Below are 144179 nucleotides of genomic sequence, written 5' to 3'. Positions count from 1 at the left end.
CATTCATGAATTGGGAGTAGTTCCATCTAGCACGTCACCCATTCCATTGTTGTGTGACAACACTGGAGCTATCGCTCAGGCTTAGGAGCCACGAGCCCACTCAAAGTCAAAGAACATCGAGAGGAAGTACCACATACTATGTGATACAATGATACAAGGCTAAGGAGCCAGGCCTTGCAACAAAGGCTGGGCTGAACCCATGTGGATGATGTATAGATCAATGTTTGGGTCTCATGCCATACAAGGATATACAATGAGGCAGCAGTTTGGAGGATAAGATGGGCACATGGACTTAATGGACCTAAAGCTCAATTCGAATTGGCTTAATGAGATTAATTAAAGAGGGGTGGTTCTAGGATTTAGATCAGCAGATAGGATAAGGGATTATCCCTATCCACTCAGAGAGTCTAGATCCAAATAGAGATTTGGATCAGAAAACTCCTAATTAGATTAGGAGGGTTGATCTTTATTTGTAGATAAAATAAGGGATTATTCTTATTCCTTAAAGAGAATCCAGATCCAAATACAAGATTTGGATTAGGAAACTCCTAATGGGATTAGGAGAACCTGTATTTAAGGCTATAAATAGAGGAGTAGGGCAAACCTCCAGTTCATTCTTTAGTTATACTAATTCAAGAAAGAAAATAACACACAGTTAGACTGCCTCTATTTTCTACTCTTGCCTTTTCCTACTATTGCTGCCATAACTAGTTCGATCTTCACTTGTAGGAGCGATCAAGAAGAGTTCTTGATATTATCTTTTGGGAGAAAAGATAATCAAAAGCCGTACTCACCTGCCCTCCATTGAGTTCTTACTAAAGAATTTGGTTCTTACTGAAGAAACACCCTGTTGATTCTGTTCCACCCTACGCTGTGCCATCTTCAATGAGAGTAGTTTTTGGTATTTTCCTTGGGTGTGAACACCTTCATTGGAGTTTACTACTACTCCGTATCAGGTATATCCCCCTCCTACATTTTGGTTTTAGATCTGATTTGGTTTAAGTTTAAGATTGATCCTTGAAAATGTAGTTTTCTAAAATAGGGAATGTGATTCCCACATGGGAGAGAGAGAAATTTTTGAAATATCACCTTACCTTCCTGTAGGGCCTGGCTATCTGTATATAGTTGATTTTTCATAGCTCTCATGAAACACTCCCAAGATCTTTGGCCTAAACCCTAGGAGTGTTCCACTCTAGAAGGTGGATAAGAAGGTAGCCGATAAGGCTTATTGTGTCCATCCGATTTAGGCGGGATGATGACATGATCCCGAAGTGTTCGGAGATGGCTGGCAAGATTTCAGATGTGCACCACATGTCACTTTGGCAAGACAAATCATCCTGAGATGCTCAGACACCAAGGCTCTAGGGGTGGTCGAGGTGCTAAGAGTGATTTGACCTATCGAGGTGTAGTTTGACCCGCTAAGTGGCCGAGAATGTTGAATCATGCATCTAGTCACTACGTTGAGTCCACATGTTACTACTTACTAGGTTGGGCCAAATTTCCCCTCATCGACTGCCCCTCACTCCCTATGCTAGGGGTCTCGACCCAGTGTGGGGAGTTCATGATAATCTCAGTTGGATTTGGGTCGATTTTCTTCTAGTCCGATGCCCAGCCCAATGGTCGAACCGTAATGACTCATACAACTTAATCAGAAAAACCAGGTCACATATCAGGGACATGTGAACATCACGCGAGTTATAAACTCTATGGATGCCAAAACACACATTCAACCAAATTTGGCCTCAGTAGGCATGCAACTAGTTTTCATGAGAGTCGTTGGATCATGCAAATCTAGACCATAGGATGCCAGGTATAATAGCTATAAATAGGGGGTCCCTAGAACCCATCTTCTTTGTCATATTTTCCATATTGAGTTTTGAGGTCATGTCTCTGTCTACAAGTTGGTGCCCACCTACCCTTGTTCCCAAGGTCGCTTTGTTATCTTCTTGGGCCTTTAGGTGAGTTCATCTTGTCTCCACTTCTGTTTTCTATTTGTCTTTTCATTTCCACTTAGTTTGTCATGTCTAGCATCAATACTAGTAGTCTCTTCAGCTTAATTGATGAGTCCACTAGAGCCAAGGTGGGGACCTCAGCATAGGCTGAAGAGTGAAAACTACCGAGGTGAGCACTTCAGTGCATGGTTCTGACTCCAACCCATGCCCCTGCAAGAGCGCAAGGCTTTTGGGAAGGGAGCCTCCACCTCACGCCACACTTGGGGACCAGACAGCTTTGGCCCTTTGATCATGATGGCTGACAAGTTCCTAGCTTTGGCTGCTTGTCACAGGCTACCTGATAACCTCGTATATAGCATTCCCTTAGGAAAGTATCCTTGGGACCATGATCACAATGAGATCATGGTGTTCGAGGCGCAACTCGCGACCGGGTTGCACTTCCCACTCCACCCCTATATTATTGAGGTCGTCAAGTTTTTTGAGATCACCATAGATCAACTTCACCCCAACTCAATCCACACCATTGTAGATACCATCTTCCTCTATCATGACTATAACAGGCCTTTGACCATTAATAGGTCGGGCTACACTTCCATGACTACAAAAGGCCTTAACATCTTAGAAATTTTCTTCCTTCTTTTGGCAGGTGAACTTTATGATCCATTCTTTGGTGCAGCAATCCGACCTACACCTGAAGAGAGCCCTTATAGTCGAGGACTCCTCCAAGAAGGCTCAAAGTGAACTGCAGAAGGCCCTTGGTCAAGTCCATAAACCGGAAAATGATGTTTAGGCTTAAAAGGGATTAATCAAGCTCTTGATGAAGGAGAAGGACCTTCAGTGGGAGAAAGAAAATATCCAAGCTCTTTTGAAAGAGCATGAGACCATATTCATTGAGGTGATAGCAGAGGTTGCGAGTAACGCCATCCAGGCACAAGAGTTCGAAGGAATTCTGCCAACTAAGGTTTGAGACTAGCATGACTGCTTATTAGAAAGGCTTTAAACTCAATAGATGGCTGATGTGACATGAGTACCTTGGGCTTGACCTCAAGGCTGTCACCATGACCGGGGCAACTCGTGAAATGGCCAACAAGGCAACAAAAGACCCAGACTCCAAAGAGGGGAGCAACAATGATGACCTTCGCAAAGAGACAACAGAGAAGGCTACAAAAAACATTGAGGAGGCCGTTGAAGAAACCATCGCTAAGGATGCCATAGAAACTGATCTGCCCGAGGATGTTGCTGGTTGGGGAGAGGAGCCCCAGAATGACTAACTTTACTAGCCTCTTTTCTTGGACCTCCGATATATATTTGATGTCCCAAGTCATCAAGTTTAGTTAACTAGTTGTAACCTTCCCTTTTGTGTTTTTTTTTAGTGTAATAAAACTATGCCTTGAATGAATTGAATTCTATTGTTCCTCTTCTCGTGCAAAAATCTTGATTGTGTAGAAATTTTTTCTAAGTGTGGATTACTCCGAAGTGTTGAGCTAGCAAGCTAGGCATAAGTAAGAATAATCCGATGTCAATGTACACCAAAATGAGTAGACACTACAAGGTATGTGCCCGACCTGTATGCACATGAGCTACTTCTCACTTGCCCATGCCGAAGAGGCGACTAGATCTTATATTGCCCATGCCGAAATGACTAGGTCTTAAGTTGCCCATGCTAAAGCGACTAGGTCTTAGATTGCCTATGCCGAAGTGACTAGGTCTTAGGTTGTGTTAAGGTCATCAGCTCGGCATCGTAGCCCTTAGGCTCTAGGAGTGACTCATAGTCCACACTCTAATGTATAACTTTGGACAGCTTGGTGGTCTTCTAGTCTTAGTTAATTTTGGTGGATGTCTAACTCTCAAGCTCAAAGGTAGTGCTTCTTCAGGTTGTCAACATTCCATGCTCGGTGTACCTGCCTTCGATCATCTCTAGGGCGTACATGCCTTCTCCAAACACACATCTCACCCTATACAGACCCTCCCAGTTCGGGTTAAGCTTACCTACACCAAGCTCAGGTACCATCACCTCACGGAGCACCAAATCGCCAACTCAGAACCGACATCTCTTGACCCAGGAATTATAGTACCAAGCTACCCACTATTGGTAGGCCACAATCCGAAAAGAAGCAAGGTCGTGTACTTCTTCGATCAAGTCCAAGTTTGTTTGAAGCTCATCATTGTTTGTATCCTCATCGTATGCGTCAAACCTCAAGGTTAGTACCTTGATCTCAGTAGGGATTATAGCCTCCGTTCCGTGTGTCAAGTTGAAAGGAGTTTCCTCGATTGTAGTCTTGATGTTTGTTTGGTAGGCCTAGAGGACACTAGGCAGCTCATCTGCCCACAACTCGTTAGCTCATGCCAAGCGAGCTTTTAGTTTATGGAGGATTTTCCTGTTTGTCACCTCGACCTATCCATTTGTTTGAGGGTGTGCAATCAAAGTGAAATTTTGTTGGATTCCCATTTCCACACACTAGTTTTGGAACTTGATGTCTTTGAACTACTTCTCGTTGTTGAAGGGATGGAAGATCCATCATATAGATGGTTGAACCCTACAGGAAGGTTGGGAAAATTTTCAAAAATTTCCTTACTCCCATTCGGGAATCCTATTCATAATTTAGAAAACTACATTTTCAAGATTTGTTCTTGTAACTAAACCAGACCAAATCTGAAATAAAGATTAGGGAGGGAAATACTTAATATAGAATCCATGCAAAAAGCTCCTCCCAATGCAGGTGTTCATGCCCAAATACCGTACCAAATCCTTCCTCCACTAAAGATGACACACCTTAGGATGGGGTAGGATCAGTAGGTAGTTCTTCTCCAAAAACCTTTTGATTCTTTAGCAAGAATCAAATGGGGTAGTGAGCACAGCTTCAAAATTTTTTCTTCTAATAAGAAACAATATCAAGATAAAATCTTGATCAGTTCCAAGAATTGGAGACCGAACAAGGTAGGGCGGCAAGAATTGGAAGAAAAAGAACTAAAGGCAAAAATCAATCAAATTGGGTTGTCTTCTGTAATGTTTGTGTCATTTTCAAATCCACCTTGCTCTCAATTTATAGCCTTAAAGAGACAACCTCCTAATCTGATCTTGATCCAAATCTTTATTTGGATCTGAACTCTTTAAGTGATAAGGATAATCCCTTATCTTATCTGCAATTCAAGATTAGCTTATTCCTAATCAAATTAGGAGTTCCCTGATCCAAATCTTTATTTGGATTTGGACTCTTTAAGTGGATAAGAGTTATCATCTTATCCTTATATGTTGATCCAAACCCAGATTCACCCCTATTTAATTAACCCAATAAAAAATGGGCTTTAGGCCCATTAAGTTTTCTCACTTCCTTTTAATGCTGGCTAGCTTTGATCTATTTGTATGGAATGGGACTCTAACATTGATCTACACATCAGACACATGGGTTAAGCCTAGCCTCTGTTACAAGGCCTGGCCAAATTCACTACTGAATACAGTAAACCCCTGAGTCCATCACTATGGGCTCTTAATGGGCCCAATATTTACATTAAATGGTCCTTGGGTCTAGCCATCTGATGAAGGCCCAAGGACTATAGGCAGATGCAAGATTAGCCCATCAGGTATAACCTTCAATGGTCTTACATTTAACCTCTCAGCCCTTAATGATCAAACACTACTCGATAAGAGAGGACATCTCCCTAGGCTACAAGGTATAGTGCTGCAATCTCTACTCACATGTATCATCGAAATTAAAACCTTTTGCAAATAATTTGTGAAACCATAATATATAAGTATATCTCTATATAAATATATTTTGCAAGACCAAATTTCAAACACATTTGAAATCTACTACCGACAGTTTAGGTTTCCATCAGAGAAAGGGCATTTTCCTTATCATTCATTTTGTTCGATAAAGGGGCTGATCCTATCACTATGATCACCTACTTAAATGAATTCTCGGATTGTCCCCAACATACCCAAGTTTTGACCCCCTTTATGGATCTCATTGATTGGCACATCAAAGATAGCCCAATTTGACACCTAGTGCAATATCATAATCAAGTCTAGAGGTCAGGTGTAACATTCCGATTTTGCCCATCTATCTCCAAAGTCCAGGATAATACTGGAATTTTGGTCTGGTTCAACGTTTCAAGAAAACCCACACTGCATGTACCTCAGGTCTCACTGTGACAGTTGAGACAAGCCACCCCAACTAACTTGGCTGTACATCAGTGTCAGCCTTGGTAGGATAAATCTCCCCAAATCCATCCAATGGATGTGAAGATTCTAAACTAACACGAGTCTCATATGTGTCTTGTTTAAGGGTATTACACAGAAACATAACACAATAACATGAATCAAATATATACTTTCTTCATTTACAATAAATGCCATAATGTACATCATGCTAATTGGAGCTAAGGGCATACCCTGTCTAACAGTTGTCCAATATCAACACATTGGGTAGTCCAATGCGGCACACTATGTTCTTCTAGAAGAAGTTCTACATGTTTTGGATTGTAATTGTTACTAGCGGTTCAACCTCTACCCACATTGTAAAGTAGTTAATAGTCACGACCAAGAATCTTCTCTACCTAGTTGCTGGCGGGAATGGCTCGAGGATGTCTATCCTCCACTGTGCAAAAGGCCACGGGCTGGTCAAGTACTTCAGATCGGCAACAGGTTGGTGAAGGATGTTAGCGTGCCTTTGAAAATTTTTGCATTTCTTGACAAGATTGATTGCATCTGCCTTCATAGTGGGCCAGTAGTACCCTTGTCTTAGTGCCTTTTGGGCTAGTACCCTGCCTCCCAAGTGTCCTCTACAAAGTCCTTCATGGATGTCATGAAGTACTTGATCTGCTTCCAAAGGTCACAAGGTAGGGGAGCGTGAAGGACCTCTTATATAGCTACCCGTCAATAATAACGTACCAAGCTGACTGACGCTCTACCCTTCGAGCTGCATTATGATTTGTTGGTAGGGTTCCGTGGTGAAGATAATCGACAAGTGGATCAATCCAACTCAGTTCTGCTTGCAACATGGGAGAGACCTCTTCTGCACTCCTAAGAATGCTAGGCCAAGGCAGGTCTTCTATGTACACCATTTGCATTGTGTTGTCACTGGTGCTTGCTAACCATGATAAGGTGTCGACCTCAGTGTTCTCGGATCTCAACATCTATCGAATGAACCAAGAGAGGAAGGTCGGCAAGAGCTCTCTTACTTTAGCTAGATAGACTGCCATAGTCAGGTCTCGAGCTTCATAGTCACCATTGACCTAGTTCACCACCAACTGGGAGTCATTACACACTATGAGCTGCTTTACAACGATTTCCTTTACCAGGCTCAGCATAGAAACCAATGCCTCATACTCTGTCTCATTGTTCAATGCCTTGAATCCAAACCAAAGAGCATACGCCAGATTCACCTCACTTGGATCGTACGGTATTAGTCCAACACCACTTCCTCGCTAATTAAACGAGTCATCTACGTGGAGGATCTAGGGCTCCTCGTCCTAGGTCAGTCCTACTCTGACCGGGACTGGTGTGGCACTGGTTGATGCCTTCAACGTGCTAGCGGGCCCAATCAGTTCAAGGGCCGGTGTGCTAAACATACATTCTACCATGAAATTTGCCAAGACTTTGGGCTTTCATCACTAGATGTGGATCGAACCAGATGTCATACTCACTCAGCTCGATGGCCTACTTCGTCAATCTACCAAACACCTCGGGCTTCAGCAAAACGTGTGTCAAAGGCTTGTTGGTGAGGACAATAATTGTGTAGGCTTGGAAGTATGAGTATAATTTCTGAGTTGCTACTACCAGCATGTACATTAGCTTCAAAATGTTGGGATATCTGGTCTTTGCAACTTGCAAGACTTTTACTTACATAGTAGATGGGCCTTTGGACCCAGTCTACTTCTCTTATCAGTACCGAGCTGACCACCTCACCACTTATAGAGAGGCACAACTTCATCTCATCACCATCCTTAGTTCAGGTCAAAACCGATGCGGTACTTAATGTACTTCTTTATCTTGTCAAGTGCGAGCTGGCACTCTTCGATCCATACTGATGTTGTGCAATCCGGGCACTCCTAGCTGGCAGCTGACTGGCTCCTTGTTGGCGATGGACGGTACCTGAGAAGAGAGCGAAGAAGGATTCCTGAGGGAATTGCCCGGTGGGAATACTCCGATGCTTAAGTTAGAATGCTAGAGAAAGTAGTAAAGAGTGTAAAGAAGGCTAAGAGTGTAGGTCGCGCTAGATCACTGAGTTAGGTTGAGAGAAAGTTTGAGGTATTCAAGATAAGATATCAGATATTCGAGAGAGCCCTTCCCTTCAACTAGGGGGCTCTTACATATGAGCGTTCTTGTCAAATTGGGCGTAACTGCCACTAGGCCTCTGTCGCAGCCGTTATCTGCTAGGGCTGCACAGGTAACCATTGCAGTGTACTACCCAATCGGATGACTGACACGTCCCGAAAGGATAGACACACCACCACCTGTCAAGAGACATGGGCACAGACTTGTCAGGCTGGTAGGGACTACGTCGTCGGTTAAGAGACGTGGCGTAGTGTGACGGATACGGTCTTGTCAGATAGAAGCTTCCTAGAAACATCGCGTCGCTTAGTAGCGAGCTATCCTGTCGTGAGCTACCTTGTAGCGAGCTCCTGAGGGTATTTCGAGGTGATTCCTCTTGAAGTGGCCCTTGAGGCAGTTTTTCTACCTAAGTATTGGAGCGAGCTGGTTATCCTAGCTCGCGAGCTGGGGTAGACTTGTCTTGGAGTATTCTCTTTTAGTACATCGAGAATCCTCGAGCTTATCCTTTAGCGAGCTCTTCCTATGGCGAGCTGTCATGCAGGCTTGTTACTTAGTTGCGATGAGGCTGTTGTGCTGAGTTGATACTTATGCTGAGTCATGTCCACGTGTCACTGTCTCAAGGGGTTGGGTCAAATCATCCTCCATCACATACAAAGTCTTCATTCTTCTTTATTGCCTTAAAGAAAGGTAGGCATGGACCCACCGATTTGGACATAAACTGGTTTAGGGCAGCTACCTGGCTAGTTAGCTTTTGAACTTCTTTTATCTTTTGGGGTGGTCTCATATTTAATATGGCCTTTATTTTATCCGGATTGGCCTCGATGCCACATCGGTTTACTATGTAGTCGAGGAACTTGCTCGACATGACCCCGAAGACACACTTGTTCGGGTTGAGCTTCATGTTAAATTTTCTTAAAATTTGAAATACACAATTTAAATCATCAATTAAATAATTTGAAAATTGAGTCTTCACAACCACATCAACATAACATTCTACTTTATTTCCAATAAGAGATTCAAAAATTTGTTTACAAGTCGCTAGAAAGTTGGTACAACATTTTTAAATCTGAAGGACATTACTTTGTAGCAATACAATCCTAGTTCGATTACAAAAGCATACTTGTCTTGGTCAACTAGATCCATCCTAATTTGGTTGTAGCCAAAGTTGCCATCCATGAAGCTCAACAACTCATGCCCTGAGGTCGTGTCTACCAAGCGGTCTATTCTAGGGAATGGAAAGCAATCCTTCAACTAGGATCTATTTAGGTCAATATAGTCAATGCACATGCACCACTTTTTGTTGGCCTTCTTCACTAGCATGGGGTTGGCCACCCAACTCAAGTAATGGACCTCCTTAACGAAGTCTGTTGTGAGGAGCTTCCCGATCTCCTCATCAACTACCCTCCACCTTTCTGAGGCGAGGTTTCTTTTTCTTTGTCTAACTATCCTAACTAAGGGGTCCACATTAAGTTTATGAGTAATTATACTAGGGTCAATATCGTGCATTTTTGCCACAAACCAAGCAAAAACATCTAAGTTACTGATTAGAAAACTTACTAGCTGTGACCTAAGAGGTTTGCATAGTAGAGCGTCGATCTGGAGGGTCTTCATTGGTTCAGCTTCGGAGACCAGTACGTGGACTATTCCCTCCATAGGGGTAGCTTGCTCCTCTATGTGCTCGGGTGGAGGCTTTAGTTCAACATCCTCTACAAACTCCGCCTTGCCTTTTAACATTGCCACATAGCACTTGCGCGATTCTAGTTGGTCACCTTATACTACCTTCACTCCGCAGCTCGTTGGAAATTTCATCAACAGATAATAGGTGGACACTTGCTCATAGAGCATGCAAAATGGGCCAACCTAGAATTGCATTGTAGGGGGACGGAGTTGCGACCACTAGGAATGTGTGCTTGAAGCGCATTGAGTTAGGCCATGTTCCTACTACACTAGTACTATCACTTAGTTGAGGGGCCTAACTACTTCTCCACTAAATCCTACTAGGGTTGAATCTGTTGGCTTCATGTCACTTCGTCATAGCTACAACTTGTCAAAGGCTACTTTAGCCTATCAACTTTGTTATTATCATGACTAACAAGTAATATATCATCAATATAAAATAAAAGGATAATAAAATCGATGCTACTCGATCCTAGGTGGTGCAAGAACTGAGGTTACAGTTAGATAGTCCTTACCAACTAGGCAGAGTTGAGGTGGAAGGATGGAGCCACACACCAAGATCTGCAAACAAGAAACCAGTCAGAAGTGCAAGGATTTATCCCCGGGTAGATACTCCAATGCTCAAGTCAATGGAAGGAGATATGTAGTCGAGCCGAGCAGTTGGTGAACAATGCTGGTCCGAGCAGAATAGTAGTAGAATTTGAGAGAGTTGGGTTCGCCCCCTCACCTTGAACAGGAGGTACCTTTTTATAGCCGAGTCATGTCCTAGTCGGATGAGGCTTCTAAGGTTATTGGGATGAGGTTAGTCGCCAAGGTCTTCAAGATAAGACCTAATCCCTAGAAAAGTTGTCCCCATCCACTCTTTTGTCTTGGTCAAACTTATCCACATGATGTGGAGTTATCATGGTTGGAAGATAGAGTAAGGCCGCAGAGATGGTGTGATGCTGACATAGTCAAGGAGATAAGGCAGGTCGTGGATACAATGTGGCGCTAACGTGGCCATCCCATCTCCTCAACTAATGACATATTTAGTGGACATTCTTGTCAATGACATATTTAGTGGCTCTTAAGGGGGCTACTCCCCTTGCATAACTTGAGGAAGAATTGGATCAAATTCAATTTGATCATTTGTATAAGGTTGTAGTTATAGAATCTTGTCAATGTTTTCAATAGTTTGGTTTTCAAGAAAGACCATATCTCGATTTCTAACAATTTTCTTTTCAATAGGATCCCTTAACTTGTAATCGAACTTCACATATGCATATCCCCAATACATTGATTAAATTTATCATTAAGCTTTGATCTATCGTTTTTTCCTGAACAAACACAAATGCATTACATCCAAACACTTTAAGTTATTTGAAAAACATTTTTTCTTATCCACATCCTTTCAAGCAATACACATTCCATTCAAGGGGGCTGGTGGAGATAAGTTAATCAAATAACATGCACTACACATTACATCTCCTCAAACTTTTTGATAATTTTGAAAGTGATAACATACATCTAATTCTTTCCATAATATAGCATTTCATCATTTTAGCCACACATTTTGTTATGGTGTCTTAGGAATGACTTGCTCATGCCTAATGCCATGATTTCTACAATAGTACTTAAATGAACCAATGTATATATTCACTACCATTATCTGTACAAATACATTTAAGAGATTTCCTTGTCTATCTTTCAACCTTAGCATGAAATTGTTTGAATATCTCCAAGACATCACCCTTATGTTTCATTGCATATGCCTACACCTTTCTAAATGTATCTATCACCTATGAAAGTAACAAAATAAGGGGCACCACCAACAGTTTTGTTTTCATAGGACCACACATATTGGGTTGAATTAATTTTAAAACATCATATTTTCTTTTGAAAAATTTTCTAAAATGACACTTTATGTTGTTTTCCAAGTAAACAATGGACACATTGAATTAAAAGGTGTACTTGTCATGCTTAGGAGTTGTTTCATTATGAGAATTTATAGGTTTTTTTTTTCACTCATGTGGCCTAACTATGTATACCTCTATTCACACTTTTTCAATTGTGTCCATCTCACTATTGTAAGCATGTGATTGAGTCTTGTAGAAAGTACAACACCTCCTTTCTCTTGCCACCACAAGAAAACTTTTGGTAAGTTTCTAACATTTGTTATTGAAGTGACTAGAATACCCTTCTTCATCTAATTGTCTTGTTGAAATTAGGTTAATTCAAATGTCCATAACATGTCTCACATCCTTGAAAATCAATTTTCAACTAGAATTTGTCTTTACATATATATCACCTATCTCCACAATTTTTGAAGTACCATTTTTTCCCATCTTTACCACACCAAAATTACTAGATTTATATGAAGTAAAAAAATCCTTCCTTGGGGTAACATGATAGGAGGCATCGATATTAATTACCTAGTTTATATCATAACATGTGAAACCAATGCAAGATTCTTAACAACTTCATGATAAAATGATTAATTCTCCATTAGAAGCAATTGTAGTGGTTTCTTTTTGTTCTTTTTCCCCATCTTTCTCTTTTTGTTCTCTCTTAAATTTTCTACAATCATTTTTTCACATGCCTTGGATTTTTGTAATAACAAGATGTAATCCCTTTTCTCGACTTAGACCTTAGATTTATCACGGTATTGTGGATATATATTCTTGCCTTTCACTTAATTTTCTACAATAAGTGATTCACCTCAACCTGAACCAAATGCCTTTCTTTTAGTTTCTTCATTCAACAAACTCGTTGTAAATTAATTCATTATGAGAACCCCATTAAGTGCAGAGTTACTTAAAGACACCATCAATAATTAAGCAATAAGATTTGCAATTTATCACTTAACACCATTTTCTTGGAGGAGAGTTGATTCATAATGCTTTGAATTTCATTTAGGCGGTGTTTGGCATCGATGTTATTTTTGGAGAAAATGGTGCCATAAATAAGAAAAAGCGATGCTTCAAATAATGCCCTCTTGTTCCATATTGTTTTTTCAGAAAAAAGCATTGATTTAGACCATGCCTTGGAAATTGGAAAAGTGTGGTTTGGAATAATGCCAAATTCAATGTTTTTTGAGAAAATAGTGCATTGTTGCCAGTAGTGCAATGATGTGGCACCATCTTGGATGTTCGATAATATAAACTATGTTTAAAATATTGTTGCCAACACTAATACCAAACAAAACCAACATTGTTTTCTCAAAAAATGATGTTTACAACTCCACATGCCCAAAACTATTTTTTATGAGAAAATGGTATGATGTTCTTAGAAATGATGCCAAACACCTACTTAAATGCTCTACAATTGATGTACACTCCTTGAACTTTAAGTTCACAAGTTTTCTAATCAATAAGGCTTTGTTTTTTGTTGTTTTTCCTTCATACAAACTTTCCAACTTTTTTCAAAAGGAGTGTGATGAAGTTTATGTAAAAATATGGTGAAAAACACCATCTTTAATCCCTTGTCTAATGACACCTATAACTTTTCTCAATGGACATCCCTTCCTTAATGGATTCTCTTCAATATGTCCATACAAGTTCCTACAACACAATAAATCTTCCATTTTTGGTTTTCAAATGATCCAGTTTTTCCCATTCAGTATAATTATATGAGTTGTACCAACATCCATGATTTACACATAAAAAATATCTCAACCAAGGCTCTGATACCACTTTGTTGGTTTTGAAAACAAAATAAATGTCAAACAAGCACTTGAAAGCAAACTAAAACTGGTTCTAGTCATCACTTGAGAATACATTGTTTTTGCCTTTAGAATATGTTACTATGGTGGTAAGACAAAGTATTTTGTGTTCACAATACTTTATTTTGCACTACACAACTAAGTGCAAAATGTTTTATTTCAAGTCGATCCAAAACTCAAATGGATTCAAGATAACAACAATATAAGGAACATATAACCACAAAACATAATATGAATAAAAAACGAATACACATAACAATTTTTAACATGAAAAGCCTCTTCAATGTAAAGAGAAAAACCATGGGACACTAATCCCAAAATCTTCCATTATTTATAATAATGAGAATTACAACTTTTCCAGTTCAAACTAGAGAATAACAATTTGAAGAGATAATAGCCTCTCTTGAGTACACAGACAATCATTAAACAAGATATATTTTAACCAACAAAACATGAGAAAAACCTCACAAAAAAAAAAAACTACCAAAATCCTCTCTAACATTACTATTAAAGAGCCAAGAAAACCCACCAAAAGGCTTGATTGAAGGAATATGAAACAACAACCAAAACAATTGATTAAAGTGCCTGTGTTCACTTAGCAATAAGCTTGAATATCTTCTTCTTCTCTTGTAAAAGAGGAATTACCTCTCCAACATTATTATTAAAGAGCCAAGAAAGTCCACCAAAAGGTTTGATTGAATAAATGTGGAATAACAGCCAAAACAGTTGATTAAAGTGTTCTTGTTCACTTAGCAATAAGCTTGAATATCCTCTTATTCTCTTGTAAAAGAGGAATTACCTTTTCCCACTATCTTCTCGTTTCTTAAAAGAGGATATTCAACAATTCAATAGACTCTCTACTACAAGACAAAATGAAACTTGTAGAAAAAGATGAAGGATATTGAAGAATGAGTCCCACCATCTACTAACATAAACCAAGACAAGATAATTTCTCTTTCCCACTAATAAGAAAATACCTAGAATTTTACAACTATTGGCTAAGGCAACTCAACACATGAATAACTCCCACCTCCACATGAGGAGGTAAACCCAACAAAATGGTTACAATATTTTATACTAATAGGGCCCATGTGATCCACAGGGGAAGGCCACCATCCAATAAGATGATAGAGGGGATTAAAATTTAAGTAGAAGAGCAATATAAGTATTGTTTTACTTAGGAGAAATTGAAGCGAAAGGAGCCTTATTACATTTCTAATTGGGTTATTTTGGTTCAAGTACAATTCAATTATTATTTTTTGTGGATAGATGAGCCTTGTTAATTGTTATTAATTATTAATAAAGTTAAAATTTTGTTAATACTTTAAAGCTTATTAAATTATATGATTTGAATGTATATTTATTTATTAATTAAAATTTTATTTTATTAATGTAGTTTTTTAATCAAATTTACTTGAAATAATTAAAAGTAATTTAATTTTACCTAAATTGTAATTATTTAGAATTTAATAATATTATTAAGTGAATTTTGTTAATGTAATATGTGGTAAAGTTTTGTTACTTAATTTTGAATTTTATTAATGAATTTATAAATTATTAATTATAATAAAATTATTTGCCACTTACAAAGGATATGGTTCAACTCACACCCCATTGTGTAGTGAAGAAAAAAAAAAAGGAAAAAGAAAATAAGAAACTCACACCCATATACCATATGGATAAGTTAATTGAGTATTGCATAATAAATTAAGTTATTAAATTATTTTTCTTTGCTTATATATATATATATATATCAAAATAAAGAATCCGATATCGGGTATGGGTAAACCACATTCGATATAATTAAATAGAACGAATTCAAATTTGAATTCGACTTAAACCGATTTGAAGCCCTTTTTGCTATGCTCAAAGTGAGTTAGGGTTTCTTGCGATTTACCACCAATTTACCACCGATTTACCACGGATTTTTTCTCTTTCTTGCGAGTTAGGGTTTTAAAAGTTGAAGACGGAAGTAAGTGAGGTGGAAGAATCTGTTTTTGAAGGTTGAACAGACAACAGGATTTTAGCATCTGTTTTTGAAGGTTGAACAGACAACAGGATTTTAGCATCTGTTTTTGAAGGTTGAACAGACAACAGGATTTTGGGTAGGTTTCTTCTTCTTCTTCTATATGTGCTATGCTGTAAGAACGGAAACAGGGGCTTTCTCTCTATTTTCGGACAGAAATAAGGGGTTATCCTTCTCTCCCTGAATAGAAATAAGGTCTCTGCACTCCCTCTCTCTGAACTGAAATAGAAGCCGGAGGCTTCCCTTCGTTTCTCCCTCCGACTCTCTCTTTCCCCTCTCCCCATTAATCATGCAAGTATTTTTTTTTCTCCATTTAGACCGAAATTCTGTATTGTCTTCTCTATGAAACATAACGAGCTTCTTGGTTTGTTCTTGGTTAGTAGTAGGGTTGAAGTTCTGAAATTCATTCTGTAGTTACACTGGAAGATTTTTTGAGAAACTTGTCCAAATATCAGATGAATTTATTTGTAATCAAATACATGGACTGGTGTTATATTTCTGTATTTGTTTCAGTACCATCTTATGTTTTGTTAGTTATGTTTAAATATTGTCGCTGCAGGTTTTGTACCTTGCAACTGTATTGATTTGTGTTATTCATCTATCGCATGGCAACCAGTAAGTCTCTGAGCAATCGCTTGTTCATTTAGATTCTCACATTTTAGTTTTGTAGGTGCTCCTAGGACTGGGAAGTTCATGCTACTCCCAGGACTTATTGGTCAATCTTTTCTCTTAGTCTCTTTACCATATAAAATTACATGAAAGCATAATAGAGTGCATTGGGAATTTCTTTGATATTTATACTTATCTAATGACTTTCTATTTAGAATTTTGGATCAAACTATTATTAACAAATTGGAGAAAGGTGTATAAGCATTCAAGCTGACCACTTTGAAATCTCCAATGTTGTGAAACAATTGGATGGGGCAGGGTTATTTGCTTATGAGGAAAATAAATTTGATACTTGATAGCAAAGAATAATTGCTATTAATTCAACTTTTATCCATTGTTTCCTAGAGTCACCTATATGCCTTGACGACTATGTACTTGACAAGGAGGACCTGGGAGTAAACAAACCTAGGGGACGCTTTGGGATTTCAAATGTGTAATATGGAAAGTTTATATTGATTCTGGAGCTTGTTTTATTTGTTGTAAGTGGGTGATGTCTTGTCACCATCAGCTTGTATTCTTTTTTGTTTTTATTTTAATGAACTTTTATTTTTACCTATAAAAAAAGTGAATTTTATCAAAAAAGAAATTAAGTGAATTTAAGAAGATTGACTTAGTTGTGCTTCCAAAGGCATGACAGAGCGAGCCCCAGAACCATTGTTATAAAGGATGTATTCATTGCACATGAAAGAATACCATAGGCTGTTATGTTACCCAGGGAATCTTCAAAACTGTTTTCCTTAGATTGGAAATCATCCTTGCTTTAATCCTCACTGTTCCTAAAGACTGTACTTTATTTCTTTTACAAATAATTTCAACTTATAAGTTGATCATTTTGGTGCCTTCAAAATGCTGATTATTTTCTAATATCTTAATCACATGGTATTTAGCCTTCAACATAAAGCTATGGCATGAAAACATCTTGCCTTCTCCCCTTCTCAAAAAAAAAAAAGGAAAAAGAAAATAGGGTATGAAATTCTTCTAAAACTTCTATAAGATTTCCCAGCAACTCTTGAAGAAGCCTGCTTAGAAACCATATCGCCTTGAGTTTTATCTTTGTCCATTAGAAAAGTTGCTTTTTTGAACTTGAAAGGTCTCTCAGTCCAGGTTGTGTTCTCTTTACGGTGACTCTATCTCAGTTTTTTGGAATTACAGCAACTGATTTCACAAATGATTGGGGATCAATTATTTTGAGTTATCTTTGTATATCATTGTAAATCATAATGATTCTATTTGAGTAGTTCTTATTTTCAGTTGTGTATGGAGGGTGACTCTCTCCCTCCCCTTGCATATTCATATTACTTTTTACCAGCTTATCAAAAAAAAAAAAAACACCAAAAACTCTCATCATGGATAGGGAGGTATTGAATACTTCAAAGTGGAAAGGATTGCCTGATTTTTCTCATTCAGCCCCAGTTGTCACCTCACCATTAACTGTGATTCTTGTAATCAGGTTTTTACTCTCAACCCCTATTTGGATGACTATGAAAGAAAAGAAGAGTCAGGAAATTCATAGGTCTTTAGTGCATTGTCCTATATTTGTCATAATCTGATGGACTGGACCCTTATTCTTAATGAGTTCAAGGGTCTAAATTGCAGAATTTTTGTTTATATCTGATCTCACATTTTGGGTGTATCGGGTGGTAACTTATGAAGCTTTCCGCTGTGGTCTTTCTGTATGTCTCTGTTTACACTCTTATTTATTAATAGTTTTTGATTACCCATCCAAAAATAGAATCTGGTACACCTTCAAGAATTGGTCTTAACAACCAATCAAATCTGTTCAGGGCTTCAGTTTGAAAACAACTGTGAAGTGGGGGTTTTCTCCAAGTTGACCAATGCATATTGTTTGGTTGCAATTGGAGGATCAGAAAATTTTTACAGGTCAATACATCTGTGCTGTATGAACCCTGATTCATTTGCAGTATTTTTCTCCTTAGTTTTAAGACAATGCTAACGGCTTTTTGAATCTCCCACAGCACTTTTGAATCTGAACTAGCTGGTGTTATTCCTGTGGTTAAAACATCCATAGCAGGCACTAGAATTATTGGACGGCTATGTGCTGGTAGGAGACTGAAGCTATTTAGGTTAGAAGCTCATATATTATTATATATTCTATCAATTTTCATAATCCATCTTTTACCTTACCTCTGTTGGCAGGAAACAAGAATGGGCTCCTCTTGCCACATACTACCACTGATCAAGGTAACTTCAAAACTGGAAAAAGGTTATTCTTGAGGATATTGCTGCATTCGTCTTCTCCATAGTTAACTATTGATCAACACTGTTGGGGAGTTGAGCATCATGTGTGAGGAATGAGAATTGAGATATTTTATCTGGTATGCATCTGCTACTATGTTGTGGTATCTTCATTGATTTTTTTTAATGAGACAATATTGCCATTAGTAAGAAGTGCTGGTAGAGGTGATTGTAACTACTGGATGTCAGTATCTTTATCTGTTGATGGTGAATAATTAGCGAAATTGCAGTGATTCAATTCAACTGCAGGAGCATCTGAACCCTAATAGCACACTAGGAGAGGATTGATTTGTTTCTTAGGCTTAGTTTGGGAAGAGGGCAAATACAAATATGTACAGTGCAAATAACTTGTCAATAAAATATGTACAGTGCAAATACAAGGTTTAGAAATAACTTACCAAAAAAATAAATACAAGGTTTAGAAATATGGTATAAAAGGTTTTGTATTGAACATGTTTGCATTTGAACTCTTCCCATACTGAGTGGTAATTCCTTGGATGACTACCTGCAATGTAAGCCCATTAACATTTGTTTATTAAATATAGTTGTCAAAGGCAACATCTAGGTGACAAGGCACTCTTGGAGGATAATCACACTTAATCTCCTACTACTTCTGTAGTTTATATATGGCACCATGAAATGCTTTTATATTCTTTATTTTTTTTTAGATTATAATAATAAAATTATGCATCATTTCACTAAAATGTTCATTTTGTGGGCTTATATACTAGTTTCCTTTTATTATTTTCTTATTTGTTAGTGATTAATCAACACATCTATTGGTGTATGCAACCCTCAAGGACTTCAAAACCTGAACCAATAAGGAAGAACTTTCTTTTCTTCTTTCCCTAGGACAAAAAGGGGGGGTCAACCCCGACATTTTCTGAATTTTCTTTTTTTTTTCCTTCTTTTTCTTCTCATGAATATGTTGCTTTTCTATGTTTTATAATGAAGCTTTTTTTTTTTATGAAATTTATAGATTATTGTTAATGAAAGATGGTTGTTTCTTGTTGGTTGTTATGGAACCCAGCGAATTACTGTATGGTTCATGTTTTTTATTTCAAAAATTCTATTTTCTAGCCTTGGTTTATAAGGGAAGAATATGGAAATATTTTAGCCATGTATTCAGGCTGCTGTTATTTGGATTATTTGGGAAGAAAGGAATTCCAGATTATTTTCAAGGAAGGAGAGGAACAATGAAATTATTCAAGAGGTGATTTGCTTCAGGGTATTCCATTGGCTTAAATCTATGGGTCTCTTCAACAATGTTTCATTAGATGATTTATCAAGAAAGTGGAAAGAAATAGCTTTTTCAGCCCCGGTTCAGGAGGTACCAGTTCCAGTCCCCCCCTCCTGCATGTGGATTTTACCAAATGGGATGAGAAAGGGAAAATGATTGCCTTGTTCTCAGGCCCATTTGAAGAGTGTGACACTCTTTAGAGCTGAGATTTTGGTGGGCTTTGAAGGTGTTCAGAGAGCCAAGTACTTAAATTTGAGGAAGTTGATATTGAAGGAGACTCCAAGCTGGTGGTAGGATGGCTAAAGGGAGACAAAATTGTTTTGTGGTTGTACAACAATGAGAAGAAAATATTCAAGTGGCTGTCAAAAGACATGGAAGTTAAAGTGGTTTGGGTTAAGAGATGTGCAAACTCTGTGTGTTAGCAAAGCAAGGGGTGAATAAGGAGAACTTGTTTTGGGCTTAACTGTAATATTTTCTGCTCTGGTTTTCTTGCTTGGGGGAGATAAGAGAGGTTATTTCTTCCCTTTGTATTCTTTTTTCTAATTAATGAAATCCTTTGTTATTGATAAAAAAAAAACCACAATAAAGTTCCAACCTCTAGGCAGATCATTCATCTTTATCCCATTGAAATCTTTATTGATCTGAGCTCAGTGAGCAGCCCTTACAGCTGTAAATTCAATGATTTCCTCCAATTGCTTGTATTTTTCAAAGATTCTTCCATTCTGTTCAGACCACAAACCCCATCGCATTGCCCTTTACTCACTGCCGCTATTATTTTTATTCTTTTTTCAATTAATATGCATGCTGAATGGTATATAAAATTAATGAACTAGCCAAAAGTCAGTTCTTTATATTATAAAATCCTTATCGCCTAGGTGTTGCCTAGGTGCCTGCTTAAGCGACTAGGCAACTAGGTGGTCTAGTGTCGCCCAGAATTGCTTAGATGTCTTGACAACTATTGAATCGAGTTGAATTTTAATAGCAGTTCCTTTGAAAACTGAGTTCCTTTCAGGATAGGAGTCTTTATTAATGGTAGGGCCTAGGGGTGTTGTAGTGGCTTTATTCTCTGGACCAATCGGGGTTGCAAATTCTTCATCAGTTGAACTCTCTGATCTTCTGCAAGGCTTAAAGTTGGCAAGGCTTCTAAGTTTGAGACACTTAGAGGTGGAAGGTGATTCCCTATTGGTAATAGGGTGGTTGATCAACAATAGTGTTAGGCCATGGACCCATAAACAAGTAATGAGGAAAATAAGGAGGCTAGTGGGTGAGGTTGAGGGTACTTTTGGAATGGATCAATGGGTTAGTAAATGCAATGGTAGATTCACTTAGCAAAGCAAGGTGTACGAAGTGATCAGTTTTGTTGGGCTAATTTTTCTCTTTGTGTGTGTGTGTGTGTGTGTGTGTGTGTGTCCCCTCCCTCTAGTCGTGCTTTCTTTATAATGAACACATTTATAAAGCTCTTTTTTGGTAATAAAATAAAATTTATTGAAATAAAAAATAATTTACAGAGGAGAGTGAATGGAAATCACTTGAAAGATGAAAGAGGAAAAACAAGAACTTCTACTCCCACCTGACCAACCAGACCATCCGAAGCTCAACAAAACCAACACAAGCTCAGAAGCCTAGCATAACACCAAAAACAAACTCCTTCAACACCACCAGACCGAAAGCAACACAATCACCAACTCAGACTCAAAGGAAAACACAAGAGATACAACTCTAAATCCCAAGCATGATTAATACCAAAAACACTCTCACAAAAAATACAGCCTTTAGACCACTAAAACCATTAAGATCTTCTTGCGGATTTCTGGATCTTCAAAGTTTTCTTGTTTGGTCTAATCCCAAAGAGACTCCCTTTTAGTCTAGCAAAAAACTTTGAAACCAAGACATCTTATGTTTCCTTTGTTTTGTTTTAAGTCTTCTACTCGCTAAAACATTCTTCCTAAGCTATATTGAACAAGAATGGTTCTTATTAGTCTTTTCCAGTTCCAGCACTGTGTTCTTCTCAAAGAGCTGGACGTTAACCATTGCAGTATCTCTTTCACTCTCAGCTTCTTTCTGTCTAGTTGCACTCTAGTCATTGTGGTCTTTCTGAAGCAACTGTCTAGTTGCTCTCAAGTCATTGTAGTCTTTCTCAAGCTCTTCACTGTGTTATTGATATAAAAAATGTTAAAAACTTTGAGCATCCATGTGGTTGTGGTTTTTTGGATGTTTCTCTACACAAGCTCATTCACGTGAATGAGTGCTTTGTAGGAAGTTTTAAATTTTAAGCATCAATTAGATTTTTCAATTCTTTCTTATTTTGGCTTATCTAACCGCATATAATGTTTCTCTAGCCTTTAAGACGACAGTATTTTGAATCTTTTTTTCTTATCCATGCAAGTCCAGTTCTGAATTTAATTATGTTACTCAGACCTGAAATCTTTCATGTCTACAACGTTTCTACTTCTTTAATGTGACGATGGACCTACGTGCATGGAGAATTCAAGATCTTATCATCTTAAATTTACAAAAACATAAAATGCTATTTACAGAATTTGTCTTTATGGATATGATCTATTTCATATCTACAACTTGTTTGAAAAAAAAAACACGATTTTATATTTTTTTGTTTACCTTTTATTGCAGAACTTCAGCATTTGAGGAATAGTTTACCTGATCATGTTGTTGTTCAGCGCATTGAAGAGAGATTGTCGGCGCTTGGGAATTGCATAGCTTGTAATGATCATGTTGCTCTTGCACATACTGACCTTGACAGGGTAAAGTTATCTCCATTTTTTTGATAGGTTTTGCATTTTCCATTTAATGTATTTGTTCTGTCAATTTATGTGATTTATAAGGTTGAATCAATTTGAGGTTTGGTTTATTGTAAAAATTCCACATTAGGTTTTATGCATGTTCGTGAAGAGTCATCCCTTCTAAGGGCTAAGGATGTCACTAGGAATAACATTATGTGACTGAGGACATGAGGAAAAATATTGTGAATGATTTGAAATTAGGTTTTCTGCATATTTGTGGAAGTTGCCCTTTCTCAAGGGCTAAGTAGATCCATCAGAAGGAAAAATGTTATGCCATTTGAGGTCTTAGGAAAACACCTATTGGAATTAGATGGGTCAGGGAGTAGGAGGTGTGCAGCAGTGGTTTCTTGTTTGCTTGAGATTCATTTTGATTCAATGGGATTACAATCTTGTAATAGTTATGACCGAATTATTTGGCATGGAGGCATACTATAACTTTCTAAATTTGTGTGTTATATCATATTAATTTGCTAGAACACTTATCCACCGTGCTCATTCTGGTTTTAAAAATTTGCCAGGAAACTGAGGAAATGATTGCAGATGTTCTTGGAGTAGAAGTGTTTAGGCAGACAATTGCAGGAAACATTCTTGTTGGTAGTTATTGTGCCTTCTCCAACAGAGGTGGATTGGTATGTTACCGTAACAATTCTTTATAGTTTATGACTAAAAAGTATCATGAATTTCAGCAGTTCTGAAAAATGTTAAAACAGGTCCATCCCCATACATCGATTGAAGACTTGGATGAGCTTTCCACACTCCTTCAAGTACCTCTGGTGGCTGGGACTGTAAATCGAGGAAGTGAAGTCATTGCTGCTGGCATCACAGTGAATGACTGGACAGCATTCTGTGGGTCAGACACCACAGCAACAGAACTCTCCGTGATCGAGAGTGTCTTCAAGTTGAGAGAAGCCCAACCAAGTGCAATTGTCGATGAGATGAGGAAATCATTAATTGACACCTATGTCTAGTTTCTCATCTGCTTTTTCGAAGGTAGATATCAATTGTACCAAAGATTGTCTTTTTAATATTACAATTCTGTTGTGTTTGAACCAATTCAACTTTTCAACTATAAAACAATGTATGTATGTATCGTTCCGGGACCCTTCTGATACGCCCCTACAGTGGGTGTATTGGGGTCTGACCGTTTCAGAGGATGGAGGTGTCCTAGATCGGCTCCCATGAACCAGTTTTGAAAAAATAAATAAATAAACAAGTATCGGAAGAATCGATATTTTGAACCTTGGCAACAAACAGGATGCCTAACATGCAAATGCACAAAAAATATGAAATATCATCATCATCATCATCATATGTATGTTTATGCTCTATGTCAATATTACCTTTTGTTTCTTGTATAGTGTGGATGCCGATATATAGTTCTGGATTTGTGCACATTACGCAAAAGGGGGCTAACCCTTTGATGGATCCACCTAGGAAACATCAATAAGGGGCCAACTAGACCTGGCAATTGGGTTCAAGTCAGTTTTCGGGTCACTTCATTTCGGGTTAGGGTTGACCCATCGGTTAGATGGGTCAATGGTTCAACCACCTTAATCAACTGGTCTTCGACCAAATCATTGGTTACCAAAAATACAGATTCAATTGTTTGGTTCAAATGGTTTGAATAGTTCAACCGTCTGGATCAACATTGGTTTGAAAATAGGAGACCAAGCAGCAACCTTTGTCCCAATTTGACCCGGATACTTTTCAGTTGGGCCGCCTTTTGAGTTAGGGTCATTGGACCCTACCCTGCTTTTTTCAGATTGGGTCAGGTCAGGTTCTTGGGTTGGGTCGACCATCATGATCCAACGTGTATTTTCATGATGCAGCTGGTACCATTTCATCACAGTTAGATCTTGTTTTTCCTTGTGTGATAGGTTATTTGACAACCATTGACCTTGTAGCCTCATTGAGGCGTAGGTGAAGATTGAAATCACCAAATCCATGTTTTAAAAACCAACCCAAAGGGGTAGGGGTGAGCAAACGGTTTATTCAGTTAAAAAACAAATTGAATAAATCAAATCTTTTTGTACGGTTTTTTGTTATTTTGGTTAAAATCAAATTTCAATACTATATATTTTAATATATATTACATATTAAAAAATATATATTATATAATGTATATAATAAATTATATATTTCAATATATAATATAATACAATATATTAGATATTATACATATTATATATGTAATATATATTATAGATAATAAGGTTCGGTTAATTTGATTTTTTCGGTTAACCAAATTTCTAAACCGAAATAATCAAAAACCATAAAAACTGAAATCAAAATTTGTGGTTCAATTTTGTTGTTTTAACCGAATAATGCTCACCCCTGCAAAGGGATGGACCAATGACTATCACAAGCGTAAAAGTTGAATAGTATATATAAAACAATATAGCAACCAAACTAGTTGAATAGTGTATATAAAGTAAATATAGCAACCAAACTTGCTAAACAAATTAATGTTTCAACCATCGGATTTACAAGTCATTGGCCCTATCAGTTTTTGAACCACTGTTGACTGATACAATACAACTGGTCAGCTGAACACTGCTTTTGAACCGCTGTTGACCCGAATGGTCAGACTGTTTGCCCTGAGAATTGTTTAGGCAACCTATTCTGTTTTACCTCAAACCCGGTCCTGACAAAAATTTGTTGAATTGATCAATAACCCGTTCAATGTTTTTTGACCATTCTTTTATCTTAATTATTATTTTTTTTTTTATTTTGTAGAACATGCCATTCGTTTGAATTAGGTGGTTGAACCATCGATCCGAAAACCAGTGGCCAGGTTCCAATTCTGGGTCGATTTTTAAAACATTGATTGAACAAGTTAAAAAATATTGCTTCTATTGGTTTTCCCTTTTAAAATTAGCGAGTTTAAACATTGCCTCAAAGTATCAATATCCTAAAAGAGAAATGGTAAGATAGAGTGGAATTATTTAGATATGCATGGATAGGATAGGGACCCAAGCTAAAATTTTAACATGAGCCTACCACTTTAACCCAAAACCAAATAATTAATCCATGAATGGTAAACTTGTTGGAAATTAATATGTATAAATCTTAAATGATACATAGTAAGTTTATACATATCGGAGATACAAACACCTATCAGGTAAGCTTAATATTCAAGATATTTAATTCTTACACATTTTTACAAGTATTTATACATAATTTGTATATTTTAATTAAACTTGAGAGTAAATTGCAGATAGGTACCCTGTACTTGAGGGTAGTGTCACTTTTGGGCCTAAGCTTTTAAAGATACCGCTTTAATATTTGAACTTTAGAAATATACATTGAAGTCTAACTCTATTTTTGTGAATGTAGGGATTTTCATTCTTAAGGTAGGGCCCATCAGGAATGGGAAAGGGATTCCAAATCCACCCAACTAAATGGTCGGCTCTGATTTTGATTCCAGACCCCTAAATCTTCTGTGACACCTTTGCCAGCAATGTGCACAATGTTTAAAATTATCTAAATAGGTATTATTCGACACAATTTGATATCTATTAGTTTTGGAGTTTACCAACATGTGGCTAGGTGGATGACCCCATTTAGTGTCATTTCATGATTGAGATTGACTGTATATCCATCCACATTAATCCATACTCAAACTTCTGTGGCTGTTATAAACCATTACAATGCATGATTGAGATTGACCATTAAAAACTAGGTACCTCTGGCTGTTCTTGAAATCTTCTCTAAAGTTTAGTAATTGCAGTCATCTCCCTTGATTTCTTTTAATATAGTTGCAAGTTGATATCTTTTGTAAGAATTCTTTAAAAGAAAGCATGAAAATGTCTAAAATACCCATACGTTTACTTTGACCAAAATGTTAATTTTCCAAATTTTCTCTATATATGAATTGTTACTACAAACCCTTGCAATCTCTGTTCTGAAATTGATTTGCTGTTTAAATTTGGCCTTAGTGGAACTAGCCTTGGAACTGAACTTAACTTGAAATAAATCCCAAAGTACTCTAAGGATGTGAATATTTGAATCCAAATACTTATGGTTACAAAGACCATGGTTTCACTTGACTATTTAGCCACTTAAGTGATTTTATCATTTTTCTTCAATTTAATAATTGAATGTGTATAATAAGTAATGTAAATGTTTTCAAATATATATATATATATATAACCTATAGAATAAGCTATTCAATTTAATCAATAATTTAAAAAACAAGCTATTCCATTTTTTTTCAATAAAAACACTTTCCATGGGTCCTAGAACCAACCCTAGAACTACCAAGGAAAGAAGGCCCAAAACTGACTCCGGAATCGGTCTTAACGGAATAGGTTTCAGTTCCAAAAAAACCTGGAAAGGTAATACCTTGAAACCGAAAGCTGACCCATGCTCACCCCTAATTCATTGGCATTTTTACCACCAGAAAACTGAACCCATCTTCAATTTAGTTTTATTGTTATATTTTTGTTATGTTGGATTTATTTAATTTCCCTTATGATATCCACCTATATCTTAATTTTTACCACCAGATATCCCAATTTGTACAAATTGGATACTTCACATTTTTCCTCATTAGGCATACTCCCTCTAATTTAGGAAGTTTGGAACTATTGTTAGACTTTCCCCATAGGCATGCTAGATGGATTTTCATGGTAAGGACTAAGCTTGGCAGAGTAAACAAACATGCCATTTTGTGTCTTTTTTTTTGGGAAAATTCCCAAATCAGTACCCTGTATTTTGGTTTGAGTGACAATTTGGTCTCCGAACCTTAAAATGCAATTCAGTACCTGAACTTTCAAAATGTGACAATCCAGTACCTTCCGTTAATTAGTTCATTAATCAACTGTTAAGTGATATTTGAAAAGTCAAAAATGCACTTTGAATGCCATCTAATTCTTTTTACCAACTATCCAAATGTTGACAAAAAACTGAAGTCCCAAATCCTACGTTCTTCTATTCCAAATAAATTGGTGATTTTAGAAGAATCTAGAATTTGGGACTATTCTTTTTATTGTCAATGATTGGATGGTTGATAAAAAGAATTAGATGACATTTGAAGGGCATTTTTGACTTTTCAAATATCACTTAACGACTGATTAACGGCAAACAGGTAAAATACAAGGTAATAGTCAGAAAATTTTCCTTTTTTTCACTATTCATGAGTTAAGCAGCCAGGTAAGCTCTTGGTGCTAGGGAGAAGAGGGTTTGCAGGTTAGCAGACTCCATCGTACACTGCCTACTATTAGCTTCAAAGTATCGAAATGATACATCTCGTATGGGGTGTATCATATCAAATTGGTCACCAGCCGATGGACCTATTTTAAGGTTAATCCCAAAACTAACTATTTTAAATTTAAATGTTAAATGATGTTTAAACCAAATCCCTCTCCATTTTATTAAAAAAAAATCTAAAAATATGATATGCACATACAAAGTATGGATAGACCCCTTCCGCTGTATCGAAGTGTACCAATACTATTCACCTTATCTGCTCAGAGAAATTTTTTAAGCCAAAAAGGTAAAGTTTGATTCATAAAATGCTCATATTACAATTAGAGAACAAACAAGTAAAAGTAAGCAACATTGTAAGACAAACTAAACTTGTTGTGCAAAGTAGTAACCTTGAGCACCAGAAATAGCTCAAGAAAATCTCTTCAAATGGCATTAAGTCAAGAAACGTAAAAAATGAGGCATTGGACCTCCAATAGAGAAAGTAATAACTGCAACTTCCTTGGCCACATCAATAGAAGCAGTCAAGGTTCAAAAAACCGGGGGCACTCCGATACGCCTCTATAAAGGGATATCCAAGATTCAAAGTATTGGAAACGCTATGCGTATTGGAAAGACAAATTTAAGAGAAGTATCGGGATATAACTTGGACACGCAAGGATACAGACAAAAAATTAAGATACGCATGGAAACACATGGAAACGCTATAAATACTCTAATAAATCATAAACAAACATTAACATCGCTAAATATAAGACATAGATGAGCTATTTATGCATAAAAATAACATGTTTTAGTGGGTCTTATGAATAAAAAACATATTATAATCAATAAATGGGAAGTCAGGAACATAAACATACTATCTAATTATGGACATTATAGATCAAGAAATTATTTTGCATGTTTAATTCTAATTTTTTAAAAACAAAATAATTATTTATTCTTATTCAAATAATTATTTTGCATGCTTTATTCTAAAACTTAAATTAAAATTAAGAAAAGTAAATATGTAACAAAAAATTGAATGGATTTATGGACATAATAGATGAAATAATTATTTTGCATATTTTATTCTAAAAATTTTAAAAATATCAATGTTTTAAAACATAGAGGCATGAAGCATAGTTAATAATGTAAAAGGTGTAAGCCTCTCGAATGCGAGGAGGTGAAAGCTTCCTTAATAGGAGGAAGGTGGGATTTTATTTTATTTTTCTGTATCTTTAATAAAAAATCTTTTATAATAAGAAACAATAAAAATGCATAACAGTTGTTAAAAGAGGGGTCTTGTTGAAGCGGAAAAAGACTCCCTACCTTAAAAAAATAAATTGGGCTACATCAAAAAGGGGGACGGGGGGTCGGGGGGGCAAAGCTCCCCAACCGAAGGGGTAGGGGCAAACCCCTTTCTTTCCCCTTATCTTTTCTAACATGGCTGAAAATATAAAAGAAATTTGAAAAAAACATATTTATTTTCTTTCCTTTTTTCACAATCTTGAAAAACTTACTGAATCTTGCAAATTTATAGATGTTTTGACAAATTTTTACATGATTTGAGTCTTTAGAAAGGTTAGAAAGCTTTTTGAAGGGTTTGGAAAGAAAGAGGGCTTTTGAAATGGGTTTAGAAGCCCTCTTTCGAAGGGAGTTTTATTTGTGATTCCGCCACAGTAAAATCATACTGTATCGGTCGGTACACTACTGTATCAGTAGCATATCAACTGGTATGGTGTCAAAACACACCGATATTCAATGATAATGGGCACGATATGGCATCGATACAACAAATAGATATGGCACAGTCAATTTGGTACCATGTACCATGCCAAAAACTTGTTGGAATGATACGTATTGGCCAATACGTAGATTGCTGAAGCGCAAGAAAAGGAATTGCGGCAACTGAACTGAATTTGGAAAATTTACTGGGAAACCAGAAAACCGAAAAACACCCCATCCTTTAGTAGCCCACAATAAAAGTGAAATGCAACCATTTCTGAAACATCCTATCCATGAACAGGCTAATAGGCGATCATTAGTCTTAGGCAAGGAAGAAGCGTGTGTTGTCAACTTAAGGTTCCATTTGGTTTATGGGATGGTGATTTCAAAAATATTCTCTTTTTCTCTTATTTATTTTGAGAGAAATAGAGGGATGAGATGAGAAAAATATAGGATACCAGATTTCAAAATCGTGGAATCAGGGTCACACCAAAACAGTGTGACCTGAGTGGAAAAACTTGAGAAATCACTGTTACCATCGACAACAAACAATGGAGGAATGGGCTGAACGACAAACAAAGGAGGGAGAGAACCAATGCCTTCCCCATTACCATCGAAGTGGCAAGGAGCCACCATTACTAGCCTTCTTTTTTCACCAGATACTGTCGCAGCGGCAATCTGCTACAATCAAACAGAAGAGGCGGTGGCAAAGGCAATCTTCACCAGATACTCTCTCTCCAACTTCTTCTTCTCTCTTCCCCCTCACCTTCATCTTCCTGTTCTTTCCATCTTCCTCCCTTTCTCTTCTCTCTTCTGTGAGGGGCAGGGGTGATCTTCACCAGATACTGTCTCTCCCTCCATCTTTCTCTTTTCTCTTCTCCCTCACCTTCTTCTTCTTCCTATACTTCCTGTCTTCCACCCTTTCTTTGATTGCTTCTGCAACTCTCGGCAGCGGCAATCTGCTTTCTCAGCACTCCTATCTTTCTCTCTCTCTCTCATTCCCTCATTTTCCCTCCCTCTCTAAGTTTTTACACTTTCCCATCCCATCCCATCCCATCTTTTCCCATTGCACCCAAATCTTCCCACAAACCAAACAAAGCCTAAAGAAGCAAAAGGTGATGGAATGGAGAGATTCATTTTATATGACCGTTTTCACCATAGCTTGTGCATCTTGCAAAGTAGAAACCCATTCAACTCCATTCTCCACCATAGAGAGATCCCGCTTCACCATTTTGCAAAGTTATGGAGATTCTTCTTAGCTACCACAAACATGACTGTTTTCACCATAACTTATGCATTTTGCAAAATGGTAGAAACCCACTCAACTCCATTCTCCGCCATTGAGAGATCCCACTTCAACAACATCAAAGAAGATAAAGAAGAAAATAAAGAAATAGAGAAAAAAAAAACAGCATAAGAGATGAGGGCAAAATTCAAAGTATCGATATATATCGACCAATACGTATCATATCAGAGCCTTCCTGATATGCCCCTACAGGGGGTGTTTCAAGTTGGCAAGTGGTTCAGGGGGTAGACCGGCCTTAAACCAGCCCCTCTAAACCAGATTAAAAAAAAAAAAAAAAAAAGAGTACTGATATAGGCCATTACGCCCTACGGCATATCAGCCTGTATCTTGATACTTTGAACTTTGGATGAGCAAAAGGGAGAGGTAGAAGCCTCACACACAGGTGAGAGAAAAACTCACCCAATGGAGGGAACCCTCTTACACAGGCGAGAGTATCTGCTCAGAGTATTGAATATTGAAACATCAACTCATCGAGATGAGAGCACCTAGCATCAAGAACACTAATAGACGAACGAGGTTGCTAAAGCAAACCATTTTCTCTCAACCTTGGTGGTTAATTTGAACGTACATTTACACTTACTAAATTATAGATACACCAAACTTGGCAGTACAAAGGGAAAAGGAAATGTAATAAGCAAATGTAAATTTTACCTGGTAGATTTTACACGCAAATTTTCAGCAACATAGAGGAGGTGACTGATGTTGGTAGAAGGATAGTTTTGAAGTAGCTTGAGATTGGAAGTAAAATCGCCTGCTAATAGACACCTCCAGATGAGAATCAGCAAGGCACAACATATACGAAGCAGCGTGTCCTGCACTTGCAATAGCAAGGCACAACATCCGACCAAATGCATTTTACACTTTGATTTTTGGTTTAGAGGTTTAGGGTTATGAAAATCAAGAGGTGGTCGGACACTTTTGCTAATCATGGTAGGCCTGTAAGGCCTGTAGGAACATAGTAAAACCCAAAAAGAAAGGAGTGAAAATGGCAACAACATGCATGAAGATACAAGGTTAACCAGATAAATCCTTACCTGAGGACCTTCAGGATCGTTAAGAAGTGTGTCCCAAATGTGAAGGCTGTCGGCAAAATTGAATTCTTGAGTCAACAGGAGAGTTATCCATCTAAATGCATAGAACTGTGGATTCACCTACATTTCCAAATAAAAAGCATTTAGTCATTTTAAGTGAGGATTTTTCAAGCTTGCATCTGAATATTACTTTGATCCATTGAATTCTTCAACCACGGTGCTTGATCCTTGTTGGATTGAGATGCTTTAAGCCCTTGGCATGCCACAACATGGCCTTAAAGTTTAATCATATGTTGTCGAAAAGAATTTTAGCGATCTTGACATCATTTGGCTTGATCCCCAGTAGGATATCTTCACAAGGAAACTGTAATGACACTCCAATTTCTGAAATTGACCATGCTGGATAAACCTTTTTTTAGTCCATGTTGAATAATGTGTCATAATGTCTCAAGGCTCATTCTTAACACTGACATTTGACATTGAAAAGCAGAAAAGTGCTTGCAAAAGTTCTTTGAAATTTTGCAACTTATTTTTTCTGTTATCTTATTGCAAAGAATGCTGTTCTAAAATCTGAAGAATTCTGAGAAATGGATATTTTGTAATTTTACCCCTATGAATGAATCTGATTGGTTATTATATATTTGTTAACACTAAAAGGTTTCCCTGTGGTTGAGAAATGTTAGGGTTATGTGGCTTTATCCCCGTGGGGGAGAATTATTCCCCTTTTTATAAAAAGGACCCTAAGGTTATAAGAAAAATGATCTAAAATGAGACATTTTCTATTAAAAAGGGGGATCTTTATCTTTATGACAATATTAAGGGAGCACCATTGGAATGTGTTCAGCGAGATCCTTTAAGGATAAAGTTTCCCTTCTCCTAAAGACTCTTATGTGGTGCATGTAGGCTACGTCCCCTTATGGGTTTCCTTGTGAACATGTGACAAGGGAAAAACCTAGATTTGACTGGCGTATTCAAGTGTTCTGCCTTTGAGGCGCCTCATCACAGCTAGTTGTGAACAGGATGGTGCTGATCACAAGGTACAACAGGAGTTGCCATTTCATGCTCATCACAAGGTACTAATAGTGCATTGGGCTCATCTTGGACTTGTGAAAGAGTGCATTGGGCTCAATCTGATAGGATTTCAGGCCTCATCACAACTTGTCTTTGCTTTTTATTTAGTTTACATTTTTTCTCTATTTTTCCCAGTTCGGATATTATTCCTCAATTTGCTAAGCTCATGGCTTCGACCAGAAGACACTATTCAAAGTATTTCTTCTTGAAATGTTACTGAAATTGGGAAACTTCTCTTCCCCCTCTGCATAGACGAACCACATTTTCAGGCCTCTTGCTCGGATGCGGATGAAATCCGATAATCCGACCAATCCGATGGATTCGAATTTGATTTATGAATGTTTAATCTGATCGGATTTTAGATATGCTGCAGATTTTTAGTCAAACCGAACTCAAAGGAAGGTATATCCGATCCAATTACAGCACTAGTAAAACAAAACCATATAATATCAGCCATCACTTGTAAGTATAAGCAGAGCCACAGAAAACTTTAGAATCATCTGTTGAGTTAGGATAAGAACTAAATAAGTGGAATTAAAGTAAGATGATCTTGGGCTGGACCAGACTTTCAGGTTTTGTATTTATATTCGTACATTATATACATAATGGAATGGTAAAACAGGATTCATGTAGTTGACCTCATATAGGTGGGACAAGTCTAAGAAGACAATGATGACATATATAATATTACCAATCAAAAAATGATGTTATGTAACATTCTTATATTACATAGCATATATATCATATGTACAAAATATATGATATACTAAATGTAATATAAAATATTGTGTTCAACTATGATGCCAGAAAGACATGATACCGGATAGGATTTGACCGATCAAAATACCCCACGAATTTTGATAGAAACCCACTTGATTGGTTACCCCACTTTTATGATGCCTGTAGATTAATTAGTATGTTTTCAAGTATTATGACTTTTCGGCATCATAGTCGACATGCATACATATTCTGGACCAGTCCTGGACATAAAACCTAGGAAGCCTGGAAATTTCCAACAAAATTTACAAAAATGGAAAATAAGCAAGCTTTCGTGCTTAACAGATATAAGTACATGCTATGTAAAAGTAAAACCAACCTAGGAACCAAACCCAATAAAAACAATTTGTTATGCACTTAGGCCTCTAACATTCTTCATGGCCAAGAAATATGCCTAACTCACATCAAGTGGAATCAAAACCAACAGTCCTAGCATCCCTAGCAACGCTGGTTGATGTTGAAGCACTAAGATTGGGATACAATTGTATGAACCTAGACCAGGCATAGAAGAAAAAGTACAGAAAATGCTGTTCTTTTTAACTCATGAAAGAAACCACTGCCATCCAGTGCTGGTGGAAGATATATGGTACTTTGATAGAGTAGGGGAAGATCAACTCATCATCAGGCAGCTTTTATTTTGTAAGAGTCAAATTGTTGATTAAAATCTGAAAGTTCTTTGTAAGAGTCATCAAGCAGGACAAGAAATATCTTGTCAATAACCATTTGCCACGTTGAAGTGACTGAAGGTTTTTCCCCAATAGGGTGACCCAAATAAGTAAAAGGGAAACCCCCTACCTAACAACCCAAAGTTTTTGCACAATCCTCCCAAAGAAATTTTGGGATATCACCCACCCCAATCATCACACTCTTCTTCAAATTGATTTTTTGTCCTACCAACATTTCACAAAATCTGAGGATCACTCTTAATTCAGCACTTACACAGTTGATGCATCCAGGAATATCAAAGTGTCATCTACAAACTGAAGATGAGTAATGGGAACTCCATTTCTTCCTGTTTTAAACCCTTCAGATATCCCAGCCTCTACTCCTTTACACATAATAACCGGCTTAAAACTTTTGCCTGTTAGACAGTTTTTGTATGCCCTTAACTTCAATCAGAATGATGTACATTATGAGTTTATTGTAAATGAATAAAGTACATATTTGATTTATGTTCCTGTGGTGTGTTTCTGTGCAATACCCTTAAACTAGACACTTATTGAGACTCGTGTTAATTTAGAATGTTCACAGCAAGTGGATCGGTCTGGGGAGACCTATCCTGATAAGGCTGACATCGATGTGCCACCAAGTCGGTTGGGGTGGCCTGTCTCAGCCGCCAGGGTGAGACCCAAGACACATACAATGTACGATAAATTGAATCTTTGAACCAGACCAGATTTCCAGTATTGCCCTGGACCTTGGAGATTAATGGACAAAACTATAAAGTTACACCCGACCCCTAGACTCGACTATGATACTGCACTAGGTGTCATAGTGACAGGATCAACCCCTTTGTCAGACAAAGGTAATGATCGGAGATGCACTCTCACTAATGGAAGTCAAGGTTGTCGGCAGCCGATTTCAATCATTGAAATTTGTTTTGCAAAATATATTTTATATGAGATATAATATATATATATATATATATATATTATGGTTTCCAAAATGTTTTAATTCCCGGGATCCATATATGCAGAGAGCGCGACACTGTTCCTTGCAGCTGAGGGAGAGGTCCTCTCTTGTCAGACAGTGTTTGATCATTATGGGCTGAGAGGTTAAGTGTAAGACCATTGAGGGTAATACCTGATGGGTTAATCTTGCATCTGCCCACAGTCCCTGGATGTTATAATGTGGCTTGGCCCACGGACCACTTAGGGTAAGTGTTGGGCCCATAGAGCCCAAATGATGGGTTTCAGGGGAAGCATTGTCCATAACAGTGTATTCGACCAGGCCTTGTAACAAAGACTGGGCCGAACCCATGTGGCTGATGTGTAGATCAATGTTTGGGTCTCACGCCATACAAGGAAGCCCAACTGGGCAGTAGTCAGAAAGGCTAAATGGGCACATAACCTTAATGGGCCTAAAGCCCATTTCGAACTGGGCTAATTTAATCAGTTAAATAAGGGGCGAATTCTGGGATTGGATTAGCAGATAGGATAGGGTCTTAACCCTACCAACTCAGAGAATTAGTGATTCAAATATGGAAACCTCCTAATGAGATTAGGAGATGGCTGATCTAATCTACAGATAAGATAAGTGTTTACCCTTATCACTTAAAGGGAATTCTGATCCAAATATGTTTAGGAGCTGATCCCTTTAAGGTTACAAAAGAAGGAGGGGGTGGCAGCCTTTAGAAGACACATATTCACATCCTCTTTAGAGCTGAAATCACAGAAGGAAGAATTAAGCAACCATGCGAAATTCTTTCTTGCCACCTCCTACCTGTTGCCGCCTCACCTGCCAGTTCGATCTCCAGTTCAGTGGGAGAAATCAAGATTCGATCTTGACGTCAGTTCCTAGTGAAGGACTGACAACAAGCTATGCTCACGTGCCATCCTACTATTTTATTGTGAAGGATTAGGTTCTTGGAGAGAACACTATTGATTCTGCTCCATCCTATACTGCACCATCTTCAATGGGAGTAGTCTTTGGATCCTTCCTTAGGTGTGAACACCTTCGTTGGGAGATATTATTTCTCCATATCAGGAATAATCCTCTCCTACTACTTTTATTCAGATCTGGTTCAGTTTATGGTTCAAGATTGATCATTGAAAATATGATTTTCTAAAATAGGGAATGCGATCCCCAGTTGAAGGGAGAGATTTTTTATGAAATTCGCCCACCTTATTCCACAAGTTTGGGCATCCATACGATGGATCTCTCATCCCTTTAGTGGTATCAAAGCCAGGTTCAAGTCTTGAACTAAGTTGGATCAAATCTGAACCTACGCAAATGGGCAGAAGGTGTTCTACCCGATTTGCGCAGATTTGATGTTTCTCTGGAAAATTTTCCAGTTAATGGGCTATTAATCTAAAATTAATTTTAAATTTGATTATTATTTAGAATTGTTCGTTATAATTTTCTTGATTTATGGGTTGTTTGTACACATGGAGATCGAAATCTTGATTGGCACAAGGAACCTGCGATTTTGTAGTTTCATGATTATTCTATTACATTTGGTCTGTAAAAATATATATATATATATATATATATATATATATATATATATATATATATATATATATATATTAGACTGAATGTATAGGCATTCGATCTGATGTAATTATTAATAGATATTAGGTTTTTATTTTTTTTTTATTTTGGATCGAAGATAGCGGCGTAGAAAATGAGATTTCGCAGATGAGAGAATCGCTATCTGCGATTTGCAATTTGTGAAACTGCAACCTATGATCTAACCTCTGTTTTGCAGGACGGATTGTGCGAACAACCCTATATGACTGATTCTTGCTTGTTCTTTAATTAGTAATTAATTTTAGATTAACTCTTGAATTAAATATTTAATTAAAGATCAAACCTTAGACCCATTTAAACCAGATTGGTCCAAACAGATTGGACCAAATCTAGGGTTCGATCAAGGTTGAATGTCAGCCCTATTTCTTCCCACTAATGGGCCTGAGGATTGATAATTAATTAAATGTTTAATTTGGCCCAACCTGTAAAGTCCCAGTTTTAAGTTGTTAAAACTGCTAAAAACCCACTCTACGGATAAAGCTATATGGGTCGAACCAATCAACCCTAATTCAGCTCATATACCTAGATAATATTAATGGTTAATATTATGGATTAAAAATGGGCTTCAAATGGGCTTACAGATATTTAATTGATTTGATCAATTTTTCCTTGGATGTGATGTATGGATGTGTGATGTGCTACGAACATGGGCCATAAGTGCTTGGCTCATGCTGAATCGGTAGTGGCTCTTGCACACACCCAGGCTGAATGCACATCATTGCCATGGTGTCCCTTTTGGTCATTGGATGACCTCCCTCAATGGTGGGCCCCACACCTCATGGAGAGGTTACGTGCGAACCCCTAGCCGATTTGGGCCCACCAAAATCTGGCTTTATGAAAGTCAATGGGAGCCACTTTGGTTTGACCTAGATCACACTAGGGTGTAATTTTCTATTCCCTCCAGCTAATATGAGTGCATGTAATAGGGAGATTCATATGATAAACTCTCTAAAGGCCTTCCATCATTAGCATGAGGATGGGTCATTCAGTAATGAGGAAACGCACTAGAAAATGGGTTATCCATTTGTAGTTGGGCTTGTCTGAGTGTTTCATAAGATGATAGGGGCGTCATAGACCGACGTGGGAGGGGCTTCACCAGAAAATGAGAACTCTCTCACGGTACCTTGGCATTCACGAATATGATGGATAAGCACTCACTGGACAGAAAGGTTTACCTGAAAATAGCTCTGAACCTTGTCTGACAGAGGCCAAAGTGAAAACTCACATGATGAATGGATATGATCCTTCATAGAAAGGTGGTGGGGTTATGCAGCTGAAATAGTTGGCTTCATGCACCCTATGTGATTTCCCACATTTCCAGAGACAACTCATAGTCTCCATCACTGAAATGGGAGGGAAAACTCAGAGATGAATAAATGGGAATGGAATGTAGATTAAAAGTCATATCTATGTAATGAACATGAATCAAATTAGGTTGTGGACTGATGTTTGCTCTTTTATTAGAAAATGGCAAACGGACAATTTGCAAAGCTTCTTGATGACAATGGGCTGAAGGTCCCAAACTATGTCGACTGGTATAGGAACCTTATGCTGGTCCTAACTTCTGAGAAGTTAGACAAAGTGACTAAAAATCCTACCCCGGAGCATCCGGGTGATAGGGCTTCTGAGGCCCGGAGGAGAGACTATCAGGATTGGGAGGAGAAAAACTCCCTTGCCAGTGTTACATCATTGCCTCCTTGGACAATCCAATACAGAGGCAGTTCGATCAGATCGAACTTGCCAATGATATATTGGGTCATCTCAAGACGATGTATGAAGAGTAGAATCATTCTACTCGACAAAAGGTCTTGAACACATGGTATGTAAACTTAATACATCCATTTATGGACTTAAGCAAGTCTCTAGGAGTTGGAACATCCGTTTTGACTCTGTTGTCAAATCATTTGACTTCAAACAGAATCTGGGATGAGCCCGGTGTTTACAGGAAATCCAGTGGGGAAAAGGTTACTTTCTTGGTTCTGTATGTAGATGACATTCTACTCATTGGGAATGATGTAGAAATATTAACTGCGATGAAAGTATGGTTTTCATAGCAATTCTCCATGAAAGATTTTGGAAAAGCCTCCTAGATACTGGGTCTTTGACTCTATAGAGATAGATCAAAGCGGATAAGAGGACTATCTCAATCTGCTTATATTGACAAAATAATCAAAAGATACAACATGGAGAACTCCAAGAAAGGAAATTTTCCTTTCAGGCATGGAGTCACTCTCTCCAAAAAGATGTCTCCCAAGACCTCTGAGGAGATTGAGGGCATGAAGGAAGTTCCCTATGCCTCTTCCATAAGGAGTATCATGTATGCCATGCTATGCACTCGACCCGACATTGCTCAAGCAGTGAGTGTGGTAAGCAGATTTCAGGCCAACCCAAGGTAGGAGCACTAGACTGTTGTGAAAAACATACTTAAGTACATCTGGATATGTTTTCACAATAGGATCATGTGTTGTTTGTTGGAAAAGCAGCAAATAGGGGTCCACTGCAGACTCTACAACCGAAACTGAATACAATACTACAAGTGAGTATGCCAAAGAAGTCGTGTGGATGAAGAAGTTCGTTTACGAGTTGGGAGCAGTTCCGTCCAGCACATCACCCATCCCATTGTAGTGTGACAACAATGGAGCCATTGCTCAGGCTAAGGAGCCACGAGCCCACTCGAAGTCAAAGCACATCGAGAGGAAGTACCACGTACTATGGGAGATTGTTGGTAGAGGGGATGTCCTAATTCAGAAAGTAGCATCAACGGATAATGTAGCAGACCCATTGATGAAGCCACTATCACAGAAAGTATTTGACAAATACGTGGAAAGCATGGGACTCCGGTTTGTACCAGATTGGACCTAAGTGCAAATGGGAGCTAATAGACAGTTTTTGCATGCCCATAGCTTCAATCAGAATGATGTACATTATGAGTTTATTGTAAATGAATACAGTACATATTTGATTCATGTTCCTATGGTGTGTTTCTGTGTAATACCCTTAAACTAGACACTTATTGAGACTCGTGTTAGTTTAGAATGTTCACAGCCAATGGATCGGTCTGGGGAGACCTATCCTGATAAGGTTGGCACTGATGTGCCACCAAGTCGGTTGGGGTGGCCTGTCTCAGCCACCAGGGTGAGACCCAAGGCACATGCAGTGTACGATAAATTGAATCTATAAACTAGACTAGATTTCCAGTATTGCCCTAGACCTTGGAGATTGATGGGCAAAATTGAAAAGTTACACCCGACCCCCAGACTCAATTATGATACTGCTCTAGGTATCGGATTGGGCTATCTTTGATGTACCAATCAGTGAGATTCTTAGCGGGGGTCAAAACCTGGGTATGTTGGGATAGTCTGAGAATTCATCTGAGTGGGTGATCATAGTGACAGGATCAGCCCCTTTGTCAAACAAAGGTAATGATCGGGGATGCACTCTCACTAATGGAAACCAAGGTTGTTGGCAGCTGATTTCAATCGTTGAGATTTGTTTTGCAAAATATATTTTATATGAGATATAATTATATATATATATTATGGTTTCCGAAATGTTTGCAAATGGTTTTAATTCCCGGGATCAATATAAGCAGAGAGCGCAACACTGTTCCTTGCAGCCGAGGGAGAGGTCCTCTCTTATCGGACAATGTTTGATGATTATAGGCTGAGAGGTTAAGTGTAAGATCATTGAGGGTAATACCTGATGGGCTAATCTCGCATCTGTCCACAGTCCCTGGGTGTTACAATGTGGCTCGGCCCAGGGACCACTTAGGGTAAGTGTTGGGCCCATAGAGCTCATATGATGGGTTTCAGGGGGTGCACTGTCCATAACAGTGTATTCGGCCAGCCTTGTAACAAAGGCTAGGCCGAACCCATGTGGCTGATGTGTAGATCAATGTTTGGGTCCCATGCCATACAAGGAAGCCCAACTGGGCAGCAGTTAGGAAGGCTAAGTGAACACATAATCTTAATGGGCCTAAAGCCCATTTTGAACTAAACTAATTTAATCAGTTAAATAAGGGGTGAATTATGGGATTGGATTAGCAAATAGGATAGGATCTTAATCCTATCAACTCAGAAATTAGGAGATTAGGAGAAGGCTGATCTAATCTACAGATAAGATAAGGGTTTACCCTTATCACTTAAAGGGAATTCTGATCCAAATATGATTTGGATCAGCAACTCTTAATGGGATTAGGAGCTGATCCCTTTAAGGTTACAAAAGAATGAGGGGGCGGCAGCCTTTAGAAGATACATATTCACATCCTCTTTAGAGTTGAAATCACATAAGGAAGAATTAAGCAACCCTGCGAAATTCTTTCTTGCCGCCTCCTACCTTTTGCCGCCTCACCTGCCAGTTTGATCTCCAGTTCAGTGGGAGAAATCAAGATTCGATCTTAACGTCAGTTCCTAATGAAGGGACTGATAGGAAGTTGTGTTCACGTGCCATCCTGCTATTTTCTTGCGAAGGATTAGGTTTTTGGAGAGAACACTGTTGATTCTGCTCCATCCTACACTATGCCATCTTCAATGGGAGCAGTCTTTGGATCCTTCCTTGGGCATGAACACCTTCGTTGGGAGATATTATTTCTTCGTATCAGGTATAATCCTCTCCTACTGCTTTTATTTAGATCTGGTTCAGCTTATGGTTCAAGATTGATCCTTGAAAATATGATTTTCTAAAATAGGGAATGCGATTCCCAGTTGAAGGGAGAGAATTTTTTTTTTAAATTCGCCCACCTTATTCCGCAAGTTTGGGTATCCATACGATGGGTCTCTCATCCCTTCAGTGGTATCAGAGCCAGGTTCAAGTCTTGAACCAAATTGGATCAAATCTGAACCTGCGTGAATGGGCAGAAGGTGTTCTACCTGATTTGTGCAGATTTAATGTTTCTCTGGAAAATTTGTTTCCAGTAAATGGGCGATTAATCTAAAATTATTTTTTTATAAATTTGATTATTATTTAGAACTATTCTTTATAATTTTCTTGATTTATGGGATGTTCGTACACATGGAGATTGAAATCTTGATTGGCACAGGGAACCTGCGATTTTGTAGTTACTTTTAGACTGAATGTATAGGCATTCGATCTGATGTAATTATTAATAGAAATTAGGTTTTCTATTCTTTTTTTTTTTTATAGAAGATGGCGGCGTAGAAAAGGAGATTTCACAGATGGGAGAATCGCTATCGGCGATTTGTAGTTTGTGAAACTACAACCTATGATTTAACCTTTGTTTTGCAGGACGGATTGTGCAAACAGCCCTATGTGACTGATTCTTACTTGTTCTTTTATCAGTAATTAATTTCAGATTAATTCTTGAATTAAATCTTTAATTAAATATCAAACCCTAGACCCATTTAAACCAGATTGGTCCAAACTGGTTGGACTAAATATAGGGTTCGATCAAGGCTGAATGCTAGCCCTATTTCTTCCCACTAATGGGCCTGAGGATTGATAATTAATTAAATGTTTAATTCGACGCAACCTGTAAAGGCCCAGTTTTAAGCTGTTAAAACTGCTAAAAGCCCACTCTACGGATAAAGCTATATGGGCCGAACCAATCAACCCTAATTCAGCTCATATACCTAGATAATATTAATGGCTAATATTATGGATTAAAAATGGGCTTTACAGATATTTAATTGATTGGATCAATTTATCCTCGCATGTGATGTATGGATGTGTGATGTGCTACGTACAAGGGTCATAAGTGCTTGGCTCATGCTGAATCGGTAGTGGCTCTTGCACACACCCAGGCTGAATGCACATCATTGCCATGGTGTCCCTTTTGGTCATTGGATGACCTCCCTCAGTGGTGGTCCCCACACCTCATGGAGAGGTTACGTGCGAACCCCTAGCCGATTTGGGCCCACCAAAATCTGGCTTTATGAAAGTCAATGGGAGCCACTTTGGTTTGACCTAGATTACACTAGGGCATAATTTTCTATTCCCTCCAGCTAATATGTGTGCATGTAATAGGGAAATTCATATGATGAACTCTCTAAAGGCCTTCCATCATTAGCATGAGGATGGGTCCTTTAGTAATGAGGAAGCGCACTAGAAAATGGGTTATCCATTTGTTGTTGGGCTTCTCTGAGTGTTTCATAAAATGATAGGGGCGTCATAGACCGACGTGGGAGGGGCTTCACCAGAAAATGGGAACTCTCTCACGGTACCTTGGCGTTCACGAATTTGATGGGTAAGCACTCACTAGACAAAAAGGTTTACCTGAAAACGGCTTTGAACCTTGTCTGACAAAGGCCAAAGGGAAACTCACATGATGAGTGGATATGATCCTTCATAGAAAGGTGGTGGGGTTATGCAGCTGAAATAGTTGGCTCCATGCACCCTATGTGATTTCCCACATTTCCAGAGACAACTCACAGTCTCCGTCACTGAGATGGGAGGGAAATCTCAGAGATGAATAAATGGGAATGGAACGTAGATTAAAAGTCATATTTATGTAATGAACATGAATCAAATTAGGTTGTGGACTGATGTTTGCTCTTTTATAAGAAAATGACAAACGGACAATTTGCAAAGCTTCTTGATGACAATAGGCTGAAGGTCCAAAACTATGTCGACTGGTATAGGAATCTTATGTTGGTTCTAACTTCTGAAACGTTAGACAAAGTGGCTAAAAATCCTACCCCGGAGCGTCCGGGTGATAGGGCTTCTGAGGCCCGGAGGAGAGACTATCAGGATTGGGAGGAGAAAAACTCCCTTGCCCGGTGTTACATCATTGCCTCCTTGGACAATCCAATACAGAGGCAGTTCGATCAGATCGAACTTGCCAATGATATATTGGGTCGTCTCAAGACGATGTATGAAGAGTAGAATCATTCTACTCGACAAAAGGTCTTGAAACAGTTCATGACCGCACAAATGTCCAAAGGGCAACAAGTTCATGACCATTGTCTTCGGATGATGGGTTACATCAATGAGCTTGAAGCTCTTGAATCCGGGCTGGACCTTGTGACCTAGATAGACGCTACCCTTAATTCTTTGCCTCATTCCTTTAATTCGTTCATCCTGAACTATAACATGAACAAGTTGAATGTCAGCTTACAAGAGCTCAGCAATATGTAGCAACGAGCAGAAGAACTGATTAAAAAGGATGAGCCTGTATCTATGCTTGTTGAAGCTAGCAAGACAGGCAATAGAAAGAGGAAGGAAAAGAAGCCTCAGAAGAAAGCCACTAAGGGTAAGAAGCAGAAAAAAGACAAAGCATCAGATGCCTGTCACTTCTGCAAGAAGACTGGCCACTAAAAAAGGAATTGTCCTGCCTACCTGGAATCTAAGAAAGGTAAATTCGAATCTTGTGTTATAGCTACCAATTTATTGGTAGCTTCTGCGTCCTAGTGTATGGCTTTCACTGCAATTCTCCATGAAAGATCTTGGAGAAGCCTCCAATATACTAGGTCTTCGACTATATAGAGATTGATCGAAGCGGATAATAGGATTATCCCAATCTGCTTACATTGACAAAATAATCAAAAGATACAGCATGGAGAACTCCAAGAAAGCAAATGTTCCTTTCAGGCACGCAGTCACTCTCTCCATGAAGATGTCTCCCAAGACCTCTGAGGAGATTGAGGGCATGAAGGACGTTCCCTATGCCTCTGCCGTAGGGAGCATCATGTATGTCATGTTGTGCACTCGGCCCGACATTGCTCAGGCAGTGAGTGTGGTATGTAGATTTCAGGCCAACACAGGGTAGGAGCACTGGACTGTTGTGAAAAACATACTTAAGTACCTTCGAAGGACAAAAGACTCTTAGTTTCAATCAGAATGATGTACATTATGAGTTTATTGTAAATGAATACAATACATATTTGATTCATGTTCCTGTGGTGTGTTTCTATGTAATACCCTTAAACTAAACACTTATTGAGACTCATGTTAGTTTAGAATGTTCACAGCCAGTGGATCGATCTGGGGAGACCTATCCTGATAAGGCTGACACAAATATGCCACCAAGTCGGTTGGGGTGGCCTGTCTCAACCGCCACGGTGAGAGCCAAGGCACATACAGTGTAGGATAAATTGAATCTTTGAACCGGACCAGATTTTCAGTATTGCCATGGAGTTTGGAGATTGATGGGCAAAATTGGAAAGTTACACCCGACCACTAGGTGTCGGATTGAGTTGTCTTTGATGTATCAATCAGTGAGATCCTTAGCGGGGGTCAAAACCTGGGTATGTTGGGACAGTCTGGGAATTCATCTGAGTGGATGATCATAATGACAGGATCAGCCCCTTTGTCTGACAAAGGTAATGATCGGGGATGCACTCTCACTAATGAAAACCAAGACTGTCAACAGTCGATTTCAATCATTGAGATTTGTTTTGCAAAATATATTTTATATGAGACATAATATATGGTTTCCAAAATGTTTGCAAAAGGTTTTAATTCCCGAGATCCATATAAGCAAAGAGTGCAACACTGTTCCTTGCAGCTGAGGGAGAGGTCCTCTCTTGTCGAGCAGTGTTTGATCATTATGGACTGAGAGGTTAAGTGTAAGACCATTGAGGGTAATATCTAATGGGCTAATATTACATCTGCCCACAGTCCCTGGGCGTTACAAGGTGGTTTGCACCAGGGACCACTTAGGGTAAGTGTTGGGCCCATAGAGCCCATATGATGGGCTTCAGGGGGTGCACTGTCCATAACAGTGTATTCAGCTAGGCCTTCTAACAAAGGCTGGGCCGAACCCATGTGGCTGATGTGTAGATCAATGTTTGGGTCCCATGCCATACAAGAAATCCCAACTAGGCAGCAGATAGGAAGGCTAAGCGAGCACATAACCTTAATGGACCTAAAGTTCATTTCGAACTAGTCTAATTTAATCAGTTAAATAAGGGGTGAATTCTAGGATTGGATTAGCAGATAGGATAGGGTCTTAACCCTATCCACTCATAATATCTAAATCTGAATGTGATACAGATCTAAAAACCTCCTAATGAGATTAGGAGAAGGCTGATCTAATCTACAGATAAGATAAGGGTTTACCTTTATCACTTAAAGGGAATTCTAATCCAAATATGATTTGGATCAACAACTCCAAATGGGATTAGGAGCTGATCCCTTTAAGGTTACAAAAGAAGGAGGGGGCGGCAGCCTTTAGAAGACACATATTCACATGCCAGTTCAATCTCCTGTTCAGTGGGACAATCAAGATTCAATCTAGACATTAGTTCCTTGTGAAGGGAATGATAGGAAGCTGTGCTCACGTGCCATCCTGCTATTTTTTAGCGAAGGATTAGGTTCTTGGAGAGAACACTACTGATTCTGCTCCATCCTACACCGCGCCATTTTCAGTGGGAGTAGTCTTTGGATCCTTCCTTGGGCGTGAACACCTTCGTTGGGGGATATTATTTCTCTGTATCAGGTATAATCCTCTCCTACTACTTTTATTCATATTTGGTTCAGTTTATGGTTCAAGTTGATCCTTAAAAATATGATTTTCTAAAATAGGGAATGCGATTACCAGTTGAAGGGAGAGAAATTTTTTTGAAATTCGCCCACCTTATTCCGCAAGTTTGGGTGTCCATACGATGGATCTCTCATCCCTTCACTGCCACCAAAACAAACAACAAAGATGACAATGGATCTACTTGTCTCACGGCCCTTTGGGCTTGAAAGAAAGGTGTGAATATACCATTGAAAATAACTAAAAAAGAGACCAAAGAATATCTTCCAAAAACCCACCCTTGCCAAAATATCTTCCAAAAAACTCCAATCCACATTATCATAAGCCTTCTCAATGTCATGCTTGAAAACTAAACCTTGTCCACTTTTAGTCTTGAGCCAACACATTCACTTGCAAGCATCACCCCATGAAGAATTTTTATACCTTCCACAACCGTAATCTTCTAGAAGCACCAAATGTAGGACCAGCTCAGTTCTAGTCCTTAGAGAATGTTGAATGGTCTTATTGATTGGAGATTTATGGTCGTTGATGGCTATAATGGCTTCTTGAAGAAATAAGAGAGAAAATACCTAGAATCATTCATTGGGTGCCTAGAATCACTCTAGGGGCATGGGAATCACTCACTATAGCTAGCATAAGCTAAAGAAAACTCAAAATATTTCATTGCCTTTGTGTAAAACGTCCATATATATTTATAAATTCTAAAATCATAATAATCCTAGGAGTCAAACTGTTAGACTAATAATAGTCTTAGGAGTCAAATTGTTAAGACACAAGAATCCTAGTAGGACTCAAACTAAACTGTCATATCCTATTTCAATTCAAAGAAGACTCAATAACATTAATCCTACTTATGCAATGACTCTGAAATTTTAAACATAAACAAAATATAACTAACAAATTAAACCCTATCATTGGACCACATAGAAAATTGCAAAAATGACAAAAATATTCAGTCCAAACCCCAAGTACCATCACTATGCCATATCAGGACCTATTGTAAGGCCTTCTTTCTAGAATAAGTCTACAAGGGTGCTGATCGATTCCTATCTCTCCTTGGCTTGAAAGAACTCCACCCTAGCGCCCTAGCGAGTTAAAAGCATAGTACCTTTCATAAAGATCTGGGTTGAGATGATGAAAGTCTTCAGTAGTGATCCAAGAACTCTCAGACATAGGCTTGCCTTTCCACTTGACAAGGAATTTCTGATATCCTCTTGTAGTAATAGTTATTATTTCGTCATCTAAAACATCCTTTGCAATGTCATTTGGAGCTATAATAGTTGGCAATTTAGGTATATGAGTCTACTAATCAAAAAAAAAAAAAGGCATATGAGTTTAAAAAGAATCAGCATGTCCAATGTAAGGAGTGAAGTCCTCAACTTTGAAGATAAGACTAATTCCCATGTCATTTGGCAACTCTAGAACATAGGCATTAGTACTTATCTTCTTGATGATTTTATAAGGACTGGAACATTTTGAATGGAGCTTCTTGTACATGTCTCCCTCTTGATAATTTGCCAACCGTCGATAAATATCAGCTCTAGCCTTGTATAAATCATTGATGATGCAATTTTTTCTCTTAACATCATCATGTATCTCTCTTATGTGCCTAGAAAATGCTTTTGCTTTAATGCTAGTATGTGTATCTGGTTGTAAGGTAACTAATTCAATTGGTTGCTTAGGCTGAATATAAGTCACCACTTCAAATGGACTTCTTCCTGTGGATCCATTTACTAAGTTGCTATAAGCAAACTTAACTATTGGAAGCACTAGATCCCATCTAGAAGCATGATCACCAACTAGACACCATAAAAGATATCCCAAGCTTCTATTTACTACTTCAGTTTGACCATCTATTTGGGGGTTCAACGATGTAGAGAATTTCATATGAGTATTGAGTAATTTCCAAAGTGTCTTCAAAAAATAACTCATAAACTTGGTGTCCCGATTTTATACAATAGTAGAAGATACTCCATGAAGTTGAATCGCTTCTTTGAAAAATATAGTAGCAATATGTGAAGCATCATGTGTTTTGTTGCAAGTTAAGAAATGAGCCATCTTGGAGAAACGATCCACCACAACATAGATTGTATTGTGACCCCTATCAGTCCTGGGCAATCCAAGGACAAAATCCATGGATAGATCTTGCCATGGTTCATGAGGAATAGGTAGGGGTGTATATAGCCCAATGTACTACTTTCATCCTTTGGCAAGTTGGCATGTCCTACATTGCTTTTTTATACGAGCAACATCATTCTTCAAACTAGGCCAATAAAACCCATCTTTCACCATAGCAATGGTCTTATCTCTACCAAAATAACCTACTACACCTTCAACCCGTAACTCTCAAATAACAAAGTTCCGTAAGAGGTATTTGGTAGACATAGGCAGCATAAAATAGATAACCACTATGCAGTGAAAAGGAAGGATACTCATCTTGCTTCTCAGCTTGTAAGTCAATATAGATGATGCCAAAATTCTTACAACCAATATAGTCTTGCTTTAGTTGATCAAAACCAATGACTTGGACATTCATGGAATGAAGCATGTAAGAACAAAGGTGTAATCTTGTAGGAATGAAACCCACTTCCCATGCCTATAGTTTAGTTTCTTTTGGGAATTCAAGTACTTTAAAGCTCCAAGATCTGAATAGAGCACAAACTCCTTAGAACTTGCACTATTGCATATAACTTCTTGTCGTAAGTTGAATATCTCTACTTGGCTTCATTTAGTTTCTCACTATGAAATGCAATGGGATGGCCTTTTTGCACGAGAACCCCTCCAATTCCTACACTTGATGCACCACGTGCCACTTCAAAGACTTTAGAGAAGTCTAGAAGTTGTAAAATAGGTGCCTCTATCATTTTCTTCTTGATAGCCCCAAATGCCTTTGTTGCTGCCTTGGTCCAATTAAATTCACCTGTTTTTGTTCCATCTTTTATTGGAGCCATGATAGTGCTGAACCCCTTAATAAATCTTCTATAAGAGTTGCAAGTCCATGGAAGCTTCTAACCTCTTGAAGATTAGTAGGTAGGGGCCATCTAAGATAGACTTTACTTTCTCGGGATCAACACTTATGCCTTCAATAGAAACAACAAATCCCAAAAATATAACTTTTGGGTGACATGAAAGAGCATTTCTTTAAGTTGATGTAGAGTTTTTCTTGGCGTAAAACTCTCATCACTTCACCTAGATAATCAATACGCTCTTCTAGAGAATCTAGACTATGGCTATATATAAGAATATCATCAAAAAAAAGCAACTAGGGAACAACCAATAAAGGATCAAAGTACTTGAGTTATCATCCTCATAAAAGTACTAGGGGTATTGGTTAGTCCAAATGCCATAACTAACCACTTGTCACCAGGCCTAATCCATATTTGATGATAGCCACTCCTTACATCGATCTTAGATAAAATGGTCACTCCAGTCATCATGTCAAGCATGTCATCAAGCCTAGGAATTGGAAACCTATACTTGATAATAATCTTGTTGATTGCTCTACTATCAACACACATACACCAAGAACTACCTTTCTTTGGAATGAGAAGAGCTAGAACAGCACATGGACTAAGGCTTTCTCTAATAAAACATTTCTTTAGGTCTTAAGTTCAGCTTGCTCTATAGGATTCATACAATAAGCTGGTAAGTTTCTCTATAGGTCTTAAGTTCAACATTCAATAGCATGTTGAATGTCTCTCATGGGCGGTAACTCATATGTAGCTCTTTTGGTGCCAAATCTGAAAATTCATCCAATACTTGGACCACTTTAGGCATTTCAATAGGTGGAATAACATCTGGTTGTTTTACCTCCTTGGATATTACAACATATACAACTCTCGTATCCTTGCTTTCTACTTCAAACTCCTTTTTGGAGAGCAAATGTAATGTTTTTTTTTCTTAGATTCAGCAATGGGCCCTTGGGTTGTAGTTAGACCTGTTCATGGGCCAAGCTCAGGCTTAGCTTTTGCCAAAATTTGAATGGGGCCTGGCCTGAAGCCTGAGCCTGACATGGTGTAAGTCAGGCCCGAAGCCCGGCCTGTGAACAAGTCTAGTTGTAGTCTCCTTTAGAGGTGGTCTGGCATGCCTTTTAATAACTTCAGGTGACATTGGCTTCATAATAACTCGCTTCCCATTAAATAAGAAGTGATAGGTGTTCTCCCTTCCACAATGGTAGATATCCCTGTCATACAATCAAGGCCTTCCAAGCAATATGTGTGTAACATTCATAGGAACAATGTCACACCAAATAGAATCAGAATAACTACCATAAGAAATAGTCACAAGGGCTCGTTTAGTTATCGGAATTGTTGTATAACCAACCCACTTGAAGTGGGGGAACACATGTCACCCTAAGAGAAAGAGAGTTATTTTTCCTCGTTTAACCACTTGAAGTGGGGGGACACTTGTCACCTTAGGAAGGAAGAGTTTTCTTTTCCCTCCTTGACCCATTTTAAGTGGGGTGACACTTGACACTCTAAAAAGAGAGGAATGGGGGGTTACTTAACCACCTCCCTCCTCTATATAAACCCCTATCCTACAAGGAGAAGGGGCTAATGCCTTTTTGTTGGCTATTACTAATTGGTTTGTAGGATTTCTAGCATTAAGAAATAAGTGGGAAGAGAAAAGATAAAAAGATTGGTGTGGAGAGAATAAAAGAAAAAGGAAGAAGAAGGTAGTGAATCTTGTGTTCTTCCTACACCTCTTCAATACGATACTCCCTATGCTATTCACATGAGATGAAAGCCCATATTCTATCAATTCCTCACTCCTTTCTTTCTTCCTTCTTTTTTTCTTTTCTTCATTGTTTCATATTGAAATACATGGAAGGAGACAATCATCTATAGCCTTGTTCATGAAACTTGGCTGATTATGGTTCCTTACAACCTCTTACCCTATGTCTAAAGGGAAAAAACCAACTAAAATGTAGTTCATAAAACTTGGTTGATTATGGTTTCTTATAGCATGATAATGCACACAACCACAATTGAAAGGCCATTTGAAGCCTTATTGATGAAATATGCTTTTTTATGATACCAATTTACTTGTTATGCATATAATGTTCATTTCTTTATATGCTGGTTTTCTATCAAACAAAGAGGGAATATACACCAGAATTTTCAAAGGAAAATTCTATAGAAAATTCATGCTTAGTTTAGTCTTTATTCATTGTTACTACCAAATCAGAATCAAAAGGTTTTCTCTGCCCCTAACAGAAATGTAATTAAGGGAATATCTACGTGATTTCCTAAATGGGGTTTACCCAAATAACAAAAAAAAAACCCAATTATTAGTTTAATTGGGTGAATTATGTTATGTGAGAAATTATACTAAATACATTTCCACTAACACATGCAGAGTGGACTACTTCTCAATTACTTACCTTGGGCTGCCTTTGGGAGCAAAATGTTCAAGTATAGCAATTTGGACCCTAGTCCTTCAAAGAATGAAGAAAAAGCTCTCTTAAGTCCAAACATCTATCTAAAGGTGCAAGGTGGCCTTGATCAAAAGCTCCCTTGTTCACCATCCAAAGGCAATTTGAACAACCCCCCCCCCCCCATAATTATGAGAACACAAAATGAAATTTGAACTACTACATTACTTCTCAGTCAATTCCCTCTCATTAAGTCTTATATTTGGGGTATTAATTCTCATTCTTTTAGTGAATCCTATATTAATTAACCATTTAAAGAAAAATAAGTGTGATAAAGAATAATTGTTTTATTGATGATAGAAATTATATATAAATTTAACACCAACACAAAAATGGAGTTGTTTTCATGTTTGGTGGTGAGTCAACAATTCAACTTTTTTGGGGCAAATGCGTAAACCCTTGGTAGGCCTGTCATCTGTCAATGATATCTGATACTCTATGGCTCGATCCAACATCCGATCCAATTATCCCAGATTCGGATGATGTGTTTATGTAATTGGATTGGATTCGGATTTTGCAATCTGCATTTGATTAACAACCGGATCAAATTCAGATTTGACTCCACCCGATCTTATTAAAATCGGAATCCAATTATATTATAGTATTTATTGATTTTAATATACAAAATTTATATAATTATATTTAAAATATATATTATATCATATATGAATTTATACATATAATAAACTCACTATGTTATATGTACATTATTTTATTATATATAAAATTTGAAAAGTAATTATCTTTTATTTTTTTGTATTTCAAAAAATTAAAGCGGCATTGAATTAAATCAGAATCTAATCTGAGTCTGTTAGGATTCAAATCCAATCGAATTATGGATAAGATTCGGATGCAAGTTTTCAATAATTGGATCATATTCAGATTTTGATGAATCCACTCTATTTATAGCCCTAACTCTTAATGGCATAACTAAATAGTAATAACAACAACAACAACAACAACAACAACAACAACAACAACAATAACAGTAATAATAATTAAAATAGATGAAAACACAAAAAAGGAAAAAAACATAAAAAAGTTGTAGAAAGTATTTGGCCACATCTCAAATATCATATATTCATCATATAAAACAAAAATAAGTGTGGTAAATAAGAATAATTTTTAGATATAGAAATATAAAACAAATTATAGAAAACTTTGGAAACATATTATTTAACATCATCACATGCACACTTACTAGTTGGAAACAAGTATACAAGCCAGTAGCAACTGGAGACTTAGGGATTAAAAGATTGAGGTTGATGAACATAGCTTTAACTTGGAAGTAGTTTTAAAGTGTTGAAAGAGCATTACCTTGGGTGAACATGGGTGGCAAGGTAATTAGGTGATTTTATCTTAGAATAAGGGCAATCCATTCCACTATTTTTTATAATAAAGGGCATAGTCGTAATCATGGTTTCAAATGTCGCAAAACTTTGCTAATGTCACCCAACATATGTCGATGTCAAGGCTCACCGACATGAAAATGGATGGTAATATAAAGATTACATTATTTCGGTCGACATTTCCTTATATTTTGGAAATGTTGACCAAATCAGTCCAAATAACAAAAAAGAAAGATAATTTTCCCAGTTTTTCCTATTATGTCAACAAAATGTCGACTAATGTACATTAAAAATATAATATATTAGTATATTATATTAATATAATGCAGTATATTAATATAAATTATTCCATTAATAATTTTTATTTAATATTTTAAATAAAATATTTATAAAAAATAATTAACAAAAACTAAAAACAAAAGAATAAATTAATTACATTATAATATAAAACATAAAATATTTTTCAAGTAATAAAATATTAACTAGTTAGTATTTATAAAATATTTATTAAAATCAGAAAATGTTTGTTAAATTTTATAATAAATCAAATTCTAAATTTAATATAAAAAATGAGAATAAATTTATTAAAATTTCTACTAAATAATATTTTATTATAAATTTAGTATTAAAAATCGTAATAAATTCATTAAGTTTTATAAGAAATCAGAATTTATCATAATCTTAATAGTTAATACTACAAAAAGGAGAATCAATTTATTAAATTTATAATAAAACATAATGTATTATAACTTTAATATTTAAAAAATCAGAATATATGTATTTCTATTTACTAGTGTGAAATAAATATATTAGAATTTTAATAAATCAGAATTAAAAATAAGAAAAGAAAATATCGGAACCTTGTAAAAACATCAAAATGCATAATAAATCAGTAAATCGTCATTTACTAATTTGTTATTGATCTTAGTTTCTTAGCTTTATATACTGGTTGGGAATAAGATAATAGTCTAGAAATATGTATTAATGCTTCTTTTATCATTGTACAAAATATCATTGCATATTTCCACATATTTCATAATATTTCCACAACGCCTCTAATTTTTACAATATTTCCCCTCTTCATCATCACTTTGTGAGTGTTGATGTTACCTCTACCTATTCCTCTTTGTGACCCTTTTCTACAGCCAACCAATATACTACTCTACCTTGGCCATCCATTGAACAAGTGTATCTATGGACATGGCTAGCTTCAGCTTTAACATCATTTGTCTTGTCGTTTGTAGGTCCTGCTAACCCCTCTACTTCAACCATTACACCAATTGCGAAGTAACATTCAAACCATGACCCACCATTGCCCTTCGAAAAGGTAAGCATTTATGTACTGCAAATCCTATGGGTCACTTTCTTTCTGATCAATCATTATCACTCTCCGCACTTCCTTTTGTTACCTCCCTTTCTATAGTCTCTATCCCTAAATCCCTATTGGAGGCCTTATTTGATCCTAGGTGGAGGACAGCTATGGAAGAAGAAATGTTGGCTCTTCATAAAAATGGTATATGGGATCGATGATTTAAAAGGCACACAACCGAGGCACATTTTAGGGTATGTGCCTTGCCTAGGCCCTAAGCATAACACTTTCAAAAGGCACACATCTAGTTCACCTTGCACTTCGGCCCAAGTGCATGCCTTTTGAAAATTTGTGCATTTGTTCTATTTTTTGTGCTTAGCAATTAGGTCAGGTGTTCCACCCCCAACTAAAACTCTCGAGGAAAGCTTGAACAAGGCACACATTAGCTCCAGAAACCCCATATTTGCTAAATGTTGCTCATTCATTCATCCTACTAAAAGATATTTTTAAAAGACACTTAAAAGTTATAAACCATTTTTATAGAGATTAAGAACTTAAGACCTTGATATTGACTTGTTTGGGCTTGCCTTGAGGGGCTTGGTGCAATCAGGAATGCATAATGTTAACATCACATTAACTGTTTGAAGTAATGCAATTGAGAAAAAATAAAGAGATTAAGAATGATGTAGAGCCTTGGTCCATAAATCAGCTATCTCCTATCTTCACAAATGGTGTGTCAAGGTCACAACTTTGAATCTTCTCTCTAACAAAGTGGTAGTCTACCTCAATGTGTTTTGTCCTCTCATGGCAAACTAGATTTGACGCAATATGAATGGTGGCCTAATTATCATAGTGTAAGTGCATAGGAGTCTTCACTAGAATCCCAATTTCTTGGAGAAGACTCTTGAGCCACACTAATTCTCCCGTTGCACGACTCATGGCTCCATGCTTAGTTTTTGCACTTGATTTAGCTAGAACATTTTGTTTCTTACTAAGGTTGCTACCTAAAAATATACATATCTTGTTCTTGATCTCTTGTCTGTTGGTGATCCAACCCAATCAACATTTGTGAACCTTGATAAAACCAAATGATCAAGATCTTTGTAAATAATCATGATACCTGCTGATCCCTTAAGATACCTTATGATTTGTACATTGCTTCAAGATGTGGAACATGTGGAGAGTTCAAAAACAGACTTACAACCTCCATTGCCAAATAGATATTTGGACGGGTAATAGTCAAGTAATTCAGCTTACCTACAAGTTGTTTGTATTGCTTGGGGTCATCTACTAACTCCCACTAATCTGAAACTAGTATTGGGATCCATGGGTGTAGCAATTGGTTCACATCACACCCATCTCTTCAAGTAGATGTAGATCTAGTGTATACTTCCAATGTAAAAGAGAGATCTCTGTGGTTGATCTCATAACTTCTATGCCAAGAAAATATCTCATTTTTCCAAGATCTTTAGTATGAAATCCCTCTTGTAGAAAGCACTTGAATTCACTAATGCCTTTTGAGTCACTCCCATGGTTTCAAATGTCGTGAAATTTCGCTAATGTCGCCAGATATTTGTCGATGTCAAGGCTCATCAACATGAAAATGGATGGTAATATAAAAATTACATTATTTTCCTATCATGTCGACAGGATGTTGACTAATTTACATTAATAATATAATATATTAGTATATTATATTAATATAAATTATTCCATTAATAATTTCTATTTAATATTACAAATAAAATATTTATAAAAAATAATTAACAAAAAATAAAAACAAAAGAATAAACTAATCACTCTATAATATAAAACATAAAATATTTTTCAAGTAATAAAATATTAACTAATTAGTATTTTTTAAATATTTATTAAAAGCAAAATAATTTTATTAAATTTTATCATAAATTATATTCTAAATTTAATATTCAAATGATAATATATTTATTAAAAATTATACTAAATCATAATTTATTATAAGTTTAGTATTTAAAATCATAATAAATTCATTAAGTTTTATAAGAAATCAAAATTGATCATAATCCTAATAGTTAATACTACAAAAAGGAGAATCAGTTTATTAAATTTATAATGAAACATAATGTATTATAACTTTAATATTTAAAAATCAGAATAAATGTATTTCTATTTATTAGCATGAAATAAATATATTAGAATTTATAATAAATCAGAATTAAAAATAAGAAAAGAAAATATCGGATAACCTTGTAAAGACATCAAAATGCATAATAAATTAGTAAATCGGCATTTACTAATTTGTTATTGATCTTAGTTTCTTATGGGAATAAGATAATGGTCTAGAAATATGTATTAATGCTTATTTTATCATTTTACAAAATATCATTGCATATTTCCACATGTCTTTTATCATTGGTAAGCGACATTTCCATTTTCATCAACATTTTAAACTTGGTCACTCCCTATGTTAACAATATCATCTACATAGACAACAATGATAATAATACCACCATCAGAAATCGTGTTAAACACAAAATAGTCGGATTGACATCTATCTAAGGCAAATTCCATAACCACTTCATTGAACTTGCCAAACCAAGCACGTGGAGACCGTTTTAGACCATACAACACCTTCTTTAACCTGCAAACCATACTCCTATACTCCCCCTGAGCACCCAGGTGGTTGCTCCAAAAATACTTCTTTCATAAGGTTATCATGCAGGAAAACATTCTTAACATCTAACCGATACAAGGGCCAATGATTAATTGCAACTAAGGAGATCAAGCTCAGATTGATGGTGTTTGGGGAAATCCAATCCCTCCAAGGATTGAGGCTTTTGCATGGCATGTGGCAGTGGACAATATTTTGACACTGGATCATGTGAAGTCCAAGGGCTTTTGCAAGTCCAGTATGTGTATTCTTTCCAAAGAATAGGAGAAATTTGTTACACATCTTTTTATTTATTGTAAGGTAGCTGGCTTCTTGTGGAGTATCTTCACCTCAATGTTTGGATTTCCAAATTTTCAGCCAATAAACGTTGCTAAAAAGCAAGGATTCTCCGGAGCTGCTTATCGTTTGTTATCCATTGGAACATTTGGAAGGAGAGAAATAGAAGAGTCTTCGAAGACAAATACTGTAGTATGGATAAGATTGTGGTAGCTATCAGTAATTCGGTTGCAAATTGATTTGTGGTCTCTCTAGCTTTTAGCCAAGTTTCTAAAGAGGATTTGGGTGACAGATTAGAGTAGATCTTGAAATATCAACTTTGTAACTTGGATGGTTTTTAGTTTGTTGCTCTAATAGCTTTTATTCTGATTGTATGAGAGTGATGCCTTATCACGTATCAGGATGTAATTTTTTTTCCTTCTTTTAATGAAATTTCATTTTTACTTAAAAAAAAACTAAGAAGATAACAACACAAACAAAGGTGATCTTAGCAATCAGAGAGAAAGTTACCTCAAAGTATCCTCAACATGCAATGTTTTAAAAGTGCAATATGCAAAAAAAGTGCAAGGGCCATTTTGTGCCCGAGGTTGCAAAAATGCTAAAAAAAACTTTAAAATTTTCCAAAAATTAAAAAAATGTCAAGAATTAAAAAAATAAAAATATTAAACACATTATTAATTAAAAATATAAACTCAAGATTTAAAATATTTAGAAAAACCTATTATCTCAAATTAAAATGCATAAAAATAACATATAAAACATATTTAAAATGAAAATTTAAAAATACAATCAAGCATAACATATAAATCATATTCAAGCATGTAAATTCTTAATCTCTTTATTTTTTCTCAATTGCATTACTTCAAACAGTTAATGTGATGTTAAACATTATGCATTCCTGATTATATGAGATACATTTTGCACCAAGCCCCTCACGGTAAGCCCAAACAAGTCTATATCAGGGTCTTAAGTTCTTAATCTCTATAAAATTGGTTTATAACTTTTAAGTGTCTTTTAAAAATTTCTTTTAGTAGGATGAATAAATGAGCAACATTTAGCAAATATGGGGTTTTTGGAGCTAATGTGCACCTTGTTCAGGCTTGCCTTGAGGGGTTTAGTTGGGGGTGGAGCCCCTGACCTAATTGCTAAGCACAAAAAATAGAACAAATGCATAAATTTTCACCCGGGCTGAAGTGCAAGGTGAACTAGATGTGTGCCTTTTGAAAGTGTTATGCTTGGAGCCTAGGCAAGGCACATACCCTAAAATTAGCCTCACTTGTATGCGTTTTAAATCATTGATCCCATATACCATTTTTATGAAGAGCCAACATTTCTTCTTCCATAGCTGTCCTCCACCCAGGATCAGATAAAGCCTCCAATAGGGATTTAGGGATAGAGACTATAGAAAGGGAAGTAACAAAAGGAAGTGCAAAGAGTGATAATGACTGATCAGAAAGAAAGTGACTCATAGGATTTGCATTACATGAATGCTTACCTTTTCGAAGGGCAATGGGTAGGTCAAGGTCTGAATGTTACTCTACAATTGGAGTAATGGTTGAAGTAGAGGGGTCAGCAGGACCTACAAACGACAAGACAAATGATGTTAAAGCTGAAGCTAGCCATGTCCATAGATACACTTGTAATGGATGGCCAAGGTAGAGTAATAGTACTGGTTGGCTGTAGAGAAGGGTCACAGAGAAATAGGCAGAGGTAACATCAACACTAACAAAGTGAGGATGAAGAGGACTATAACATTTGTACCCTTTTTGTGTTTTTTGAATATCCCAATAAGACACCATATTGTATGAGGTTCAATCTTATTACATTGATGATAAAAAAAAAAAAAAAAAAGAGCAAAGCAAAAACACCCAAAGATGCAAGGTGATGAAGTAAACAAGGGAGCATTAGGAAATAATGCAAAGTGAGGTATCTTATTGTGAAGGACTGATGAAGGCATTTTGTTAATGAGAAATTGAAGCTAAAGAAGCCTTATTACATTTCTAAGTATTGTTTTACTTAGGAGAAATTGAAGCGAAAGGAGCCTTATTACATTTCTAATTGGGTTATTTTGGTTCAAGTACAATTCAATTATTATTTTTTGTGGATAGATGAGCCTTGTTAATTGTTATTAATTATTAATAAAGTTAAAATTTTATTAATACTTTAAAGCTTATTAAATTATATGATTTGAATTTATATTTATTTATTAATCAAACTTATATTTTATTAATGTAGTCTTTTTAATAAAATTTACTTGAAATAATTAAAAGTAATTTAATTTTACCTAAATTCTAATTATTTAGAGTTTAATAATATTATTAAGTGAATTTTGTTAATGTAATATGTGGTAAAGTTTTGTTACTTAATTTTGAATTTTATTATTGAATTTATAAATTACTAATTATAATAAAATTATTTGACACTTACAATGGATATGGATAATTTAATTGAGTATTGCATAATAAATTAAATTATTACATTTAAGCTAATTAATTTATTAAATAATTTTTCTTTGCTTAACCAAAAATTAATCTTCAAAATTTCATTCACATGTTTGATGTATATCAAAATAAAGAATCCGATTATATCGGATCGGATATGGGTAAATCCACATTCGATATAGTTAAATAGACCGAATTCGAATTTGAATTCGACTTAAACCGATTTGAAGTCCTTTTTTTTTTTTTTTCTGAGGCCATTTGAAGCCCTTTTTGCTATGCTCAAAGTGGGCCCATTTACCACCGATATTTTCACTTTCTTGCGAGTTAGGGTTTTAAAAGTTGAAGACAGAAGAAGTGAGGTAGAAGAATCTGTTTTTGAAGGTTGAACAGACAACAGGATTTTAGGTAGGTTTCTTCTTCTTCTATATGTGCTATGCTGTAAGAACGGAAACAGGGGCTTTCTCTCTATTTTCGAACAGAAATAAGGGGTTACCCTTCTCTCCCTGAATAGAAATAAGGTCTCTGCACTCCCTCTCTCTGAACTGAAATAGAAGCCAGAGGCTCCCCTTCGTTTCTCCCTCCGACTCTCTATTTCCCCTCTCCCCATTAATCATGCAAGTATTTTTTTTTTTCTCCATTTAGACCCAAATTCTGTATTGCCTTCTCTATGAAACATAATGAGCTTCTTGGTTTGTTCTTGGTTAGTAGTAGGGTTGAAGTTCTGAAATTCATTCTGTAGTTACATTGGATGATTTTTTAAGAAACTTGTCCAAATATCAAATGAATATATTTGTAATCAAATACATGGACTGGTTATATTTCTGTATTTGTTTCAGTACCATCTTATGTTTTGTTAGTTATGTTTAAATATTGTCGCTGCAGGTTTTGTACCTTGCAACTTTATTGATTTGTGTTATTCATCTATCTCATGGCAACCAGTAAGTCTCTGAACAATCGCTTGTTCATTTAGATTCTCTCATTTTAGTTTTGTAGGTGCTCCTAGGACTGGGAAGTTCATGCTACTCCCAGGACTTATTGGTCAATCTTTTCTCTTAGTCTCTTTACCATATGAAATTACATGAAAGCATAATAGAATGCATTGGGACTTTCTTTGATATTCATTCTTCTCAAATGACTTTCTATTTGGAATTTTGAATCAAACTATTATTGACAAATTGGAGAAAGGTGTATAAACATTCAAGCTGACCACTTTGAAATCTCCAATGTTGTGAAACAATTGGATGGGGCAGGGTTATTTGCTTATGAGGAAAATAAATGTTGATACTTGATAGCAAAGAATAATTGCTATTAATTCAACCTATATCCATTGTTGCCTGGAATCACCTATATGCCTTGACGACTTGACAAGGAGGACCTGGGAGTAAACAAACCTAGGGGACGCTTTGGGATTTCAAATGTGTAATATGGAAAGTTTATATTGATTCTGGAACTTGTTTTATTTGTTGTAAGTGGGTGATGTCTTGTCACCGTCAGCTTGTATTCTTTTTTTTTTTTAATGAAATTTTATTTTTACCTATAAAAAAAGTGAATTTTATCAAAAAAGAAATTAAGTGAATTTAAGAAGATTGACTTAGTTGTGCTTCCAAAGGCATAACAGAGCCAGCACCAGAACCATTGTTATAAAGGCTGTATTCATTGCACATGAAAGAATACCATAGGCTGTTATGTTACCTAGGGAATCTTCAAAACTGTTTTCCTTAGATTGGAAATCATCCTTGCTTTCATCCTCATTGTTCCTAAAGACCGTGCTTTATTTCTTTTACAAATAATTTCAACTTATAAGTTGATAATTTTGGTGCCTTCAAAATGCTGATTATTTTCTAATATCTTAATCACATGGTATTTAGCCATCAACATAAAGCTATGGCATGAAAACATCTTGCCTTCTCCCCTTCTCAAAAAAAAAAAAGGAAAAAGAAAATAGGGTATGAAATTCTTCTAAAACTTCTATAAGATTTCCCAGCAACTCTTGAAGAAACCTGCTTAGAAACCATATTGACTTGGTTTTATCTTTGCCCATTAGAAAAGTTGCTTTTTTGAACTTGAAAGGTCTCTCGGTCCAGGTTGTGTTCTCTTTAGGGTGATTCTATCCCAGTTTTTTGGAATTACAGCGACTGATTTCACAGATGATTGGAGATCAATTATTTTGAGTTATCTTTGTATATCATTGTAAATCATAATGATTCTATTTGAGTAGTTCTTATTTTCAGTTGCGTATGGAGGGTGACTCTCTCCCTCCCCTTGCATATTCATATTACTTATTACTTTTTGCCAGCTTATCAAAAAAAAAAAAAACAAAAAAACAAAGAACTCTAATCATGGATAGAGAGGTAGTGAATAATTCAAAGCGGAAAGGATTGCCTGATTTTTCTCATTCAGCCCCAGTTGTCACCTCACCATTAACTGTGATTCTTGTAATCAGATTTTTACTCTCAACTCCTATTTGGCTGACTATGAAAGAAAAGAAGAGTCAGGAAATTCATAGGTCTTTAGTACATCAGTGTCCTATATTTGTCATCATTTGATGGACTGGACCCTTATTCTTAATGAGTTCAAGGGTCTAAATTGCAGAATTTTTGTTTATATCTGGTCTCACATTTTGGGTGTATCGGGTGGTAACTTATGAAGCTTTCCGCTGTGGTCTTTCTGTATATCTCTATTTACACTCTTATTTATTAATAGTTTTTGATTACCCATCCAAAAATAGAATCTGGTACACCTTCAAGAATTGGTCTTAACAACCAATCAAATCTGTTCAGGGCTTCAGTTTGAAAACAACTGTGAAGTTGGGGTTTTCTCCAAGTTGACCAATGCATACTGTTTGGTTGCAATTGGAGGATCAGAAAACTTTTACAGGTCAATACATCTGTGCTGTATGAACCCTGATTCATTTGCAGTATTTTTCTCCTTAGTTTTAAGACAATGTTAACGGCTTTTTGAATCTCCCACAGCACTTTTGAATCTGAACTAGCTGGTGTTATTCCTGTGGTTAAAACATCCATAGCAGGCACTAGAATTATTGGGCGGCTATGTTCTGGTAGGAAACTGAAGCCATTTAGGTTAGAAGCTCATATATTATATATTCTATCAATTTTCATTATTCATCTTTTACCTTACCTCTGGTGGCAGGAAACAAGAATGGGCTTCTCTTGCCACATAATACTACTGATCAAGGTAACTTCAAAACTGGAAAAAGGTTATTCTTGAGGATATTGCTGTATTTGTCTTCTCCATAGTTATCTGTTGACCAACACTGTAGGGGAGTGGGGCATCATGTGTGAGGAATGAGAATTGAGATATTTTATCTGGTGTATCTGCTACTATTGTTGTGGTATCTTCATTGATTTTTTTTAATGAGGCAATATTGCCATTAGTAAGAAGTGCTGGTAGAGGTGATTGTAACTACCAGACGTCGGTATCTTTAACCGTTGATGGTGAATAATTAGCGAAATTGCAGTGATTCAATTCAACTGCAGGAGCATCTGAACCCTAATGGCACACTAGGAGAGGATTGATTTGTTCCTTAGGCTCAGTTTGGGAAGAGGGCAAATACAAATATGTACAGTGCAAATAACTCGTCAATAAAATATGTACAGTGCAAATACAAGGTTTAGAAATAACTTACCAAAAATAAATAAATACAAGGTTTAGAAATATGGTATAAAAGGTTTTGTACTGAACGTATTTGCATTTGAACTCTTCCCAAACTGAGTGGTAATTCCTTGGATGACTGCCTGCAATGTAAGCCCATTAACATTTGTTTATTAAATATAGTTGTCAAAGGCAACATCTAGGTGACAAGGCGCTCCTGGAGGGTCATCACACTTAATCTCCTACTATTGTAGATTATATATGGCACCATGAAATGCTTTTATATTCTTTATTCTTTTTGAGATTATAATAATAAAATTATGCATTATTAAACTAAAATGTTCATTTTGTGGGTTTATATACTAGTTTCCTTTTATTATTTTCTTATTTGTTAGTGATTTATCAACACATATATTGGTGTATGCTGTCCTGAACCCTCAAGGACTTCAAAACCTGAACCAATAAGGAAGAACTTTCTTTTCTTCTTTTCCTAGGACAAAAACCGGGGCTCAGCCCCGACATTTTCTGAAATTTCTTTTTTTTTCCTTCTTTTTCTTCTCATGAATATGTTGATTTTCTATGTTTTAATATGAAGGTTATGTTTTTTTTTTTATGAAAATTATAGATTTTTTGTTAATGAAAGATGGTTGTTTCTTGTTGGTTGTTATGGAACCCAGTGAATTACTGTATGGTTTATGTTTTTTATTTCCCTGGAAGTTAAAGTGGTTTGGGTTAAGAGATGTGCAAACTCTGTGTGTTAGCAAAGCAAGGGGTGAATAAGGAGAACTTGTTTTGGGCTCAACTGTAATCTTTTCTGCTCTGGTTTTCTTGCTTGGGGGAGATAAGAGAGATTATTTCTTCCCTTTGTATTCTTTTTTCTAATTAATGAAATCCTTTGTTATTGATCAAAAAAACCACAATAAAGTTTCAACCTCTAGGCATATCATTCATCTTTATCCCATTGAAATCTTTATTGATCTGAGCCCAGTGAGCAGCCCTTATGGCTGTAAATTCAATCATTTCCTCCACTTGCTTGTATTTTTCAAAGATTCTTCCATTCTGTTCAGACCACAAACCCCATTGCATTGCCCCTTACACACTGCCACAATTATTTCTATTCTTTTTTCAATTAATATGCATGCTGAATGGTATATAAAATTAATGAACTAGCCAAAAGTCTGTTCTTTATATTATAAAATTCTTATCGCCTAGATGTTGCCTAGGTGCCTGCCTAAGCGACTAGGCAACTAGGTGGCCTAGTGTCGCCCAGAATTGCTTAAATGTCTTGACAACTATTGAATCGAGTTGAATTTTGATAGCAGTTCCTTTGAAAACTGAGTTCCTTTCAGGATAGGAGTCTTTAGAAATGGTAGGGCCTAGGGGTGTTGTAGTGACTTTATTCTCTGGACCAATCGGGGTTGCAAATTCTTCATCAGTTGAATTCTCTGATCTTCTGCAAGGCTTCTAAGTTTGAGACACTTAGAGGTGGAAGGTGATTCCCTATTGGTAATAGGGTGGTTGATCAACAATAGTGTTAGGCCATGGACCCATAAACAAGTAATGAGGAAAATAAGGAGGCTAGTGGATGAGGTTGAGGGTACTTTTAGAATGGATCAATAGGTTAGTAAATGCGATGGTAGATTCACTTGGCAAAGCAAGGTGTGCAAAGTGATCAGTTTTGTTGGGCTAATCTTTTCTCTTAGTGTGTGTGTGTGTGTGTGTCCCCTCCCTCTAGCCATGCTTTCTTCTTTATATTGAACACATTTATAAAGCTCTTTTTTGGTAATAAAATAAAATTTATTGAAATAAAAATAATTTACAGAGGAGAGTGACCAGAAATCACTTGAAAGAAGAAAGAGGAAAAACAAGAACTTCAACTCCCACCAGACCAACTGAAGCTCAACAAAACCAACACAAACTCAGAAGCCTAGCATAACACCAAAAACAAACTCCATCAACACCACCAGACCGAAAGCAACACAATCACCAACTCAGACTCAAAGAAAAACACAAGAGATACAACTCTCAGTCCCAAGCATGATTAACACCAAAAACACTCACAAAAAATACAGCCTTTAGACCACTAAAACCATGAAGATCTTGCGGATTTCTGGATCTTCAAAGTTTTCTTCTTTGGTATAATCCCAAAGAGACTCCCTTTTAGTCTAGCAAAAAACTTTGAAACCAAGACATCTTATGTTTCGTTTGTTTTGTTTTAAGTCTTCTATTCGCTAAAACATTCTTCCTAAGCTCCATTGAACAAGAATGGTTCTTATTAGTCCTTTCCAGTTCCAGCACTGTGTTCTTCTCAAAGAGCTGGACATTAACCATTGCAGTATCTCTTTCACTCTCAGCTTCTTTCTGTCTAGTTGCACTCTAGTCATTGTGGTCTTTCTGAAGCAACTGTCTAGTTGCGCTCAAGTCATTGTAGTCTTTCTCAAGCTCTTCACTGTGTTATTGATATAAAAAATGTTAAAAACTTTGAGCATCCATGTGGTTGTGGTTTTTTGGATGTTTCTCTACACAAGCTCATTCATGTGAATGAGTGCTTTGTAGGAAGTTTTAAATTTTAAGCATCAATTAGATTTTTCAATTCTTTCTTATTTTGGCTTATCTAACCGCATATAATGTTTCTTGAGCCTTTAAGATGACAGTATTTTGAATCTTTTTTTATTATCCATGCAAGTCCAGTTCTGAATTTAATTATGTTACTCAGACCTGAAATCTTTCATGTCTACAACGTTTCTACTTCTTTAATGTGACGATGGACCTACTTGCATGGAGAATTCAAGATATTATCATCTTAAATTTACAAAAACATAAAATGCTATTTACAGAATTTGTCTTTATGGATATGATCTATTTCATATCTACAACTTGTTTGAAAATAAAACACGATTTTTTTTTTTTGTTTACCTTTTATTGCAGAACTTCAGCATTTGAGGAATAGTTTACCTGATCACGTTGTTGTTCAGCGCATTGAAGAGAGATTGTCGGCGCTTGGGAATTGCATAGCTTGTAATGATCATGTTGCTCTTGCACATACTGACCTTGACAGGGTAAAGTTATCTCCATTTTTTTGATAGGTTTTGCATTTTCCATTTAATGTATTTGTTCTGTCAATTTATGTGATTTATAAGGTTGAATCAATTTGAGGTTTGGTTTATTGTAAAAATTCCACATTAGGTTTTATGCATGTTCATGAAGAATCATCCCTTCTAAGGGCTAAGGATGTCACTAGGAATAACATTATGTGACTGAGGACATAAGGAAAAATATTGTGAATGATTTGAAATTAGGTTTTCTGCATATTTGTGGAAGTTGTCCTTTCTCAAGGGCTAAGTAGATCCATCAGAAGGAAAAATGCTATGCCATTTGAGGTCTTGGGAAAACACCTATTAGAATTAGATGGGTCAGGGAGTAGGAGGTGTGCAGCAGTGGTTTCTTGTTTGCTTGAGATTCATTTTGATTCAATGGGATTACAATCTTGTAATAGTTATGACCGAATTATTTGGCATGGAGGCATACTATAACTTTCTAAATTTGTGTTATATCATATTAATTTGCTAGAACACTTATCCACCGTGCTCATTCTGGTTTTAAATATTTGCCAGGAAACTGAGGAAATGATTGCAGATGTTCTTGGAGTAGAAGTGTTTAGGCAGACAATTGCAGGAAACATTCTTGTTGGTAGTTATTGTGCCTTCTCCAACAGAGGTGGATTGGTATGTTACCGTAACAATTCTTTATAGTTTATGACTAAAAAGTATCATGAATTTCAGCAGTTCTGAAAAATGTTAAAACAGGTCCATCCCCATACATCAATTGAAGACTTGGATGAGCTTTCCACACTCCTTCAAGTACCTCTGGTGGCTGGGACTGTAAATCGAGGAAGTGAAGTCATTGCTGCTGGCATCACAGTGAATGATTGGACAGCATTCTGTGGGTCAGACACCACAGCAACCGAACTCTCTGTGATCGAGAGTGTCTTCAAGTTGAGAGAAGCCCAACCAAGTGCAATTGTCGATGAGATGAGGAAATCATTAATTGACACCTATGTCTAGTTTCTCATTTGCTTTTTCGAAGGTAGATATCAATTGTACCTAAGATTGTCTTTTTAATATTACAATTCTGTTGTGTTTGAACCAATTCAACTTTTCAACTATAAACCAATGTATGTATGGATAAGCGATCATATTCCTGCTAAAGAATGAAATTAACATGTTGAGTTGCTGATGCAACAAACAAGGTTCAAAGTATTGTTACGTATCATTCCGGGACCCTTCTGATACGCCCCTACAGTGGGTGTATTGGGGTCTGACCGTTTCAAGGGATGGAGGGGTCCTAGATCGGCTCTCCTGAACCAGTTTTGAAAAAAATAAATAAATAAACAAGTATCGGAAGTATTGATATTTTGAACCTTGGCAACAAACAGGATGCCTAAATGCAAATGCAAAAAAAATATGAAATATCATCATCATCATCATATGTATGTTTATGCTCCATGTCAATATTACCTTTTGTTTCTTGTATAGTGTGGATGCCGATATATAGTTCTGGATTTCTGCACATTACGCAAAAGGGGGCTTACCCTTTGATGGATCCACTGAGGAAACATCAATAAGGGACCAACTAGACCTGGCAATTGGGTTCAAGTCAGTTTTCGGGTCACTTCATTTCGGGTTAGGGTTGACCCATGGGTTAGATGGGTAATGGTTCAACCACCTTAAATAAATACTGATTCAATTGTTTGGTTCAAATGGTTTGAATAGTTCAACCGTCTGGATCAACATTGGTTTGAAAATAGGAGATCAAGCAGCAACCTGTGTCCCAATTTGACCCGGATACTTTTCAGGTTGGGCCGCCTTTGAGTTAGGGTCATTGGACCCTAACCTGCTTTTTTCAGGTTGGGTCAGGTCAGGTTCTTGGGTTGGGTCGACTATCATGATCCAACGTGTATTTTCATGATGCAGCTGGTACCATTTCATCACAGTTAGATCTTGTTTTTCCTTGTGTGATCGGTTATTTGACAACCATTGACCTTGTAGCCTCATTAATAGTCCATTCAAATCATCTTTGATCCGTAAATTGGGTTGGGTCGACTATCACGAATGGTCAAATTGTTTGGCCTGGGAACTGTCTAGGCAACTTGTTGAATTGGTCAATGTGCACAATGTTAAATTGGGTTGGGTCATAGCCAAAAAATTATTGAATTGGTCAATAACCCATTAAATGTTTTTTGACCATTCTTTTATCTTAATTATTATTTTTTTTAATTTTGTAGAACAGGCCATTCATTTGAATTAGGTGATTGAACCATCAATCCGTGGCCAGGTTCCAATTCTGAGTCGTTTTTTAAAACACTGGCTAAACAATTCGAAAACGGTAAACTTTATTATAAAATATTTACAACGATATTACATCATATCACTCCGAATATAAAATCTTCTGTGACACCTTTGCCAGCAATGTGCACAATGTTTAAAAGTATCTAAATAGGTATTATTTGACAATTTGATATGTATCAGTTTTGGAGTTTACCAACACGTGGCTAGGTGGATGGCCCCATTTGGCGTCATTCCATGATTGAGATTGACTGTATATTCATCCACATTGATCCATACTCAACTTCTATGGCTGTTATAAACCATTACAATCCTATGATTGAGATTGACCATTAAAAACTAGGGTACCTCTGAAATTTTTGGCTGTTGTTGAAACCTTCTCTAAAGTTTAGTAATTGAAGTTATCTCACTTGATTTTTTTTTTATATTTTCTGTAAGAATCTTCTAAAAGAATGTATGAAAATGTCTAAAATACCTATATATTTAATTTGACTGAAATGTTTATTTTCCAAATTTTCTATACATATGAATTGCTACTCCACACCCTTGCAATCTCTGTTCTGAAATTGATTTGGCTTTTAAATTTGGCCTTAGTGGAACCAGCCTTGGAACTGAACTTAACTTGAAATAAATCCCAAAATACTTTAAGGATGTGAATATTTGATTCCAAGTACTTGTGGTTATAAAGACCATGGTCTCACTTGACCATTTAGCCACTTGAGTGATTTTATCATTTTTCTTCAATTTAATAATTGAAGAAATTTCCCCTTATCCTTTCTAGCATTGGCTGAAAATGTAAAAAAAAAATGAAAAAACATATTTATTTTCGCTCATTTTTTCACAACCTTGAAAAACTTATTGAATCTTGCAAATTTATAGATGTTTTGGCAAACTTTTACACAATTTGAGTCTTTAGAAAAGTTAAAAAGCTTTTTGAAGGGTTTGGCAAAGAAATAGGGCTTCTGAAATAGGTTTAGAAGCCCTCTTTCGAAGGAAGTTTTGTTTGCGTTTCCGCCACAGTAAAATCGTACTGTATCGGTTGATACGCTATCATATCAGTAGATTATCAACTGATACGGTGCCGAAATGCACTGATACTCAATGATACGGGCATGATACAACATCGATACAACGAATAGATACGGCACATTCAATTTGGTACCATATATGGTGCTGAAAACATGCCGGAACAATACGTATCGGCCGATACGTGATGAAATTTGAACTTTGGGTGTATCGGGGTTTTGACAGTTCAGGGGGTGGAGGATCCTTAAACTGCCCCCCTGAACCAAATTTGAAAAAAAACATAAAATAAAATAAAGTACCAATATTACCCGATATGCCCCTACGAGCGTATCGGACATATCAATATATAGAACCTTGGAAGCAGTAGCAAAGCCCTTAAGACTGGGCTTAATTTGAAGAAAACATAGTGCTATGGCAAACCCAAACCACAACAAAACCATAACACCAGGGCTTACATGGATGTTGGAGAAGGTCCAAAATCCCCTCTTGCAAATACGGGTCAAATACCAAATAATTCAAATTGTACCACCAAATCACTCCAAGGCAGAGAAAAGAAAATGTGAATGGAAAATGGCTTAAAAATAGGAACAAGGCCACTATCTTGCCAATTTAAAAGCTCCCTTAAAGAAAAGTGGTTCACAATCAAGGAGGTACAAAAAAGGCCATAGATTGGTGAAGCACAAGAAAAGGAATTGCGGCAACTGAACTGAATTTGGAAAATTTACTGGGAAGCCAGAAAACCGAAAAACACCCCATCCTTAGTAGCCCACAATAAAAGTTTCTGAAACATCCTGTCCATGAGTACCAATGACACTTGTACCCAAAAGGAAACAATGAACTGGCTAATAGGCGATCATTAGTCTTAGGCAAGGAAGAAACGTGTGTTATCAACTTAAACAGTTTAGTATCATAGAAACAAGCCTTTATCCTTCGCCTATTAAACTTCACATTAAGGATCCATTTGGTTTGAGGTATGGGGATGAGAAAAAGGAAATATTTCAAAAATATTCATTTTTCTCTTATTTGTTTTGAGAGAAAGAGGGATGAGATGAGAAAAATATGGGATACCAGATCCCAAAATCGTGGAATCGGGGTCACACCAAAACAGTGCGACCCAAGTGAAAAAACTTGAGAAATCACTGTTACCATCGACAACGAACAGAAGAGGAATGGGCTGAACGACAAACAGAGGGAGAGAACCAGTGCCTTCCACATTACCATCGAACTGGCAAGGAGCCACCGTTACTAGACTTCTTCACCAAATACTGGCAAAGAACTAGTGCGAGTGGCAACAGCGATCTGCTACCATCAAACAGAAGAGGTGACAACAAAGGCAATCTTCACTGAATGCTGTCTCTCCCTCCATCTTCTTCTTCTTCTCTCTTCTCCCTCGCCTTCTTCCTATTCTTCCCATCTTCCTTTCTTTCTCTTCTCTCTTCTATGAGGGGCAACGGCGATCCTCACCAGATACTATCTCTCCCTCCATCTTCCTCTTTTCTCTTCTCCCTCACCTTCTTCTTCTTCCAATTCTTCCCGTCTTCTTCCCTTTCTTTGATCGCCTCTGTAACTCTCGGCAGCGGCGATCTGCTTTCTCAACTCTCTCTCTCTCTCTCTCATTTTCCCTCTCTCTAAATTTTTACACTTTCCCATCCCATCTTTTCCCATTCCACCCAAATCTTCCCACAAACCAAACGAACCCTAAAGAAGCAAAAGGTGATGGAATGGAGAGATTCATTTTATGATTGTTTTCACCATAGCTTGTGCATCTTGCAAAGTAGAAACCCATTCAACTCCATTCTCCACCATAGAGAGATCCCGCTTCACCATTTTGCAAAATAGTGATGGAGATTCATCTTAGCTGCCACAAACATGATTGTTTTCACCATAACTTGTGCATTTTGCAAAATGGTAGAAACCCACTCAACTCCATTCTCAATCATTGAGAGATCCCGCTTCTCCAACATCAAAGAAAATAAAGATGAAAACAAAGAAATAGAGAAAAAAACACAAGAGATGAGGGCAAGATTCAAAGTATCGATATATATCGACCAATACGTATCGTATTGGAGCCTTCCCGATACGCCCCTACAGGGGGTGTTTCGAGTCGGCAAGTGGTTCAAGGGGTAGACCGGAGGGAACCCTCGCACACAGGCGAGAGTACCTGCTCAGAGCATTGAATATTGAAACATTAACTCATCGAGATGAGAGCACCTAGCATCAAGAACACTAATAGACGAACAAGGACCTAAAGCAAACCATTTTCTCTCAACGCTGGTGGTTAATTTGAACGTACATTTACATTTACCAAATTATACATACATCAAACTTGGCAGTACAAAGGGCAAATGAAATGTAAAAAACAAATGGAAATTTTATCTGGTAGATTTTACACGCAATTTGTCAGCAACATAGAGGAGGTGACTGATGTTGGTAGAAGGATAGCTTTGAAGTAGCTTGAGATTGGAAGTAAAATCGCCTGCTAATAAACGCCTCCGGATGAGAATCAGCATGGCACAGCATATACGAAGCAGCGTGTTCTGCACTTGCAACATCAAGTCTTATTTCCACCAACGAAATTCTTTGCAGGAAGATAAATTTTGTTCATTCCTTAACACCATCTTTTCTCCACAAGCAAAGCAAAAAGAATGGGCAAATATTTGGCTCCCACCTGGTCAAAGGACATGACATGCATCCGACCAAATGCATTTTACACTTTGATTTTAGGTTTAGAGGTTTAGGGTCTAGAATTTAGGGTTATGAAAATCAAGAGGTGGTCGAACACTTTTGCTGATCATGGTAGGACTTTAGGAGCATAGTAAAACCCAAAAGAAAGGAGAGAAAACGGCACTAACATGCATGAAGATACAAGGTTAACCAGATAAATTCTTACCTGAGGACCTTCAGGATCGCTTAGAAGTGTGTCCCATATGTGAAGGCTGTCCGCAAAATTGAATTCTTGAGTCAACAGGAGAGTTATCCATCTAAATGCATAGAACTGTGGATTCACCTACATTTCCAAATAAAAAGCATTCAGGCATTTTAAGTGAGGATTTTTCAAGCTTGCATCTGAATATTACTTTGAGAAAAAGTAAAATGGACAAAAGTTTTTATCCATTGAATTATTCAACCACGGTGCTTGATCCTTGTTGGATTGAGATGCTTTAAGCCCTTGGCATGCCACAACATGGCCCTAAAGTTTAATCATATGTTGTCGGATAGAATTTTAGCGATCTTGACATCATTTGGCTTGATCCCCAATAGGATATCTTCACAAGGAAACTTTAATGACACTCCAATTTCTGAAATTGACCATGCTGGATAAACCTTTTTTTTTTACCATGTTGATATGTGTCATAATGTCTCAAAGGCTCATTCTTAACACCGACATTTGACATTGAAAAGCAGAACAATACTTGCAAAAGTTCTTTGAAAATTTGCAACTTATTTTTTCTATTATCTTATTGCAAAGAATGTTGTTCTAAAATCTGAAGAATTCTGAGAGATGGCTATTTTATAACTTTACCCCTATGGATGAATCTGATTGGTTATTATATATTTGTTAACACTAAAATGTTTCCCCGTGATTGAGAAACCCTAGGGTTAGGGCTATGTGGTCTCATCACAAGGTACTAATAGTGCATTGGGCTCATCTTGGACTTGTGAAAGAGTGCATTGGACTCAATCTGATAGGGTTTCAGGCCTCATCAGAGCTTGTCTTTGCTTTTTATTTAGTTTATATTTTTTTTCTATTTTTTCCTAGTTCGAATACCATTTCTCAATTTGCCAAGCTCATGGCTTCAACCAGAAGACACCATTCAAAGTATTTCTTGAAATGTTACTGAACTTGGGAAACTTCTCTTTCCCCTCTGCATAGACGAACCACATTTTCAGGCCTCTTGCTCGGATGCGGATGAAATCCGATAATCCGACCAATCCAATGGATTCGAATTCGATCTATGAATGTTTAATCTGATCGGATTTTAGATCGAACTCGGATGCTGCAGATGTTTAACCAATTCGAACTCGAAGGAAGGTATATCCGATCCGATTACAGCACCAGTAAAACAAAACCATATAATATCGGCTATCACTTGTAAGTATAAGCAGAGCCACATAAAACTTTAGAATCATCTGCTGAGTTAGGATAAGAACTAAATAAGTGAACTTAAAGTAAGATGATCTTGGGCTGGACCAGACTTTCAGGTTTTGTATTTATATTCTTACATTATATACATAACGGAATGGTGAAACAGGATTCATGTAGTTGACCCCATATAGGTGGGACAAGTCTAAGACGACGATGATGACATATATAATATTACCAACCAAAATATGATGTTATGTAACATTCTTATATTACATAGCATATATATCATATGTACAAAATATATGATATACTTAATGTAATATAAAATATTGTGTTCAACTATGATGCCAGAAAGACATGATACCGGATAGGATTTGACCAATCAAAATACCCCGTGAATTTTGATGGAAACCCACCCGATTGGTTACCCCACTTTTATGATGCCGGTTGATTGATTAGTATATTTTCAAGTATTATGAGTTTCCGGCATCATAGTCGACATGCATACATATTCTGGACCAGTCCTGGACATAAAACCTAGGAAGCCTGGAAATTTCCAGCAAAATTTTCAAAGAAGCTATTAATAATGGAAAATAAGGAAGCTTCCGTGCTTAACAGATAAAAGTACATGCTATGTAAAGTAAAACCAACCTAGGAACCAAACCCAATAAGAACAATCTGTTATGCACTTAGGCCTCTAACATTCTTTATGGTCAAGAAATATGCCTAACTCACACCAAGTGGAATCAAAACTAACAGTCCTAGCATCCCTAGCAACGTTGGTTGAAGTTGAAGCACTAAGATTGGGATACAATTATATGAACCTAGACCAGGCCTAGAAGAAAAAGAACAGAAAATGCTGTTATTTTTAACTCATGAAAGAAACCACTGAGAGATCCAGTGCTGATGGCAGATATATGGTACTTTGATAGAGTAGGGGAAGATCAACTCATCATCAGGCAGCTTTTATTAAGAGTCAAGTTTTGGATTAAATTCTAAAAGTTCTTTGTGAAGTCATATTTTGAACTTGTGACCTTAATTTCCCTGCTACCGTATGTCAGCATGCCATACATTTAGGATGTTTGAGTGACCCTGTTAGAAGAGTAGGATGGAAGATCTATTGTTTCTTTATTTTCACTCTCCCTCTTCTCTACAAGTAGCCAAACCTTTTAGTTTGTGATCTGTGTTTACATGGTATCAGAGTGAGGTTCTAATCCTGGGGCCAGTGGGTTATGTACTCACCATGCTTCCAAGGAAGATGCTATAAATTAAAAAGAATAAAAAATAAAAAAAGATCAACCTAAAACGACGATTCTACTGTCTGCAGTAACCTTTTTCCCTAGACTGTTCAGCAGTATGTTTATTTGGGCAATTAAGCAGAATATGATACACCAGATATTTGGGATGGTTTGATGAGGTACGTTTGACCAGCAGGTATGTCTTGGTATGGCTTAACGAATAGGTGTTTCAACTCCCATTCAAAAGCCATTAAATTTATTTGATGCAAAAGATAATGCAGAAACAAGTTATGAGCAGCTCTCACTTTGGATGTGACCTCAAGATGACGCCAAAGCTCCTCATCATGTTCTTTCAAGAGCTGTGACAACTTTGTAATTGTGGAACGAATGCCCACAACACTGTTGTCAAGTTGCTGACAAAAGTGGTCCCGAAATCCACTTAACAACTCAACAAAACAAAAGAATGCATCTGCTTCTGCGGAGGCCTGCATGCAAGGTAGAATGGCCAAGTATAAACCATATGAAATTACAGAAGAAAAAAGTGCTAGTTCATTTCACCTTTGATGTATAAAAGTGTAAGTTACATAAAAGCATTCATTTTATTTTACTTAAGAATGTTAAAGATGAGCCATGTTCAACTCCTAATAAATGCTGGATGTAATATATGAATGATGTAAATGAGATGAAACCATATGGACCTCTTTTTCTCTCTGATAAGTTATAAGACCTAATTGAGTCTAGCTTTCCACCATCATAAAATAATTGTAGGAAGTGCTGAGGTTCCGGATTCTGAAAGGTCCTCGGAGCATTGCTACATAGCCTGTAAAATCCACTTCATTTTATTGTTGCTCCTGCCATTTTAAGATCTCAGATGCATTGCCAGCAACTGTACCGAGCTTGACTTAGTTTCAGAAGAGACTGGCATACAGGTTTATTCATACCCAACCTATACAAATAAGGGAAAAGATCACACAGTTTCCAATGCCCAGACAATCATCTTCCCAAAATTTGATTGTTAAACCATCACCAGCCCTAAAGGACACAAGATTGAGAAAAGATTACTGGAAACGCATTATCCCTTTCCAAACACTTACTCCATAAGATGTCTTCACTTCTCTGGAATCCCACCTGAACCCAATAACACCATATTTGCAAGCCACCACTCTTCTCCAAAGCACCTCCCTCTCCAACCCAAATCTCTACAACCATTTCCCTAAAAGAGCTTTATTGAAAATCTCCAATCATCTTATCCCCAACCCCCCATCTTTCTTTTCCTTGCAGACCTTATCCCACTTAACTAAGTGGAATTTCTTCTTAATCCCTTTAAACTCCCTATAAGAACTCCTTTTGCAATTTTTTAATCGAATTTATCACAGAAGCTAGAGCCTTTAAAAGTGAAAGGTAATAATACCGGGAGATTGGATAGCACACCCTTTATAAGAGTAATCCTTCCATCAAGAGATAGATACCTTCCCTTCCATCCTACCAGTCATTTGATCTATCCTGTCAAGAACTGTTTGCCAAGTTGAAGAGACTGAAGCTTTTTCCCCAATAGGGAGACCCAAATAAGTAAAAGGGAAACCCCCTGCCGAACAACCCAAAGTTGTTGCACAATCCTCCGAAAGAAATTCTGGGATATCACCCACCCCAATCACCACACTCTTCTTCAAATTGATTTTTTGTCCTACCAACATTTCATAAAATCTGAGGATCACTCTTAATTCAGCACTTACACAGTTGATGCATCCAGGAATATCAATGTGTCATCTGCAAACTGAATATGAGTAATGGAAACTCCATTTCTTCCTGCTTTAAACCCTTCAAACATCCCAGCCTCTGCTCCTTTACATAATAAGCGGCTTAGAACTTCTGCCACCAAAGCAAACAACAAAGATGACAATGGATCTGCTTGTCTCAAGCCCCTTTGGGCTTGAAAGAAAGGTGTGAATATACCATTGACAATAACTAAAAAAGAGACCAAAGAATACATGCAAACTGTTAAGAGTACACAAAACAGGGGTATTTTGGTCATTTGGGTTTACCTATTTGAGAGTGAAAGGTCTATTTTATTTAAGTTTAAGTTATGTGTCCCATCACTTATGAGGGACAATATGGTATTTCTTGTAACTATGCTATTGGAGATAAATACAAGTGGGTCAACTAGAGAGAGGACTGATTTTCCTCTACTGGCCGAACCCTTCTTCTTCTCCTCTTCTTCTTCTTCTTATCCTTCTTCTCTACTGTAACCTAGGACTAAATAAGGTTTTCACATGGTATCAGAGCGCATGTAACAAGTTCAGATCTGCTCATCTTGCTCTTTTATTCTGCTTTACCCAATTTTTTTATCGCCCTCCTCTCTAGGGTTTTGCAGATTTCTCAAGAACCACTGGGAGATTAAGGGAAAGGTTGAAAAGGAGTGGACGTTTTCCTCTGTAGGAGGCCTTCATGCCTCTGCTTTGTGGTGCAGTGGCTACTTGTGGTGATTGGTAGGAAGCTCTCTATTCGATGGTATGAAGAGAGCAGGTTCGGGTGAACAGTGTTCAGCTGAGTACAAGTTGGTTCTGCAGAGTGCAGTGTAAGTGTTTGGTTTAATGGCTGAATGATTTCAGCCCTTGTATTTGGTGTGTAAATGGTTCTGCAGTGTGCAGTATAGGTATTTGATTTAATGACAGTGATTTCAGCTCTTGTATTTGATGTGAGTGGTTCTACAGTGTGCAGTACAGGTGTTTGATTTAATGACAGAGTGATTTCAGCTTTTGTATTTGATGCGTAATGTGTATTTGAAGAAGTTGGTGCTGAAAGTGAGATAACTTTTGTGGAAGTGCGTGAGGTCGTGCTAAATATTTGAAGGTGAATACTCTACATATAGCAATGATTTCTTTGAGGTAAGGTGAATTAGTTAAGATGACATTGATTGGAGATGGGAATGACAATAAAACAGGCGTTATGATTTCTCCAGATTACCCAAATGTTCAAATGACATCTATTAAGTTGAATGGTGAGAATTATGTGTCGTGGGCAAAATCTGTGGAGGTATTTTTAAAAGCCAAGAAAAAAGTAAAACATGTGAAAGAGGAGAAACCCTCCTCTGATTCTCTAGGGTTTAGTGACTGGGAACATGAAGATGCACAAATAATGGCATGGCTGTGAAATAGCATGGAACCAAAAATTAGCGTGAACTTTATGTTCCTAGATACAGCTAAAGAAATCAGGGATCATGCTAAGAAACTGTATTCCGGGCAAGATAATACTAGGGTGTATCAGTTGTACCAAGAGTACTTTAATCTGAAGCAAGGCAGTCAAAGCTTGGAGGAATACTATGCAAGTCTGAGGAATATCCGAAATGAGCTCAATGTGTATCATCCTCTGACACAGGATGTTCAGATTCAGCAACAACAACGTGAGCAACTTGATGTGACAAGGTTTCTAGTGGGTTTGAAGGCTGAATATGAGCCTGTCCGAGCACAAATACTGGGGAGTGCTACTTTTCCCTCACTTGAAGAAGTTTTTACCCGTCTTAGGAGGACATCTATTGAGTCTATAGAGCATTCTTCTCTCTTAGACAGATCTGGTTTTGTGGTGATTAGAGGAAGAGGCCGTGGAAATAGAGGTGGTGGTGGTGGTCGTGGACTTCCAAGTAACCATGGTGGTCCCATGTTTAACCGTGTTGGTGATCAGAGTGGAGATCGGGACTCAAGGGGGGTTGTGGTAAAGGAAGAAGTAATGCCCCTAGGAAGTGTACATACTGTGGATTAGAGGGGCACATGGTTAATTTCTACTATGATTTACATGGTCCACCCAACACTTGGGCTAACCATATTGTGACTAAGGGTAGTGGTACAGCTACTGAAAGTCAGCAAACTGACCCGATCCCCTCCACATTTACTGGTGTTTCTGGGAAGGAGATGGTGAGTGTACCCCATGCAGTAAATGAGCAGTTCTTTCAAACATCTTCTCAACAAAACACAGCTACCCTTGCCCATTCAGGTATGGCTTGCTTGGCTTCCAAGCCTTCACATCATTGACTCCGGAGCCTCGAACCATATGACTGGGACTCCTAATGTATTTTCTTCTCTTTCTCGGTCCTCCACATCTCAAACAGTTACTCTTGCTAATGGTTCTACATCTCCCATCTGTGGTGTTGGTGATGTTGATCTCTCCTCCTTGTCTTTATCATCTGTTTTATATGTCCCCAAGTTCCCCTTTAACCTTATGTCTATTAGTAGATTAACCAAGTCACTTAATTTTTCCATAACCTTTTATCCCTCTTCTTGTGTGTTTCAGGATCTCAAGCCAGGGATGAAGATTGGTGGAGGGCATGAGGCAGGTGGATTGTATTACCTTGATGGTGGTCGCCCTCCAGTAGCTTTTCAATCATCTCTTACTCCTCTTCAATGGCACTGCAGACTTGGTCATCCTTCTCTCAAGGCTCTGAAGTTGTTGGTTCCTTCACTGAGTCATCTTTCATCTTTGGATTGTGAGTCATGTTAGCTTGGGAAACATCATAGTCTCTTTTAGTCCAAGAGTTGACAGTCGTGTCTTGAGTCCTTTTTCTTTAGTTCATTCTGATGTCTGGGGTCCGATCAAAGTGATGTCATACAATGGCTATAAGTATTTTGTAAGTTTTGTTGATGACTTTTCAAAGATGACATGGATTTATCTTATGAAAGATCACGTGAATTGTTCTTATTAAAAATTTTATGCTGAAATATGTACCCAATTTGGTGTTCATATTAAAATTCTTCGCTCCGATAATGCCAAAGAGTACACCTCAATACCATTTCAGCAATACTTAGAGCACCATGGGATAATTCATCAAACTTCTTGTGCCTACACCCCACAACAGAATGGTGTAGCTGAATGGAAAAATCGACATCTCCTTGAAACTGCTCGGCCTTTTATGCTTAATATGAACGTCCCAAAGCATTTTTGGAGTGATGTTGTCCTCACATCCTGTTTTCTCATCAATCGGATACCCATGTCCATCCTTGGAAGTCAATCCCCTTTTTCGGTGTTGTATCCCACCTTGTCTTCGTTTCCTCTCACCCCAGAGTCTTTGGATGTGTTTGTTTTGTTCAAAACTTGGGGCCTGGTTTAGACAAGTTAGATGCACGAGCTACTAAGTGTATCTTCCTTGGCTACTCAAGGACTTAGAACTAACTTCCATAAGTCATTTGTGTGCTCCGATGTCACCTTCTTTGAATCGGTTCCTTTTTTCTCGGATATTGTGGTTTCTTCTCCTTCCCCCGTAGTTCCTCTTCTCGTCCCTATTGCGGATCCCCTTCCCATGGTTCTCATTCTAGTTGCAGATTCACCTCCCGTGCCAATTGCTACTGAGAGGCCACCAATCAGACAAGTGTATACTCACAGAAGAGCACCAGCCCTTCGTCCAATTCAGCCCTCGTCAACAGATCCTGTCATTGCTTCTTCTCCCTTGGACCTTGATCTTCCTATTGCCCTACAGAAAGGTAAACGCACTTGTACTTCTCATCCTATTTCACACTATGTTTTAGCTGCTCACATTTCTGCTTCTCATCGCAATTTTATATCATTGCTATCATTTGTTTCCATTCCCAAGACTGTCCATGAAGCCCTTACCTCCCCAGGGTGTCGGCAAGCCATGGAAGAGGAACTCTCTGCTCTACAACACAATCACACATGGGAACTCCTGCTCTTCCTCCTGGTAAGCATGCTATTGGGTGTAAGTGGGTCTACACAGTGAAGTATCTTCCAAATGGCAGTGTGGAGCGATTAAAGGCCAGGTTAGTGACCAAGGGCTATTCTCAGTTGTATGGTGTGGACTATATGGAGACATTTTCTCCTGTGGCTAAAATTGGTTCATTTCGGGTGTTGATTTCATTAGCTACTATGTATGATTGGCCTCTTGTGCAACTTGACATCAAAAATGCTTTCCTACATGGTGATCTCATTGAGGAAGTGTATATGGAGCAACCGCCAGGGTTTGTTGCTCAGGGGGAGGATGGTAAGGTTTGTAGACTCAAAAAGGCAATTTATGGACTAAAAAAATCTCCACGCGCATGGTTTGGTAGGTTCAGTGAAGTAGTGAAAGACTTTGGGATGAAACAGTGTCAGGTAGACCATTCTGTGTTCAGCCATGACTCGAAAGATGGGAAAATCTTGCTAGTGGTGTATGTGGATGATATTGTCATAACTGGGAATGGCAGTAATGGGATTAACAGGTTGAAGAAATTCCTACAAAACCACTTCAATACGAAAGATTTGGGTAAGCTGAAGTACTTCCTAGGAATAGAAGTTGCAAGGTCAAGGCATGGAATTAACTTATGTCAAAGAAAATATTTTCTTGACCTACTTGAAGAAGCAGGACTGATAGGTGCTAAACCGGCAGAGACTCCTATGGAACTTAATGTCAAGTTGAGTGTTGATGCAGATGAAGAGTTTGATGATCCTGGAAGATACATGAGGTTGGTGGGAAAGTTGAATTATCTGACTATTACCCGACCAGATATATCATTTGCTATGAGTATGGTGAGTCAGTTTATGCAACATCCTCGGATTCCTCATTGGGAAGCAATTCTAAGGATTGTTAGGTACCTAAAGGGTGCTCCAGGTCGTGGTTTGCTATACCAAAGCGGAGGGACTCTTGAAATTGTAGGGTATACAGATGTTGATTGGGCTAGTCCTATATTAGACAAGAGATCAACTACAGGGTATTGTACCTTCCTTGGTGGCAATCTTGTAACTTGGAAGAGCAAGAAACAAACAGTGGTGGCAAGCAGTAGTGCAGAAGCTGAGTACAAAGCTATGGCTCATACCACATGTGAACTAGTATGGTTGAAGAACTTGCTACAAGAGATGGGGTTCTCGGTTGACAAACCTATGAGACTATATTGTGATAACCAAGTTGTTGTTCACATCTCTTCCAACCCAATCTTCCATGAGAGAACCAAGCATATTGAGGTCGATTGTCACTTTGTGAGAGAGAAAGTGATGTGGAGTGATAACCACATCTCATGTGAGCTCAGGAAATCAGTGGGCAAATCTCCTTACAAAGGGATTGTCTCAGGGCAAAGTAGATTATATTTGTGACAAGCTAGGACTATATGACATATACTCTCCAGCTTGAGGAGTGCTAGAGTACACAAAATAGGGGTATTTTGGTCATTTGGGTTTATCTATTTGAGAGTGAAAGGTTTGTTTTATTTATGTGTCCCATCACTTATGAGGGACAATATGGTCTTTCTTGTAACTATGTTATTGGAGATAAATACAAGTGGGCAGACTAGAGAGAGGACTGATTTTCCTCTATTGGCTGAACCCTTCTTTTCTTCTCCTCTTCTTCTTCTTCTTCTCCTTCTTCTCTACTGTAACCTAGGACTAAATAAGGTTTTCACTCAAACATCCAACTTCTCCACCTTTCCTCAAAACCCACCCTTGTCGAGATATCTTCCAAAAAACTCCAATCCACATTATCATAAGCCTTCTCAATGTCACGCTTAAAAACTAAACCTTGTCCACTTTTAGTCTAGAGCCAACACATTCACTTGCAAGCATCACCCCATGAAGAATTTTCCTACCTTCCACAAAAGCCATTCAGGTTGGAGCCACAACATCATGCAAGATAAATCTTAATCTTCTAGAGAGCACCTGATGTAGGACCAGCTCAGTTCTAGTCCTTAGAGAATGTCAAATGGTCTTATTGATGAGAGTTTTATGGCTGTCGATGGCTGTAATGGCTTCTTGAAGAAATAAGAGAGAAAATACCTGGAATCATTCACAAGGTGCCTAGAATCACTCTAGGGGCATGGGAATCACTCACCATAGCTAGCATAAGCTAAAGAAAACTCAATATATTTCATTGCCTTTGTGTAAAACGTCCATACATATTTATAGACTCTAAACTCATAATAATCCTAGGAGTCAAACTGTTAGACTCATAATAGTCTTAGGAGTCAAATTGTTAAGACTCAATAATCCTAGTAGGACTCAAACTAAGCTGTCATATTCCATTTCAATTCAAAGAAGACTCAATAACATTAATCCTACTTATGCAATGACTCTGAAATTTTAAACATAAACAAACTATAAATAGACAAATTAAACCCTATCATTGGACCCCACAGAAAATTGCAAAAAATGACAAAAATATTCAGTCCAAATCCCAAGTACCATCACTATGCCATATCAGGACCTATTGTAAGGCCTTCTTCTTTCTAGAACAAATCTTCAAGGGTGCTGATCGGTTCCTATTATCTCTCCTTGGCTTGAAAGAACTCCACCCCAGCGCCCTAGCAAGTTAAAAGCATGGTACCTTTCATAAAGATCTGGGTTGAGACGATGAAAGTCTTCAGCAGTGATCCAAGAACTCTCAGACATAGGCTTGCCTTTCCACTTGACAAGGAATTTCTGATATCCTCCTGTAGTAATAGATATTATTTCCTCATCTAACACATCCTCTGGAATGTCATTTGGAGCTGTAATAGTTGGCAACTTAGGTATATGAGTCTACATCAAAAAAAAATTTAGGTATATGAGTCTTAAAAGAATCCACATGTCCATGGTAAGGAGTCAAGTCCTCAACATTGAAGATAAGACTAATTCCCATGTCATTTGGCAACTCTAGAACATAGGCATTAGAACTTATCTTCTTGATGATTTTATAAGGACCGACACTCTTTGAATGGAGCTTCTTGTACACACCTTTAGGGAGACATTCTGGCTGTAACCATGTCTCCCTCTTGATAATTTGCCAACCGTCGATAAATATCAGCTCTAGCCTTGTATAAATCATTGCTCGATGCAATTTTTCTCTTAACATCATCATGTATCTCTCTTATGTGCCTAGAAAATTCTTTTGCTTCAATGCTAGTGTTATAATTCGGCCTGCCTTTGATTTCTGTTAGTCTGATAACAGCCAAGAAGAAAGAGGAAGAAAGAAGGAAGAAAGAGAGGGAGAGGAGGAGAAAAGTCTGGTTCGAATTGAGGAGTGTAAAGAGACTTGATTCATCCTATTAAGATAGCCCTTGTTGTACACTAAATATATCATTTTTATTGTTTTGTTTTCTTTCAGCCCAGTAAAGACACTTTTGTAATTACACATAACATATTCTCTTTAATATAGACCTTTTGGGGTGGGGTTGACTGATTCATTCTAGACACCCCTTAATTCTGGTACGACTAGGAAGACTGTCATTACTAACCCTACTAAAACTAACTTATTGTAAAGACACAATATATTACTAAAAATCACAAATTTCACTATAGATAGTAATTAGAAGAATCATTACGAATGGTAAGCCAAAAGGTTATTACAAATAAAGTTGAAGAGATTCAAAATTGGTTGTATCCTAGATTACTTTGGGACACCATGTGCCTTGGATTTTCAGGCATTCCCTAAGGGAAGTAGATAGCCTCTCTAAAGATTCGAATGCTACTTTTGTTTGGGTAAGGAGAACTGTAAATGGTTGGTCTGACACATTAGCAAAACAATGGGTCTTTAGACAGCAGATGCTTTGGACATTATTGTAATTCTCTCCATCCAGGGCTTTGAATCATTGTCCACTGTGTCAATGGGTGGTTGGATAACCACTCTACTGTAATTTTTCTTTCACATAATAATACACTTTATAAATTTTCTTGCTGATCAGAAAAAAAATAAATTTCTAGGAAACCGACACTAAACTCTATTCCTAAGACACTAGCAAATTAAAAATATTAAAATACTAAAAATTTGAATCACTCAAGATTATGAATTTGCTATTGGTTCAAGAATATGAAGAATCTTGATTTCTTCTTCCAATAATTCTTTGTTTTCCTCGCATGCATCATTAAGGCTTTGATCAAGAGAAAAAACTTATTGTAGATAATAAGTCTTCTTGACTGATATACAAAACAACAAGGGAAAATCACATGAAAATATTCTTTCTTTTATAGGTCACAAGAAAATATTCTTATGCTATGCTTGTTAGGAAATTGGATTAAAGAACGCATTGAACATCATTTCTTGGACATTGGCCATATCTCTAGGAAATCAACTACAAGTTTGCTACATAATGCACATTCAAGTTGACAATAAAAGAAATGAGGGAAAAGGGGCTTCAAAGGACCAAATTAACTTACTGCATTTTTTTCATCAGGATCATTCTTGAATACATAGAAAAGAGGTGCCAAAACTTCATTCATCCCTTGCACATATCTTATACCCGGATTCAACTTTGCAAATAAAATTAATATATTTCTCAAAGCCTCCTGAAATATAAGAAAAACTTACATTTAACTTGGTCAAAGTGATAATGTCTAAGCCAGGTGTCATGGCAAAAACAGTTCACCTGATTAGAATTTGCAAAGGATGAGTCCCCAGAGAAGAAGTGCATGTCTGGATGAGTACGTCTCACATCCCGGTCAATCTGCTCAATGATCTCTGTGTCCTAAAACAATATTACAGTTGGGGATGTGATTATTTATATAATTATATATAGAAACCTTTGATAATGAGTACACACACTAGTAATTGCAGAAGTATAATTATCTTGCCCATCAGGGCATAACATACTACCCATTGCTACACTACAAGCATTTGTCCACATTTAAAAATAAAGTACCTGACAGAAATACCATATCTATTTTGATGTCCAACATGGAGCTTCAATTAGTTTTATAGACTATGAGACATACGTGCAGTTCGGTGTTAAAACTATCTGGTTGATAGACCCCATACAGAGTATGTACCATTCCTTAAAAAAGAACAATTAAAGATCCTACCCAACAATAAATGAGTAATTTCTAGAATATGGAACTGCTCTTCTCTTTGGGAGGGTGTTCGGTTCCAGAACATGGAACTGCTCCTTTTTGGATTTGAGAACCTTTTAAAAGGATGTGGGGATCTTTTTAGATGAAAGGCATGAGTTCTCACAAATCGGCCAAGAAGTTTCATATGCTGAAAGGAAAAAAAGACATGGAGAGTTGAGACACTTCGGCCAGCAAAGAACTTAAAGACTGAAGCTTTAAAGGTGACACCAGAAATGAATAGGAGGGAGGAGATGTGCCCAATCCTGGATGGAAATAGATTTAGAAGAGGGGAAGCCAAGAAATTATTTTTAAAGTTGTTTTCCAACAAGAGACAAAGTGGAGGCAAATGGAGAAATTAAAAGGTTGAAGGCATAGAAACACAAGCTTTTCTCACCAGATAGTAAACACAAGGAGGAGAGTAAATACCATTAGAAGATTGGTGGAGGATGGGCAGACTTTGGATGAGGAGGACTGGCAAAAAAGGCCTAAAATAGATGGAGTGCAGTTAAAAGATCTATCAGAATCCCAAAAGCAAGAATTAGAAACACCTACAACAAAGGAGGTCCTCTCATGCTGTTAAGTCCTTAAGTTTGCTGGACTGGGAGCAGGTTATTAAGATACTCCCAGTCACAGCTTAAAAAAATAATAATAAAGAAGAGAAAAGGGCTTTCTTATAAGCCCAATCAGTCCTATTGGTGGGCTGAAACATTTTAATAAAGAAAATGGCTTGCAGTCTAGTTTAGTGAACAACAGGCCCCAAGTTACTTGGGCTTATTTGTAATACAATAAGCATTTAATGGGCCTGCAGTAGAGCCCATTTAGTGGAACAGCAGGCCCTAAATCCATTTTGATTAATTAATTGTGAGGTGTCCCACTTACTTATGAGGGGATGCCACTTGTCCTATTCTAACAAGAGGACTGTTTTCCCTCTCTAACCACTTTAAGTGGGGGGGACACATGTCACCCTAGGGAGAAGGATTTATTTTCCCTCCTTTAACCACTTGAAGTTGGGGGACACATGTCACCCTAAGGGAGAGAGTTATTTTCCCTCCTTTAAACACTTGAAGTGGGGGGACACTTGTCACCTTAGGAAGGAAGAGTTTTCTTTTCCCTCGACCCATTTTAAGTGGGGTGACACTTGGCACTCTAAGAAGAGAGGAGTGGGGAGTTACTTAACCACCTCCCTCCTCTATATAAACCCCTCTCCTACAAGGAGAAGGGGCTAATGCCTTTTTGTTGGCTATTACTAATTGGTTTGCAGGATTTCTAGCATTAAGAAACAAGTAGGAAGAGAAAAGAGAAGAAGATTGGTGTGGAGAGAATAAAAGAAAAAGGAAGAAGAAGGTAGGGAATCTTGTGTTCCTCTACACATCTTCAATATGATACTCCCTGTGCTTCTCACATGAGATGGAAGCCCATATTCTATCAATTCCTCTCACTCCTTTCTTTTCTTCCTTGTTTCATATTGAAATACATGGAAGGAGACAACCATCTACAGCCTTATTCATGAAACTTGGCTGATTATGGTTCCTTACAACCTCTTAGCCTATGTGTGAAGGGAAAAAACCATCTACAGCCTAGTTCTGAAACTTGGCTGATTATGGTTCCTCACAGCATGATAATGCACACAACCACAATTTAAAGGCCATTTGAAGCCTTATTGATGAAATATGTTTTTTTATGATACCTATTTTCTTGTTATGCATACAATGTTCATTTCTTTATATGCTGGTTTTCTCTCAAACAAAGAGGGAATATATACCAGAATTTTCGAAGGAAAGTTCTGTACAAAATTCATACTTAGTTTAGTCTTTATTCATTGATACTTCTGAATCAGAATCAAAAGGTTTTCTCTGCCCTTAGCAGAGATGTAATTAAGGGAATATCTACGTGATTTCCCAAATGGGGTTTACCCAAATAACAAAAAATCCCAATTATTAGTTTAATTGGGTGAATTATGTTATGTGAGAAATTATACTAAAAAAATTACCACTAACACATGCAGAGTGGACTACTTCTCAATTACTTACCTTGGGCTGCCTTTGGGAGCAAAATGTTCAAGTGTAGCAATTTGGACCCCGGTCCTTCAAAGAATGAAGAAAAAGCTCTCCTAAGGCAAAACATCTATCTAAAGGTGCAAGGTGGCCTTGATCAAAAGCTCCCTTGTTCACTATCCAAAGGCAATTTGACTCCCCCCCCCCCCCCATAATTGTGAGGACACAAAATGAAATTTGAACTACTACATTACTTCTCAGCCAATTCCCTCTCATTAAGTCTTATATTTGGGGTATTAACTCTCATTCTTTTAGTGAATCCTATATTAATTAACCATTTAAAGAAAAATAAGTGTGATAAAGAATAATTGTTTTATTGATGATAGAAATTATATACAAATTTAACACCAACACAAAAATGGAGTTGTTTTCATGTTTGGTGGTGAGTCAACAATTCAACCTTTTTGGGATAAATGCGTAAACCCTTGATAGGCCTGTCATCTGTCAATGATATCAGATACTCTACGGCCCGATCCGACATCCAATCCAATTATCCTAGATTCGGATGATGTGTTTATGTAATTGGATTGGATTCGGATTTTGCAATCTGCATTTGATTAATAATCAGATCAAATTCAGTTTTGACTCCACCCGATCTTATTAAAATCCGAATCCAATTATATTATAGTATTTATTGATTTTAATATATAAAATGTATATAATTATATTTAAAATACATATATTATATCATATATGAATTTATACATATAGCAAACTCACTATGTTATATGTACATTATTTTATTATATATAAAAGTTGATAAGTAATTATCTTTAATTTTTTTGTATTTTAAAAAATTAAAGCGGCATTGAATTAAATCAGAATCTGATCTGAGTCTGTTAGGATTCAAATTCAAATATGAAGTCTTCAAATCCAATCGAATGATGGATCAGATACGGATCCAAGTTTTCAATAATCGGATCAGATTCAGATTTTGATGAATCCACTCTGTTTACAGCCCTAGCCCTTAATGACATAATTAAATAGTAATAATAATAATAATAATAATAATAATAATAATAATAATAATAATAATAAGAAGAAGAAGAAGAAGAAGAAGAAGAAGAGATGAAATGAAAACATAAAAAAGTGGTAGAAAATATTTGGCCACATCTCAAATATCGTATATTCATCATATAAAACAAAAATAAGTGTGATAAATAAGAATAATTTTTAGACATAGAAATATAAAACAAATTGTAGAAAACTTTGGAAACATATTATTTACTATCATCACGTGCACACTTACTAGTTGGGAACAAGTATACAAACTAGTAGCAACTGGAGACTAAGGGATTAAAAGATTGAGGTTGATGAACATAGCTTTAATTTGGAAGTAGTTTTAAAGTGTTGAAAGAGCATTACCTTGGGTGAACATGGGCGGCAAGGTAGTTAGGTGATTTAATCTTAGAATAAGGACACTCCATTCCACTATTTTTTATAATTAAGGGCATAGTCGTAATCATGGTTTCAAATGTCGCGAAATTTCACTAATGTCACCCAACATATGTCGATGTCGAGGCTCACCGACATGAAAATGGATGGTAATATAAAAATTACATTATTTCAGTCTACATTTCCTCATATTTTGGAAATGTTGACCAAATCGGTCCAAATAACAAAAAAAAAAGACAGTTTTCCTAGTTTTTCCTATTATGTCGACAGGATGTTGACTAATGTACATTAATAATATAATATATTAGTATATTATATTAATATAATGCAGTATATTAATATAAGTTATTCCATTAATAATTTCTATTTAATATTTATAAAAAATAATTAACAAAAAATAAAAACAAAAGAATAAATTAATTACTTTATAATATAAAACATAAATTATTTTTCAAGTAATAAAAATATTAACTAGTTAGTATTTTTAAAATATTTATTAAAATCAGAAAATGTTTATTAAATTTTGTAATAAATCATTTTCTAAATTTAATACAAAAAATGAGAAAATTTTATTAAAATTGCTACTAAATCATAATTTATTACAAATTTAGTATTAAAAATCATAATAAATTCATTAAGTTTTATAAGAAATCAGAATTTATCATAATCTTAATAGCTAATACTACAAAAAGGAGAATCGGCTTATTAAATTTATAACTAAACATAATGTATTATAACTTTAATATTTAAAAAATCAGAATAAATGTATTTCTATTTACTAGTGTGAAATAAATATATTAGGATTTATAATAAATCAGAAGTAAAAAAAAAAGAAAAGAAAATATCGGATAACCTTGTAAAAACATCAAAGTGCATAATAAATCAGTAAATCGTCATTTACTAATTTGTTATTGATCTTAGTTTCTTAGCTTTATATAATGGTTGGGAATAAGATAAATAGTCTAGAAACATGTATATCATTTTATCATTGCATATTTCCACAACGTCTCTAATTTTTACAATATTTCCCCTCGACATTTCTGACATCTTAAACCTTGGTCGTAATTCTGCACTTTATTTAAATATTAATATAAAACCAAGCCAACTATTAAGAGGAGATTTAAGACATTCTAATCTTTCTCCCAACAGTTCAGTGGTTTCTCTCTTCTCTTCACTTCTCTTCTCTTCTCTTCTCTTCTCTCTTTCTTTCTTTCCTTTTTATGGCATTGTTTCTTGTTGTTTAGAGCATCTATAATACCATATTTTACATGGTATCAGAGCAGAAAACATGAAGGAAATCTGCTAGGGCTTCTTCTCACAGTCGATCTATCTAGGGTTTCTTTTGGAGGACTGTTCCCAGTGTTACAGGGGATCGGAGCACATTTAGGAGGTTTTCTTGGTGATAGGACCAGATTTAGAGGGTTTTCTTGGTGACTAGTGATGATTTTAACTATCACAACTGCTGTGACAGGTGAACAGTGAAGCGTGTATCCCTCTGGTGGATCAAAACCAAGAGGGAATGCTGTGGAATGATGTATTTTGAAGTAGTGACTGATGCTGTTAAGATTTAGAAAGGTTATTGATGTTGTGAAGTGCCCAATTGTGATGTGAATGTGATATCTACCAACCTGTCACCAGTGATGTTATAGTTATGAAGAAGCAGAGAAAAGAACTGTATGTAGCTAAGTTTCCTTTAGGAATCAAACCTGAGTACGAATCAGTGAGAGGTCAGATTTTGGGCAGTCCAGAGTTACCTAACTCGGAGGATGTATTTTCTAGACCTCAAATGGCCAAGCTATCTGAATCCATCCAATCATCTAATCGAGCAACACTAGTTGTATCTAGAAGTGGTGAATGAGATCATGGTACTCAAGGAGGAGGACGTGGAAATGGTGGTTGTGGTACCCTAGATTTCAAGGTGGTAGAGGTGATAATGGTAGTAGAGGTGGTTGTGGACAAGGCAGGAATGGTAATGTTAGATTTTGCACTCATTGTGAGATGGAAAGGCATACAATTGGCTATTGTAGAGATTTTTATGGAATACGGCTTTGCTCACATTGCCACTGTGAAGGACATACTATGGAGTATTGTCGTTTGTTGAAGCAGCCAAGGAGTTATGCTAACCAGGTCACCTATCAGGATGATGCATTGTAGTCTCAACCACAAATGGCTGCTACAAACAAACAGCCAGAAGGAGAGACGATGACTATTTCCAAGAGTACAATTGGTTGGTTAAAGACTCGTCTTCCTCCACTGCTACTCTTGCCCAAACATCAAATATTGCCTCTTCTCTTCTTTCTACCTCATCATTTCCATGGGTCATTGACTTAAAGAGTTACCGATCACATGTCAGGTACTTCATATACTTTTTCTCAATTAACTCCTTTGTCCAACATGTTACTCTTGCTAGTGAATGTAAATCTCCAATATTTGGCATAGGACATGTGAACCCAACATCTCAACTTTCTTTATCATCTATTCTTTATGTTCCCCACTCTCCTTTCAATCTCATGTCTATGAGTAAGCTTACAAAAACTAAATTGTTCTATTACCTTTTTTCACTCTCATTGTATGTTTTAGGACTTAAAGACAAAGAGGCAAATTGGTGGAGTCAAATCCGTTGATTTGTACTACTCACAAGATGGCTTAGGACATATTGCCCTTCAGTCTTCTTCTTCTTCTGGAGTGTCTCCTTTTCAACTTCATTGTCGGCTAGGTCATCTTTCATTGCAGAGTCTTTATGTCATGGCTCCTTCAGTTCCATCCAACACTAATTTTGAGTGTGATACATGTCAACTTAGCAAGCATCATCAAGTTGTGTTTCTTCCTCAAACTATGAGTCATGTGTCTAAACCATTTCAATCAGTCCATTCACATATTTGGGGTCTGTGTCCTGAAGTGTCTTAATCAGGGTTCAAGTATTTTGTTATTTTTGTTGATCATTATTCAAAAGTTACTTGGTTATATTTGTTAAAGGAGAGGTCTGAATTATTTTCTGTATTCAAATCTTTCTTTATGGAAATAAAAACCTAATTTGGTTCCACTAATTGTGTTGTCCAATCTAATAATGCTAAAGAATATGTCTTCACCATTTAATGAATTCTATATTGAGCATGGAATCATACATCAGACATCATGTGTTGATACACCACAATAGAATGGTGTAGCTAAACGCAAAAACCATCATCTGCTAGAAGTTACACGGGCCCTCCTTATTCAGATGCATGTTCTTACTGTCTGCTATCTCATTAACCAAATGCCTTCATCAGTCCTTCACAATAAGATACCCTACTTTGCATTATTTCCTAATGCTCCCTTGTTTACTTCAACACCTCGCATCTTTGGGTGTGTTTGCTTTGCTCATTTGTTTTATCATCAGCGTAACAAGCTTGAACCTCATGCAGTAAAGTGTCTTCTTGGGATATTCAAAAAACACAAAAAGGGTACAAATGTTATAGTCCTCTTCATCATCACTTTGTTAGTGTTGATGTTACCTCTGCCTATTCCTCTTTGTGACCATTCTCTACAGCCAACCAGTACTACTACTCTACCTTGGCCATCCATTGAACAAGTGTATCTATGGACATGGCTAGCTTCAGCTCCAACATCATTTGTCTTGCCGTTTGTAGGTCCTGCTGACCCCTCTACTTCAACTATTACTCCAATTGTGGAGTAACATTCAGACCTTGACCTACTCATTGCCCTCGAAAAGGTAAGCATTCATGTACTGCAAATCCTATGAGTCACTTTCTTTCTGATCAGTCATTATCACTCTCTGCACCTCCTTTTGTTACTTCCCTTTCTATAGTCTCTATCTCTAAATCCCTATTGGAGGCCTTATCTAATCCTGGGTGGAGGACAACTATGGAAGAAGAAATGTTGGCTCTTCATAAAAATGGTAAATGGGATCAATGACTTAAAAGGCACACAAGTGAGGCACATTTTAGGGTATGTGCCTTGCCTAGGCCCCAAGCATAACACTTTCAAAAGGCACACGTCTAGTTCACCTTGCGCTTCAGCCCAGGTGCGCGCCTTTTGAAAATTTGTGCATTTGTTCTATTTTTTGTGCTTAGCAATTAGGTCAGCGGCTCCACCCCAAACCCCCAACTAAACCCCTCGAGGCAAGCCCGAACAAGGCACACATTAGCTCCAAAAACCCCATGTTTTCTAAATGTTGCTCATTCATTCATCTTGATAAAATATATTTTTAAAAGACACTTAAAAGTTATAAACCTTTTTTATAGAGATTAAGAACTTAAGACCTTGATATAGACTTGTTTGGGCTTGCCTTTAGGAGCTTGGTGCAAAAGGCAATTCATACAATCAAGAATGCATAATGTTTAACATCACATTAACTGTTTGAAGTAATGCAATTGAGAAAAAATAAAGAGATTAAGAATTTACATGCTTGAATATGGTTTATATGTCATGCTTGATTGTATTTTTAAATTTTCATTTTAAATATGTTTTATATGTTATTTTTATGCATTTTAATTTGAGATAATAGGTTTTTTTAAACATTTATCTTAAAATTTAAGTTTATATTTTAAATTAATAATGTGTTTAATATTTTTTAATAAATGTGTTTAATATTTTTATTTTTTTAATTCTTGACTTTTTTTAATTTTTGGCATTTTTTAAAATTTTTTTAGCATTTTTGCAACCTCAGGCACAAAATGGCCCTTGCACGTTTTTTGCACATTGCATGTTGAGGAAACTTTGAGGTAAGTTTCTCTCTGATTGCTAAGATCACCTTTGTTTGTGTTGTTATCTCCTTAGTGTTTTTTTAAGGTAAAAATGAAATTTCATTAAAAGAAGAAAAAGATTACATCCTGATAGGTGATAAGGCATCACCCTCATACAATCAGAAGAAAAGCTAACAGAGCAACAAACTAAAAACCGTCCAAGTTACAAAGTTGATATTCCAAGATCTCCTCTAATCTGTCACCCAAATCCTCTTTAGAAACTTGGCTAAAAGCTAGAGAGACCACAATCCAATTTGCAACCGAATTACTTATAGCTACCACAATCTTATCCATAAGTATTTGTCTTCGAAGTCTCTTCTATTTCTCTCCTTCCAAGTGTTCCAACAGATAGCAAACGGTAAGCAGCTTCAGAGAATCCTTGCTTTTTTACTTCCTCTTAACTTTGGCCAAGTAGAAAAAATTTCTGCAACGTTTCCTGGTTGAAAATTTGGAAATCCAAACATTGAGGTGAAGAAACTCCACAAGAAGCCAGCTACCTTACAATAAATGAAAAGATGTGTAACAGCTTCCTCCTATTCTTTGGAAAGAATACACATATTGGCCATGCAAAAGCCTTTGGACTTCAAATGATCCACTATCAAAATTTTGTCCATTGCCACAAGCCATGCAAAAGCCTCAATCCTTGGAGGGATTGGGTTTCCCCAAACACCACCAATCTGAGCTTGATCTCCTTAGTTGCAACTAATCATTGGCCCTTGTATCGGTTAGATGTTAAGAATGTTTTCCTGCATGATAACCTTATGAAAGAAGTATTTTTGGAGCAACCACCTGGGTTTGTTGCTCAAGGGGAGTATAGGGGTATGGTTTGCAGGTTAAAGAAGGTGTTGTATGGTCTAAAAGAGTCTCCACATGCTTGGTTTGGCAAGTTCAACGAAGTGGTTGTGGAATTTGCCTTAGATAGATGTCAATCTGACTATTCTGTGTTTAACAGAATTTCTGATGATGGTATTATTATCATTGTTGTCTATGTAGATGATATTGTTAACATAGGGAGTGACCAAGGTTTAAAATGTCGATGGAGATGGAAATGTCGCTTACCAAAATATAGGACACATGTCGGAAATGTCGAGGGAAAATATTGTAAAAATTAGAGACATTGTGGAAATATTATGAAATATGTGGAAATATGCAATGATATTTTGAAAAATGATAAAAGAAGCATTAATACATATTTCTAGACTATTATCTTATTCCCAACCATTATATAAAGCTAAGAAACTAAGATCAGTAACAAATTAGTAAATGACGATTTACTAATTTATTATGCATTTTGATGTTTTTACAAGGTTATCCGATATTTTCTTTTCTTATTTTTAATTCTGATTTATTATTAATTCTAATATATTTATTTCACACTAGTAAATAGAAATGCATTTATTCTGATTTTTAAATATTAAAGTTATGATACATTATGTTTTATTATAAATTTAATAAACTGATTCTCCTTTTTGTAGTATTAACTATTAAGATTATGATAAATTCTGACTTCTTATAAAACTTAATGAATTTATTATGATTTTTAATACTAAATTTATAATAAATTATGATTTAGCATAAATTTTAATAAATTTATTCTCATTTTTATATTAAATTTAGAATATAATTTATTATAAAATTTAATAAACATTTTCTGATTTTAATAAATATTTTATAAATACTAACTAGTTAATATTTTATTACTTGAAAAATATTTTATGTTTTATATTATAAAGTTTATTCTTTTGTTTTATTTTTTGTTAATTATTTTTTAATAAATAATTTATTTGAAATATTAAATAGAAATTATTAATGGAATAATTTATATTAATATACTGTATTATATTAATATAATATACTAATATATTATATTATTAGTACATTAGTCGACATCTTGTCGACATAATAGGAAAAACTATCTTTTCTTTTGTTATTTGGACCGATTTGGTCGACCTTTCCGAAATATAAGGAAATGTTGACCAAAATAATGTAATTTTTATATTACCATCCATTTTCATGTTGGCGAGCCTCGACATCGACATATGTCGGGCGACATTAGCGAAATTTCACGACATTTGAAACCATGGGAGTGACTCAAAAGGCATCAGTGAATTCAAGTGCTTTCTACAAGAGATTTCGTACTAAAGATCTTGGCAAAATGAGATATTTTCTTGGCATAGAAGTTATGAGATCAGCCACAGAGATCTCTCTATTACAATGGAAGTATACACTAGATCTACATCTACTTGAGGAGACAGGTGTGATGTTAACCAATTACTACACCCATGGATCCCAATACTAGTTTCAGATTAGTGGGAGTTAGTAGATGATCCCAGGCAATACAAGCAACTTGTAGGTAAGCTGAATTACTTGACTATTACCCGTCCAAATATCTATTTTGCAATGGAGGTTGTAAGTCAGTTTTTGAGCTCTCCACATGTTCCACATCTTGAAGCAATGTACAAAATCATAAGGTATCTTAAGGGATCACCAGGTATGAGGATTATTTACAGAGATCATGATCATTTGGTTTTGTCAGGGTTCACAAATGTTGATTGGGTTGGATCACCAATAGATAGGAGATCAAGAACAAGATATTCTATATTTTTAGGTAGTAATCTTATTTCCTAGAAGAGCAAGAAACAAAATGTTGTGGCTAAATCAAGTGCAAAAACTGAGTATGGAGCCATGAGTCATGCAACAAGAGAATTAGTGTGGCTCAAGAGTCTTCTCCAAGAAATTGGGATTCTAGTGAAGACTCCTATGCAATTACACTATGATAATTAGGTCACCATTCATATTGCATCAAATCTAGTTTTCCATGAGAGGACAAAACACATTGAGGTAGACTACCACTTTGTTAGAGAGAAGATTCAAAGTGGTGACATTGACACACCATTTGTGAAGATGGGAGATAGTTAGCTGATTTATGGACCAAGGCTCTACATCGTTCTCAGATTGACTTTATCACCAACAATCTGGATCTATATGATATATATAAACACCAGCTTGAAGGGGAGTGTTGAAAGAGCATTACTTCGGGTGTACATGGGTGGCAGGGTAGTTAGGTGATTTTATCTTAAAATAAGGACACTCCAGTCCATTGTTTTTATTAAGGGCACAGTTGTAATTCTGCACTTTATTTAAAGATTAATACAAATCTAGGCTGACTGCTAAGAGGAGATTTAAGACATTCTAATCTCTCTCTCAACAGTTCAGTGGTTTCTCTCCTCTCTTCTCTTCTTTCCTTCTTACAGCATTGTTTCTTGCTGTTTAGAGCATCTGTAATACCATATTTTAATGAAGACCCAGCACATAGCTCCAAAGCCTTCGGAGATAGACCATTGACTTGTTGTCGAGAAATATAGAACTAGAAACTTCATCTGGGATCCGGGGATAAGTGAAGGGCCTCATGGCTGTTTGATTTAGAGAGGTGTTGGAAAATAACATAGCAACTTTCTGCAAGGTATTCAGTTGAAAGTGGGTGCTAGGGATAGGATTAGACCTGTTCACAGACCAAGCTTCAAGCTCGTCTTTACACTGTTTTGGGCTCGGGCTTTAGGCTGGGCCCATTCAAATTATGGAAAAAGCTAAGCCCAAGCCTAGCCCATAAACAGATCTAAATAGGATCAGTTTTTGGAGAGATGTCTTGTGTAAAGATAGAGCACTAATGAAAAGATTTCCTTCTCTCTTCATTTTAACTGACAACACGTATGCAAGGGTAGCAAATTTCTTCAGGCTGGTGTAGTATCCTGGTTCCATCCTTTAGATGACTCTTAAGTTACTGAGAGATAGAGGCCTTGGTATCCCCAATCAGGTTACTTAACAGCAGAACTCAAGAACACAAGTCCTTCAAGCAGCGCGGTGTAGCTAGGGGGGTGCAAGTCAAAAAACACTTCAGATATGGAGTTCGTGCAGGCAGGTCAGTGGAGGAGATCCTTGAAGATAGAAGCAAAAAATCTCCTGTTCGAAGAGATGAGAATTAAGGGGAAGGTAAGCCTGAAGGTAAGAGAAGCGAAAAAGGGTACAATATTGCTGGAAGGATTAGAAGTGATCGAGTGGCTAAGAGATTTCATAGCTGGAGCCTGTTCAAAAGGTAAGCAGATAAACTGGCAGGATTGCAGTACATTAGAAGGGAGAAGATATGTTGTTGAATGTAAGAGGAATAGAAAGGGGTTCTTCATAGCTTTGGCTGAATTCTTTGGTAAGGGACAAAGGCAACTGGTGTGTCTACCAACAGGAAAACAGAACCAAGGTTGGGGGGAAGTTGACTGGTTGCCCAAAGAGTTCTTAGCTCAAAGAGTAGCAAATGAGAAAAAAGCCTCCATAAGGGAGGAGAAGGTATATCTCAGCAACAGCAGGGTAGAAGAAGGGACAGTGGTCATGGCAAAAACAAAAGGCCATTGCAGAATGGTGGGAGGTCTAGAGAGAGAGGAGTGGGATAGTAAGCTTGTGATACAAGCCAAGGAAAAGGTTAATGATTGGAGGAGGGTAGCTGACTTATTGGCAACCAGGTTGAAGCTGAAGAGTGTCTTCATAGTAACCCCCTTCGATAATTGTAAAGCCATCCTAGATCCATTAGAGAATGATTTGGAAATATCAGCTATCAATGTTCAGGCTGAGTTCGGATCATTCACAGTCTTCAAATGGAATCCTATATCCAACTCCAAGGAATTTTTTGTCAAAGATGGTGTAGTGGTGCGTGTAATAGGCTTGCCATTCCATCTATGGAAAAAAGAAATAGCAGTCTATAGCTGTGTTGTGTGGAGGAATCTTGAAAGGTGCTTTCTGGGGAGATCTTTACTCAGTAGCAATCCTGCTAAGTGGTGTGAAGCCAGAAGACATTCCACGAAAGGTAGAGGTACGAACAGAGGGGAGCTTTGTCTCTGTGTGGTTAGCTTCCTCCATTGAAGCAGTGCTGTGGAAGGAAGCTCGTATTGTAGGAGGGGAGAAGGAGGAAGAAGAAGCACTATGTGGACTTGTGAGAGTGGTTAATTCAAATGGGAAGGGATGTTTCACTAAAAAGGGCCAACAAATTCTGGGAGGCCAAAAAGTTTTGGGGCAGTTGGAAGGTCAAACCTGGAGAAAGCAAGAAAAAATTATGACAAATGGCAGATCCTTTGCGCAGGTGGTGTCAGGGGAAACAAACAAAAATTCACTAGTTTCGAAAGGGAGAAGGCTGAACAAGCAACCTCAAACAGGGAAGGTTGCTGGTTCGACCATTAAATCAGGGGGGCGTGACCTTTTAAGTGGTCATGTGGGACGAAAAGAAGGGCCCAATCGAGTGGATCCACTTGATGATGGGCCGGAGAAGGCATCTCAAATAAAGGCTGTAAAGGTGGGCTCCCATAGGCTTCAGCCCAAGGCCCATTACAAGATAGATGGGCCGAGGGGTACTTTAAGTAAGCATGTGACTGGGAGGAGGGACGAGCTGATAGACAAAATTAAGCGTCTATCTTCTTCTACCCCAAACCCCTCCTCTCGTTCGAACAGTTCAGGCGCAAAAAAATCTCTAGATTCGCAATCGCGAGGCTCTCTACAGTGGGTCCCATCCAACCTGGCGAACCGTCTCTCACTAGATAGGCACAACCCGAGATACCTCAAGCCTAGTGATGAGAACAGAACAGGGATTGAAGACTGGTTGAGTGAACAAAACAGCAATGACGATTCTGATAGAGACGAAACGCTAAGTCTGGGAAGTCTGTCTCCGAAAAGCAACAATGATTTTTTTGAAACAGAAAGTCTGCATACAGAGCTGTTGTTTTTAGAGGAAGAGATTGAAGAGGCAGGTGGCGAGAAGACTAGAAATGGTGAAGAAAATGGTTCTAAAGCTGTGAAAACTCTTCCTCCCTTCGTCGAGGGAGCTGACCCTGAGTCTAATGAACTACAGGATGTTGGTGGAGAGGGACAAGAATCGGTTGTGAGGATGGATGCAGGTATTCCAGTGTCAGAAACACAGAGAAAGGTCTTCCAAGTGGGTAGGTCGTCAGGAAGTGATTCTTTCACCATGTCTACTTCACAACCTTGTCCAAAAAGGGGAAAGGCTTTAAAACCAGTTGCCGCCTGTCAGCAAGTCATTTCCAGTGATTCTAGTCCTACCCCCGTTCTATCAGGTATGGGTGTCAATTCTGTTTTAGGTACTGACTTGTTTGCTCTGCCTATAACAGATATCCCAGCTTCCCATCCTAGAGGTTCTGATGCAAGAGAGAGAGTGATAGTGGAAGGAGGAGAGAGGGTGTTGGAAGGAAGTAGTAAGGGGGAGGCGGACAGAATTTGGGAGTTGATCTGTACAATGATGGAGGAACAAAATAAAAAGGAAGGACTCGGAGAAAGATGTTGTAGCCAAAATAAGTGTGAGCAGGGTAAAATTCTTCCTCAGACATTGGCTGGAAATGATGGAGAAAAGAAAGAGGATGATTGTTGTATTAGGAAAGGGGGGAAAAAGGAACAAATAAGAAAAAAATATCTGAAGTGGAAAGGCTAACTTCAGACATTGAGGGGGATTTAGAATTCAGTGGTAGAGGGGATAGGAGGAAGGGCCTAAAATAAGGAGAATATGGCCTCTTCTTGGGTTCTTTTGCTACTTTGTCTCGATGAAAATTATTAGCTGGAAAGTAAGAGGGTTAGGGAGTGCAAGGAACAGAAGGGTGATCAAAGACCTACTCCGAAGGGAAAAACCTGATATTGTTCTGTTAAAAGAATCCAAATTGATGGAATTAGATGGGAGATGGGTGAGGAGTTTTTGGTGGTCTAGAGGTTTAGGTTGGAGCTCGTCTCCTTCTTGGGGAGCCTCGGGGGGGATTGTAACACTGTGGAGGGAGGATGTGGTGGAAGTAGTGAAAGAATTGATAGGTGAATTCTCAGTTTCCATTAAGTGCAAGAATGTAGAGAATGGGTGTGTATGGGTTTTAACCAATGTTTATGGCCCTAATTCCTATAGAGAGAGGAATGAGATGTGGGAGGAACTATATGCAATTAAGGGGCTATGGGATGGTCCTTGGTGCCTAGGCGGGGATTTTAACGTCATTAGATTCTCTGATGAAACCAGTAATCCCCAACAGGTAATCTCAACAAGCATGAGGAAATTTAATGGTTTTATTGAAGATTGTGATCTAAAGGAAATACCTCTGCTGCAAGCCAGTTACACTTGGTCCAACCTTCAAGAAACCCCTTTGTCCTCGAAGTTGGATAGATTCTTATTTAACCTTGCCTGGGAGAATAGTTTGGAAAACTTAGTTGTTAGGGCGCTACCCGGGGTCACCTCCGATCACTGTCCTATCCAAATAGGTACTGAGTCTTTTCCTATAGGACCCAAACCTTTTAGATTTGAAAATATGTGACTTACCCATCCAGATTTTGTGAAAAAAGTGAAGGAGTGGTGGGGTGAGGAGGAGAGGGGGGTAAGATGGAAGGGGATCAAGTTTCACAAGAAATTAAAAAGGTTGAGAGCCAAAATAAAAGAGTGGAATAGAGATCAGTTTGGTAGAATTGAGGAGCAAAAATTGGGCCTAATCTCTCGAATAGAGAACTTGAATGTAAAGGAATCTCACAATGAGATGACCGAGGAGGACAGAGTGTTAAGGAGACAATTAAAAAAGGATTTGGAAGAGGTGTTATTGAGGGAAGAAATCAGTTGGAGACAAAAATCTAGACACAAGTGGATTAAGGAAGGCGATGGGAACACTAGATTCTTCCATGATTTGGCAAATGGGAGACGAAGAAAGAACTTGTGACCAAGCTAGAGATAGGAGAGGAGGTGTTTACCAACCAGGATGACATAGCCAGAAAATTTGTGGACCACTTCAAATCGATTTATAGAAGGCCTTTGAGAGAGAGGACAGTCATGGAAAGGGTGGATTGGCCAAGAATTGATGGAGTGGCAAGGTGGCTGGAAAGGGATTTCGAGGAAGAAGAGATTAAGAAAGTTGTCTTTCTAATGGATAGATCCAAGGCTCCGGGTCCAGATGGCTTTACAATGGGTTTTTATCAAGACTGTTGGGAGGTGTTGAAAGAGGATCTAGCTGAAGTCTTTAAGGAATTTGCAGACAATCACACTATAAGCCCTGGAATTAATGCCACCTTTTTGGCCTTGATACCTAAGAAGAATGATGCCAACCACCCAAAAGATTATAGGCCTATTAGTCTAGTGACAAGCATCTATAAAATTCTGGCTTAAGTGCTCTCATTGAGGATCAAAGCAGTCCTCCCTACCATCATTAGTGAAACCCAGGGGGCTTTCATTCAAGGGCGACAAATAACAAATCAAATCTTAATTGCGAATGAGTGTGTGGAGGAAATGAAAAGGTCTAGTAAGAGAGGATTCATTTGTAAATTGGATCTTGAAAAGGCCTATGATTTGGTGGACTGGAAGTTTTTATTGGAGGTTATGCAAAACTATGGACTTGGGGACAAGTGGTGTAGTTGGATCTTTGGGTGTATCAGTACTTGTCACTACTCTATTCTGGTAAATGGTACGGTGAGAGACTTTTTTCCAGCTTGCAGGGGTGTCAGGCCAGGGGATCCACTTTCACCCTTCCTTTTTACCTTAGTAGTTGATGTGATTAGTAGGATCATTACTAAGGCTGACAGCAAAGATGCCATTAGGGGTTAGAGAATAAAGAGACACCAAGTCCCCGTCACCCACCTTCAGTTTGCAGATGACCTAATGATTCTTTGTGAAGGTCTTAGTGAAAAGGTAGCAAACCTAAAGGAGATAATAAAAGGATTTGAAAGTGTCTCTAATTTGAGAATAAATCTGGAAAAGAGCTGCATAGCGGGTATAAATTTGGAGGTAGGGGAGGTCGAGGCTATTGCGGAGTGTCTTGAGTGTTCCACCTCTGCTTGGCCTATGTCATATTTAGGGCTTCCTTTAGGGGCAAATCCTAGGGAGAGTAGATTTTGGACCCCAGTGATAGAAAAGTTTGAGAAGAGATTAGCCTCATGAAAGAAGAACTATATCTCTTTAGGAGGGAGAATTACCCTAATAAGAGCTACCTTGGCTAACTTACCTACCTATTATTTGTCTGTCTTTAGGATACCAGTTAGGGAAGTTAGGAAACTGGAGAAGTTGATGAGAGACTTCTTATGGGAGCCGAGACAAGAAAAAAAGGATCACTTGGTTAATTGGGAAATTGTGTGCAGAAGTAAAGAAGAGGGGGGCTTGGGAATTGGGAGGGTAATTAGAAAGAATCAAGCTCTGTTAGGGAAATGGTTGTGGAGATGGCCTTTGGAAAGAGAGAGATTGTGGCATGAGGTGGTGGGAAGCATTCATGGGAAGTCAGAGAACGGATGGGATGCTGGTGTATCGAGGCAAGCTAACCTAGCAGCACCGTGGAAGGCTATTCACAACACCCTTCCTCAATTCCTCAATTTTATCAGGTATGAAGTTTGTTCTGGCAACTCTGTTCTTTTTGGGGAGGATATTTGGGTAGGAGACTCACCGTTAAAGGACTTGTTCCCTTCGCTTTTTTCTATTTCTTTGTACAAAAAAGAGGTGGTATCAAAATTTGTTTCACCTTTGGGAACACCCTTAGATCCTACTTGGGATTTTGGGTTTCGTAGAGGACTTAGGGATGCTGAAATTGAGTGTCTTTCTATTTTGCTTGGTTGTCTTAATCAGGTTTGTTTGGATCCCTCCAAGCCAGATAAGAGAGTTTGGACTCCTAGACCCAATGGAACCTTCTCTTGTGCTTCTTTCTTCAAGTCCATCTCTCAACTTTCTACTCACCAACCCTTTCCGTCAAAAGAAATTTGGTGTAGGCCAGTCCCCCCAAAAATTATGGCTTTTTGTTGGAAAGTATTCCATGGGAAAGTAAACACTTTAGACAAACTAAAAGAGAAGACCTTTTCTCTGTATTTCTCCTAATTGGTGTATCCTCTGTAGAACTCACTGTCAGGATTGTTACCATCTACTAGTATCTTGTCCCTTTTCTGCAGACCTTTGGGCTTGGCTACTTTCGTTGTTTGGGGGTAGTTGGAGCCTACCAGCAGAAGTTCACATGCTCTTCAACCATTCTACCTTTTAATGGCCTATAAAAATAGGGAGAATTATGTGGAGATGTGCTCGTGCTGCTTTGACTTGGACTCTTTGGGAAGAAAGGAATCTCAGAATTTTTCAAGACAAGGAAAGGAACAGCCAAGATTTGAAAGACTGTGTGTTAAACAGGGCAATACATTGGCTGAAGACCTTGGAAATCTCCCATCAATTCTCCTTTAATGACCTTTGGAGAAATTGGTCAGCAGTAGCGAGGTGTTCATCTCTAAAGGACAAATCAATTACAAGCTGGTCTCCTCCACCCGAAGGCTCAATAAAGTTGAACTTTGATGGAAGCAGCATGGGTAATCCAGGATTATCCGAAGTGGGGGGTGCTTTGAGAAATGAGAAGGGAGAGATTTTGTTGCTCTACTCAGGCCCCTTGGGAATTGGGAACTCCATCAGGGCAGAACTTTTAGCTGTTGTACAAGGGGTGCAATTTTCAAACCAGCTGGGGGTACAACACCTAATAATCGAGGGGGATTCCAAAGTGGTGGTGGGTTGGTTGAAAAATTCTGAAGAGGCTATGTGGCAATACAAGAATGAAATGAAGAAATTTAGTTGGTTGACAAAGAATACGTTGATCACTGTACAGTGGGTGGGGAGATCAGCAAATACTTTGTCAGATGTGTTAGCTAAGCAAGGGGTAAATAGAGAAGAATTATTTTGGGCTCAGTTGTGATTCCTGTTTTTCTTTCCTAGTTTACTTGTAAGATTCAAGGAGGGGCTGCAGCTCGTGCTTCTCATTGGGATGATGTATGAACTCACTCTAAAGTTGCTTCTGAATCAATAAACTTATTATTATTCATCAAAAAAAACAGCAGAACTCCAATACCAGATCAGGGGAGTTACAAGGATTTGGAGATGGGACAGTTCAAGGAACTTTTCTACCAGGTGTGGAGCTGCATGCCTTTTGTAATTTGTTAGGAAGTATGAAAAGAAAGAAATAGAAGAATATTTGAAGACAAGACTCAACAAAGGGATCAGATTGCTCTTTTATGTGGGAAAAGGATTATGAACTGGGTTCTTATTCTCCCGGATTTTGAAGGAGTTTCAAAGGAAAATCTTGGTGCTAATTTTTGGTCTCTTATTGAGTTGGAATCAAGTAGCTAGTCTTGTCTTTTTATTTCTCTTTTTTTGGACGTTCTCTCATTTTGGCTTTTTGTAAGTTATTGGAGGTGACTCCTCATCAGCCTTGCTGATGTACTTTTCTTTTTATTTATAATGACTAATCCACGGGCAACAGAAACTTGGGTACCACACGTACCTCCGACAGTGTCCCTAATTTGAACTGCTTTACTAGGCAAGTGTCTCACTCTCACCAGAGATGATCTTCAGAGAAAAGGTTTAAGTCCGAAATCTTACAGCTCTTACTATGTGGGGAAGATAGAGCAATAGCAGATCATTTGTTCCTTGGATGCCCACTGGCTAGAGGGATGTTTTGCAGAAGCATTAACCTCAGATGGTGCCAAACGAGATTATTAAAGGGCTACCTGAAGGCTTGGAATGTGGATGGTCTTAGTAGAAGGGGAAGAAAGTTATGGAGTACAATTCCTGCAGCAATATCTTGGTGTGCTTGGAAGGAAAGAAACCATAGGATTTTTGAGGATAAGGGATGCTCTTCTGAAGAAGTAATGAGAAGGGTGATTGGGTCAATTCACTTTGGCTATCTGTGCAGGAGATGCTCAAGAATAAACTTCATCAAGCATTTTTTTATTCTGTGCAATTATTTTTCTGAACATATCAAAGCCAGAATGATTATGTCTGGCTGTTCTTTTTCTATAGTGACTCACTATACACGGATATACTTGTTCATGGTTTCAGTATATAAATGAATACAATACTTGACCCTTTTCTTAAAATAAAAAGAAAAAAAAAAAAAAAAAAACTCACCTAGCAAACTGTATAGCATGTGAACCACATAGACTTTGATTTTTGAATAACAAAAAAAAAATGATATGGCCAGCATTTAAGTACTTAGTTTATTTCCTCACAATGAAAACCACCAAAATCGTGTCTCTTACTCTAATATTAACAAAAAGTTTCCAAATATGCAATGCAGAAGCCATCAGATCTCTAGTATCAAAAGCCACCAGTTTAGCAGACACCAATCAAATACTTACCTGGAAAAACTGATTCCAGATGCTGGTCTTTCCAAGGCTCAAAGGATGCTCTCCATGGGTTATTTCTGATCTTGGGAGCAAGCCACTTCCTTCGCATGATTCATTGTTTTCAATCCCAGCAGATTTCTCTATCCTCCTAGTGACTTCTGACTGAGTAGCCACAGAAAAATTCGGACAACCAAGATGTTCCAAAGGAAAATACAAAAGAATAAAAAATAAATAGTTAAAGAAAGCTGCACATTCACTTAACTGCAACATGCAGTAGACTTCTGTTTCAACCAATTTGTAAAAGAAAGAAAAGAAAAAAAAGAAAAGGAGACAACAAATAACAGAACTGGCTTTACCATGTTTACTAATGAACTCACTATCTAAACATGCAGCAAGTTGGCAGTAAAGGATACAGTTCAATGAGAGCAAGCTTACCTCTTCAGTAATTGGTCTAGCTGAAAATTATACCAGTTAAGAAAATGATGTCCATAGTCCATACAAGCAAGACTAAAACTTTGGAAGTTAATAGAAAATTTGATGAATGACCAAATGTGTTCATACAATATCAGTGTAATTCTTGGGATATGACCCATTTAGGAAGTTCTCAGTGACTAACGTTTAGCCATCTTTTGATTGCAGAATGTTCATCCTTGGAATTGACAAAGGAACACTAATCATTTTCTTTTGTTAAATTTTACATTTTAACAATCATCATAATCGTGTTCGTGTGATAGCATTTTCAAAATTACAATTAAATAGGCAAACTGCTATTTTCTTGCATATCAGTGGTAGTAGTAATGTCATTGTCAGTAGCAGCCAAAGAAATCAATTCAACACTGATAGCTTAACAATACCCAAGATTATTTGCAGGATCTTTTTTCTTTTATGGTGAAGATGACTTACAGGATTCACCAGAAGCTCCTCTTTGAAATTCTTGTATTGTGATCTCTTGTTAGCTAACTCGGATAACCATAATCCACGATCATTAGGCAAATATTCCAGCAAGAGCTGTCCACCAATGAGGAAATAAATTGGATCATATCAATTTTGTCAACTCTGACAAATGAAGAAGACCAAACAGTACCCTTTTTCTCCTTATTGAGTTTAGTTTCAGATTTTATGCGCTTTTTGCTCTTCTATCAACTACGAAGAGAAAAAAGGGAAAAAGGAAAGAAAACACACACACACACACAAACTACCGAATATCCATAACTCAACTAAGAAGCTCAATAAATTCCCATTAACTACTGAGAATTACAACAACCAAAAAAAAAAAAAAAATCTAATGCGAACCGGAAATTAATCAAACATCAACTGAAAATCGCGACATTACAGAGAAGAATCAACACCTTCCATATGGTAGGACGAATTCCAGCACCATCTGGTATACCCTGCGATGCCAATCTCCGCAATCCATGCATATCTATTGTCTTCTTCGAGAGCTAATTGCAACACGATGGAAAATCAATAAATTCAAATCAAATACTTCATGAAGGACCAAAAAACCACAAAACTGATGAGCTCTAACCTCTGCCAAGAGTTGGGTCTGCCTGGAAATGTCCTCGGTCAAAGAACTGGGAGAGTTCCTGTGATCGTCTCCGCGGGGATCTGTCATTTGCGGTGTTGACGGCTCTTGAATTATAAGTTTTGGAGGAGGCTGGGGAAGTGGGGGTTCGACCCGGGGAGGCTCAGCAGCGGATATGGTAGGGGTGGATGATTTCGGAGAGCATTGATGGAGACGTTCGTCAACGGGTGGGGATTTGGAGGACCAAAGAGTGCTGTTCAGCCATTCCGGCACGCGCGCCTTCATCATGAACAAATAAATCTTGCTCACGCCGGCTCACCTGAGCATTTCTCGGTTACAGTGGATTTCTAGGGACTAGGGTATCTCAGATTCTCAGCTTCTTCACTTTTTTCAGGTTGTTGTCTTAACGTGGAGAGAAGAAAGAGGAAAACATCCGATCAAGTGACTTGTGCAGTTGCAACTTGGCAAGGCATAATTTTGTTTGGGTTTTTTGTTTATGCAATTTTATTAAATTGCTTAAATATCTCTGACACTTTTTACAATTGACAAATGTTATCCTCATTAATATCAGTTAGCAGCGAGCAATGAAAGCAAACAGTTGGGATGGATTGGGTACATAATTTATTTCAGCATGTGTGGGTCAGCAGTTGAGATGAAATGGGCTGCACATGACGGGTTGGAGTGCATTGCGCGCAAAGGGTGCAGAACAAGTGTAACGCAGCAATGCATTTCCCTGCATTGTAACTGTTCGACGAAATGGCAAGGGCGGATAGCCATGTGGGTGCCCAGCGCGTGCATAGTGCATACTCCCTCCTGCCTACCCCGCCCATCCATCCCGCACGCCCCGCTTCCCTACCCTGCTCACACCCGCCCATCATAAGAAGCTTTTACGCTTACCTCAATGGTCAGGTACAGGTAAAGCCCGTAAAGAACACGAATCTCACTGCAAAATCCCTCCCAAACTCACTGTGCAAATAAAAAAAAAAAAAACTTGTTATTCTAGCCGCAAGCTCTCGTCCTAGCTATAGTGCTTTTATCAATAAAATAACAAATTCACATTAAATTAATGAGAACAATAATTACAGCACTGTAGAGAGAGAGAGAGGTAGAAAGGCTTAACTCTCGAGAGAGAACAAAATAAAAAATTATAATACAGCCCAAAATATTTGACCCCTTCCCACCCCCTACTTTGCTGTTCTCTTCGCCCACTGAAATTAGATTTCCAACCCCCTAGCTTGCCATTTAATTTCCTTTCTCTCATTAGCAAATTTTTATAATCCATTATTTTTTTTTTTTTTTTTGTAGCCAACTTAAAACCAATTTAGAGTCACGTTCAACAATAAGCTTTTGTATATCCAGCTCCCTTGCCTTCCTTATACCCTCCAATACCACATAAACCTCATCCCAGCTGTTGTTGGGGTTTGGGTTTATAAACCCTATTCGGAGGTTTAGCAAGTAGACAATAACTTAAATTACTTTCCAATGATTACCATAGATCTCGCATGGGATTTTGCGGCAGTTACTGGAGATCTTGTGGAGATTTACAATGGTCCCCTTTGGTGTCTTTTATAGTTTTACCCTTCAGCGGTGAAAGGTAACAACAAAAATGGTGAAATGTGCTTGCATCTTTTCACCTAAATATACGAGGGCAAGAAAGATATTTTGCCCTCATAGAAGTTTCACATACTCACTTAACAAAAGGGCATTAAGGTCTTTTTCCTTTTCTGTCAATATCTAACAGGTTTGTCCATTGTCAAAAATGTTTGGGGTACTTTAAGTAATTTCTTAAACAGTATGGTAGGTTTGTGTCCATTTGCTACACCATAAGGGCAGTTTAAGTATTAACCCGTTTATTATGTGCAATAAACAAATGCATGCCATGACTTGACTGCCAAATATAAATTAATTGAGTGAAAATTTTGGTTCATTTTTGTTTGGGTTTTTTTTTTTATTTTGCTTCCGGTTCTAGTTAGATCTCTTACCAAAATGATTTAGGGTAAATTGTTGAAACCTCCCTTATACTTTCAAACAATTGCATTTTGCGCTAAAAGCACTATCATCCCTGATTAACATCACTGCATTTATACCCTCTTCATTATTTGACTTTAGAATGTTAGTCGAAATTATTGATGTCATCATCTCGATATTTTTAAACGTTGAGATTGCCCTTAGATGAAAACATGTGGTTTTACACTAACCAAAATACCCTAAAAAGAATCATCTATATCGTGCTTGAATAGTGAAAAATTTTTCAAAAAAAATTTACAAGTAGCCTCTGAACACATATAAGTAAAAAGGCAAAATTGCAAAAAAAAAAAAACAAAGAAAATGATAAAAATAGCCTCTGAATACATAACCCAACACCCCACTCACATGGGATTGGTTCGCTAAGTGGGCTGAGGTGGCAGCCTTAATCCTTGACTATAAATATCTTTGCCTAGGAAGAAAAAGGATTCATTTTCTTCCTTTTGAGAGAATCACATTGCAAGAAACTCTCAGACACCAACATCGAAGATTGCAAGCAACCACAAGCTCCTGCAAACTCCAGCAACTGCAAAATCAAGAGAGAAGAAAGAAGAGAAAAGTTTATTCATTATCTACAACACTTGGATTCAAGTTCTCCAAAGAAGGCCAAGCCACCACAAAAGGGACCTTCTTAGAGAAACATCCTTCACAGGTGATCAAGCGCGAAGGCCGAAGTGAAAAAATCTACACTAAATCTCCCAAAGCACCAAAATCAAGGAAATCAATATCAACACTTCAAGAAGTACGAGAAATATGCCAACGACCCTTGTCTTCATCGAATTCGACCGTTAATCAGAGGTTGTTCACGTCATTGAGAAGAATTCAAAGAGAGTTAATTCCCTTGTTTGTTTTCTTTATTACAAATTTATTTTTTGTAATTTGCTTCCATATTTTGTGTTAATTGAAATATACGAAATTTGTATCAACAAATTTCTGGCATGCTCGGTGGGACGCTCTCTTCCTCTCATCTTTTGAGTCAACAACTACAACATTCATCCAATGGCTACCAAGAAGATTGTGACTTCCTTTAACAAGCCCTCTGGTGCTCCCGATTCTTCCTACAACCGTCCTATCACACATGCTACGACGAAATCCAACAAAGCACAACTATGTCTTTAGTGGAGCTTCCAACACGAAAAATCACTAAGGCGACTACTCTACAAAAGGAAAGCCTCTTCAACTCTCCATACATTGATGTGAAAGGAAAGAAACACTTTTTCCCAAATGACCAATCCAGCACTACATCGAGGACGTAGTCTTACTCCTTTCCATCACACAACTCCTAGTCTGCTTTTAGTGGCGTCATACCGGTGATGATGGCAGAAGTCACAATGATGGAAGAACGAATCCAAAAGATGGTCGAAGCCATTGACAACCTTAAGAGCTCCAATGCTGAGAAGGATCTCCAGATTGCCTTCTTGATTAACAAATTGGAGATACAAAATTGTCAAGCAAACTCCAGTCAAGGACATTCTCACCCTCCAAGATTCACTCCTCTAACAACTCCCAACCTCCAAGAGCAACTGAAGCAGCAACAAGATGAGCATGATCGAGCCACAGTGTAAAACATGATGCAAGACACCACCCAAGTCTCAGTCACTTCTTTGACGGTGCAACATATCTAGTACATGATCGTTGACACCATAAGGCTCAATATGGAGGAGCTCCACAGACCTCTCTAGTGTATGCCAAACCATACGCTTGCCGCATTAATGAGATGCGCATGCCAGTCGGCTACCAACTTCCTAAGTTCCAATAATTTGACGGAAAGGGCAATCTGAAGCAACATATAGCCCATTCATCGAGACTTGCAACAACGCGGGCACCTATGGCAACCAAATGGTGAAGCAGTTTGTTTGCTCCCTCAAGTCTACAGCATTTGATTAGTACACCGACCTCCAGTCTGGCTCCATTGATAGTTGGGACCAGCTTGAGAGAGAATTCCTCACTCCCTTCTACTATACATGACAAACCGTTCGACTTCTAGAACTCTCCACTACAAGGCAAAGAAAGGATGAGTCCGTCATCGACTACATTAAGCGGTGGAGAAACCTCACCCTTCAGTGCAAGGACCAAATCAGTCAATCCTCTGCCATAGACACATGCATCCAAGGGATGCATTGGGGACTACTCTACAGCCTCAAAGGGAACATGCCTACCACCTTCGAAGAATTGGCTACTCGAGTCATAACTTGAAGATCCAGATAGCCTAGCATGGGAATCCCCAACTAAGTGATCATCGTGAAAAGAATAAGTCAAAAAGGACCTTAAGACCTCCTCCTCCAAAGGAAAAGAAGTCATGAATACTACCGTTGCACCAGTTAAGATCTCTAGCAAGAAGAAGAAAATGGAGATCAAAGTGAAATCTTTTGCAAACCAATGCCAAGAGAAGTCTAGGCCTACTCTGAAGGAACTAAAAGAGAAGGAGCATCCATTCCCTGACTTTGACGTTCCATAAATGCTTAGCCAGCTACTCCAATCAAAGTTGATTGAGCTTCCACTGCCCAAGCGACCTGAAGAGCAAGGACAAAATACTTCATCCCACATAACAAGGAAAGATTGAGTTAGATATTGGTGATAATTTTGCTACTACTAATGTCACTATGGTGACTTTGGGGTATTTTGACCTAATACCACTGTAACCCTCTACAGGTTCTTCATCATCTACTCAAGCTACAGTGAGTGTCCAAACCTCAAGGAACTCTGCACCCACAAAATGGAAGTCAACACCACAATACAACTCAACAGATTCTCCTTAAATTATGGAGACTAGGGGCAGCGTAACTGAACCCCCAACAATGGCTTTTCCTATAGTGTCCCTCCCGGAGGGGGCAATTTCTATCCAATTTATTGTTGATCAAGAGGTGACCACGGTTTATGCCTATCCTGACATGCCAATGTTTGACAATCCCAACATCACAACACTCTATGAGTTGATGACTGATAACTTGGACTATTGACAAGAGTAATCTATTTTGGAAGATGAGATAGAAGATGGGTGGTCGACCTTCACCAATATGTGGGGTGTCAAACAAACTAATATTTGTCATGTTCAGGGCTGAAACTAGGAAGAAATTCCCCTATATATTTCTTGGTAATTGATTCATTTGGCCTAGACATATTGTTGAGATCCAAATGTTATTTGGGATGTTGCAGTTAGATTAGAATATTTACTCTCCATGATCTGATAAGCTTTTTGTAAATCTCAATGGGAAGAGGATCAGATTTGTTACATCTGCTCCTAGCATCCCTTACAAGTCTCACCAAAATCATAAATCTTCCCAACAATTGATTTTCTTGAATTCTATCTACCATTAAAGAAATCTTACACAACTAGTCTAAATTACAACCCAAAGCATGGATCACAGATTATCCCTCCTAAGATTCAAAATACAGTACTGACTTGTAGGTGCTAACCCACATAAAGTTGCACTGCTACAATGGTTAAATTTGCAATGTTAAAAGTTTATATTCCCAACTTTTCAATTTTATGATCTACTATTGCTCCTAGCCTGACTAACCTGTGTCAATTCTCAACCAAAATGAGTTTCTTCTACAAGTTCCTTTTGTACTCATCTAGTTGCGGAATCACATTTTTGTGAAAGAATCTTCTTTTTTCACAATAAAATAGTATGGAAATGAAATAAACTTATTTTGATGATGTTAGTTCCTGGCATCTCCATAAATTCCTAGCTAAGCTGACATAGGAGCTATTAGTTTCTATTTACCCAAAAGTTGTGATAATGGTGTATCTTATGCTAGCAATAAACACAAGCCTTCAAAAGGTTTCTGTCCATTAACCACCTTACTTGTGTTTGCATGAAGCTGTTCTTTAGGAATGCCACTCATTATTTGATGTTCAACGTACCTTGAATTTGCACATTAAAGTGTTGTTGAAACTAATGCATTCTTTGTGTACACTAATTTCTTTGTTGAGTCTTCACTGTCACTAGAGTTTGGCCCTACTTGACCTAGATCTTTTTATTTAATTTATTTTCTTTTGAATTGAGTTGACTTATCTCAATTGCACTGTTGTTAATAGTCCCAAGCTGGCCACATCAAAATGAATGGAACCTATTTCAAAATATTCGTGCAAATCTCCTTGCATAATGGATTATAATAAAACTCCAAAGTTATCAGACTAGTCTGGTTCTGAGGTGCATGGGTCCTCTGTCTTTCGGCACAACTGTCTTATATGGTTTATTCATCAAAAAGCAAAGTTGATATGGTACCATTAAGCCTCAAAGAAAAATCCCTTTTGAATTCAAAAGCTTGATATCACAGTTGATATGGTACCATTGAGCCTCAAAATTCATATTTCATCCTTTATTTATTGGGAGAGGGGATAGCTTCTACGTTATTTATTGGGAGAAGAGTACTATTTCAAAGCAAAATCCATATCCATATTTCATCCTTTAATTTAACCAGGTTGTTTGGAAGCAACTTCAGTGAGGGCGACTACACTCACTTGATGTATTGGACAAATCAATAGGCTGTTTTGCATGAATTCAACACTAAGGGTGACTACACACTTGATGTATGCATTGATGTAAGTAAATGAAATTAGAACTTGATCTTTGAAAAAATGGAACCAGCAGGCTTTCCTCTAAATGGTTCTTTGAAAAAGTGAGTGAAATTGGAACTTGATCTGTTGGGTCACCATATTCACCATGCCTCCTAGTTTGATTTGGTGTACAAGAACAACTTTGATACCACCTTACTAGAGAGATGGCATCTTATTGGCACTTGGTAACATGTGGATTTACTCTGTAGTTTGTACATAGTCTTTAGTACCACAAAAGTGTGTGTGTGTGTGTGTGTGTGTGAGAGAGAGAGAGAGAGAGAGAGGAAAAGAAAAAGAAAAGTGCTTTTCTTTTCCCTATGATTTGCTTGGCTTGATGGAACCTCCACCAATGCTAATTTGCCACATTGCCCTTGACCTTCTGTCTTCTTTGTAAGGCTAAAAGGCCATTACCCAGCGTTGGTTTGTTATTGTATAAGCAGAGGTAGAAAGATAGAAAAACTAAGGCCAAAATCCACCATCTATAGACTGAGGGAGGACAACTAGGAGATTTTAAATGATTGAGAACACGACAAGATAAACCCCAAATTCTAGTTCTCCTCTAGTTACTTGCCACATGGTAAGAGGGAGTCAACAAACAAAAATAAGGACATTAGCAGATTCTAATATCCAATTGAACTAGATATTTAGGTTGGATTCCAACAACCTTTCTTCTCTTAGTAAATGTTTAATTGCTCGATAACAACCCCTAGGTATGCAACATTTGATTATGACGATACCTGAGTAGTTAAGTGATCTCTCTCTACGTGAGTATGTCTTTGTATCTAATTTTATGTATGCATTTTTTTTATCACACTCTCAAAAACAAATATATTCGGTTCTAGATATTCTTAAGTTCTAAATTGATCAAATGGATTTTAACCATTTATTTGTATTAGTCCTTTTTCTTTGTGAAGGGAGGAACAATAGCCAATGATCCCAAAAGACAGTGTGTGTTAGGTAGTTAAAAAATAATATCTTTTTTGTTTTCATTTTCATTCAGGGTGTTGAATTTATTTTATAGGAAATTTCATGGGTTCAAGACAATACTCTATTTAGATGAGTATAATTTGTAAGTCTAGATTAAAAATATAATTCATAAGTCTACACATTAGGGAGTAGCCCATCCCTCAAACCCTTGTGAAGGTGGGATTCATTCTCAAGTTTCTGCTACAACTAGCCATAGACCTTACCAACCGTAAGGTTTCATCTTAGGTTGGCTTTAGTCCCAACTTGTAACTGTAAATGATAAATTTGAAATCAAATAGGCTCTTAGAAGGAAGACCTTACAAACTGAACTCCATTGACCCTTAGCTTTATCCAAGGCTTTAATGTCATCAAGATCAGCCTTGGACCAACCCACCATGCTTGAATGCTAAATTAGGCCTGAGAATGAAGAGCTTACAGCCCTTTAAAATACAGGTCCAAGTTTAGTAAGTTGAGTCTATTCAGCATGTCTAGACTAAATCAAAGGCCGGTGTAATTATTTTATTATGTAAAATATAAACTTAATAAAATGGAATTGGTATGAATGCTAGGGCTGCAAATAGTAGTCATGTTTTATGTCTAAAAGAGTAGATTCCATAGACAATTTATAAGATAATATTTCTTGCCTCACGAAGAGCTCAAGTACTTGAAGCAAAGCCAATAGTTCTGCCCTCAAAGAGATTCCATGGCCCACTAGACCTGAATAATTGATAATTAAATTGCCATTATGATCATTAATAGCTCATTCATTACTGAAACATGCTAGAACCCTAGGATAATCTTCACCTATCAACACATTCAGCTAGGATTCCTTTTGAATGAAATAGGTCCAGTAATTTGGGCAACCCTTGTTTTTGATAAATGGGAGCAAGTGTGGAAGACACAGTGTTGCCCATTATTATATATGGAACTATAAACTAAAAGAAAGGAAAAAATAATGTTTTTGGTAGATGGGAACATGCATAGAGTTAATTAACAGTCTAATAACAATTAAATATGAGAGAAATAGGACCATCCTTGGATGATACATGGAAATGATACAAATTACAGAAAAAGGGTGTTTACATAATTACAACTGAAGTACCAGATGGTGAGAGCAACATCTATATATGTAATTTTATTTTAAGAGAAAAGGCCAAGCGTGTACACTAGTCAGTACTCACTAAAGGGTGTTTACATAATTACAACAGAAGTAGCAGATTGTGAGAGCAGATCTTTAAATTCATTCCATTCCTTTGCACACACACAATATATATTCCAAAATTTCAGTACTTTTAATAAAATTCCCTAAGCTAAGGGGGTACTTACATTGGCCATGCAGCAAAAAATTGTAAGTTAGCATATAATGTGTCTGTATTATTTAAGTACTATAAATAAACATTTCAGTTTGTCTAATGCTTCTTTGCAGATGGTCATCTGCAATATGGCCAGTGTGCCTTACATGCACCTTTCTTTGTCTTACCCCCATTTCTACTATAATGTGTAGCATGCAATACAAAAAGAAATCAGTCTAGTGGTTCACTTGGTCAATCCAAGGTTTTCATTGGATAGGTTACTAAATTGCTTGCATCTTATTCTATTTTGTTGGGTTCCCCTTGTGCCTCACAAAATCTATTTTCATTAGTCTTTCCCTTATGCTCTTATAGTCTTCAATTTGCATCAAGTCAATCTTACTATTCATTTCTTTGGACTTATAGTCTTTCCCTTATGCTTTTATATTATGCACATTTGTTTTTTTTTTATTTTTTTATTATTAACTTCATTTTTTATTATTTGATGATAAAAGAATGAGATCAATTACAGCACGATGTGCTAAGCAACTCATATATAAATTAAGCTAGTCCTTGCTACCTTGCCTACCTTCTCTCTCCCCTGCCCTAATACAAGCAGAGTTCAAATTCCCTAGGAATAATCCCATTTAAAGTAATTTATATTTTTCACATTGGAAATATTTTCTCGAAGCTCTTGGCTGATCTTTAGGTTCAAATGAGCTCTTTCAATTCTCTCACCAAATAACTTATTTCCCTCAGTGTGTCTTTACTGCCATGTTCTATGTTAATCACATTTGATTTCATTGCCAGCTTGATATTTTCATCTGTATGTCACATTGACAAGTGTCTATGTTTAAGAGTCAAGGCACATGATCACTTTCTTACATTCTGATGAACAGAGGTCTAGGTGGGAACATCCTTTTATGCTATTTCTAAGCTTCCTTATCAGAACAATATAAAGTTTAGTTGTCTATTTTCTGCTTTTTGTTCACCAAAATTATTAAGTACGTATAGATGAATTTTCTAGTAGTGTATTGCTTTTCTTATTCTAGTCATTAACTAGTTATTAATTATTTCTAAAACATTTTATGAAGTGTTTAACAAGCCATCTTCAAGAGAGTGGTATCTAACGCTACCACCTGAACTTAGAAGGAAATGCATTAGTGAGATCGTGGGTAGACAGCTTGAGGCATAAGAGATTTTTGTTTCTTTTTATATTTCCTTTACTTGAACATGTTGAACTTTGTTTCTTATTGATGATTTCTTTAGATGCAACTTGTTGAATTGATTTTGTTGCTTTAGAGATAACTTCATAAATGAATTTTAGTGAGATTTTGGATAGCTTCAAATATTTTGTTTATTCAGAAATAACTTGATAAATAGATTTTTTATCACATTGTATATGATATTATTTTTATCGATTATTAAACATTGACATGTATTCAAATAGGAATGGATGATATTATAAGTTGGGAGCAGTTGTTGCATACAATTGTAGCAGTTGTACAGGAAGACAAACTAAAACATATTAAAATGAAAATTCTTGTATACATTAGCGGAGAAGCAAAACGATATTATTTCCAAGACACCTTATCACGATAACATATTAACTAGATCATATTATTTTATATAATGCCATTTTAAATAATGGTAAAAGGTATTTAAAAATGTTTAGAATGCCCCCACACATGTTCATCAATTTGGTAACTTCTTTAAGATAAAGAGGTTTAGTCAAAGATAGTCAATATGTTTCTGCTGATGAATAAGTGGGGATGATATTGAACATAATTAGCCACAATAAAATCACTTTGAGATACAATTGATCATTTTCAACATTCAGGGGAAACATTATCTTGACACTTCAATTCTGTATTGAAGGTCTTATGTGGATATGGAAAGGAGATTATCCGACCAAGAGACTTTAATGTTATTCTGACTAAGATTCTAAATAATTCCAAGTATTACCCATGGTTTAAGGTAACAATCCGCAAATTTTATTTATTTAATAATAATTTACTTTTTATTAAATTGCACTTAAATGCTTGTATATATTTTTTATAGGTGTTGGTGTGATAGATAATACACATGTTTATGCAAGTGTACCAACTGTTAACCAAGTTCCATTTTATTAAACTGCACTTAAATACTTTTTACACTCTTGTTTTTTTTTTTTTTTTTTGCATTTCATGTATTTTAACAGTTTTACCATTTAATTATGGCATCCGTGGTTTAATGCGTTTGGCCTAAATGGTTGAAGTGGAGACTTGAGATCAATTCCCCTACCATTAGGATTGGATGAGTTATGGGTATGGGGATGGGCTACCCTTGCTTGTGTAGCCCCATAAACCAAAAAATGGCCATAGATAGTTGAATTGTTGACCCACCACAAGTATAGAAAATCATTTTGTTTTTGGTCAATTTTAAAATTTTGTATTTTATTTCTATCATTATTAAAAACCATTCTTATTTTTCACATTTATTTTTGTTTAATATGATGAATATATAGTACTAGAGATGTGCTCAATTTTTTTACAAAATTTATGTACTTTTTTGTATTTTTATGTTTCTATTTATCAATTAATTTTGACATTATGAATTGACTCATTTGATCCATGCATATGGTTGGGCTGATAACTTGCTTACCTAGATAATAAAATGGTTTCAGTTTTAGAGCTTTGAAATTTTATTTCATTTACATCATTAATAAAATAATTCTTTTTTATCACTATTTAATACAGATAATATATAACATTAGAGATGTGTTTAGATTTTTTTTTTTGTATTTTCAATAATTCTTTCTATGTTTTTTATTTATTTAACTATAACATCATGGGTGGACCCATTGACTCACCACTCACATAATAAAATAGTTTCATTCCTAAGTCAATTTTAAAGTTTCTATTTCATTTCCATCACTAATAAAAATACTTCTAATTTGTCATATTTATTTTATTTAATATGATAAATATTTAATATTAGAGATGTATCCAAACTTTCTATAAATTTTCTTTATTCTTTTTATGTTTCATCTATAAAATTTAGTATTTAATTAAGACATCATGGATTAACCTATTTGACCCAAGAAGCTGAGTTACTTACCCATGACTAGGGAAAACAATTTTATTTTAGGTTAGTTTTAAAAATATAAGTTTTTTGTATTTTTAAAATTATTCTCCATGGATAAAATTAGTGTAATTTAATGTTGAGAAAAAAAGGTACGTTGCATATAAAATTTAATGAGAGAAAATATGAGTTAATATCTTAAATATGAGACTTGATAAGAGATAATAAAATGAAGGGTAGTGTGAAATCGGAATCGGAATGGTCCATTTTGACTTCACTTGTTTGGTTGGGCAGAATCGAAATCCCATTCTCATTCCTGGTGGAATGGCATTTCCCCATACGAGAGAATGGCCATTCCCTCCCCCTCCCTTGGGATCATTCCAGTGAACTCTGATTTTGATTCCAATTCCCGATCAAATTAAATGGGTGAAAGGAATACACCATTTTGATTCCAACTATGAACCAAATGGACCTGAGGTAATATTGAAATTACAATTATTATAATAAAAGGAATCGGAATCGGAATGGTCCATTTTGACTTCACTTGTTTGGTTGGGCAGAATCGAAATCCCATTCTCATTCCTGGTGGAATGGCATTTCCCCATACGAGAGAATGGCCATTCCCTCCCCCTCCCTTGGGATCATTCCAGTGAACTCTGATTTTGATTCCAATTCCCGATCAAATTAAATGGGTGAAAGGAATACACCATTTTGATTCCAACTATGAACCAAATGGACCTGAGGTAATATTGAAATTACAATTATTATAATAAAAGGAACCAAATTCAAAAAAGAGATATATTTTAATCAATAAAACTCTAAAATTTGTAGGCAACTATTCCCACTTTTATGGTAGTATGAAACTATAGATTAACAAATGATTGTTTTTTTATAAAAAAATATTAATGAAAATTGAGCTACTTGACATCAAGGTTTAAAATTTCGATATGATACGCTCAATACAGAGTATCGTATCTTTGAATGGCCAATACAGGGAATGCGAGGAAATTAGGTCTTGTATACCTTTTCCCTTGTATCAGTACCATATTGATACAAAACAACAGCGTATCAACTGTTTCGGTACCGTATTGGTCGATATGCTACCGATACGGGGTCGATACAACCCCAAAACAATATGGGTGGGTGTTAAAAGTTTGAATGGGTGAAATATGGCCTTTTTCTCCCCAAAAAAGCCTTCTCTCCCTCTTAAATCACTCCAAATCTTTGATATACTTGCCTAGATTGTTAGATCTACAAAAAAAAAAAAAAAAACAACAACAAAAACACATCAAACGTGAAGATTTGGGAAGATTTTTGAACTTTTGGAAAATATTGCGAAAATAGGTGAAGTTTTCAATTTTTTTCATTTAATCTCATTGATTTGTTGTTTCTTTATTGTTTAAATTATTGAAAGTGTTCTAAACTTAGATGGTCTACATTTCCCATGTTAAAAATCACAATTTTTTTTGGTTATATGTGTAGATCTATGATTTTTTTATGAATAAATCTGGAAAAATAAAAATTAAAAAAAAATAAAAAAATGTTTGTTTTTCTTATTTGAATATAAGGACTTAATATATTAGAAACCTATGGGTGATCTACCATAAGATTTGAAAATTTCTATGTAATATTTATATTTTTTTTTGTAATTTTTAGAATTAAAAAATAAATATTAATAATTTAGTTTTCATTATGATTTGTCCATAATGACTTAATGTATTGTAGATCTATGGCGGATCTATCATATCCATAGATCATTTGGCATTTTGGCATTTATTCTTTAAACGTGTGATTTTTTAAATTATTGTAATTTTTAAATTAAAAATAAATATTATTTTTTATTTTTATTATGATTTATCCATAAAACTATATATATTCTTAACATATGGCTGATCTGTCATATCTGTAGATCATGTGACATTTATTATTCAAATATGATTTTTTTTGTAATTTTCAGAATTAATAATAAATAATAATTAATTAGATTTTGTCATGACATAGCTCTAACGACTAAATATATTCTTAATTTATGGTTGATCTATCATATCCATAGATCATTTAGCATTTATTATTCAAATTTGATTTTTTGATTTTTTTTTGTAATTTTCAGAATTGATAATAAATAATATTTAATTACATTTTGTTATGATATAGCCCTAAGGACTGAATATATTCTTAATATATGTCTGATCTATCATATCCAAAGATTATTTGACATTTACTATTCAAATATGATTTTTTTTAATTTTTTTTGTAATTTTCAAAATTAATAATAAATAATATTTAATTGCATTTTGTTATGACATAGCCCTAAGGACTGAATATATTATTAATATGGCTGATCTATTATATGCATAGGTCATTTGACATTTAATTACATTTTGTGTTGAATTATGTTATATGCATTGGCTTGAATTATTAAATATTGATGTAATTATGATTTTAATAAACATTGTTTAGATGTTCACATATGTTGAGTATCATGCATTTTCTCATAAATTTTATTAAAATATATTAATTTAATGTATATATCTTATTAAAGCCTTATATTTAATATTATTAATATATTTTATTTTATATCGAAGTTTTCATAGTATTCTTAAGCATATTTATGTATATCTTAATTTTTCTCAGATATATATATCTAAAATTATCTCGATGCATATCTTAAAATTGTCTTAGCTATTGATACTTTGAAATTATCTTAAAATTGTCTTCCGGATACCTTTAACGCTATTGATACTTTGAACCTTGTTTGACATATGTTTACTTGTGTTAGGTAGAATTAGCATTAAACCGATTCTCACCCATGCCAGCCTGAGTTGGCCAGGTTGATCGTGTCCGCAAAATCAATATACTTCAGTAAAGAAGGGTATTTTGGGCATTGTCTCTTTCTGCCTGCAAAACCAAGTTCTCACAGTAGTTGACGGAAAAAGTAGCGCCAGAATTCGGAAATAGGATGGCTCATTTCGCCCCATTCTCGCTTTGGTGCCCAGTCACCCCACTCAATTCCTAAAATACCATAATTAATTTCCTAAAATCCTTGGCTGTCCGTTCCTCTCCTCCTAATCGGCATCGTCGCAATCCATCCCTCTCCTAATCGGTTATCGGAAAGAAAAGTTGTTTTTGCTGTCCGTTCAAGCATTTCGCTTTCTCCTTAGGAATCAAAAACCCTAGTTAGGATTTTAGGGTTTCTGTATTCTTCGCCAATTAGGGTTCACATTCGGGTTTGTTTTTGCTGAGAGGCAGTTTTGTGTGAGATTCTACAATGTATGCTGATCGAGTAGCGGCTGGAACCAAGAGGTCTGTGAAGGAGCGGCTTAACGGGAATATTGGAGATGATTTTGGTCGTAAGAGGCAAACCAATGGCAAGAGGTTTGCTTTATTTCATTGAGAAATCTGATTTTTTTTTCTTCTAATTGGGTTTCTTCAGTTATTGTTGTCTTTTGCAACGTTTGATCTCGTTCAAACTCGATATGTAATTTTTCTTGTGTTCAGGCAGTGCTAAAGGCATTCTGTAGTTGAATTTAATATCAGTATACGTTTTCCCTTCCAAACTTTTGCCTTCGCTTGTTTCTTCGTTTATTTTGGTATACTTTTGGTTAGGGTTTTAGGCTTTATCAGATAAGGGTGGGTTTAGCATTGGGGAGCAGAAGCTATATAGTTAGGGTTTAGGTTGTCGTTTGGAGATGATTGTGCTAAAAAGGCAAATTCCCTATCCTTGTTCTTTTACTTTTCCTCCTAGAGAGTTAACTTGGGGGGGGGGGGTAAAAATGAAGGAACTCGCATTGGTGGATTACTTAGCTTTTACTTTTTTTTTTGCCATGTCCAGTGGTCGCAATGGATATCGGAAATATCAATGCCAAAGGATTGCAAGATGTATAACTCGTTTCTAGATACCAAGAAAAGAAAAGCACATGTCAGTGCCTTGGAGCTGTAGGTCATTTGTTCCACATTAGTTGGTTAATGCATTTGAAATTCAAGGTATATGCTATAAAAAGTCAAAATGTTTATTAAACTCATTAGCTGTTTCTGTGAGGATTTTATGTATCAATTTATAGTAGTCTTCGGATAAGGTTAACTAGAACATTTCGGTGGTTGCATGGTATATGCATGATATAGGATTTATTGTATTGTTTGATTCTTGTAGTTGTAGTTTGCTGTCAACTGTCCAGTTTTACTTTGTGGTCTGGAAGGATTAACTGCAAGACAGAAAATATTTTGCAAAGGTGTATGTCCCCCACATGCAGTCTCTTTTTAGATTCTAGCAGATTAAGGTTGGAGCTCATTAAAGGGGAAAAATGGTTATCTGGTTTGAAATATGGCAGTTTTGTCTCTACCAGAAGTGAAATTACAGCACTTGGGTAGAAGTACCATTGGCTTAGCTATCATCTTAAGAAGCAAGAGAAATTAAATGATTATCTGGTTTGAAATGTGGCTGTTCTGTCTTTACCAGAAGTGAATTTATAGTACTTGGGTAAAACTGTAGAAGTACCATTAACTAAGTTATCATCTTAAGAAATAGGTGGAATTTTGAATCATCATCATCATCTAAGCCTTGTTTCAACTATATGAGTTCAGGTTCAGCTAGGAGAAATTTTGAATATGGTCTTTCATGGAATTTATCGCTCTTCTTGCAGAAGAAAAATAGGTCACCACTCGCCAATCTTTGATGATATTTTTTCTGTAGAAAAAGGACCGAATTATTCTCTCCTTTTTATAGAACAGGATGTTCTGATGGAATTAAGTCAATCAAAGCCTCCTCTATGGACTAAGTGTGGACTGGATGGATGACCAGGATCATTGCCTGCCTTCCAGTTGACATTATGGTAGATGCAGGATAAGATTTTATGTAAGAAGGTGCAGGTTTGCTGTTAGTGATGTGGACAGTGGACATTTCAGTGAGCCTAGCGCACATCATAGCTGTTGATCTTTATTTCATAGAATGGCTCTTGCAAGATATCCTTAGTCTCTGACTGGCATTAAAGGAATTCTGAGATAGAGGACTTTTAATGTTTGTTGGAAAAGGTAGTCTAAGGTTTCTTCCCCCCTCCTATCATGGTTGTGCCATTGGGATTGTTTGATGCTTTTCCACCTCTTGATGATGGAGGCTCATTGTTGTTAGTGGAGTCTCTTGCGTTGATTGTTCCTCTTATTCTTTCCTTCCCCATGGGTGTTCCCTTTTTTTATTGTTATTTCAATGTTAGTGCTTGTTTAATCCCTTCGACTTTTTGGAGAAGACTTTCTTGTTGTCAAGAAAGGATATAGCTTCAGATGGTCTTTTATTGCACTGTGTTTGTGATGTTTCAAGTGATGCTGCTTTGGAGGCATGGCCACTCTTCCTTGTTCTTTGCAAAGTGTGAGGATGTCAGCTTGTGAGTAGGGATGGGCATTATTTGGTTAAAACTGAAAAACTGAATCGAAAATTTCGGTTTTGGTTTTTTCGGTTCGGTTATTTTGGTTTTTGGTTAATTTGGTTTGTTTTTTTTTTTCTGGTTTTTAAATATTTCGGTTTTGGTTTTTAGAATTAGAAATTTGGTTAACTGAAAAACCAAATTAACCGAACCTTGCGATATAGCATGTAATGTATAATATATAATATATAACATATTATATTTAACATATAACATATTTATATATATTAATATATAATATAATAAAAATTGGTTTCATAATATATGTTATAATATATATTTATATATTTTATATTATGATGTATATAATATATAATATAGTATATATATTTTTGAAATTTGGTTTTAACCGAAAACTGAACTGAAAAATTTGGTTTCGGTTATTTTGGTTTTCCTCTAATTCAGTTTTGGTTCGGTTTTCATTTTTCTAATTCGGTTTTAAATTTTGGTTTAAACCGAATGCTCACCCCTACTTGTGAGCTTCTGTGAGTGGGTGTTCTGGAGAAATTGGGGCACTGACCTTGGTGCTCTCCTCCTGGAAGTATAGGATGTATTCTCTCATTGTGGTTGAGGTAGATAAGGATGAATCTGTTGTAGTAGGTAGATTTATGGACAGTGGGCGAGGTGTGGTCACCTTGGAGCTCAAGACTGTTGAGGGAAGGAACTGTGGAAATATAGACTGATGAAGTGCATTGTTTAAATAAATCCTTTCCTTTGAACCAGGTTGTGTCTTATGTGGTTCATCTGTTCATGTGGCTAAATAATTAGGCTTATTTTCCCTATAGAAAATCTCTGGGGCCAGATTTAGATGGTTGGAGAAGAAGGAAAGAAGTTGTAAGGCCATGGGCCTCACAACTGATACTTGCAGAGTTGCGGCCAACACTCAGACACTCAAGTTAGCCAATGAACTTCGCCCATTCTAGTTGTTTTGGCCAACTCAAGTGGGGCTTTGGGACTTTCTCTACAATTAAATCAATCAAGGATTTGATAAAGATTGAGAAAATCTGTTAGATTTATTGAGATGGAAATTTCTTTCCTTTGTTAGTAAGTATTTCCTTGTTTAGTTACATTTGGTAGGAAGATATTTATCTTGTAGATCTCAAAGAGACGTTATGTATAAAGACTCTTTGAGAATGAATGAAAGTTGAACTGTTCTTACAATTTTATGGTTTGGTGCTGATTCCAAGCTTATGAATGTGCTGACTTCATCTCTAGGTGGTGGTGCTTAGAGAAACCTAATGGTGCTGACTCCATTAAGACCTATCCTTAATTTACTGCAGGCAGTCTGTTCCTTTATTGAATGCTAGTCTATTGAATCACTGTCTTATAATTTCATGTTTGCTTTTGTTATTGTTTTTATGTTCTTACATTTTTTGAAATCTCCTCAACTCCATTCCTCTTCTTTTCCATTGTTTTCCTTTCTTTTTGTTTTTCTGGAAAGATATTTTTTTTCTTTGCAGTATAAAAGAGGGTGAGCTTCCTTAATAAAGATATTACATATGAGAGTCTTTAGATAACTGTAACTACAAGCATGCAATAAACATACTTGCTTTTATTTTCTTCATTTTGATTGAACATCTCCTCATATACATCCTTCCCCCTACTTTTTGAAATGAAACTTACCTTTTCTAAAAAAACAGGATACGAATAAACTTCATTTAAATAGCAAAATCCTTTTTCCAAATGATCCAGTGCTACTAGGTTCTGAAATTGATGATAATCGAGTCCATCAAAGTCCCTACAGATGCTAGCCCAAAAAATAAGGGGCCTCTCCATCTTCCCTGTCATAGCTTCTTGTGGACAACAACCTTCAGAAATTATGCTGTTCCATTCACACCAAATTGAACCAGCATACTGCCAGTAGTACTAGCTTTGACAAAATAGGTCCCTTGCCAACACCCACTGTATCCAAAAGAGTTGCAGAAAAGTCACCAAATGTTATAAGAAAGATTGCAATGAATCATCTAGTAATGAGCAGATTCTTCAGCTTGACCACAGGCACTCCTGATTATCCAACACCGTTACTTTATTCAGCAGGTGAATCATAGTGAGAATTCTATCCAAAATGGCTGTCCAAATGAAAAGACCTTAAATGTGGCATAAGTGTTTCATATCCACTTATGAGCAATGTCTACATCCCTTGGCTCTACCAATTTGTTGTAGAAAGATCTTACTGAAAACAGACCTGATCTCTCTGCAGTCCATCATTGTTCTTGAAAATTTAGTTTTGTTTAGACCTGATATATCTCCCTTAGTTAGGATAGTAGTTTGTTGGATTTCCAGTCATGGACTTTCCCTCTTAATCTTGGAAACCAGACAAGCTGGCCTGCAACCACATCATAGCAGTCTCTAATTAGTGTATCACTACTCTGGGCTGTATTGAAGATCTTTGGGTAAGACTGACATTAGAGGTCTGGTTCCATTCCATATCTCTCTCCAAAAATACACACATCTTTGCATTATTTATTTCCAAATTTCTACAATCCCCTTTAAGTAGTACAACAGTGTGGTTTTAATGAGAAGGACATTTTGATTCCTGTTGATAGGTCTCCAGTCATTGAGGTGGAAAAGGGTGTGGTTTTGACTGGAGCAAGTTTTTGAGAAGAACACAGTGTTAGAGCTAGAAAGGATTAATGATAATTATGGTGAGAGGAAGAATATTAAGGTCATTCCTAATGCAATTAGAAGATTTAGGTACAGGAAAAATTACCTTACTGTGCCAATTTCAAATGGTTTTTGCTAGATTGAGGGGAGGCTAGTTGGGGTCAGAATTAACAAGTGGGTAAAGAAGACAAGAAGAGATTTGATGAGAAGGGCAAAGAGGTTATTTATTCTACTGATGAAGGTCTGAAGTGAATGTGTTTTGTTTTCTGTATTTGGGAAGGGGTCTTTGATGGGTGGATTACTAGATTGGTCTCTGGGAAAGGTGGGAGAAGAGGTAAAGTGAGGGGCTTTAGTTGCATGATTTTGGGCTTTATATGTGGGTGGTTTTAAGAGTTTAATTGGGTTTGATCTATGGTAGATGGCTTTATTGAAAATTAGAGGGTCCTTGGTTGAATTCTGGGTTTGGATGATGCCTTTTCACCTATTGTAATCCTTTCTCTTTTTCTTTGTAATACATTTTCTTCTTTATTTATCTTCAAAAAAAGAAAAAGTACAACAGCCAACCTCACTAGCCTTTTTTATTTACTCAATGGACCTGCAAACTCTATTTGAGCTCATCTCCATCCACTTATCAATTCTGTTTTTCACCTATTTTACTTTTATGTAATCTCTTCAGTTCTGTTCAACCTACTTTGCTGGGTAAATCAAAGCTGTCTCAAACTAACAAGCTCGGGGCATTGTGGCTTGTTCCAGCTTGCTTAGGGTCCATTTCAGCCACCAAATTGGCTGCTATTGGAGACTCCACAATTCTCTCCCCATGCACCTAGAGCCTCTAATGAGTCTTATTATAGATGAAGAAGACAACTGTAGAGCAGTGTTTTAAAAGCGCAAGGGCCATTTTGCGCCTGAGGTGCAAGGCGCAAGGTGAGGCACACGCCTTTTTGAGGCAAGGCGCACAATTAAAAAAAAAATTGTGCCACGCCCGCGGGCGGAGCTAATGTGACATATTACATTCCTAATTCTACAAGCCGCCTTTGTGCCATGCCCCTCGAGGCAAGCCCAAACAAGTCCATGTTAGGGTCTTAAATTCTTAGTTTTCACACAAAACATAATGATTTTATAGTTTTAATTGCTTTTAAGAAGATGTTTTATTAGGATGAATGAATGGACAACATTACCAAATAGGGGGTACTCGAAGCTTCGGTGAGCGAGTGAATAAGAATTTAAGACCCTAACATGGACTTGTTTGGGCTGTGCCTTGAGGGGCATGGCATGGGAGTAGAGCCCCCGGCCCAGCAGACTCGACGAAAGGAAAAAGTGGCAAATATTCAAAAGGCGCACCCCTGGGCTAAGGCGCACTAGGCGTATGCCTTTTGAATGGGCTGCGCCTAGGACCTGGGTGAGGCGCCTACCCTAAAATGCGCCTCGCCTGTGCGCCTAGGCACGCCTTTTTAATCACTGCTCTAGAGAGACATTTTCCTGAGCAACTGGCGGTGTCAGCTAATCTACCCACTCTTAAGTCTCAAGGTTGGCCTATGGTGAAGTATAGAGGATTGTCTATATAAACTTGGACAACCATGTATTACACATTGGGAAAAGATGAAGCTACAATTAATTATCAAAAAAAAAATGAAGCTACAGTTGAAGAAGTACTTGCCCTTAGACTAGGAAAAAGCTTTCTTTGAGCAACTGGTTACACTTTGGCAAGGGAATATGCCCATGGAGAACAGTGCATCAAGAAGTTTAACGAGTTAACAATGTTTTGTCAAATTGATAGTGATGATTGACCTCCTTTCCAGATTTAAAATAGGCCTTACAGCTGAAATTCGTTAATAGAAAACTACAAAACCACTTTGTAGTGTTGTTGGGGATTCTTCATTATGGAATAGTAGGAATGTTGAGTGCTCTGATTGTGATGAAAAAAGACATTACGTAGCACACCTAATAAACACATTATATTGTGGGGATCAAGATAATCGGAAAAGATGGAATTGCCACTGGAGGACTAACAACAAGAATCCAAAGAAGGTGAATATGACCATGAATATTTGATAGAACCTGTTAGTTAGCAGTCCCCAAGGAGGAAGAATTTGATGATTGGTTGCGCAGTAATATATTACATTCCTCACTTTTTGTGTGGAAGTAAAGTGTAACTTAATCATTGATGGTAGGAAAAGTATGAATGTGGCTTTGCAGGACAAGGTTCAAAAGCTATAATTGCTGAAGTAGAAAAATATTGCCATCTTTGCAAAGTTTCATGGTTAAGTGATACAAACATCCCTATCACAAAGTGATTACTTTTTTGTATTGGAAAATACGAGGACTCTATATGGTGTGATCTGATTTGATGTTGTGCGTTCTTCTTGAAGTATAGGTTTAATGGATGGTGGACTGTTCTCAAACCAATTAAGGTGGGGAGAATGAGAGTAAAAGGAAGATCCAAAGAAAGCCTCAATCTTAACTACGATAGTTTAAGGCTGAAGGCAAGGCTATTTTTAGACAAGTTTGTCCTAAGCCAATAAATCCTCTCATTAACTTGTCCAATTGTTTAATGGCTGGGGCTTTGAACATCAAGAAAAGTAAGCAGGAAGGTTGGAAAAGGTGGAGCTTAGTAGGATGATTTGCCACCAAGGGAAAGTTTTTCTTCCATGCTACAAATTTTATATGCATCTGTGAAAATGGGTCTCTCAAAGGCACTGAATTTGAGGGTACCACCTAGAGGGAGTCCAAGGTACAACAGTCTTGTAAAATAGAGTATCTTTGTAATACATTGGATCCTGAATTACTCTCCACTGTCCTTATTAAGTGTAGTGGAACTTTAGTAATGAGGATGTTACTTAAAGCGGTAATGAGAATGACTAAAGCACCCCTGAATTCACGTCTCCGAACAATCAACAAATGACATAAACCATGGGACCTCCTATTTGTAAATGTCTAATTAATTCATCCATGACTAATGCCAGACCACAGGGTAAGGATGTGTAGTGAGTCTTCCTTGCTTTACACATTTGGAAGAGCTATCCTAATGCAGCCTTTTGGCTTTCACAGGTTTTGAGGCACAGAGATCGGGAAAGCAGTATTTGATTAAAGACATTGAGAGTTAGACTGTATATTGACAAATTATGACTTTTTATTCAACCTGGATACTGACAAGGTTTAAAATGTTGGTCAAGCAGATACAAGAAACTTGTTGGAAATATCATATGGAAATATTGTTAAAATTATAGACATGGTGGAAACATTGTAAAATATGCAAAAATATAAAATGATAAAAGAAGCATAGGCACACCTTTTTAACTTATTATTTTGTTCCAAATCATTAAAAAAGCTAAGAAACAAAGGTTATAGCCAGAAGAATACGATTTGAAGTTGTCCTATAAACCTTAAGATTCAAAATTTCATAATAAAATGAGTTAAAGCAAGATATAAACTCATAGAAAATGTAAATGGTTGTAATTGATCAACTAAATAATCTATAACACAAAAAAAAGAAAAGAAAAAAACTAATCTTTAACTTCATGTTTGAAATGAATATTGAACTTGCTCAAAGTGGTAATCATGTAAGTTTGGTGGGCAATAACATTGTTTTTTATCAAGAACATAAATCAATAAATTAATGAGGGAAAGGTAAATTAGCTACAGGAGTAGGGAGGGGTAAACTCTCTTAACTCTCCCCCAAAAAGAAAACAGAAAAATTACAAAGTAGCCTAGAGCATTTGAACCCTTCCAACTCTCTGCTTGGCAAGTACATCTGCAAAAGAATTGCACTTCTTTTGGCTCATTTTAGTCTCACTTCCATGCTCTGAATTAGCCATTTGAACTTCCTTCTTTCATTAATAAACTGCCACCTCTATTACTGCCCCTTAACTCCTCTTTATCATAAAAGTTTCTTTGGTTCCTTTAAATTGTCCAACAGATCACAACTCTTGGACGCCTCCACAGCATTCTACCCCTTTTCTTTGTCTAGCTACTAGTTAAAGAGTCAAAGAGACTGTGCATTTGGTGGGAGAGTCCACCTATGCCCAAACGAAGAAAGAAACAAAGGGGAAGGAGATTAATAAGTGGAAGCAAGACTCACTGTTAACCTTACAAAGGATACTGGTTAGGAGGTAAGCACCAAGAAGGCATCTTTCTTTGAAGCAAATCATAAGTGTTGATTCTTCCCAACAAAAGGCCCTAACCTTTGGAGGAACCAACTTACCCCAAAGTTCCTTATCAGGGAAAGTTTGCCCAAGGCTATCAGAGTTTTGAGTTAGGCCTTTGAAAAAGGATGCTTAGATAAAAATGCTAGAAGAGGAGAGGGTCCAAATTTGGGAATCCAATTTTGATGGGCCTAGAAAAGCCTTTGGTGTAAGGTTAAAAGCACGGTCGAGACATTGTCCAACTCAGAGCCTCTGAATCCTCTTCTTAAACCCAGGTTCCAATCAAGCTCAGAACCCAACTCAACAGAAGACAAAAAGGTGGATATTGGCTCATTTTTATAATTACATAAGGAGAAGAGAGAAGGGAATTGATCTTTTATAGGCAAACTCCCCACCTAGACATGTTCCCAAAATTTTCCAGAGCACATATTTTTTGTTTTGGAAAAGGTAATGTAATATTTATTGAAACACAATCTGCATATACAAACTGGGGTCAGTCCCAAAAGGCAGACTAATCTACTCAGCAATTACAAACTCCACCAAGAACTGGAATGAAAAACAACAAACATATTACAATTTCTGAACTCTTCAGAGACTGACACCAAGAGATTAACTTGCCCACTGCCTTCTGTATTAAATCTTCTGGACTTAAGGCCTTATTACAGAAAAACCTACTATTTCTCTCGGACTAGATGGACCATAAAACAGCACTAGGGATGGTCTTCCACACTATCTTCCTTTTCTTGTTAAGCCCTTTGATGTTCCAGCAACACATAAGCTCCTTAACCGATCTTGGCATAGCCTATCTCAAGTTCATAGAACCGAAAAAGATAATTCCACAGCTGAGAGGAGTATGGACAATGAATGCACAAATGATCAGTAGATTCAGAATTATTCCCACTCAGAGCACATGTTGTACCTGATGAAAGGTAGGAAAGAAGGAAGGGTGGCATGTATGGATTTCAAAGGAGTAGAATTAGTAGCTTTAGCTGCTTCTTGCCGCTAGCCCATGAATGCTAATAATCACCTTTGCCCAGAGTTTATCCTTATCCACCGACAGTCTTCACAACTACTTCTCTAACAGAGCCATATTCCTCTTCTGAATGTTTTGAATTCCTAAACCACCAGCAGGCCTACTTCTACTTACAACTTCCCATCTAACCTTATGGTCCTTCCTCTTCTCCCTTGGCTCCCATAGAAAAATCTCTCATTAATTTCTCCAGTGTTTTAGAAACCCTAGTTGGAATTTTGAATGCCAAGAGGAAATAAACAAGCAAGTTGGCCAAGGTTGATTTGATTAAAGTAATTCTACCATTGAAAGATACATAATTCCTCTTCCACGAAGCTAATTTCTTTGTAAATTTGTCCACCATAGGATTTCGGAAGTTTACATTTCTTGGATTATCTCCCAAGGATAAGCCCTAGTAATTCATCAACCAGTGAAATACTTCACAACCCAAGATTGTTGCTCATTCATACAATTCATTTTCATCCTTATTTTTCTCCACTATACAACTCTTATTAAAATTGATTTTTAGAGTTGATATTTACTCAAATAGTTGCACCAACAATTTCAAACTTCTTACCCAATTAAGATCATCACCTTCGTTGACTCAGATTCTATTATTAGCAAATTGCAAATGGGTAAGAGGCACTGTATTCCTGCCCACTCTTCATCCCTCACAAGCCCTCTTGAATATTCTCTTCGAATTTGTTTCCCTAAGACATCATCCACTATAGTAAATAGAAAAAGGGGAAAGGTCTCCTATATAATTTCTCTGGTAGCTGGAAAATGATCCAGTATAGTCCCATTTACCAAGATTGAATAATGATAAGTTTTAATACATCGATGAATCCATTTACACCACTTGTCTCCAAATCCATAATTTTTCATCACCTCCAACAAGAAGTCCCAATCAACCAAGTCATAAGCCTTCTTCTCTAGATCAAGCTTATAGACTAGCCCCTTTTCCCATTTCTCTTCATCTCTTCCACACTTTCATTAGCCATAAGGATTTGATCAATAATTTGCCTATCTTTAACAAAAGCTCCTTGGCTTGGGGCGATTATAGAGGGAAGCACTCACCTAATCCTTTAAGAGAGCATCTTCGTAATGATTTTATATAGGTAATAGGTTTTTAACCAAGCTGAATGGCGTGAACTCCCTTGGATGGTTTGCATCCAATTTTTTAAGGACTAGTGCAATGAAAGTGGAGTTTAGTCCTGGATTTATAACCCCTTGTCAAAAAAGGCATTGAAAACCCTTTGGAGATCATCTTTCAGAATGTTGATAAAACAAATATCTTTTAGAATGTCCTAGCAATCTTGGTAAAAAGCCATTGTAAATCCATATGGAATTGGTGTTTTTGCTCTATCCATTGAAAAAACCATTTCCTTTATTTCCTCCAACCAACCCTTATGAACATCAGATAAACTTGGGCAATCTAGTATTTAACCTTAATCTCTCACTTAGGGGTCTTCTAAAACTGGATTTAAAGTGTGCCACAAAAGCTCCTACAATTTCACTTTGATAAGTTACTATTACACCCTCCAATTTTAATTTTGAGATAAGGATTTTTCTCCTTTTGCCATTTGCTAAAGCATGGAAAAATTTAGTATTTCTATTTTATCCATTTGTTCCTAGGCTTTTGTCTCCAATTCTCTAGTTGCTTCCTTCACCTCTATTGCTTGTCATTATCCTCAAAGATTCCTTCACATTCTCTACTATCCAACATCTTAATTTGATTGATTATCTCTTGTTTTCTCTCTTCTAATCTCCCAAAATGTTGGATATTACAATCCTTTATCTTAACCTTCAAATCCTTTAGTTTTTGGCAAAATCTCATACCCTCCCAATTAACTCTTGGTTTTCTCTCCTCTCACAAATTCCTAATTTTTTCTTTAAACCTTGGATGACAAAGCCACATATTCTCAAACGAAAATAGAGCCAAACCCCTCCTAGCCTTCCCCTTGGATCATCCTTTGATAAGGATATTGGCCAATGATCTGCTTCCAATTTTCTCCCCTTGGATTAGGTATGATTTGAACTCTGGTAATCAAATAAAGTTTTGGGAGCAACCTTGGGTTGGGGACTTACCTCTGATGGACCAATTTCCCTTTTTGTATGCTTTGTTAGATTTGAAAAATGAACCATCTCCTCTTTCTTAGTTCCTTTAGAATATATTTCTGGTTTTGGGTGGAACTTGGGCCTGAGAAGGGCAATTAGGGATACAGACTTGGGTTGTATTTCATCTCTGCTAGCCATCATTGAAAATGTTTTTTTGAACCCTAGTAAGGAAGACACCAGATTTTGGACCCCTTCTTCCTCTGGTTCTTTCTCTTGTGCTTTGTTCTTTGAGACTTTAATTCAGCCTCTTGTTTTGCTTGGGTTGTCCTTCCCTATAAAAGAGATTTAGAGCAAGCCCATTTCTCCTCGGGTTGGTAGTTTTTGTTGGGAAGCTTTCTTGGAAAAAATTGACACAAACTGCCCCGCAACACATGGTAACATCATAACCAAGTAGGCATACGTTTTCTTGAGGAGCCCTTGTATCAATGCTTGCAACACTCACAACATGGCTGTGCACTGGCCAAGAGTTGGGGTTCCCATGCATCATATGCGTTTGGATGGAGTGTAGTTTTACGTCAATAATAGATATAAAACCTCATCAGCCCTAAAGTTTTACATCGATAGTCGATGTAAAAACTACATCGGCGAACACGATGTTAACTCCAACAACAAATCTCATAAATATACGCCATTTAGTAGCAATAGGATCAAAAACTTTTTGAGTTTGAATCATCACTCCATAATCACATTGGCGTTTTGGCGTTGACTATGAGAGGTAGAGGTGCTTGATCGAAAATCTCATTGTCAGTAGAAGAGGCGAAATGGTTGGGAGATTTTCTTCGAAAGGCGATCAAAGATAAAAAAAGTTTGGTTAAGGAATGAAAGCATGCCCGCAGAGGGAAGGTGCTTCTTCAACTAAACGAAAACAGATGGGGTAGTTTCATTTGTTGAAGTTGATGGGTGCTTGCTTAAAAACTTAGAGCCATTTGCATCCCTGAAGAAATAAGGAAATCAGGTTGGAAAACTTTTGCTGAAGTGTTAAGCTCAATTCTCCTGAGTCCTGGATCGCCAACCTCTGAAGCTCCCTTACAAGGGGACTTTCCTCCTTATCGGCAACGAGCAGAGTCGTTAAGGATGGCGGTTCAGCCCACATCTCCATAGTCAATCAACCGAGACCCTTCGACAAATGGAAAAATTCTTTTGTATTTTCGAAAACTGACGACCTAACTTGGAACAAAGTCGAGCTAGGAATATCAACTAACCTTCATTCCCCTGAACTCTTACATCTCCACCCTTTCTCTCGAAACAAAGCATTGGGTTTTGCCTCATCCGAAGATTTCGTCTTTGTTTGGGTGAGGTTGGAGAAGATTCTCGTCTATGGCAGGTGGGTGAAAATCAACCGGTGGTGGCCGATTGTTAACGTAGTCCCTTATGAGTTAAGTTTTGATGGCTGGGTCTTAGTTCACGACCTCCCATTCCATCTATATGGTCGGAGGAGGTGTTTTCTTTGATAGGAAGCTTATGTGGAGGGCTAGAAGAGATTGACCCGAAAACCAAAGACTAGTTGGAGCTGAGCTTTGCTCGCATGAAGGTGAAAAACAGAGGAGTTCACTCCATCCCCCGATTGATACCAATAAGACAGAAACACCTGGTTCTTCGCCATGATCGAAGTATGGAAGAAAACTGAGTCATCTTCCCCATCCATCGAGTTAACTCGGAGCAACGACTTTCGAACTTAGAGCTGGGCCCATGGCCGGCGTAGGAAGCTTTTGTGCTAAGGACGACAAAAAGGTGGCGGCTATTGCAAAGGCGTGTAAAGCAAGGAAGAAGCAAAACCTTTCCCTGCCAGGTAACTGTAAAAGAAGAGGAGAGAAGCTCTATTCCAAGAGGAAGAGGAGAGGAGCTCTTTTCCAAGAGCCATAAAAGGAAAGATTTTCAAATATTGAATGAAACCTTGGCTCATGTTCCAAAGCCCATTTCAGAGCCTATTTTTTTTTGGACCCAGGTGCTACGAGATCTTACTGGTTACTCAAACCCGACCCGGTTAAGCATCCTGTCAAACCATCGGGCTGTCACTCACCTTTGGACTAGGGAGAAGGCCATTCCAACCTTAAGCCCTCCATCAACACCAACTTTCAGTGAACAAAGCATCCCTGCAACTCCCCCAAGTCTAAATGCTCATGGAAAGTGAGTCCACCGACCCCCAACACCGTCGTGGAGCTTGATCCCAAGCTCCTCTGGAGAAGGCGAATCTGAGTTGGAGGAAGACCTGAGCACTTATAGGACAGAATTAGAGATGGATACTCAGGAGATAGCTCTCAACAGATCCAAAGTCCTATTTGCAGAAAGAGAAGCGTGGGGAAGTGTAGAAATGTTAGAAGATGTCCGTTTGGTAGATCCAGATTACGGAAATCTTTCCGCCAACAAAAACCTTGAGGCTGGACGAGGAAGAAACTTACCACACAACCAATTTGCAAATCTCTCTAACTCTACTCCCTTTTCAAATCCAAAACTTTCTTCTTGTTTCTATCATTATCGTGATTCACGTTCTCTTTACTACCCTTGTTGTCCTTGTTTTCCAGGTTCAGGTGACCAACTATCCCAACAATGGCTTTCCCAAACAAAGGTGAATTTGTGGAGGTTTCGGGTTCAACTTCAGTGTCCAAGGACTTGGTTAGTCGACCTAGGAGGGAACAAAATGATGATGAAGTCACAGAGATGGCCAAAGAACTAGGTCTCCAGCATTGTGACTCCGACAAGGCCTTTGGTAAAGAATGGATTAACATAAGAGGCATGGGAGTTGCTCGGGAGATATCAGGAACAAAGAAAGATTTGAAAAATGGACCAAGTAGGGAATTAAAGAGGTTACAATGGGGTATAGCTGATCAAAATATGGACTGTGCAGGAGAAGAGAGTAGAAGAATAGGTAAGAGTAAGACCAACAGAGTTTAAGATGAAGATCCTGAGCTGGAATGTAAGGGGACTGGGTGGTGAAATCAAGAGAAGCTTAGTAAAAGACACCCTTCGAAGAGAGAATCCTGACATTATTCTGTTACAAGAAACCAAAAAAGAAGAGGTGGACAGGAAGTTGATTAGAGCAACCTGGGGTTTAAGAGGCAGAAAATGGGCTGCCCTCCCAGCCATAGGCACTTCAGGAGGGATTCTTGTCATGTGGAGAGAAGACGTGGTTTCAGGAGTGGATTGATCATCTTCAATTTTGGACAGAACACAAAGATTTCTGCAAAAAGGTTACCTCTGGCAAGGACTGATCATCTTCAATCAACAGCTCAAAGGATTGTGGGATTGCATTCTGGCTTCACTCCAGCCATCTTGATCTTCACAGCATACAAATCATCGAAGCACACCTCCTTCAAAGTTCCCCTAGTGCTATAACTAGTCTTTCAATATATTCTTCCTTCCACAGATTGAATGGCAGTTCCACCATCTTCACTATTGTGCTCAATGCAGTAATTTCTTTTTCAGTGCAACACATCTTCTGTCTTTCAATAAGCACCAACCCTATCTCAGTTTTCAGTGCTGAAACATCCACTACTTCATCGCCGGTGTCAATAATAGCTCTGTTTTCACAAAACGGTAAGACAGCCGTTGCGTTTTTAATCTGTAGCTTGCTTACTACCTCATCCAGACTGGTCTCCAGTCACTGATTTTCCCCCTTGTCGTGTTGACATACGTTCTCTCCGAATCCCCTCTTTCCACTTCCATTGACATTTTTCGTACTCTGGTCGAGTTTACAATAAGCATTGAGTTATGAGACTTCCGTTGTCCATCGCTTGCACCAGACACATCCTTGGAAAAGTCTGGGTTTTCCTCCATCCCCTTCAGTTCGAACCTCATGAGCTTCCTTCTCAATCTGCTGCTTCTCTGAAGGTTCTTCTTTAATGTGAGTCAGGTGTTGCTGTATTTTCTCTATGACCAACATCCATCCATTGCATCCTTTCCCTTCTGGCGGACAGAGCATTTGCTTTTTGCCACCCTTAGAGAGCTCTATCACTGTTATAAACCACTCTTTTCTATTCCATTGCAGCACCACCTCGTATTTCCTAATAGCAACACTCAAACAGCTCCTCCAGCCTTGCATTCTAAAAGAAAAAGTTGCACTGTTGACAAAACTTTTCAGCCACTGCACAGCTTCCCCAACCAGGAATATTGTTGCTTTCCTCTCATCCTGTATCTTCAATGTACACAGGTCCTGACTTCTGCAATTTTTGAGGAACAACTTAACTTCGACCTGCAACTCCCTTCTCCACTTCGTTGCAGTCATAAATTTCTCTCCTCCCTTCATTGTCGCACCAAAAGTATGGTATTGAACTTAACCAATCAGTACAAGAACAATAAGGTATGGGATATACAATCTATTTGTTTCATTCAATACAAGGAAATGTCTTGGACTTAATACCTTGTAAAGAAACGGTATCCAGAAATGGCAATAACATTGTAACTCCACATAACTACAATATTGTCACCAACTTATGTAATGATCCTATCTCTTGTACTCCATATAGTGATGGTAGTGTTCACTGGGGAATACATTGATTCCAGTAAAATTAGATGTTGCTACCCATGAAAGTGGAAACGGAAATATATCATGGAAACTATCTCTTGTACTCTACATAGTGCTGGTAGTGTTCATTGGGGAATATGTCAATTCCAGTAAAATTTCGTGTCGCTACCCACGGAAATGGAAATATGTCATGGAAACATTAGGGAATTTAGGGGCATTTTAAACCATGGATACCTGTCCAGCTCTGTCCTTGACACATCTGCGTTAACATAGGCACAAGCATCATTTTATGGCTTACATAGACTTCTCTCTCTGTGTTTTTGTTTCAAAACTTTTTGTTAAAGATGATGGTTGCTTATTCTCATCTTTTCAATCAAATTCATTGTTATGCTCTTATCATCTTAATGAGAAAAGTACCCAAGTTCTTAAGAAGTTTTACTTGACTTCCCTCCAGCTTCTAGCTGCTATTGTTAAGCAGCTACAATTAAGTTCAGTCTTCCCATGTCTGCCCATGGTCATGCATATGGCACATTTCTTTTCTTTTCTTTTCTTTTTTTTTTTTTTGGTTTTGGCATGGCTTTGATGAACTAGATCCTTCTGTATGATATCCATCTCATATTCTCTTTGTACTTTCCATATTTTATTAGAATATTCTCTTATCATCACTAATCGAGGATACATTTTATATTGTAACATACATATATAACAGGACAGACTTGACTAAACCAAGAAGCTAAAAGGGGCAGTGGAGGCATTTTTCACTGTTAAATAGAGGGTTGCTCAGTGAACCTTCTGGTCCATCTTTGATAAAATAAATACATCTAATTTGTTGAGGGAGGACTATAGTTTAGGTTGATGTGGTTTACTTGCTAAACTGATTTATGGAATTATGAGTAACGTTGAGACTGTATTGTGCAGTTAGTCTAGGTGAAAAATTACCTTGTAATGGACAAAATTGTCTTCTACCTCTTCATATAAATCATTTAATGATCCCAACTTTATGAGACAATTGCATTTAAAGTGGTTGGTGAAATTTCTGATTCTTCAGGAAACCTAAACTTCATAGATGAGTTAAAGATGTGAAACTTTTAAAATGAAGACTAGGTCAAGAAATTTGTGGCTCTTTTTTGATTGGTAGTGAATATTAGTTTCTTTATTAACGATCAAGTTTTCTAGAAGCCTGGGACCAACATAACCAGGAATAGTCATTATTTTATGATTAATATAATAGTTTCTTAACTTGAGTTGAAAGGTATTTAATAACCAAGTATCTTTTTATTGCTTGTTTGTTCACCATGTATGCTAATAGGTTAGATTGTAGAATTTATGTTTTAAGTTTTTTAGCAAATTTTTTGCAGGCAGCGGCCGAATGACGACAAATGGGAGCATGATCTTTATGAGGATGATGAACCACAAGTATCAAGTATGGATTGATTCTGATGCCATTACTTGTGACCAAATGATTATGCTTCATAAACTTTTTGACATCATCACGATGTTGTTTGACTATGTATTGATTCCATGTGAAGATCGCAAAGTTGATGGTAGAGATCTCAGGTTGAAGCTTCAAAAGAAGGGTTCCCAGCAAGTATATCAGAGCGGAAAGGGTACTGTTAGAGGTGTCCAGGATCTACGTGAGAAACTATCTGGGACAATGCATTCACAACCAGCAAATACTGATCCACCAAAGTCAAAATCAGTAGCAGAGGTAGCTAAACCTGCTAGAAAAAGTGTTGCAGTTGAAGCACCTCCACTAGAGACCAAAAAGATTTCCAGTTCAGCTGCTTCGAAGAAAAAGACTCAATCAAAGGTAGTAGACTTTTTTTTTGGTAGTCTATCATATGATATTTCCTTCTCTAACCATTTCCATGCATTATGTGAATTGCCAATTTTAGTTAAATATTTGTTTCTAGGTGCTAGATGCAGGTTTTGGATGGTGTTTCTTAAGAGGGAACATGTTGGCTCTGGGGCTTGTTTGGTCTTTCCCCAAGGGCCTTTCCTCCAACCTCGGGTCTATTGGCTCTCCACCTCTGTAAAGGCTTGAACCTCTTAGGATGAGCAACACAAGATGTCTAACATCACACTAATTACTTGGAGTAATGCAACTAGGGGATAAGATAAACATGTTCAGAGTTTTGACATGCTTGAATTGTTAAGTTCTTGAAGCATTTTTGTGCAATCCTTCTTCTGTTTGCCTTTCACTTTGTATCTGTTTTGTATGTTATGGTTGTGTATTTATGTTTTTAATATTTTTCTTGAAAATTTGTACCTTGCTTCGTCCTGGCACACACCTCTCCTTGCACCATGCACCATGCACCTTGGGCACTAGAAGGCACTTGCTCTTTTCTTGTGCCTCCTGCTTTAAAACACTTCACCCAGCATATTTTTTTTTGTTTTGTTTATTTCTTTCTTTATTTTCTTGGTGGTATGATTCAATAACTATAGTTTCTTAGGTCCCCCACCCCCTTGCACGTTTTGTTGTCTGACAAAAAAGAAACGAAGAGAAATTTGTACACTTTCAAGATGCACTTTGAAAGGTTATGGAATAATGGAATTGAATTTTCTGACAACAAAAGGGACCAAGTTTTCTCATGGAACATTTTCCTGTTTATATGCATAGCCAGTAACCATATATGATAATAAGATTTTGGGTGTACATGTAGAAAATTTAATCCTCAAAGAGCTAGCTGATTTCCTAATTGAAATGGCTACATATTATTTCTTTTCTCCCCCCCTCTCCTCCAATGAAGTGCACCTTTTCATCTCTCTTTAAGAGATTCAGGTGTCATTAAATCTCTACATTCTTCATATTAGCATTTAGCTTGAATAGATTTCTATGATGTCAATGCCACCATTAAATCTTCTTTTTCCCCCCTTGGTAACATATCTAAGTATGCAGGATGATAAATCAGTGGATGGCTTCCTACAGTCTCTGGGTCTCGAAAAGTATTTGATTATTTTTCAGGCAGAGGAAGTATGTGAATTTTTCTTGTGTTTTAACTTCAGAAATTTCATGTATTTAGGTTTAACATATATATTACTTTCTTCAGATTGACATGACTGCTCTGGTTCACATGACTGACGAGGATCTCAAAACTTTAGGGATTCCCATGGTAAACTCACTTATACTTTAGTTAATATTATTCTACTTCAGTTTGTGCACTGCTGCCATTATTAATCATTTTGCTTGTTTTGCTATGCCAGAATTTTGGAAGGCATTCTTTTTATTTGTGTTTAAGTTCACAGATCATTTCTGTTTGCAATATTAATTTCCTTGACATTTTAAAATATGATTTTTTTTGTTGCTACTTGACATCTTTTCTTGAGAAAATATCGTTTCTTAGAGGTTGGAATTGGAACAGAAGCTCATTGATCCTCCAAGAAAAGACAAAAAAATAGAGGAAAAATAGACAAGAAAAAGGAGAAAAAAAATTAGCGCAATTCAGTTTGTGAATGTAAATTTATGAAACAATCACCGTGTAACAACTAGCTTCATTGAAAGTTTCTTTTGCCTGCTTCGGTTCCATTGTTTTTCTTGTGCATTAGGGTTATCCTTCAAGGTTTCTGCTTGGCAGGTTATTTTAGTTTCTGACGTTAAATGTTCTGGACGCCTGAAGTAGCACATATGTCCTCTAGGTGCCTTCTCCATTTTTGATATGCCAGTCAAATACTTTTTGTTACAAAATCTGATTTGGAAAACTGACTTGTAGCCACTAGCCAATCATGCTTGCATAATTGAGCCTGTTTTGTGTTGCTTCTGTAAATTGTTCATTAGTAAATTTTAAATGACGAATGTCATGGGTTTCTGTTTCATGGTTCCCTTGGATCGCCATTGGGAAATCAGTATTGCCCCTAAGAATGTGCTTTGCTTGTCATGATCATTATAGAGGGGGAAAAGACCAGATTTGCAATTTTAATCCCTTCTCAAGAAGTCTATCTGTAACTTATTGGTACTCAACAGAATTAAGAATTGTTGGTGGCAATTCGATAGAAAAGTTGCCATTATAAAACGCAATTGTCAAATGGTCACATTTCTGAGCTAGATTTGGATTCAAACCTGCTGATTTTTATTTTTTATTTTTATTGTTTCTGTGGAAGTTTAACAATAGGTTTTCTGGTTTATTCAGGGTCCCAGGAAGAAAATACTTTTGGCCTTGGATCCCAGAGTCTGAAATTGGGAATCAGCTAACTAGGTTCACTTGCTGTATGTCTAAAACGTGAGCAAATTTCATGGTACAACACTGAATTGCGCAACCGCTGGCTCATGCTTACAAGGCTGTAATGTAACCTCTTTGGTTTTAATTATTCGGTTGTATTGTGAAAGTGGTTTCAGCGGGTCTGGGAGAGAAGTATTGTCAACAAATAGAAGATTGTGCTAAAGGTGGAGTTTCAACTTAATGGATTTTGTGGTTATCTATGTATCCGAATTGTTGATTCCCATCATCCCACTCTCACCAAAAGACCATCCATCAAATATAAAGGTTCATATTGATGACGGTGAATCTTGTACTGTGGCTGCAAAAGTATCGGATTCAATCCCATAAATATCCAGATCCAAATTTGATACGTTAATGTTCGAATTTGAATTATATATCATCCATATGATTCAGATGGAACTTAGATGTTGAGTACCATCAATAAACTAAACTAAAAATCATGATAATATCATATACTGAATTTGATATTTGTGCATACGGTAAATAAAATGAATTGAAAATAACTTGCATGAGACTTGAACAACCATAT

General features: G+C 37.1%; 4 protein-coding genes across 9 annotated transcripts; 3 read left to right on the top strand and 1 right to left on the bottom strand.

Moving 5' to 3' along the window:
* Positions 1 to 15543: 15543 nt before the first annotated feature.
* Positions 15544 to 23846, top strand: LOC148865311 (eukaryotic translation initiation factor 6-2). 2 transcript variants are annotated; one of them, XM_088979854.1, is made up of 8 exons: positions 15544 to 15708; positions 16189 to 16244; positions 18083 to 18179; positions 18275 to 18360; positions 18456 to 18500; positions 22426 to 22556; positions 23114 to 23224; positions 23306 to 23846. In XM_088979854.1, the coding sequence occupies exons 2-8, from the start codon at positions 16235 to 16237 to the stop codon at positions 23561 to 23563; spliced, it is 738 nt and encodes a 245-aa protein (XP_088835980.1). In that variant the 5' UTR covers positions 15544 to 15708; positions 16189 to 16234; the 3' UTR covers positions 23564 to 23846. The 2 variants fall into 2 exon arrangements, with proteins under 2 accessions (XP_088835980.1, XP_088835981.1); XM_088979855.1 differs by having other exon boundaries at positions 15587 to 15824.
* A 36168-nt stretch (positions 23847 to 60014) lies between these two features.
* Positions 60015 to 67699, top strand: LOC148865310 (eukaryotic translation initiation factor 6-2-like). Of its 2 annotated transcripts, none has more exons than XM_088979852.1 (8): positions 60015 to 60247; positions 60725 to 60780; positions 62623 to 62719; positions 62815 to 62900; positions 62993 to 63037; positions 66383 to 66513; positions 67069 to 67179; positions 67261 to 67699. In XM_088979852.1, exons 2-8 carry the CDS (start codon positions 60771 to 60773, stop codon positions 67516 to 67518), a joined length of 738 nt encoding a protein of 245 aa, XP_088835978.1. In that variant the 5' UTR covers positions 60015 to 60247; positions 60725 to 60770; the 3' UTR covers positions 67519 to 67699. The 2 variants fall into 2 exon arrangements, with proteins under 2 accessions (XP_088835978.1, XP_088835979.1); XM_088979853.1 differs by having other exon boundaries at positions 60184 to 60360.
* A 4368-nt stretch (positions 67700 to 72067) lies between these two features.
* On the bottom strand, positions 72068 to 108784 carry LOC148865309 (uncharacterized). Of its 4 annotated transcripts, none has more exons than XM_088978796.1 (9): positions 107781 to 108784; positions 107602 to 107694; positions 107156 to 107260; positions 106265 to 106414; positions 85458 to 85556; positions 85249 to 85377; positions 75456 to 75635; positions 72716 to 72832; positions 72068 to 72362 (listed from the first exon to the last, which is right to left on the bottom strand). In XM_088978796.1, the coding sequence occupies exons 1-9, from the start codon at positions 108063 to 108065 to the stop codon at positions 72198 to 72200; spliced, it is 1323 nt and encodes a 440-aa protein (XP_088834922.1). In that variant the 5' UTR covers positions 108066 to 108784; the 3' UTR covers positions 72068 to 72197. The 4 variants fall into 4 exon arrangements, with proteins under 4 accessions (XP_088834922.1, XP_088834920.1, XP_088834923.1 ...); XM_088978794.1 differs by having other exon boundaries at positions 72068 to 72493; positions 107781 to 108636; XM_088978797.1 differs by lacking the exon at positions 75456 to 75635 and having other exon boundaries at positions 72068 to 72493; positions 107781 to 108636.
* Positions 108785 to 122461: 13677 nt separating this feature from the next.
* On the top strand, positions 122462 to 143928 carry LOC148865308 (uncharacterized). The gene is made up of 6 exons (XM_088978965.1): positions 122462 to 123059; positions 140792 to 140856; positions 140963 to 141243; positions 142333 to 142407; positions 142484 to 142546; positions 143561 to 143928. Exons 1-6 carry the CDS (start codon positions 122953 to 122955, stop codon positions 143603 to 143605), a joined length of 636 nt encoding a protein of 211 aa, XP_088835091.1. The 5' UTR covers positions 122462 to 122952; the 3' UTR covers positions 143606 to 143928.
* Positions 143929 to 144179: the final 251 nt, after the last annotated feature.

This window comes from Nelumbo lutea, chromosome 3, assembly GCF_056320005.1.
Source record: "Nelumbo lutea isolate HS-2025 chromosome 3, American lotus-T2T, whole genome shotgun sequence".
Lineage (NCBI taxonomy): Eukaryota > Viridiplantae > Streptophyta > Magnoliopsida > Proteales > Nelumbonaceae > Nelumbo > Nelumbo lutea.
Note: the sequence above shows the minus strand (reverse complement) of the source record. Positions and strands in the feature narration are given on the sequence as shown.

Bases quoted from the DNA above. Each gene is read 5' to 3' on its own strand.
- LOC148865311 (XM_088979854.1), top strand. The intron at 18,180-18,274 runs GTCAATACATCT...AATCTCCCACAG, and splicing joins GGATCAGAAAATTTTTACAG to CACTTTTGAATCTGAACTAG. The intron at 18,501-22,425 runs GTAACTTCAAAA...CTTTTATTGCAG, and splicing joins ACATACTACCACTGATCAAG to AACTTCAGCATTTGAGGAAT.
- LOC148865310 (XM_088979852.1), top strand. The intron at 62,901-62,992 runs GTAGGAAACTGA...CTCTGGTGGCAG, and splicing joins TATTGGGCGGCTATGTTCTG to GAAACAAGAATGGGCTTCTC. The intron at 63,038-66,382 runs GTAACTTCAAAA...CTTTTATTGCAG, and splicing joins ACATAATACTACTGATCAAG to AACTTCAGCATTTGAGGAAT.
- LOC148865309 (XM_088978796.1), bottom strand. From the start codon at position 108,065: ATGATGAAGGCGCGCGTGCCGGAATGGCTGAACAGCACTCTTTGGTCC. The intron at 85,557-106,264 runs GTAAGTATTTGA...ATATTGTTTTAG, and splicing joins TCTGGAATCAGTTTTTCCAG to GACACAGAGATCATTGAGCA. The intron at 75,636-85,248 runs GTAAGTTAATTT...CCTTGCATGCAG, and splicing joins ATCCTGATGAAAAAAATGCA to GCCTCCGCAGAAGCAGATGC.
- LOC148865308 (XM_088978965.1), top strand. From the start codon at position 122,953: ATGTATGCTGATCGAGTAGCGGCTGGAACCAAGAGGTCTGTGAAGGAG. The intron at 123,060-140,791 runs GTTTGCTTTATT...AATTTTTTGCAG, and splicing joins AGGCAAACCAATGGCAAGAG to GCAGCGGCCGAATGACGACA. The intron at 141,244-142,332 runs GTAGTAGACTTT...CTAAGTATGCAG, and splicing joins AGAAAAAGACTCAATCAAAG to GATGATAAATCAGTGGATGG.